General features: G+C 47.9%; 1 long non-coding RNA gene across 3 annotated transcripts; it reads left to right on the top strand.

Moving 5' to 3' along the window:
• Nucleotides 1–44,622: 44,622 nt before the first annotated feature.
• LOC141750247 (uncharacterized) lies at nt 44,623–112,631 on the top strand. Of its 3 annotated transcripts, none has more exons than XR_012589621.1 (10): nt 44,623–44,978; nt 52,790–52,857; nt 95,420–95,572; nt 96,217–96,958; nt 98,695–99,634; nt 100,254–100,452; nt 103,140–103,264; nt 104,461–104,558; nt 105,055–105,218; nt 112,313–112,539. It is a non-coding gene; the product is annotated as an uncharacterized LOC141750247 (long non-coding RNA). The 3 variants fall into 3 exon arrangements; XR_012589620.1 differs by having other exon boundaries at nt 44,689–44,978; nt 52,783–52,857; XR_012589619.1 differs by lacking the exon at nt 105,055–105,218 and having other exon boundaries at nt 112,313–112,631.
• Nucleotides 112,632–140,372: the final 27,741 nt, after the last annotated feature.

Here is a 140,372-nt window from a genome sequence, read left to right as displayed (position 1 = left end):
TGCAGGGCGTCGAGTTTGGGTTTGTTTTTAAATCTTAGTCTAGGCGCTTCCAAATGAAAAAGTTCAAATTATACAACTGTGCAAACAGCATTACTATAATCTGCATAAAGATGGGTCCGGAAGAGCCGCGGTATTAGCGATTCATTAATATGCAATGAAAAGCTTATTTGCACTTTGTCTAAAAGTAACAGTAACTTCAGGTTTTCTCTCATTTGCATAAATGATACAGCACAAGACTAAACCACTCCAATAATAGTCCTTAATAGGATAATCATTTAAAGATTTTATGTATGGGCTACTGAACTGTCCATTTAGGCGCATTTAAGTTAAGATACAATGTACGGCTCGGAGCATCGCGTTAAGGAACGTGCTAATTTACTGAATCTAGTTTCCCAGGCAGCGTTTGCAGAGGTCATTTTTCATGAACTACCGTAGTCACTTAAATCATAATATTTCATAATAAACATCAAAGGCTACTGTACGGTGGGGATCATAAAAAGGCAACAAAGCTGCCCTGTGCTCGTATTCGCCTTCAGCTCGGGCCGCTGCCTGGCTGGGGGAGCATCGTCCCGGATTCTCAACCGTGAGGATTTTAAACATATTTACAGCTTCGTAGCAGCAAAGCGCGACATATAATGGTGCCTGCTAAACCTGCGTTAATGACCAAAATAGTCTTCCCTAGAGGTGCACTTGCCCTCGTCAAAATAAATCCTCGCCTCTAGTAGATAAAACAGCCTCGTCTTTGCTCACAACAGTCCTGCAGCTGAGAGTCGTGGTGCAGTTCTGGGAAAAGCAGGCTCCGAAAGCTGCCCCCCCTCTGCTTCTCCAAAGAGATTTGGGGGTTTTTAACTTGTGCTCAAAATCCTTCAGTGGTTTTTGGGATCGGACCCTCTGGGCTGCCAGAATTGATCCCCTCCACCCGTAACGTTCAATCATTCCGCATTTAAGCAAAACGTGCCTAATTTTCATTTTAAGCCTGTCCTTGAGCCCAGCTGGCCTCACTGGGGCCGCTGGTTTGCTGAAAGCGGAGCCCGTCCCTGCCCTGCGCTGGGTGGGGGGAGGATGCTCAGGGTTGAAAGGGGCTTTCGCCAGGCAGTGGGTGTAGGGGGATGGATTGAGAACCTTCCCTTTTCCCTTTATTTCTTAGCAGAAATGCCGTCATTTTTCATACGGCAGCTGCTCCCCGGTGGGGTTGGGCAGCTTACCCTGGGCACTGCCTGCTGGAAGGACCCTTGCCTTTCCCTCCGGCACTGGCCCTGCGACCGGGGGAGCGCGGCCCGTCTGCGCTTCCTCTGTTAGCCTCAAAACAAAGATCCTTTCAAACCAGCCATCGGTAACAAAAGGAATCCCACCGGTCTTTCTCGGTGCGCTTTTCCACGTGCATTTAAATGGTGAAAAAACTTGAAGGAACTAAGCTGAGGGCGCTGCCTGTTGCAGATGGAGGCGGTCGTGAAAAGCCTGTTCCGAAAGCGTGGCAGCTCGCGTCTTCCCTCCTCTCCTTCCCTTCCTGTGGTCCAGCAACACTTCAGCCTCAGAGCTTGACCCTGGGCAGTGCTGGCCACCCATTGATGCCAGAGGCTTCAGAGCTGCTGATGGGGACGGTAACGACCCTTTAAGCAAGGTTTTCCTCTCAGAGGGGATTTTTACTGATACAAATCCATTGATTTTTCTGCGTTTGGCTGCTGAGTTGCACGCGAGAGCCTAATCAAGCCTAAACGTCTCTAACTTTTATAACGCCAGCAACCTCTCCGCAGACGAACCCTGATCTGAAATATTCATTTTGGTGGCACGTCTTAATTGCATTGCAATTATTTCTGAAGTTACTCTGAGTGCTTTTCCTTTGCTGCCTCTACATTTTCCATAGACTCTTACAGCATTCTTTAAATCAAATGGTGCTCAGATACCATGGTGATGGTTGACCTTATTATTATGGGTGACCTCTTTCTTTTGGCCTCGGACAGCAATGGCTGACAATAGCGAAGGGCGTTTGCTGTTTCTGCGTCAGGATATGTGGGTGTTTTACAGTCCGCGTGCAAGATGGTGGGTGCAGATTAAACTGCGGCTTTTAAATCATAAAGCCCGACGAATAAAAAGTCAAATGTGCAAAATGCCATTACTGGGGGCTCAGCGGATTTCTTGACACTGCCATCGGCATCCCTGACGTCCCGAGTTCCAGTTCCAGGGAAAACAGATTACACCATTTTTGCAGGGGTGGAATATGGATCTGCTGAGAAAGCAATGTGATTTCCTGCCTTGGCTTTGTGCGTCTGCGGGCGCGTGCTGGGTGGGGAAGAGTTAGATATTCGCATCTTTTGCCTCCGTAGCATAAACGCCTTGATTTAGTCTTGTAGAAAAAAACTAGGGTAGGAAATTCAGCCTGCAAACGTGATCTCATAGGGGTGTCTGTCAATTCATTTTTCAAAATAATATATGTATGTGTACACACACACACGCAAACACAGAGAGATGTTTCCCTTTGGACTCCCAAGATTTTCATTACTTTATGCGCAACAGCCCTGGTCAAGCTCAGGAGAATAAACTGTTAAATGCTACGGCGTGGATGGATCTATAAACGGAAAAATCCTTATTAAAAAAAAAACAGCAAAAAATACCCCAAATAATCTGAGTCAAATTTCTGATGATTTTATTTGACCGCGAGTAGGGTTTGGAATTTGCAGCCTGAACCTTAGAGACTCGGAGCTGGAGAGCAAGTGCTAAGCTGGCTACCCAGCCGCCAGTTACACTCCTGCTTTGAATGTTTAAACATCCTCAAAACAGAATGAATTTTTCATCTATCACTTCGGCAAACAATCTGGCTCCTGTGTGCTGAGGGGATGAATAGCCACGCGTGTGGGATCTTAATGGAAAAAGACAAGAAAGCATGAAGCGACGCTTTTTAAAGAGCGCGAGAGGCGCCCACCTCACTTGTGCTTCAGGAGTTAGATGTCAAGAATTGCGTTTTGCAACAGCACGATTAATAAATTTTCCCTTTGCTGCCTTCTGTGATGTTGTCTCCTGCACTGACAAAGGGCTTTTCGCTTGGCATAGTTTTGGGTTGTGGGATTTTTCTTTGGGTTTTTGGAAGCTGGCACCTGATGTAAAGATGCTGTGACAACGCCTATGGAGCTGCTGCTTCCCTGGCTCGTCTTCTGTGCCACGCAGGAGCCTGCGGCAGAGCCCATCAGCACGTATCCTCCTGTCTGCAAGGTGCGAGGAAGGTGTCCAAAAGTTGGACCATCTCCCAGCGCCCCTCTCTTGCAGAAGCACAGGCAAGAGGGAATATTTATAGAAACGGAAGCGGCTCTTTACAGTCCCCACCACATTTCTTGCTTCTTTTTAATCTTTGTTCTCCATATTGGTGACTAAATATCAGCTTGGCTTACTACTTGTAGCGCTCCGATTGCTTGTAAAAATAGCACGTTTCCTATTTGATTTCTTTTATTGTTCTATTTCTGTTTTATCTTCATGCTGTCAAGGTTTTGAAATTAATTTTCTCTTCCTAGCACGCTAAGCATTGAGAGAAATGGGACTCTTCGAATCTGATCTGTTTGTTGTCCTGGTTCAGAAGTCCTCCACACACAGACTGGTCCTTAGCCTGCAGTCAGCATCTTTAATAGGATCTCAGGAGTCAGTTATTGAGACTAAAAGTGTGGAAGGTCCTGATGCCAATAACGCATTTAGAGGTAGGACAAATGTGCCATTGAAAGAATAATTAATAATAATAATAATAGAAGAAGAAGGAGGAGAAGAAGAAGAAGGAGAAGAAGTAGTTGTTATACAGGGAAAAATGCATGCGCTAGTATTAGCTGAAAATGAGTTATTTATACATTAAATTTTAGGGGGGAAAAAAAAAACTTTTAAAAAATTTCTGCAAAAATATTTCAGCTTTGGTTTCCTTCCCGCCCCTTTGCTCTTCAGGCAAAAGCGGCTTCGGAGAAAAATGGAAGTTTGAGGTGGAAAATTTAGAAACTGAAATATTGTTGCAATTTTTCATTCAAAACTAACTTTTGGAAAAGACTGTTTCCTTTTGAAAAGGCCATAGAGGAGACATTTTAACGCCTTTAATTTACGTGCCATCTCCCACGGAAGGAGACGTGGCGCTGATGCAGCCCTGGTCAGCAGGGCCAGCACTGACAGGGTTGAAGTGCTGATCCTCCCACTGATGTGGTCAAAGACAACAGCAGTTTTCCGGGTTTTATTCCATAAAACAGTTCAAAAGATGACTTTTTAATATTCTTTATGAGTACAAGGATGAAGAAGCAGAGACAGCCACCTGTGAGCCTTATGGGTGTATCACATGGAGCTCTACCTCATGGATGTCCAAGCAGGAACACCCAGTCCCACCACCACACCATGGCCAGCCATTCGTGCCCCAAACGGCACATAGTTTGGGTCAAAGAGAGAGGAACTGGTGCAAGGCCCAGGGGGTGATGGTTATTTTGGTCGATTACATAGTGTTGTTCTAACCCCAGCAGTGCCTACAACCTCATGATCTTGGCTGCCCTCATGCGCTCGCAATGTGCGTAAGGTGTCCACAGCCTCGGCCAGCCCATACATATGGGAAGCTGTGGCTCTATCTTCCTCGGGGAGATGCTTTTGTAGGCAGGAGGCAAGACCTTGCCTGCAGAGCCTGGGTTTCCAGAGGTTTGCACTTGGAAATTATGATCATCCCTGGAAACATTCAAGGTTGGACGGGGCCCTGAGCAACCTGAACTACTTGAAGATGTCCTTGGTCACTGTAGGTGGGTTGGAGTAGGTGGCCTTTAAAGGTGCTTTCCAGCCACAACCATTCTATGATGACACCAATGCCTACACCCCCGTATTCAAAATCTTGAGTGAAGCTGCAGCTCATGCCACTGGCTCCAAAAAAGCTGGTCTTAGACTCCAACTTGAAAAAATCCAGATGTTTTTAGTTTCTTTTGTTTGGTTTGAGCCATAGGGGCAGTTTTTGAATAGTTTGTAAGGTCTAGGGAGCAACTTACTCCTTTTTAGTATAGCTGGAAAGCTGAGATTCTACTATGCGCCTTTCCAGGAGCTGAAGTCTGAAGAGTATTGCACGGTGATATTTTGCAAGAAAATCTTGGTCATCTTCAGCAAAGAACTGACCCCACCTGTACTGTTGGAGTCACATATACACACGTGCAGGAGGATGGTCACTTGATCGTATTATAGTTGATTGCAAACTTGACCACAGAGAGGGCAAATAAAAGTGTTTTCAGGTGAAGTTAATGTTTTCTCTGTTCTCCTTGTACGTAGTTTAGGTCTGCTCAGTAAAGACACCTTGTGCTCTACCACGGATAAAGTTATCTAGGGACAGGTTTTGCCACTAGCGATACCAGATTTGCTGGGAGACAAGGGTAAGAGAGGAAACAGCAAGCCTTCATCTCTGCCTTCCTCAAACCCACCATGTATTTAGCAATGTCTCAATACCCGGGTCAGCCTTAGACATTGTTTTCTCACCATGAAGCTTCCAAAGGTAACAAGACAGAATAGCTCAGAAACAACTTCTGTATTTGCTGCTGTTTCCCTGAGGGTTTTGCTTTGGCAAGGAGGGTATGATGAGCTCATCATCATGAAGATGATGGAAGTGTAGCCTGGTCCAGAGAAGGTGCTTGGATGGAGTGCATGGGGGTTAAACCGCAGCTGACGTAGGCAAGGGTTTGGTCCAGTGAGGCCCTGGGGCTGACAAAGTCCCGTGAAGAATTTGCCCGTTACAGAAATACCGTAGGACCCTGGTTTCATGCCAACCTCCAGAGTAAAAACAAGTCACAGAGAGACGGGGCTGAGGACACGTGTTGGTGAAGAGGGGAGGTACGTCCCAGAGCGTGCGGTGGCCAGCGCGTTGGTGGGTACCAGTGCAGTGATAGTGATTCATTTAATTAACAGCAGCCTCTCCGGCTGCTCTGGCTTATGCCAGTGGCTGCAAAGAGCTACTTGGGGCAGTAAAAGTTAATGGTACATGTGGCTGTGCAGGATGGGGCCGCTGGAGCGGCTTCTCTTGGGAAAGCTCCATTTTATGCACGTGTTCCTGCCCTCACCGTTTTAGTCCCAATGCTTGGGGAACGACTTGTGTATTAAAAGCGCATGCTGCAAGAATACACCCGAAAAAAAACAAGTGTGAGGCATTAGTATCCCCTTGTAATTTCGTTTTTATGGTTTCACAAATACACGCTGCCGGTCTTTAATTGCAGGCAGCGCGCTGCAAGGCAAGGAGGGATATCCTTGGTATGTAATAGCTGGCCAGAATTAGGCAATAGCTTTGCCCCACCCGCAGCACCCTCGGTGATTTCCTACAGTACTCAGTACAGTCGTCGGTATGTGTGGTGCATTAGTTAAGTTAATTACAACAGCACAGAGATTCATTGCAAATTGTTCCTAGTTAAAACTGAAAATTCACTGGAACAAGGAGTGCTAATTATATTCCACTTGTTACTGCTGTGTCTAGTTAATATTCCAACAGCTGCTTTGGCAAGATAATGATGGCTCCAGCAGAAATTACTGAACAAATAGATTTTTAAATCAGTAACAACATATTTACCAGGATTTTTTTTTCCCTCTTCATACACAAAGTTAAGCCCTGCCAGAGTTGAGCATTCATATTCACTGAAAAGTAGAGATAAAAAAAATCAACATTGCCATTATTGTGTTAATTTGGCACGCTTCAAAAAAAAAAAAAAGCTAAGCAAGAAAATATTACTGATAAATGAATGTTCCTCTCCTCTTATAGGGATATAGTGCTCTTCTCAGGTTCACAAAACCCCGTGTGGCTTTTTTGGTTGACCGTACTCAATAAATTGCCCAGCATTGTAGAAGAGCATCGAGAACGGCGCGAGTGCTGGAACCGCAGACCGGCCCGTTGCAGTGTGGCGTCGTGGGGATCCGCCGGCCGCTTGCCCCGGGCGGCTTCCCAGTTCGTCACTGCTGGAACGGGCAAATGGATTTTTACAGTGCAGTAGTGTCAGCGTGGCTCTGTCTCGCTGCCATTATTAATGGGGACTTGGGAGAGAAGGTTTCCAACGCCTGTTTCTAGCGCAAGGTTTCTTGAGTAACCGAGAGCGACATCTTTAACCCCCCCATGGAGTCCCTGGGGGTTAAACCCCAGCTGATGTAGGCAAGGGTTTGGTGCAGTGAGGCCCTGGGGCTGACAAAGCCCCATGAGGAATTTGCCCATTACAGAAATGCCGTAGGACCGTGGTTTCATGCCAACCTCCGGATTTTTTCCCGTGGACAATGCATTCAGACTCGCCACACAAACCATGGTGCAGATCTTGCTCTTCCTCCACAGTCTGAAAATGAAGTTAAATGCTTGTGAGACCTCGTGACACAGAGGAATCCTTCCGTTGAAGCTGCAGAGCCGTGCCACGGTGAACGCAGGCGCCGCCGCCTCTGCTGGGGAGGAGCAGCGGAGGTTGCTCGGGCTTTGCTTTGTGCACAGACGTCTCACCCCACAGCGCACACAGCGTGGGGAGGCAAAAGATCTAACACGCCAGCACTCGTGACCCAAAACAAGTCGTTTCTGTGTCTGAGACAGCAGATCGAGTTTCAGAGCTTTTGAGCGTCGACCTCTCGGCCTGCGCAGGAGCCGGTCCATGTGCTGCAGCTCGGGCTGGCGCCGCACGCAAGCAGAGATGCACAGCTGCCTTTCAGCAGGACACGTGCACGCCATCAGCCAGCTTCTGTGCCTGGCCAGACCCGAGACAGCTCAGCTCTAAAGTTTCCAGATTTTCATCGGTAGAAAACCGTCTGCCTTGCGGAGGCGGGTCAGGCACCACCACCTCCCTCCTGCCCTCTGAGCGACTGAGGCTCAGCAAGGTGGAGAGGACCGCCTTGCCCAGAGACGCTGGGGCTGCCCCATCCCTGGAGGGGTTCAAGGCCAGGATGGACGGGGCTTGGAGCAACCTGGGCTGGTGGGAGGTGTCCCTGCCCAGGGCAGGGGGGTGGAACTGGAAGGTCTTTAAGGTCCCTTCCAACCCAAACCGTTCTATAAATCTGTGACCACCAAACCTCACAGGAAGGCAGCCGTCTGGCCGAGGGGAGAGCTCGGGTTTTGTCACTGCTCCCATCTTGTGCTCCCATCTCTGGGTACACACAGTAGCCTGCGTGTATGAAAAGATGCAGGACATTTTTAATGAGTCGTGAACAAGAAGTTCAGCTGGTGCTGAATGTTTAAAATCAGAGGCAAAACAAACACGCTGGAGTGTCGGGGGTTCTTTTTAATGGATAGCACAGCTTCTGGTTTATTATTACTGCTATTACAGTTTGCAGCTGCAAAATGATCTGAAATTTCAATAGCAGCATGCCTCTTCATGCTGCTACAGGAACGTATATGCTCGGTTGTATAAATCGACATGCACCTCTCATCCAACCAGGCTGGAGCTCTGGATCACACCATTTTATAATTCATCTCCCGAAAAGGGGAAGAGAGAGACTTTAACACCTCAGCTAACAAGGGGGAATGTTTAGCAGCGCTACCACTGAGCGAGCCGCTGCCTTTGGAGGGAGAGCATGCAGCAGGGCTGTCCTGCTGGAATTACTTACATTTTCAATTAGTTTTCTTCGGAGAGAGGATTTTCTTCCCACTTAGTCATAACACCAGGATGTGTTAAATAAATTCACTGTGGGTTGTTCCCTGTCTGGCAAAATAATTTGTGAACCGAGGTGGGGGGAAAAAAATCCAGTTAGCAGCAATTGAACATACAAAGTGGGGTGACCAGTAACTCTCCGCGGCCGAGCCAACATTGATATATGTCCTGTGGTGTCTTCTGGGAGGTTTCTAATTGCAATATGAGTTTTGTGTAGTAACCTACTGGGAGAAGGGGAGAACGCAATTGCTTATCAGTTTATCATTACAACCTTTTATTAAGGTTTTTTTTAATTAAAATGGAGCGACAAATGTACACTCTTATCCCTATAAGCAATCTTATCTAGTGTGACTGCTGCTATATTAGTGAACTAAATCCTCTTGATTACATTGGATGTGATCTTATGAAGTATGACAGCTTTACATATTAATAATAGGAACTGTGTGAATAGGCTGTCGCATGACCCTCTTCTCTGTGGCTCTCCACCGGCACAGTTTTAATCTATTTATCTCAGTTGCTTTCCAAGATAAACTATCATACTCTCAGAAAGTGCAGTTGTCCCCATTTCACAGGTGGGGAGGGGAAGCACAGAGTCCGGGAGAGACCTAGGACCGAATCCCCAACTCCAGGCTTTGACCACGGCCCCTTTGTCCCAGGAGCTCCAGCTCAATCCCTCGCTTCTTTAGAGGTGTGGAGCAGGAGGGACCTATTTTAGATCTCAAACTGAATCTCCTGGTGTTCCCGGCATCAAATTTCTACTTGCATGAGATGAGCATTGGCTCGTGTGTGGTCACCTCTGTAGCGCCAGGAGCAAGGGGGCTGTTCTTTTGGGTGACTTGCCCTTGCAAAGGAACATCTAAAATGGATGTGCAGGTGGCTTTGTGTGCCTGGGTAGCTACATGTGTACAACTGAGATGGCAAAATGAGCATAGGAAGTTCCACCTAAACATGAGGAGGAACTTCTTTGCTGTGAGGGTGGCAGAGCCCTGGCACAGGCTGCCCAGAGAGGTGGGGGAGTCTCCGTCTCTGGAGACATCCCAACCCCGCCTGGACGCGTTCCTGTGCCACCTGCTCTGGGTGACCCTGCTCTGGCCGGGGATTGGACGGGGTGATCTCCAGAGGTCCCTGCCAACCCTACGGTTCTATGTTTCTACGAAAATGAGAAAGGGAGGGGCCTAAGTAGTGGGACTGAAGGGGTACCCCGTGTATCCAAATTTACCATCACTAACACAGGGTTTGTATTACGTCGCTACAGGCTCTTTTTTTGAAATAGTTTTGACTAGCATTGCTCTGGCTGAGAAGAAAATGAAGCTCTGTGGCGTGATGAGAGTGATGAAGGATGACGAGGGCTCTTGTTTGCTGGCTTGTTTGTTTCCCTGCTTTCCCTAACTCCGAGTTAGGATCCCCTCTAGGCCAAGGGAAAACAGAGCTGCTCTGCAGCCACTCAGCTGCTGTAAATCCGTGGAGGTGTAAGAGCCGTTCAAATCTAGCTGAGCTTTATGGCAAAAAAATGCCTACTGCCCTACTGTCTCCAGTCAGGGGCCCCGATTCTGCTCTCCGCAGCGCTGCTGCAGCGTGCTGAAGTTCCCAGAGTTGTTCCAGGCTTGCGGCGGTGCGGGACGGAGCTGCGTGATCCCGTGGAGCCAGCTCTGTCGCTCCTGGGAAGCTCTTCACATCTGCGCCTTTTGTGCCAAGCCAGCAGAATCCCTTCAGAGCCGGTGGGTTTTTACGGCAGGAAAACAAAAAATCAAAGCACTGTCTGTGGGTTAAAATTTAGAGAATCTGGAGATATGAATTGAGTGAAAAGGAGGGGCGGGATGTGTGATGCAGGTTAACTGTCGTAGTGCCCTCAAATCATAAATGTGGCTAGAAGCCATCTCTGAAATCCTGTAGCCCAGCACCAAGCCAAAGAGAGTCCCAGGCACTTAAGGCTTCTGTGATTGTGTCTAAATTGGAGTCTGAACGTCTCTTCCCACTCCCAGCTCCACGCTGCAGCATCGTGCCATTAATGCCCCATTTCTGTTTCATGGGGAGTCTCGGGGAGGTTGTGTTCTGGTTTACCCTTGCAGGCTGTGCTCCCTTGCCTTATAGCTTCCATTCACTTCTCTTCATTGCCTTTAGAAGGGCAGTTAATTACTCCTTCTGCATTGATTCCATTTTGTTATTTCAAACTTCACCTCCTTAACAGGAGGCACCTGCTTTAATAATGATGTTTCATTAAGAAACAACTGAAAGAAATGGCCTTATATCCTTGGAAATTCCCTAGCCGTTACAATGGTACTCCACACTTATTTATATGATTTTTAGGATTGCTTTCAAGTGGGCTAGTTCAGTGGACCCGTGCTGCACCTGGAGGATCAGCACTGGTCTTTATAGGCTAGAACAGACGAGCAGTGACGTTTGCTTTCTGCGCAAGGAAGATGATGCACAAGGAAACGTGCCAGACGGTCCAGAGGAGAAAAAAATAAATCCATTTCCCAGGGAAAGTGGAAACGCTGATGCCCAATGGCTCATCCAGGCCTTGGTGGGGGGTTTCAGGAGGTGCAGCTTGACCATCTGAAACCCCCCACCAAGTATGTAGCCTACCATGGTATTTGCAGCCTACTCGCACCAATGATGCATCTTAACAAGTTGCTGAACGTTTGGCCACCTGGGAAGTGTAGCTGCTTCGACAGTGGTCTAGGAAATGGTTTTAGAAAGAATCCAGTTACAGAAGAGTGGGTGTTAAATACATCTAAGAATAAATCTTCTGCACTGAGATTTGAAAATATTTCTCTCCCTGTGATAAAAAGCATCAAAATACAAATGTCATTATAAAGAATCAAGTTCGAATAAATGTTTTTAATAGTTGGCATAAAGTTGATTCAGAGCTGAGGCTGTTTCCTTCCACGACACCTCCTCCGCGCTACCCAATAACGGCCGAACGATTAATCTAAAGGGCCTCGGATGCCCCAGCCAAACAGTTGACGTGAATAATGGTTATGGCCCCGCGTAATACACAAGGATCATAAACAGTTAATCTTCACCAAAAGGGAGAGTGAAATATTGTTTGATATCATTTTTAATAAAGAGAATAAATTAGGCTTTAAATATCAGAGCACATCTTTAAACGCTGGTTACAGCTCCTGCGCGCAGAGCGAATTAGCAACTGAATAAGTGTGTCAGGGGTTATCGGCTGAATTATTACCTCCCGGTCCACTTTGCATTATACTGGCCGTTGTGTCCATGGTAGCCAGCAAGCTGGCCACCTGCTTACGATGGCTGTACAGATAACCAGCTTTGTCTGATGAATTAAAATGGTGGCTTTAATCTTGTAGTTAATTCCTAATTCCACTAGTAACATCAGTCACGTGAGGGAGAGGCGCATTGTTCTCCTCTGTTTACTTATTGATATTTTAGGGTTTGATGATGTCCGGTCTCCCTGCAATGGCAAATTTAACTCTTCAGGTCTGGCCTGGAAATGCGGTAGCCGCCGTGGTTTGTTATTCACCGTAAATCCAATGTTGGCAAACAAAAAAGGAAGGGGTTAAAATGAAATTCAGTGCACACGTCCCTTCCCTCTGGCTGTGCATCAGATTGAATTCTAAGAAAGATTGATGGTGGGCTTTAAAATTAATTGCAAGTACAATTGTTATTATTAATACACATGCACATACATCTAATAACACAACGCAAATCTTAGGAATAGCTGCGCTGTGAGCAGGTAAATCAGATGTAAATGCGTAGTTTGGTTCTATTTATGAAATAATGCCCACCTTTGTTATAACGCCGCCTTCAAGAGCAAGAAATAGTCATTAGAGCAGTTGATGCAATGAGGCTGATTATGTTGGGGTTTGAGGCGACCCGTGAGAAACAGCTATTAGCCGTCCCCCCAGCAGCGGCTGCGGGAAGCGATGCTGTTGCTCCTAGCATGGGGTTGTGATTTGTGGCACTCCGATCTGTCCTCCTGCTTTAGGATCTCCGCAGACCCAGCGAGCCTCTGTCAGCTCTGCTGGAGACCTGCCCTGCCTTGGTTGCCCTCTTTATCAAACAGAGAGCCAACAGTGCCGGACCAACAGTGGCCAACAAGCCAACTAATATGCCTTGCCCAGAGAAGCTGTGGCTGCCCCATCCCTGGAGGGGTTCAAGGCCAGGCTGGACGGGGCTTGGAGCAACCTGGGCTGGTGGGAGGTGTCCCTGCCCAGGGCAGGGGTTAGAACTAGATGGTCTTTAAGGTCCCTTCCAACCCGAACCATTCTGTGATTCCGTGATTCTGTAATGTATAACTCAAACTAATGTTAAAACTATATTTTGCCCCTTCTTTGTCTAAACAGAGGGACAAACACTGCTGGTATAAACCCAGATATGCTGGTATAAACCCAGACTGTCCCCGTGGAGGCCACTGGTAGCGTGATTCATTCATTGCTGTGACCAGGTGTGGCCGGGTCTGGGCTGGGGGAGCGTCGCGGTCCTGCCCGCGCAGCGTCCAAGCTGGAGCATCTCGCAGTGTGAACGCGGCCGTGCTGCTGCTGGGACGCAGCTCACGCTTCTGCACGGCATTCCTCTGCACGGTTCAGGTGCAGCCTCTTGGTGCCAGGACAGGGATCCTCACCCCGTGTCCCTGACTTGATCCGAACCAGCATCCTCCCACCCTTGCCCTCCTGGAAAAAGCCTACGAGTGAGGAGCGACTCCACCATTGTCCAGGATGTACTGGCACTGAAGGCAAATCAGTTCCTACATTTCTAATTCCTGCTGTTCACGTGCCTTATTAATTATACCAAGTAAAGCATATTTCCAGAAATATACGCATTTCTCTTTTGAAAAGAATCCTACATTTTGCTCTGCATGGTTAAAAAAGGGACAGGACTTGAGAAGATCAGGAAGAAAATAGAGCTGGAATGGTTTTCTTTGTCAAGAATTATTTGATCTTTTTATTTTTGAGGGGGAGGGGGGAAATCCTAAACTTTGCATTTCAATGGATTTTTTTATTATTATAAATCCATCTGTGCACACACACACACACACACACAAAAAGTCTTTTCTGTTCTGTACAAGGCACAATTTAAGGCAGCTTTCAGAAATAAAAGGCAGAACAAATGTTATTGTTATTCTCAATATACAGATGTTTATTCTTATCTTCCCCCCCCTTTTCCTTTCTTTATTTCTACTACTGTCTTTTCAGTGACATCATAAGTAGGACTTGTCTCTTTATCGTCTTGCAAAGACTTTTGTTTTCTGGGACAGGAGCCTATTATGTCGTCACACGCCGGAGCAGTAATAATCTCCCCCCTCGCTTGGAAGTCTTAATAGAAGACAATGAAAGAAACCATATTGTTTTCTGCTGGCACTAAATAAAGGCAGCAAGGGAATCTGAAGGGGGGAAAAATTACACGAGCGAGACAGTCACTCTGGCATTTTGCTTTCTAAATTAATGTTTGGGGTAAAGAGGGCGAGGGTTTCCACACTTAATAGACAAGGAAGGACATCTTAATTATTAGGTCAGACACCAGGCTGAATGGCACGTCAGGTGAAAGGACCTGATCCTGGCAGGAGCTGGGCACCTTTGGGGAAACGATCTCTGCTCCTTACCTCGCGATATCCAGCCGCTACAGTTTGCCTTTGGCACCAGGTGACATTTTGTAGACGGATTCGCGCAGCCCCGGCTGTCTGGATGCTCAAGCACTGGAACCGCTCCCGTGCTGGCCTGTCCGCTCCAGCTGTGCTCCGCCTCCTTGCAGCTGGATGAGTGGGATTTCAGGAACGTGGAGGCTCTTCTTGTTGCTTTGCGAGTCCTTTCCTGAAGGAAGAGAGCGGGCACAGCCTTGCCCCTTGCTTTTCTCTCAATAACTAGTGTCCGAGGCAACGTCTGAAAAACTTGGAAATATTTTGGAATAATAGGAAATAGGACCTTTTTTATGGTCACACATGCATATCTTCATCAGAATTTAACTTTGTTCCTACTACAGGATCTAAACCTTCTCTCCAGTTCCTTGGGTGCTCTCCTCTCTGAATTTTCTTGAAGCGATAAGGGTTCAAACTAAGGGCTCAAACCCTCAGGGCAGGAAAAAGCCCTGGAAGAAATACCAGCATCCAAAGGGGAATGTCCACTTAAAGGCTTGGTACCCTACAAAGGAGACACTTGTGTAAGAGATGATGATGATGAACGTCGGGGTCATCTCCTACCTTGCTCTACCTTCTCCTTTCTCCCTTTGGTTCAGACAGAGGTGCTTTCTTGAGAAAAGAGAGTGATGCTGGAGGAGGAGAATATTTTGAATAGGCAGGATTTTGTCTTCCTGGGGGCAAGCAGACTAGAACTACTGAAACAAAAGCAATTTTTTTTTTCCCTTTTTTTTTTTTTTTTTTATTCCTCATCTATATATTGGGAGACAAGCAGATAATCCCCTTACTTACTGTAACATTGTGCAGCAAAGAAGGCAATATAATAATATCATATGGGAATTCAATGTTCTTCACACCGTGGCTGCCTCTTTGGGAGTTACTGTGTCTAATGTATTATCTCTTTTAATCTCTTATTTTCAGACATATTGAAGTGCTTGAAAGGAAAGATAATGTACACAAAATAAATGTACATTGAACTAATACTGTGACACAGGAGTGAGCCTTGAATACCCTTTATGAAATAAAAGCCATAGGAAGAAAGTTAGCATATGTGGGGCCACATTTTCTAGGATAGACTGTGCTCCAGCTGGAGAGACCTTGTTGTGAGTAGGGCACCAGCTGGGAAGGAGAGAGATTTGTTCTCTCGTTCTGTTCCTGCCATCAACCTGCTCTCTGACCTTATCTCGCTGCTTCGTTTTCTCCCTCAAGCTAAAAATATCACCTCACCTAAAAAGCAGCTTTTACTTTCTTGTTCTTTGGCCCTCAGAGCTCTCTACTCCCACATAAAACCCTGAGCAATAATGAAATTCCCTGGTTTCACCAAATCTGGGGCTTTCGCATGGGACAAACTAGACGGTTGCTTGTGTTCTCCTCGGTCATTGACTGCAAGGGCAGGAAAACAGCAGCACAGAGTGGTGTCAGGCCCCGCGCTGCCAGTCCTGGTTCAACAGGGAAATCTGTCCATGACCTGCAACTCCCAACGCATTATTTATTATTTTTTTTAAAATCTAATGAATCACTTGTATCTGTAGATTGTGTTGAAAATATCCTCCTAGGCGGCCCCATCAACACTGAAACTCATGACTTTAAGAAAAGTGATCTCAGAGGAATTTTTAAGGCGCTGTCTGAAGTGAGGTGGCGCTCATGCGCGAGCACGGTAACGTTTTCTATTGAGGTAAAGATTTTCCAGTAAGTTTGCTGCGTACATTCCTGTATCAAATAACGTTTTCCTGCATACCTCTTAGGGAATCATCTATCATCTTAGAAAGGTGATCTCTTCTGAATTGGCCTTAGCTCCGCTAAGACTGTGAACGGTAACAGATGCAAACCTTATGACTCTGAGCATGTTGTGTGGGTCGGATGGAGGCACAGCGCACGTTTCTGGCTGGGAGAAGGTGGTCGCAGATGCTTTTCCGGACGCAAAGCTGCATGGAACGAGGTCTCTCTCTTTATCCCCAAATTGCATTCCTCCCCACTCTCCTCTCCTCCCCAACAAGCGACGTTTTTCATCCTCTTTGTGCCTCCAGCCTGAATTCTGAACACTTTTCTCACGGGGCTGGCTTCCACTTGGAGCGCTGGGCAGCTTTCTTGCTCCCGTGGTGCCATTGCTTCAGCCTGTTCCTGCCCCAGCGCTCAGAAATTCTCCTTCTCCTGGTAACGATGTGAGAAAGGCACGATTCCTTCAAATCCAGAAAAGGCAGAAATCCTTGCGACATTTCAGTAAAGCCCTCTCCGAGAAGAAGTGCTAAAGCAAGGCTGCCCAGCCCTGCCATCTCAGAAGATAAGTTGTCAAATAAGTGGTAAATCCCATACAGGGAGAAAAAGGTGTGCTGAGACTGGAGAATTTGGTATAAAAGCATGGGTGCATTTAGTAATCCGTGCGTGGTGTGTTCGTCAGACATTTCCAGAAGCGCACGTGTCACAGGCTGGTCCCGTTTGCAGGTAAAGCCCACTCATTACTCTGTACGTGCGCACACATCGCAAGCAGTGACAGCAGAAGTGACCTGAATGACTCTTAAAACAAGTCCTTTATAGTCGGTGGCAGAAATACACAAGTCATTCGTTGACTTTTGGACATGTTTTCTCATAAAAGAAGCCTGCGTACCCTGTCTGAACACTGCCCAGTCTTAACTCTCTGCAGTACCCATACAGGATTGCAGTTCCAGGCACTTGCGACCTTGCAGAAAAGTCCAGCTCCAGACCTGATGCATTCCTAATAAGCTGGTTTTTCCAGAGGAGTTCCTGGCGTCTAACGCAATCCTAGTGAAGCGCCGACTGTGTAACCGGCACCCAGCCTGCTGCGGGCTGCTGAAAAGCCGGATCTGCTGATACACACCACGTTTATTTGAACACCTGGCGGTCTATAATTCTTAATTTTTATAGAGACTCTCTGGCATTCCCTCCGTGTCCCCATCCATTTTGCATTTTCAGTTTGCTAACCATGGATCTATGTCTCCATCCTCTTTTCATCTGTAAAACCTGCCCCTCAGAGAGAGGGTCTTATAGACAAGAAGGTCCTGGGTCAAAACACCCTGGAATGATATACATTGGCCAGACAGAAAGTTAAAAAGCCTTTTGGATTCGGAGCGGATACAAAGTGTTTTACTGGACCTTTGCAGAAAGCGTGGTATTTAGCCTGACTGAGGTTTGAGATATATTTGCCTTTTTTGAAGTGGTTCAGTTGCTCATTTCTGTCAACTACCAACTGTGTCCTTAATTCCACTGAAGTAGAAAAGATGTTGCCAAGATCAGCTTTCGGTCTGTGTCATTAAAGCTTTTTTAAAAGCAATTAAATTGCATACCATTGTGAGAAAAGGTGTAGAGCAGAAATCACCCCGTAGTGTTGTCGTGGCATCATGATTAATGAGTGCCGTTCCCTTCCCTCTGCCGCTTTAAAGTGGGGCTGACTTTTGAAAGGGTGGGTTTTAGGATGAGAAAAAATATCGTCGAAGGTCTCCGTGCTGGCGGTGGCGTTAGCATCTTGTTAAATTGCCAGTAACACTTCAGCCAGGCTCTTCTTTTGATTTGCGTCTGGTCAGCAGAGGAATAAGTGCAGGGTTCACGGTTTCGGCGAGGCTGCCTGTTGGGTGGTGGGGGCGTGGGGAGATGTGGGTCAGTGGAAATCCCCCCGCGGTGTGTCCGATGCTGGCTGTCACCTCACACCCCCGTGACCAGTTATTGCCCGGATGACACCGATGTCACCGGAATAAAACCAGAATTACTGCTTCAGTAGACCGTGTGCGTCTTTTCTCCTCAGACGTACAATTTCTTACTTAAATTTAGCTAATACGAGCAAGCTACTCACTTTAAGATATTGGTGAAGACAAATGAAATCGTAGGTCAGGGAGACCGTGGTCTCCCCGCCTCATTTAAAACTCGCTGCCTTGGCTTCTCCAGTTTTGCCTTACAAACCACAAACTCGCTTTTCTCGCACGCTCCGTATTCCAGCCTCACGTTCAGATCAGTGGCTAAAACCCAGATCCGAGCCCAAATAAATCATCTCTGTTCTCGTAGATTTAATCCAGTGGAGACTGTGACATTTAACTTTTCCTTATGGTAACTAAGGAGACTCCCACAAGCTGATGTCCTACCAACTGCCTTTTGTGCTCGCGCAGCGACAGCCTTGGCTCTGGGATAAGAACATTCCACCCTCGTCTTCAACTTGAGAGCCAGCTTGGGTGGCTTTCAGGGCAACGCGTGTTTCCAGATGCGTCTGTTCTAATCCGAACAGCCAGTCGGGACTGATATTTGATTTTAAATTGAGCGTTCGTGGAAACAAAGAGCAGAAAAATCTCTGTCCGGATCTAGCTCCGGAGTAGAGGTGCAACCTTCTTATATCTCAGCTCAGTCTGCCTGGAAACGGTGGTGGTTTTCTACTCTTGCCTCTTTCCAGAAAGCCAATTTGAGGATAAATTATGCACCGGGATCAGGACATAACCCTTGGCTACTGTTTCAGCCATTTATCCTCTCCCAGATCAAGTGATGCTACTTGAAGACATTAACTTTCCCCAGCTGTCTATTACCAGCCCTGCGGGTAGGAGTGATGGTATCTGCACTCCCTAATCCACTCCGGGCAAAAATCAGCCAGGTTAGTTGAAACTGCCCGTGACTGCAGGTAGGAGATGGATGGCCACGTGGAACTGATTAGGGAGCGCTCGCACGCTGCCGGCTGTCGGCAGGAAGGAAAGGAAAGCCGGAGGCTGGTAAAATCTTCAATCAGTTCTGCGGTTTGCAAAGAAATGTCTTTTTATGCTCTTAACTCACGCTCTCAGCTACTTTGGAAACCTTCCTCCATGAGGACAAGGTGGTGCGTGGAGCCCGATGCCTTGCGATAGCCACCGCCGTACATAGGTGAATGGAGCTTTCCAGGAAAACTCCCTGCAGTGAGTGAGCGCTTCTCAGAATCATTTTACCTTCTCTCTCTTTTGATTTTCTTCTTGAAATTAGAGAAGTTATCTCAAGGACGGTCTCTGAAATGACAATGAGGAGGGAATTTTTTTGTACGAGGGGTATGGAAGGAACTATCAGGAGAATGATGTTGGGGTTTAAAGTGGGGTTAATGACAGGTATTTTGCTGTGGATGGTGGCGGCCAAGAAAAACTATCCATGGGAGAGCAAGGACACACAAAATATCTAACTATTAGTGAAAGATCAAAGGAAAATAAAAAGCTTAGAGAGGAAAATCTTTGTCTGGAAATGATATATGGGCCTGTGGCTGAAGGCTGGCCTCCAGAGGTAGGTGTGCGGGCGGATGATGGGGATTATCAAAACCTGGGGAAAGATATCAAAAGAGATGGAGAAATGTGTTGCCAGCTAATGGTAGAGATTTATGGATCTGTTATGAATCACATTGACCTTATGAACCACCTTTCTCTCTCCCCAGCACCTCCTTTGCCCTTCCCCTCGATGTCCTTTCATTATTAAAAGTGCATGTTTCCGTCCTCAATTTCATACATGGGAACACAGTGACAATCAGTCCCATTAGTCTTTGGAGCTCCAAAGACATGGGCTGAAGGTTTGAACAATGGGCAGAGGATGCCAGGGTCCTTTCTTTGTCCAGATCACATCCATCACTGCAATCCTAGAAACACGGTCCTTGAGCAGCAGCTTTCACCTGGATTTCCTTGGGTTCTTGTTGAGTTCCTGGCCCTAAGGAAAGCAAAAACTCAGCCTGAAATACAGCCCAGTCTGGGAGAACAGGCGTTTATGTGACAGCGGAGGGATGCCAGCCCAGGAGTCGTTATCTCCTGCCCACCCCTCCGTTTGCGGATGTTTTTCCCAAGTGTCAGGTTGGTTGGCAGTGCTGGAGAACAAGGGACAGAGGAGGTGTTTCCCGTCTGAAAAAGGGAGAACAGAAAATGTGAGAACAAGTTCGTAGCGGCAAGAAGGAGGAGGAAGGCAGGAATAAGGAAATGCCCAGGATCTCCCAGAGAGCGTAGGGAAGTACAGCAGAAAGCTCCCTTCCAGCTGCTTTCCTTCAGGCAGGTAAAATATGGGGAATCTCCTATTTCCAGCACGTGTTTTTGAATTGCCTGTTGAGTAAATTGTGGTTTTCCATCCACATTACTCTACTGGTAGCTATCATTCATAACGCGAATATACAAAATAAATTAATTAAAAAAAAACTTGTAATGCTTTTTCCCTGCTTAAGTTTTCAATTACATCAGCTATCTCATGCTCATTAGAAAGACACGAGCCCATATTCATTAAATGCAAAACTAACTTTCCAACAGCAAAAAGGCTTGGGTGAAGAGGGTAATGATTTAATTTTCTTCATTTCAGAGAATTACATCTCTTATCCTGGGGCAATACGTCTGTAAATGCAGACAAAGTGCTGTTTCAGACTTGGTTTAAATTCCTAATTTGGTGGAGCTACTTGGTAGGAAAGCCTGAGCAAGGGCCAGGCCCCCATTTTATCTTCTACGCTGGACCACAGCAAACTAAATATTACGATTATTGAGGATTCCAGATAATATTTTCAAAAGTGACCACCTTCAGAAGAAAATTTGTCTACGTTTTTCTATATTCATCCCTCCAAATATTAGCCCATATTTATAAAGATCTTTCTCTGCCTGAAAATTCGTATAGCTGTCTAGTGCAACGTACAGAAATTGTGGCGTTTATCTGCTGTTAAAGGAGACATTCAAGAGCTTTCAAAAACCACAGCGTGCCCTTCAGGTGCCCAGATATTTTTAAAACTGCAGTAAAAATTCATCTCTGAGTGTGTAGATGTGGTTGGTCTCTGTCTGTTGGAGGGGAAAGGACTTCAGCCACGAGTAAAACTTATAAAACTGTAATAAGGGTTTCTTGAACTTGCCTGGGTACGTCAGGTCTTTGGGTTTTAGTGTAAAGTGCATCTAGGTCTGTGAGACTTTTTAAAAAAAAACAACAAACAACTCAGTAGTAGGGGACAAGAAAAAGCAGCTATTTTTTCTTCTAAAGATCTGCAAAATCACATACCAGCCTCTGCGCGTAAATAACTGAAATGGAAAGTTTGCAACTGGCAGGATTTTGCCCATGAGAATAAAAAAAAAAGCACAAATCCGACGGCGTGGTTGTGCATCCCCTGAAGGCTTCGTGAACACAGGCTGTGTGATGGGACACACTTGCGTGCAAAGTTGCCTGTGAAAATGAGATTCATTAGAACCGAAATATCAAAATAAACCAACAAGTTTCAGATGTGTAGCTACCTTTATGGAAAGGTGCTATCTTAAGACAAATCATTAGCGGCGTACTTGGTCTTTTACACAGTTTACATGAGAAAATGTGGGCTGCTTCTTCCCTGCATCTCACTGTGAACCATCCTGGCTGGAGCAAACGGGGAGGGTGTTTTTTGGTTCTACTGCCGTCACTGCGCAGTGACCGCTAGTGTTGCTCCTGAAGAGGTGAAAGTGCTCATACAGCGCGCCAAGGAGAAATGTCAAAAAAATCTACTCATTTTGCCTTGGCTAAATCTTGCCCCAAGTCTTGAGCGTGAATCTCTGTCTTCTGGATGTCAGTAGAGCAAAGTCACTTGGACTTGACGCCGGAAATTATTTGGAAAAAATAAAGAAATCCTAGAAATACACACCTCTGGTACCTTTAATGTGTTAGAAAACGAATTTGTTGATTGACTAAAAAAAAAGTTAATCGCTAACAAGTGCACTTAATTGTGTAGATCACTTCCTATCATCATGGATATTCAAGGTATAGAAAAATACTTGTGGGACCATTGCCCCCCACCCCCGCTCACCTCATACATTGTGGTCACAGAGGACTGAACAATTGCTTTCCTAGAAAATATGTTTTTATCAGTAACTACTGATAAAACGGGTGCAGGAAACACTGATTAAGTAGGCCGTAACCCAGAGTCCCAGGACTTGTAACGTGCCCAAAGTAGATGCCTCTTCTGTATTTAGTCATGAGACATCTTTGCTAACGCGAGACCTGTTTCTGTGTGCCTATTGCTTGTCATAGCTGGCCAAGTTACTGGGAAAACCCAGAACTTCCAAAATTCTTACTGGTTTTAGATATTTTTTCATGTATTTCTTCAAAGATGTGCATGATTTTTCTGAGATGTGTTGGAACGTTTGTTGATTTTTTACGGACTGAATAAAATCATGAGCTGAAATGAAAAGTTTTAATGGAAATGTCACAACCGTTTCAGCAAGAAAAATATGCCCAATGCCAAAAATCCACGCTGAGAAGGCATTTGTGTTCAAACGCAAAAATGTTTCCTTAGAGCAGCTCCTCAGATCGGATCCTTCCCACCTGACTTCCCCTGTAGCGCTCCAATTTTTTTCCGTTCCCTGTCGAAACTAATGAAACAGCTGCATTTTTATCAACTGCTCTCTCCACCCCGGAGAAATCTGCGTTTCACTGGAGGGAGAAGCAATTTTTCTATACAGTGGCACTTGGAGAGCCTTGGTAGAGCGGGTGGTGTTGGGGCACCGCCTAAACGCAAGCTCAGGACAGCGGCTCGAGCTGTATTTCGACAAGCCTCTATATTGCGGTAACTTGCCAGACAACATCTAAGCGCAGAAATTGCTTTCAAGCTGTTTTTCTCTCTTGAAGTTTCCCACTCTGTTTAATAAAGGAGCAGCGTTTGGGTTTCTCATTTCTCTTTTGCTGGTGGTGGCCACGGGGCTCTGCGGGCAGGGCGATGGAGGGAGCAAAATGTTCTGAGCAGCAGCTCAAAAGAGATGTGAGTTTTCTTCTGAAATCTGGGTCCGCTTTAATGCATGATGATCAGCTCTAGTTCCAAAATAGCTACACGGGGCTTTGTGAACGTCGGCAAGCTCCGGCTGTGAAGGCAGCCACCCAGCATGGACCGAGTTACGGAGGGGAATGTGGAGCATTTGATCATTTGGCCTTTTTCTTATGTAGCCACAAAGATAAAATACCCTCGTACCGCTCTAAGCCTGTCACAGGGCAGAGTAAGCCGGGAGCCCGGGCAGGATTTGCTTCGGTTTGCAGAAATCTTTGCAAACAAGAGAATTAAAACCTTGTCTGCATCCCAAGTGCATGGCCTGGGCTTCGGCTATTCAGTGCCATTAAACCTGCAACTTGCAGGCTGAAGGAGGCGTTTCTGTGCCGAGATGACTTCTTCAGAGCAGAGCAGGACGTTCCTCAAGGAGCAACTCTTTGATATGATTGCCTAAGTGAATTTTTTGAGGTTGTTTTTAGGCAGGATCGTGTTCAAATTGAGAAGTCAGGTTCTGAGTTTCAGCGAACTGCCTGGGTTTGGTTCTCTGTGGGGGGTAATTGACTCAGTGGAGGATGTTGTCCCATGTGGGGATGAGGATGAAGGATGTCCCAGAGGGTAGAGAAGTAGCTCAAGAGACCTCAAGGCTCAACTCCGTGCTTTGTCGTAGCCTCCCAAAGGGCCTCAGCACCGCTGTGGAGATCCAGATCGCAGCTGTCCCTTGGTGTATTGGAAAACACCTCCCTGAAAGGCTTTGTTAGAGGAACCACGACTGAATTTTTGGGCTGACTGCTATTCCCAGTAAAATTAAAACCATGAGGGTTGCAGAGTACAGTCCATCTAAAAGTCTGCCAAAGAGCCGTCTCTGCAAAAGGTGGGGGTTCAGGGAAGTGGGTTTTGTAGAAATTGTGCAACAAGTGGGTCACCTCCGTCCTCCCTGAGCGAAGATGCTGGGGCGGGTGTAGATGAAGGCAGCAATCGCCGCCCAAACTGCCTGCCCCCAGCTCACAGTGAAAGCGGGGACGGTTCATCCCCTCCTTTCTAATGAGAATAACAACTGCCGCCTTCCTTTCCTGAGTACAAGCCGTTCTCCCAAACCAGTTTATAAAACTCCTCCTTTCGCTCGTGTGGTTTATATGGCGCCGAGCGTGGAACTTTTGCAGCTCCCCTGAGCATCTCCCGATGCTGGGGGAGAGGAGAAGGGTGCAGCGGGCCGGGAGGGAGGGATGGAGGGATGGATGGAGGGGGGACCGCCAGCTGCAATTCAAATCTCATTTCCAGACTCTTGCTGGCAGCATCCCGTGACTTCCACATCACAGCAGTCTTGACATAACCTTGGAGGAGAGTCAAGCGAGAAATCCCAAGGCAGCCCGCAGACGCCGGGGGAGAAGGAAGGGGTGGAGGGGAGGACGGGGGACGCAGCCTGGCAGCTCCCTGCTCTGCCTCTCCGCCTTGGAGGGGTTCGTCCTGGGTTTGAGAAATGGAATGTGCTGGGAAGCGGGGGAAGCAGCAGTTGGAACTTCTGTAGAAGTTATTTTGTATGATTCAGGGTAGTCGGTCGTCATTTATTGTAGCCTGAAGCATGAAATGAATTTTGGCATATAGGCCTGTGACTGGAGGGTGGGCTATTTCTCCTTGTTACGTCTGCAGTAACATCTTTTTCTCCGAACGACTGTCTGCCGGTTGTAAATCTCAGCAGAAGCCGTGCAAGTTGGGAAAGATCAGTAGCAAGTCCATTTTTTTGCTGCATTTTGGAATTCAGATCAAATTTCAGTGGTGCTTATTTTGGATTATTCCTGTGCAATAGAGCAGGGGGGAGGCAGGATTTTCCAGGGAAGTCCTGCAGGACCAGAGCAAAGCAGCACCCAAGTCTGAATTGTGCTGTTTAATTCCAGGTAACTTAATTTCCTTCACCAGACCGACTCCTGAGCTAACTTCCGAATAAACCCGGAGATATTTAAGAATAAAAATTGTAAGTCCTGGATCTCGCAACTGATAGCAGACAGGAAAGCTGCCATCCGACTCTGGAAACCCAAAGGGTATCCCCAGATGTCAGCTGGACCCCACAGCGCTGCATTTGCCAGGAGCCGCAGGGTATCCCAAATTAATATGGAAACATAAGCACAGGAGCTACCTGAACACGTCGCATTGTCACATTGGGCTAGTTTTGCAGAAACATCTTTCTTTCAGACTCATCCAAAGTCTCGGCACTCGACGTGATTTTAAGTACGATGGTTTTTCTGTCAAAAATAAACTTTGCTCTCGCAATAATTAGCACATCATCAGTTGGAAGAAAGCCTCATCTTGAGTGAAAGAATGGAGTTATGTGGGTTATTTTTAAATAGCACAACAATATATGCTAGAGAAAAAAAAAAATCGCTTAAATTATTTACTTTATTTACACTATTCTCCTGAACAGCATCTTCAAAAACATGTTTTTTAAAAATGGCATTATTAATTGAGGGGGTTTTTTGAAGAGTATTTTTTGAAGTTTTTGGAGAGCTGGTTAAATACTGAAAATGACCTCAAAATATATATCACAGAATTATTTGTCATTTTACTGGGTTTTAGATCATGTGTAGAGTTTGGACCAGTGTAAGCGCCTTCCTGGGGTGGGCGAGCACCTCCTCACCAGAGCGGATCCAGGGCAGTCAGACTTCAATAATGTGGGGAATCAACCATCTGGCCCCAAACAAAACGCCTTGCAGCCTGGTCCCCCAGCCCTCCGTGGGTGTTGTTTCACTCCTGCGAGTAGCCCGAGCGCATCTGCTCGTGCGCGTAGGAAGACGCTTCGCGCATAAGGAGGTCGCGCTGGAAAACGTCGTGCTGGGAACTGGGAACTGGGCGAGGGACGGTGCTAAACCAGACCCATCGGCAGGGTCCGGAGGCTTCAGCGCGAGCTTTGCCGGCAAAAACAATCATTTCCAAACTCCAAGCTTGTCCCCCCCTGGTTGATAAACCCAAAGTCCCCCGTGTATCCCCGGGACGGACACGGGGCTTTGGGGGCCGCCTCCATCTGCGCCCCTCCGCTTCCCCGCGAAGGAGGAGCAAGACGGGGTAAGATCAGGCCCGAGCTCCGCGCCGAAGCCTGACCCTTTGTTTCGGCGGTGTCTCTGTTGGTGACAGATGGTGATGCTGTCCTGGTGAATTTGTTACCTTCTCGATGACATGCAATATGTCTGCATCCTGACAGTGAGAGGAGAGACTCCAGCTGTCCCTCCAGTAATTGACAGCAAGGAGCTGTTTTCACTTTTGACAGAGCTAAGAAGCATTAGCATCATATTGGCTACTAGGAGGGGTTTTATTATTATGTTTATCATCTGAGAAAAGTCATTGTGATGTGGGACTGGGTGGGTTGTTGGTTGGTTTTTTGGTTTTTTTTTACAACTTTGCTCCTGCAGCCGCCCGGTTCTCCCATGGCAAACCGTCGCACGCTCCAGCGGAAAAGAAAGGGGAGGAAATGTGGGCTCCGGCCACCTCGTCCCCAGACGAGCCCCGCTCCTCTCACACTGATCGAAATGGCAAAATCCCACCTCCTTTCTTCAGAAGCAGCGCGGGAGGCAGGAGAGGAGGGATTTTAGGATAATGAAAGTGCCAAACCTAGGTCGCTGAGGTGAGCCGGGAAGAGGTCCTGTCCCGTTCCTTGCACGCCTGGCGCCTGCTGAGGTCGCTACTCGCTGCCCGAGTTTGGGTCAGATCCTCCGCTCTTTGGAAAAGAGAAAGAAAATAATCTTGCTTTTCCCTGGGTTTGAGGCTCTGCTGGCTGGCATTCTGGATGATTTATGTCCGGTTTGCTTCCCTTTCTCTCTTCCTATCTCGCACACGTACCCCTTGCTAGCAATAAAGGGCACCTCTCCCGTACCCCCGTGGACCCGGCAGCAGTCTGCACTCTATAATAAGTCCGTAATAAGATTGGGGGAGTAAAATCAACTCCGAGCACATAAGTCACAAAGACATCCATACAACAAAGATTCCTCCCTAAATTAGATTCGAGCTGACCTAAAACAAAGGTTGGGTCTCATTGCAGATCTAGCAACAGCAAAGCTACCGAGATGAGCGGTTGCTTCAGAAAGGGCTGAATATTTCCCGCTGGTCCGACCAGTTGTAGCTCCCTGCATGAAAACCATGCACCGTTACACTGCTGAAATGATATCAGAGGAGATAAGCCATCGCCATGAAATTTATTCAGGGTGTTCACACGATCATATCTATTCTCCTCTCGGTGTCTTCCAGACAGAGACGTAAGGGTCACCTGTGCTTTTGGGCCACTCTTATGTCTTCTGCGTTCACCTAGCACCTATAGCCATGGGACACTGGTCCTGGACCAAAGGGTGCTGATATCCAAGACTGGTATTTTATGCTGGATTAAGGAAAATCTAAGCATGGGAAAACAAATACGGCCCAGCAAAGCAATCTCAAAAGGAAGGTTTCACCCGGCTCGGTCACCAGCCCAGCGCTGCGTCTGTATTTTCTGGTCCGTGGAGCGGGGTGTTAGTGCAGACGGTCCATTCCCGCAGGAACAGGGAAGGCAGGAATAGTGAATACAACGTGCTGCACGGGCAAATTTACCTCTGCAGGAAGAACCCGAACTTCAGCTATTTCTGGCCACAGGGCGTTTGTTCAATTCTCATTTCAAACTATTTCAGGACTGGACATTGAGTATTATAATGCCACTATTTTCACAGTATATGTGACTTTGGATATTCCCAGGCAATATTCAAAAATCTCCAAAGTGACTTCTGTGGATTTCTAAAGAAAAATGAATAGGAACAAATAAAACATACGGGTTCTGCCAGGTTTACAAGACGTCCTTCAAAGTTTATTGAATGGGAATTCTGAATGTTTCTTTAAAGAAACGTGCCTTCAACTCTTGTGTTCACAGCCAGGTCCTCTGTGAAAACAAATCCACAAAGTCAAAAAAGCAACAAGTATTTGTCAACTCTGATTTATTATTAATCCGGACATTTTAACAACGGTTGCTGCAATACTTTGCCAGTTTCTTCAAATGAGGATTGATTTTTAAGTCTCGTTGAATACCTTTTGTTGAAAGGTCCTTTTCCCAGATAGCTTTAAATATGCAGGGATAGCACTCGGCTGCCAGGCTGCTTGTGCTGACTAAATTCTGAACTTATCGATCTGAGAGCGTGGCACCGACCTCAGAAATTAACTGGCTTGGGAGCAGCATCAAACTCCTAAGCCCGTATGGGTGTTGACACGCGTGCGTGACAAAAACCCAGGCCAAGTTCGTGCTACACAGAAAGCCCAATTGCTGGTCCTGATTTGGGGCCAAAAGCTTGACTCATACCTTGGACCAGAGCGTGGAGGAGGGTAAATTTTACTTTCCAGCCTTTTTATTCAGTAGCTCCTGAGATCCGAAGCCCGATGCAAAAGAAATGCACGTCCCCAGATCTGTGCAGGCAGGGATGAATGAGTGCTGCTGGGCTTTTGGGTTTAGGGACCAGGACCAGGAACCACCCTGGATGCTGAGCCCCTGGAAAGCCCACTGCCTTGTTTAAGAGTAAAGTAGAGGGTTTAAGAGTGAAGTAGGTGGGTGCCACGGAAGCCCCATCTTATCTGTTGTGTGCCTGTATGAGCTGGTATTAAATTATTGCTATTCCTTTCAGTAGTGTGCTATGCGCTGCACCTTCCTGGTTCCAGTTGTAAAGAGAGTGAGGGAGAGGGCACGGGACTGCAAGCGAGGGGGGAATCCGCTGCGTAACCAGTATTTGTCAGAAACAGGAGTAATTGCTGCTCTTTGGTGTGATTTATTGAGGTAACAAAGGTTAATAACAATGCCACTCAGCCAGTTTATTCTATTCATTACAACGTATCAGGCACGGTGCATGTTGCAGCTGGGGTAAGGACCGCGTCTCTCCTGGAGAGATGCTCCATTCTTCCTCCTGTCCACCACAGCCCCTTGCCGGGGTGGGCTGGGCGCTTGGAGCCGAGATGGAGCCTGTCTGCAGAGGGTGGTCACCCCAGGTGCGGAAGGACCATCTTGCTCCTTGCGTCTCAGAGGTCTGAAATTTTAGACAAATTATGGAAAAAACTAGCATGAGTAGAAGTTAATGTGGGGCCAACGTTCTGGAGCGATGCTTTGCTGGAAGCACGTAGGAGTGAGGGCGAGGGTGGGCAGCGAGGGGGCGGAAAGCAGCCTGCGACAGCAGATATCCCCACGGGATGCCCAAGGGGTGGAGGGGACTTCTGTGGGAAGAGGTGGATGATGCAAAGGAGCCGTCTGTCATGCAAACGTGGTAGCAGAGGAGTGTTCCTGGGTGAGCTCCCGCCTCCGCTCTGGGGGAGCAGAGAAGGCTTTAGAGTGGGATGCTGCTGCTCCAGCCCCCGGGGCTCTGCTGGGGGAGCCTCTTCAAGGGGAGCAGAAGGAGGGGCAGGAAGGAGAGCGGGGCAGGTTGGCATTACTTTGCTGTTTTGTTTAGGATTTGGCAAAAGCCAAACCCCACAACTGCAAAGTCTGAAAGCGAAAGAGACTGGCACTTCGAACTAAAGAGATCCTTTGTCCGTTGACGAGGCTGCCGTGACCCAGGCCCTCACGCCAGCTGCCCCCACCTACATACACTTGTATTTAGGGTGTGAGGATTTAAAACACATTCCAAGCTGAGCCTTCATTTACCAGCATTCGCCGAAACCTTCTTGTTCCTGCCATGATCTGTTATTGCAAAGAGCTGTTTTAGGCGACCACACTGTCTTCTCTGGGCGTACAGAAAGAAGTCATCAAGGCTTGGAAAGTTAATGGCGGCGTGATTCCCTGCTTTTCAGGCGTCAGGGGTTGCTGCTGAATTGCATGCAAAGTACCGTGGGAGCTGCAAAGGGCCTGAGTTTCCAGAGCTGCTCAACAGCCACAGCTCCCAGCAAACTCAAGCATTTCCAGAAATCAAGTCAGTGCCGTAAGAAATCCATCAGACCTTTTTTGCCCCACCACTGAGTACCAGTGTCCACCTGTGGTTTGGCCACACACACAACTGTACAGATCCCCTCCCATGGGCTTAGCCCGGATCCATCCTTCAGTTAACCCGCACCCAAACGATTGCAGCCGTTAAATCTCCACGTCTCAACCCCAGACGAACGGGTGCATGGGCTGCTCTTTGTGTGAGAGAGGGTTAAAGAAAACCCAACATCTTGCTACAGATCATCCCTCCCTTCCACCCACTTCGGCGCTGGCAATCTCACTCTGTTCTTTCATCCAAGTGGGCATCAGCACCAGCCCCATATTCATAAGTGTCAAGAGGTGTTGATGCACACCGCATACGGCACTCGGCTGCTTTTGCCCACCCCAGAGACTAAATGCCTCGCACCTCCACTCGGCTGCTGGGACTTGGCTGGCTTTCAGATTTTAATTTTTTGAAGGACTTTGAAATTTTTCCAGCTCTCGCTCGCTCTGCTGTTTTTCACCGCTTGCTCAGTGAGGTACCTGGGCTGCTTTGTTCTCGGAAATGCATTGATAAATCAGCAGTCGCAAGCTATGGCAAAATGCTGCTTTTCTACATAGTTTTGACCAATCTCAGCTCTTATTATAAGGCATGAGATGGACAGCAAAGGACAGCGATGCCTCAAAGTGCTACAGAAGTGTCCATCTGATTGCTCCTGCTACAGTTTAGGGGAGAGGATGTGCGTAAAGTTAGCTGGAAAATAGCAAAGAGAAAGACAAGCCTTCACCCACAGCGGTCAGAGCCCTAATGCCGATGGTGGAGCTTCCAGCTGACACGCCAGCTCACCCCCAGCTCTTCAAGAGAGGTGGTCTCACTCAGAAACCTGCTTCCTGCGGGTTTCCAAAAGGGTCTATGACAGTCTTTGGTATGGAAAGAATTGTTGTTGTGGGTGAAAGTTTCTATAGACATTTTTTTGAATACTTTGAAAGTCCTTGAGTATTTTCTTGATGTTTTCTAACCCTTTGGGGACAGGCCATCAGGGTGCATGTCTGTTGATATCTCGCAGACATGACAGCAACCCATGAAGGAATATTGGAGCTAGTTAGTGCTGCCTGGCTTGGGACTGAGAGCAGAGTGGTAAGAGCTGTATGGAGACCCAAAACTCAGGGAGGAGGAGTTTGGCATATAGCCCAGTAGAGAGATCTGTGTTTTTACAGGTATCTAAGCTAGCTCGTTTAAATCCTGGTCTGTAAATCTTTGCTTCTTTGGGGTGCAGGCAGCACTTCATGACTAGATCCAAAGTTGTCTGGAGAATCAAGTCTTTAGCTCTTCTGATTAAAAAAGAGGTCTCTCGGTAGTTTCCAAATATATTGGGTTGTGAAAGGCTGGGACGCGGTCCGGAGTTTGCAGCACTAACCCCGGAGGCTCTAGCACCTGAGATGTCTAGACAGGAAAGCAGAAATGTGCTCACAAGCTTCTTGCTCACCCATCAGCCCAAAGCGGAACCATGAACTCTGTTGCAGGGTCCCAACCTGTGCTGGCACCATCAGGCCTACAGTGACTCTCTATAATGCCCCTAAACCCGCCGGTGACACGCTGGCTGGGATTCAGTTGCCTGAACATAGGGGTCTCTTGCTGTTGGAGGTGTCCTGACGTGTCACCAGCTGCAGTACTGATGGGTGGAGGTTACCCACGGCTCCTGTGTCATATCTGCCAGTCCCTCGAGGATGACTTGGTTACATTACAGAGTCTAATATAGCCCTAAACCTCCACGTTTGGAAGGCTGAATGCAACTGAAGGAGCACGGGGCGCCATGGGGGCAGCAGGGACAGGGAGTGAGGACAGGAAGGTCCTTGGGGCCAGAGCACGCCGCTTGCTTCGCTTTGGTGTGGCAGTGTTGGTCTCCTCCACCATCCAAAAGGATAAATCCTTTCTCCTTAACCTCATGGCAACTCTCAGACTCTAAGAGACATCCGTGGACATATGTTTGCCTTTTCTTTAGTAGGAAAGTGCATAATTTCTCTCTCCCCCTCCAAGTCCCATAGCTCTTGCGTTTGAACAAGACCTTGGGCTGGAGCAGGATGAGTCCCACTGACCCAAGCTCGGCTCATGAATCGCTGGGTTCCTCTGGGCCCTCCCCCGTCTTGTAACATCAAGGTCTTTCTCCTTTGTAGCAAGGTTAGGCTCTATATGTCTTAACCATATGCCCCAAGTGAGGAATTCATTAGCATTCATTATGCATTCATAAGAAACAAATGGGCAGAGGAGTGGGAGGTATTGCAATTCGTCTCAGCTGCTCCTTCACACCCGGCCCGGTGGGAGGGGGACCCGCTGAGCCATGGGCCCCCACCGGCCCCCACCAGCCAGCCCCGGGTCCACCGCACGCACATGTGCACCACCGACCGATGGCCCTTGCACGCCCACCCTTGCACACCCGCCCTTGCACACCCACTGTCTCCTGCCCACGTTTGCATACCTGTCCTCGCACACCCACCCTTGCACACTCATCCTCACACGCGCTTCTCGCGCCGGCGGGTGATTTACAAGTCCTCAGCTGACAAGCCTCGTCCGCCCGCGTGAGTTCCCCATCGGTTCATTTAACTCTACAACATAAGCTGATTACGGAGGGAAATGGCTGAAGCATAAATCTGGCTTCTTTCTTTTTTTTCTCTCTTCATTTTTTTTCCCCCTTGGTGGTAACACCTCGCTTCCCTCCCCTGCCTCACTTCCCATTTGTTCCCCACGCCGGGAAGCCAAGGCAGACGGCTCCGGGCACTGCCATCCCCGGGGTCCCGAGACATCCCTGTACAGAGGGAAGAAAAGAAAATCTTGATGGTTTTAAACAGAAGCAATTGGTTTTCACTATTTCAGAGACACAGGGAGCGAGTCAGCTCAATCCTTAGCTGTAATTAGTATCTGGGTGAGAGTTTGGGTCAAAATAAAGTCAAACAAATACATTATCACAGGGCATGGAGCATGGTGCAGGAGAGCTCGATGCCCAGCTCTCGGCTCTCACTGGTGCAAAGAAGCCCTTGCTTCAAAGGCACCAATAGCAACAGCAGTTGTGGGTTATTTCTTATTTTATCCCTTCTTTTCATGTGGGAATGAGAAGGGTTTCAGGCTACCTGCGAGAGCACCTCTAGAAGACACAGGTAGTAGGCAGGGGAGTGGTGAAATGAGCTCTGGTTTGTGTCTGAGGAGCTCCAGGATCAGGTCCAGGATGTCACTGGCAGGTCTTCCTTAAATGTGGTGGGGACCTTCCACCCAACCCAGGAGAGACTGGCTGAAGGGAGAGTTGGTTTTCAAAAAGCTCTTAAAGAGAAACACAACACGCTCTGTCTCTGTCCAGGATTTGGGCCCCCAGCTCGCTTGGGAGGAGGTTTTTGAACCTGCCTGGATTTAGGATTATCCTTTCAGGGTAACATGGACCCATTTCGGTTTCCTTTGACAAAGCCCAGCCCCTGGAGCAGGAAAACGCTGCTCACGCTGCCACCTGCTACTCTGACAATTTTTTCAGTAAATCTACTAAGCAAATCTAGAAATCCAACCCAGGGAAAAATTCCTAAGTCTCAGCTGATGTGTTCAGAGATAAATTCCTGGTGTCATTGACACCTGAGCATCATCTGGGAACCCTCCACAGAGAAAGACAGCTCTTGGCCAGAGCCATTTCCACTCTTTGCTGTGCCGCTCTGAAGCCCGACTTGCCTCCTGGTGGAAGGTCTCATTACAGCAAGGACGGTTTCCAGCTCCAGGAGCGATCAGGAAAAGCAGGACATGAGCTGCAAACACCTTCAGAGGAGGCTGACAGGGATGCGGGTGACTGACATGGAGCTGAACCAGAGCCAAGAAGTCACTGCCGCGGCCCAGCTCCGTGGGCACCACCATGGCACTACCTGCTGCAGGAACGAGATGTCCACGTCACATCCACTGGCATGGGGGTCTCCTAACCCAGCAGACCCCAAAAGCAAAGCAAGAAAAATAAAAGAGCCCACAGCCCTGGGAACTGGTGCATGTCTGCTACGCTTACGGTGCTGCACTTCTCCCCACGAGCTCTCCTTTGGGCAATGGAATATTATAGAATATCTCTTACAATGGCAAAAAAAAGTACTTCAGGGCATTTATCCTGCTGAATGAGGGCGGTAGTAAGCACATAAGTTCTGAGGAAGGCTACAGTAATGCAGCTCAGCACCCAGCTGAACTTACAGAGGCCTCATACAGAGGTTTACGTGATGTTCAGCCAGGTGAGAGGACTTCAAAGGATGTTTTATTCTGCAATCAGAGCAGAGGTTTTCCTTCCTGAATCACAGCGACACAGGCACAGCCGTGCACCCGTCCCCCTGTCCTCCTTGTTGGTGATTCCTGTTTGCCGGATCCCTCTTCCCTTACCCAGCCCCTTCAAAATGCCGTGGCCATCCCTGCCATGTGCACCACTGTCCTTCAAAGGTGGCAGGGGCATGGAAACCAGAAGCGTGTTAGAAAAGCATCTGGGATGAGTGCTTGTGCTCCCCTAGTGCACGGGCATTTTTAAAGCTCAGAGGGTTTCAGAAGTGCAGGTAACGAGCGGAAAATTCAAGCCATTGGAAATCCCAGCAGGTCTCTGCATCTCCTGCCGCCCACCCACGCACACCCACCCGGCCGCCCTTCGGACGAGCCTTCGCTGAGCTGCTCCCTTGCACGGACCGTTTACACCGTGTGTGCAAACTGCAAGATCTCTGCCATAGCTGGAAACTCGTCTTTCTATTTTTCCCCGGCTCTGCTGGCAGAGCAGCGTCTCTTCAGACCATAACCTAGAAACAGCCGTATCCCGCCCGACCGCTCTCTTCTTGCAGGCGGGTCTTCTCTGGTTTGCCTTTTTTTTTTTTTTTTTTTCTTTTTTAGCATGAAACAAACTTCATCTTTTGACCTGGAGGGAACTTTAAGGGGTTTGGAAACTGCTCATATCGATAAACCTCTAACCAGCAGACGGCTCGGGCTGTCTACCTGGCTCTGCATCCCTGAAAGGGCAGCGAGGCCGGGAGCAAGCGTTCCCTTTGCAATGAGCACAGCCACTCTCCAAACAAACAGGGAATCAGAGCGGTGTGGCCCCCTCATTAGCAGTCTAACATCAAGGACTTTCATGCAGCAAAATTAACTATTTTTTGTAGGATGTTTAACAAAAGAAGAGATACTAATGAGGTTAGTTAAAGGGTGGCCCTCTTTCATTAGCTCTGCTGGGCTAAGTCTGCCAGTGAGGAACTATCAAGAAGATTGCTTTTTTTAATTACTCTGTTAATTGATATAAAACAAAAAGGACGCAGATTAGTTGCATGCAATTAGCAAATTAATTCTTGGCAATTACAGACTTAATAATGGAGTACTTTTGCTGCTGTGTGTTGGATTCCGTGGCCTATATTCATTGCCTGTATGAGCTGAATAATTTATTTTTTATTTATTTTTAAAAAAGGAACAAGAGTTAAATATAGACATGCACGTGTTTCTTTGGAATTCTCTGAATAGCACGATGAGGACGATAAAGTGCATTTTTCACCTTTGACCCGGCGGTGGCATCTGTGTTGCCTCGTTAACACTGAAGCCTAAGGAGATGGGTAAGGCAGCGCTGCGTTCCTGCCTGATCCCGGCTCCTGTGCCTACGACTTCCGTGAGACAAGAAGTTTCTTTCTGAACGAGGCCGACGGGCAGGAATATTGGTAATCAGGTCCTTAGGGTCTAACATCAATCTAGGACTCTTCCCAGGCTGCAGCACTCAGGCAGAGCAAGTAGGCTGAAAAAATACCCCAATTCTCCTTGAAAAGTCACAGTTTTGGGGTGGGTGCCGTTGAATGATCACAGGAGAACAATGATGATGGCAACTTCCCTTTGCGATGCATGGCTACCGCCTGGCAGTGGGTTGCTCTTCTCTTTCCTGGACACAGCAGGAGGAGGAGGAGGAGGAGGAGGAGGAGGGCTGGCAGAGAGCGAGATGCCTGGTTGTACCTGTCTGCCGACCTCGGACGGGCAGGGTGTGGGGATGGAGACACGGTGGTATATCCTGATGCACGGAGTGAGACTGAAATATCTCACTGCGTTTGACTCCAGAACGGGTGAATTTTATGTTATTTAGCTTTCAGGCTGAATGTCGCTACAATGACCGCTCTGCAAAACCGCCTATCGGGTTACGATGGTTTTATTCCATATAACAGTCCTCTTTTCCTTCACTATTGCTTTCCTGCGAAAACATGTGCCTTGCTTTAAATTCTCTTCTTTTTTTTTTTTTTTTAAATGAGACATCTTGTTTATTTTTTTCCCCTGTCTTTTCTCCCCCGTTACTGCGGCTGCTTCTCCTGCTGGTGCTGCATTGCTGCTTGCCAGAGAAATGTTTTTCTTTCACTTTTATTGTAATTTATTGATTTTTTTTTCCCCCCTTATGGGCTCGTAACCTTTTGCTTCTACCAAATAAGGCACTAGGCATTGAAAACATACTTTATGCAACTTATAGTTAAATTAAAACGATGAGGGCATGCTCATGTCAAACACAGTCGGATAGGACATGAGAAGACCCGAGCCACAAACCAGAAGCCAGCAGCGTTATCTGTCTGACCTCTCCCTCTCTTCCCACACATCGAGGACATTTTTTTCTCCCACTTCTGAGGGGTTTCTGCCTTCCCCTGGCTCCGTAGCCAGCAGTCCCGCCTGCTCCCTTCCCCGTGTGTAAATGGGTTGTGATTTGGTGGATTCAATCGCTGCTTCCTCTCCCTTCTCTGGGAAGGAAAGCCACTGCTTTTGTGCATGGTGCACCGTCTCCTTTGTTTCTGGCGTAACTCCCCCCCATCCAACACTCACAGTCCTCCAGGAGAACTTATATCGTTATTTTCAGGGACCCTCTACAGAACTGGGGGAATTTGTTTCTTCTCCAGCCCTTGCTCAGGGTCCCATGGAGTCATACCCCGCTTCCCCGACCGCTTTGGTTTCCACTCCCCTTTGCCAAGGGCAATTCCAGACATGCAATGATGTGTACAATGATCCAGGAGGGTATGATTTTTCCCCATTACAGTTATTTCAGTCCTGATTATCTGAGATGATGTTCTCCCACAGATCCCGTTGGCTTCAGAGTTGCGTGGTCTGAGATCTCACAAAATCCAGATTTTTGGGGGCTAACTTCTGCTAAATCTGTCCACCGGAATCTCTTCTGAGCTGACTCTGAGCTTTCAGAGGCCTCTGTCCGCAGGAAGCATGGGACTTGGACTGGAGGCTATTTACTGCAATGTTCTATACGTTTGGCATTAATGTAAATGAGAAAAGCAACGCTTCGTCAAAGATTCCTAGGGATGGTGTCACCCTTCTGCCCAGCTGCCAACCCGCAGATGCCTCTGCTGCTCTTCCCTCTCACCTCCGGTCTCTTGGCACACCACCAGCTGTCTGTGCAGCAGGGCAGGAATTGCATCTGTTAGTGCCCAATCATGTCTAGGGCAAAACTCTTCTATAAGTAATTTTTGGCTTTTTAAGCTGAGCAAAACACTTGTGGAACAGAGTGCTGCTCTGGGGCTGGGGCTGCTCAGCACTGTCATAGTAACAATTATGTATATGTTGTTTTTTCCAGCATTTTTTTTTTCACTGACTGCAGCAGGACAAAAAAACAAAAACAACAGAAAAACCCAAGCCAACGTTTCTTTTTCACATACACGAACCTTCAGGGAGAGAAAGATGCATTTACCAGTTCATCAAGATATACATTAGTCTTCATAAATGTAGGTTCAAGAAGCTGTGTCAGATCCTCCAAGTTTTTCTTACACCTACAACCATATTTCATCAATAAATTTGCTATCTAGACAGTACACAAAACTAAAATTGGACCAGCAGCTGACAGCCTGGGGACTGAGCTGGGGACTGTCAGAGCTGGCAGTGTTTGCTAATTGAGTTAAAAGACAGACACCCTATTTCTTAACTGGGAGAGTCTGACACATTTTCTGGGGTCAGGCACAACGGGATCCCCCCCAACACTTACCAAAGGGTCTCTTTTTTAGCAGCAAGACAGGCTTGGGTTCAGGTATCCAAAAGCCTGCACGGCTCAGACTGTGTTATTTGCTTTTTCACAGTCAATAGGCAATCGTACATGACAACAAAATATTGGATCTCGCCTGCAGCGCCCTATAGCCTTTTTCTTTAATGTGCCAGCACTGAGAAAGAAACTTCCACAAGTTGTGCAAATCACTGCTGGTCAAACTAAAACTTCGCTGTAGCATGAAATGCGAAGTGGCACCTTAGCTACAGCTAATGGAGCTATCATGGTCCTCAAAGTAACTCTCAGGGCACCTTAAAGGGACTCGTTTCTTCGCATTCAGCCTCCCTGTCTTGCGGGGACATTTTTCATTGCTTGTCTCTTAGTCCCCGTTTGGACTCGTTGTTAATCATCGGGCACTGAGACTTCCAGGCATGTAAGAGCCTGCTTGGAGAAAGCTTGGACAATGCATCATTTCAGGTGAGGATAATTCTGAGCTCATTGTGACCTTGAATATACTGCGGATAAAAATACTGCGCAGCGGGGTTTGGGGATCTGCTCCTGGAAGAAGAGTTCAGCTCAGGCAAGCTATTAGGAGGGCTGGAGCACGGCTGCAAGATCCAGCTGAGGACAACAGAGGTGTAAATCCAGCGCCGAGCTCACCCCCAAACCTGCCTCAGCTCTGGGGGTGCCTCTCCCAGACCGGTGCCGAGGATGGTTCCAGCCACAGTCCTGCATCAAGGTCCAAACTGGTCCAACTGGGGTGGATGTGGCGTGGCCGGCTCACAGCCCGTCTTTAATATGCCAGAAGCCCCTTCGTAAGGAGGAGAACCTGATTGTGGGAGCGGAAACATCATTACATTTTCAGAGTAATGAGCTAGGCCCCCACCCTGTAGCTAATTAAAACTGTGGAAGTCTTATTTCAGCAGTAATCAACCTAAATCTTAGCTACAAGCATAGCAAATATTTTTTTCAGTGTGTGTGAGGCTTTGCTTTTATGTTGGTAAGAGAGAGATGGTTTTCCTCCATGGCAGGAGAAGCTGTTCTGAGCTCATTCCTTGACTCCGCGGGCGAGGGAGTTCCCAGGGGGGCAAACGCAGCCATTCTGCTCTTATTTAGGGACAGCCACCAAACACGGAGATATTTCAGTGCTTCGGGTTTTCAGCCTGAGCTGGGATGGGCAGACGCTTTCAAAATAATAATCAAAAAGACAGGAAAATAGGTAGCTCTTCTCTCTTGAGCTTCAAAAAAGGGTTGGTTCGAATTTTAGGTACGTCGTTCCTTACTCCGTCTGCGTTGCCTGTTCTCCCCAGCCGAGCCGCGCTAATGCGGAGATGGAGATCCCCCTCCCGGTGTTTCTAAATGGCTGGAGGAATACTCCTGAGGCACGTGTGAGGTGAAGATGTGTAAGAAAAGCCTCAATTTAATATTCTAATAAGAATTAGGCATCCAGATTTCTTAGCCAGCTTTGCAGTGTCGGACATGAAGCACAAAGGGATCTTCTCCCTCGCTCAGGGGCACGACACCCTCGGCGGAGCAGGCACAGGAACTGCTCCGGTCTTCCCCACTCTCACCAAATTATGGTTTTCTTCCTCAAAAGCTCTTGATTTTATTTATATCGTGAAATACGGAGTTGTGGGGAAAATCCTGATCCTTTAGAAAGCTGCAATACTGGCCGGTGGGCAGGTGCTGCGTGTGCTAATGTGGAAAAGATAGGGATCTTTTTCTGCAGGCTTTTTAGGGGAAAAAACAAAAGAAAAGGTATGTTCAAAACACTGAGCACACAAACGTGTGCACACACAAACCCTCCAGCCTCTGCGCGTGTATTCACCGGGGGTTCAAATTAAACTCCAAATCGTGCAACTGTGATCTGTACAGATTAGAAGTGGGCTTAGATTGCAATTAAGTCAAGGGAAGTCAAGAGCTTAGATAACGATTATCATTTTTTTCCTATTTGGAAGAACCAATTGGCAAAAAAAAAAAAGAAAGAAAGAAAAAGAAGATTAAAATACACCATGTCTGTGCATATGCACTAATAAATTGTCATTAAACAGTTCCATCCTTATTGTACAAATGGAGATACTATGAAATATTTGTAATTAGCAACACAATTTATTAAAGCCACACTATCTTCGCTTGGTGCTGTTTCACAACCAAATGCAGTTTGGGATTTTGCAGCCAACCATTTTTTAATCACCGGAGCACTTCATTTTTAGTAAATCCAACCCTAATTTTTGTTATCCCCTGCTGGGCTTTTCTTGAAAAAAAAAAAAAAAGTTTAATTTGGTTGAGATCCCCTCAAAATCATCCCTGCTTAATGCCTTCCAGCCCGCCGCGGTCTGTCTGCCCATTCTGTACTGAACATCCAGGCAAGCAGTAATCAGCAGCTATACCCGAGTCTTGCATTAAATGTCAGGTTTTGTGCTTTGAGATTTTTCATGGGCTTTTTGAAAAGTGTGCAGCATGCAGCCCACATAAAAAGAGAGATACAGCAGAAAAATAGTGTTCATTATCGGAGAGGAGTAAGTAAATGATAAGAGATGATTTAGAGATCCCGAATGTAAAATGCATGATCCAAATGTTCAGAAATGGACTGCTCCTAGACTATTAGGAGTTGAAGGTCACGCCACATGTCATTGGAAAGGTAATTTTCTCCGGATTTTGAAATAGGATCTTGGATTTGACCTATGCCCTCTGTGTCAAGAACATCTGGGCATCCTTAATACATCTATTCCTTTTCCTTTTTTCCTTTTTCCTTTGTTCCCAATGCTAAAGGAGAGACTCTGGGTTGGAAGAAAGAGAAAAAGAACTCCTGAATTTCAGTTTTAGCATTGCTATGGACTTCTCTGTGACCCCGGACAAGTCATTTCATGCCTTTTAGTCGCCCCGTGTCAGTAAGATGGGTTTGGTATAGAAATGCCTAGATTGCTCATGTTTAGGTCTCAGTACTTGATTAATTAATGCTCCTAAGTTATTTTGTGATCCTCCCATGAAATAAGTTACTCGCAGTGCATTCAGAAGTGCTTCCATTGGTTTAACAGGTTTGGGAATGAGATTTGTTTCCCATAAATAAAACAACTTTTTTCGTTTCAGTAGGAATTGAAGTGCGATCCCACAGGGTGCAAAATAGTATGAATAATTTGAAATACTTTTATCGGATACTTTTCACTATCTCTGGAAACAGAATTAAAACACCCTTCTCTTAAAACTTCTTCTCTTGTTGAGCTCAGCTAGAAATACAGGTGTTTAGCGCACCTGGAAGCCAGGCCATCTTTTTCTGAAGTCAAGCATCCAAAAACCACAGTTCTCATTGAAAAGTATAGATGCCTATGTACTTCTTTTTCACTCACCTTTAGACTGGGAAAAGTGAGATTTATCTATACAGACTAAAGGGAGAAAGGAGGAAGAGAAAGCAGAAAAGCTTCCAGGCAGTTCCGGCAGATGCCTCTCCTCAATATTTTGAGACACGCTCTCCATGTAAGTCACAATTTCTGCTTCTGTGCGAAAATTCAGCTCTTCGGCATACTTGGGTTCCTCATTTCCAATGAAGTCTTCAAGAACGAGAGGCCAGAATTGCTCCGAGGCTTGAATCAAAGTCCTTTACCTTCAAAAAAAAGTTCCATTCGCACCGTTAGCGATGCTGTGGTGTAAAGAGGGCGAACATCCATAAAATAACTGTTTTCCCTCGGGTGACAGTGGTGGTTCAAGAGGGGGAGACTCTGCTGGCGTTGGGCGCTTGCGCCGTAATTGCTGCATGAAATCGGGGGAGCTCTGCACTGCTGATCAGACCTCAGATCATCACAGCTTCATGTCTGCTTTAGCTCCAACCCTCTCAGGGTCCCACCTGAGCCTGGAGAAGCTCCGGAGCAGAGCCCCGCTCTTTGGGATATTCTTCCCGGGCTGGTTCCCGCAGCCCCCTCGGCCCTCGCTGGGCTCCTCGGCCGCTCCCCTTCCATTCTTCTTTCTGCTTATCTTCTCCTTATGAATGGAGCCGAGCCCATCATAGATGGCCAGGATGCATGTTGGAAAACACATAAAAAGATTTAAAGCCCTTTCTCTCCTTCAGGAAAGCTAGCCCCTGCAACGGAAAAGGGGCTGGTGGTTCTGTCTGCCCCCGTGGTGCGAGAGAGCAGGGTGACGGGCGCGATACTCGGGGCAGAGCAGCTATTTGTGGACATGGACTTGAGATTCACGTCAAATTCCTGGCTAAACATCCTGTCTAAGGTGAACTTAAAAACAAAGTCATCTTGCAAACGGTTCCCCCAGCAGGTTGAGACATGCTGTTGAGGATAACGTTAACTCCCTGCAGTCTCAGAGAGACAGGGAGAAAGCAGCTTATTTCCATATCTTAATTAAAATTTCCATTAATCCCATCTGAGGCCTCATAACTTCAAAAACTTGGACAAAAAAACCCAACACTTATTTCTGATAAATATTTTAGACTAATTGTTCTGAGGTAGCAGACATCTCTTGCTGGTGAATATCAACTAGCCGTGGGTCTTGCATACTATTTAAAGGCGAACCGCAAGGGTTTTGTTTGTTTGTCCTCTGAAAATTACTGAGCATCTTAAATGCCAAAGATAGGAGGCACAGAGAGCAAATGCACTGGGCTGAGCTGCAGAGACGCAGGATTCACGTAGGATTGCACAGAAACGTGGGTCTGCAGTTTGGAGGCTCCTTTTGGGTCTTGCAGGCGCTTTCCTGCAGGCTCCAAGCCCTGGACGTGGGGAGCTGCCGGGCAGAGGAGCTGCTGGCTCAGGACAACATCTCCCAAGGATGCTCTGTGCTGCGTCTTTGTTCTCTAAGACGGGAGGTGTCTGTATAAAAAGTGGATGAGAATCAGGGACTTGAAAGCAAAACACACGGTTTGCTCAGCCGAATTTTGAGCCTAGAGGAACCGCTTTTTGAAGGGAGCCATGGGATTTGTGATGTGCATCAAGGTGGAGATGCTTATGTCGGTGGAGGAGTTGAGTATTTGGGATGGGACCCAGCATTTCCTTCCTCTTCTTCCCCATCCCAGCAGCCAAGGGCTCCTGGTTTTCCATATGGGATGGAAAAGCCATTGCTCCCTTGGACATTTATCAGGAACCCAGGTGAGATCAAGACTTTTCCGTCTGTGGAAGGAGGCAGGGTTTCTCCTCCTTTAAACCATGATCACAAGCAATACTTAACATCCTCTGCCTTAATTCCACCAGTCTTTCCATCTCCCCATAGCTCCTGCAGCTTTTCCAGCAGTGGCCCCAAACCTTCCCAATGAAACAGAAGAAAAAGCACAATTAATGGCAGCTTCAGTCACCTGCCTGGTCACAGGAGATGGCTGAGAAACAGCAGCAACATTTAGAATAGGTAAAAGAAAAAACACAATGAAGGATTTTCCTTTGCCGTCGAAAATCGTGCTTCTGCCCCATTCCCAGGCTGACTGTTTCTAAAGTGAGGGTGGGAGAGGCTGCGCTTGCGTTGTTGGTGGTTTTCACCAAACTGAAATCTAACAGTTTGAATTTATTTTTTTTTTGTTTATTATTCAGTGCACTCGAGCAAAGAATTGAGAACGTTGGTTGGGGATTGCCTGGCAGCAGGGCTCTGGAGCCGCCGCACTTCAGCCAGGCCTTTAATTAGAGCCTAACGGGGCAAAGAGCCCCTGCGCCCACCTCCAAGGGCGCCAGGTCTAGAAGTGCTCAGGGACCTTTAAACCATGATCCAGCTGAGAGCCGAGCTGCAGCTGGACCGTCACCTTCAAGCGTGGCTCTGGCATCTTCAAGGATGGCTGGGTTTCTGTTCACATCTTTGCCCCGGGGGGTTGGGGGCGGGGGGAGAACAGAAATAATATGTTGTCCCCTGCAGCAAATTGGAGTTGTGCATCTTAATCATCTAAAAACTCTGCTTTAAAAAAAAAAATAAAAAAAAAAAATCAAAGAATAATGGTTGTTTTACATATTAGCAATGTTCTCCACCCAGCTTGTGACTGTCACTACCCCGGGTCCGGCAGCCCTGGAGTCATGGACGTGCCACAAAGGAGTGTCTTTTAGCAGGGACTTGTTGTTACCCCCTCAAATTCCTCCAGAGGCAACTGGAAAGCTGCGAGGGAGGAGGAGAACCGGGGTCACTGTTCCTGCACCTCTGCCACCTCAGGCACTGTGGCAAATTGTCACTTCTCTGACAGTCGGAGGAGCCTTCCTAACGAGTTCACGGAAAGGCGTCCGAACCGCTCGGGTAACGCAAAGAGATTTTTAGCGTTAAAGCGCTGGCTTTGACGAGGCGGAGAGAGGCAGGCGAGGGGGGCAGAGCCAGCGGCAGCCTGGGGGACCATCGCTGGGAGTCTCAACTCTCTCTTTTTGATGATCACGGAGCCCAAAGCCCACCTCTTGCACCCCCACTTCCCCTCTGCTCGCTTCCCTCCCCCCCCAAAATGGGGACATTGGTTTGGGACAAGAAAATATTGATTTAGGCTTTGTGGAATGCAGATAGGTTTGGGGATTGCAGAAAAGTGGGAGTCAGTTGAACTGGGTTTGGGCTCTTTTCCTCATACAACTCAGCCTCGTAGACAGCTTAACAAATGAATTTAATGATCTTCCACTTAATTTTAAACGCTATTCATTTAATCCATGGAAAGAGGCATTTATTACTGTTTGAATGCATGCAGCAGTAAGCAAAATGTGTTCAGGTTTCTGTTGAGCACCAGAGTGTGTTTGGGGGATGCCCAGAGAGGGCTCTTCATCCACGGCGCTGGGTTGCACAGGATCAAATGTGTTTAATGGCTTTTCAGATATATGGGGGAGAAACGAAGCCGGTAACTAAGTCAAAGCCGAAAACTGCAGTGGGAGGGATGGGGTGGGAGACAGCCCAGGTCATTCTGGTCTTCTGCTGGGGCAGAACTGGGAATTTGTGCGTAACCTCCCTACGGCACGGCTGTCGGCATGCGGGAATGCGAAAGGGAAGAGCTCCTCTCCGGCTCTGCACTTACCACGTAAGTGGCAGCCAAGGAGGAGAGCAGCCATAATTAAACGATGCTGTTGAGCCCTGGTGCCCCGGAGGTAACATCCTCGAAATGAACTGAACATTGAGAATGGCAAACTGCGAGGGACGCGGTGACAGATTCTCCGTGGTCGCAGATCACCTCTGAGTGACAGAAAATTGGACACAGATCACGAGGAAGGCAGGAGAGAGCACTGGGGAGCGGGGAGGAAGGGGAGAAAACAGCCTTTCCTAAAACGAGCCTAAAATCTGCCTGGTTGCTAGGGAAGTGGGACTCCTGGTAAGTCATTTCAATTTGTACCTATATTTATAACAGTATGAAGATACGTTTTATAATCTGTGTAATAAAGAACCTCATCAGCAACTTCTCAAAGAAACTTGTTATTACGGAGAATGACACTCTAATTGCCTCCAGACATTTAGCTTGTCTAGTGAGTGAAGTAACCTGATAAGCTATTGAGCTATTAAGTGATGTAGAATCAATTAATGTAGTTAGATAAGAAAGTAATACCCTACCTAGGTAAACTAAGTAATATGTGTCAAACTAGTCACTATTAATTCAGGTCCAGAAAAGCATAGCAGACCAGTATAATTCCCTGTAACCTTCATAAAAATGAGGAGGTTATATTTTGACCAAAGCAAACTAGTTTTCAAAAGATCATTTATGAAGAAAATCAAGACAAATACAGAATTCATTACCATGATCATTTTCTCAAGAATATTTTCCATGCCTTTAAGACATATACAACTGAATAACAGCGCTGCAGAGATGGCTAAATCGTAGGCCCTGACTTCCTGAGTCTTGGAAAAAGCGGGAGACGTGGGGAAAACACACTTTGAATTTCCATGCCTGCATGGGGATGCCCCCGGGACTCGGATAAGCGGGTGCACGGTCGCCTGCAGCCCCTCTTGCGCGCCCGGCAGTGGAGGACGGGGTACAACATCACCGTTAATGTCTCAATATCCTTTTAGCTTAACAGCAGAAGAGGCTCGCGTGGCGTGGTGAGGGCGGGCTGTTAGCTGGTACGGCTGACGTTCGGGCAAGGTGACGGATGGGGACGGGTCGTGGTGCCTTGTGTAGATACAAGCAAGAAACATGTGCGGACCGAGTTCTCGTTCCAGTTAATTTTGTCCCTGTCTGATCTACCTTCGGGTGTGATTATCTGGAATGTGTTAGAGCGGGGGAAAGGAGAATGGGTGAGAAATTATCATCCTGTCTGTCTCGCTGCTGCTGCAGGTTTCCTGTCCTGATATATTGTCTCTGTAGTTGGGGAGTGCAGAGGGAGGTTAATGAATCTTAAAACATTTGCAAGTGGCACGGTGTAGCTCCAAGCAAGCCGGGGTGTGCGGGAAAGCCCAGCGCGGGTCCCCAGCTCTGTATCGCTGGGCTAATGCTGTGCTCAACAAGCGCTAATTAGCCCTACCTGGGAGCGCACAGCACCGTGGGAACGCGGCTGCGCTACCTCCGGCCCCGCGCTCGACACTCCCCCCGCTTCCCCCTTTTGGGGGCTTTCCTCCCGTCTCCTCAAGTTTTTGGAAAGAGCTGTTTTCAGCTTTAAAATGACAATCTGGTCTAGGTCTTGCTGTATGGTTTGTTGTCATCCAAGTCTCCAGCCTGCCCAGTTACGTGCAGTATTATCTACATGGAGTAGGTACTGCAGCACATGGAGACCCCTGGAGTGTATGGGCCAGGGTTTAAGAGTGGGTCCAGGAACATTTTGAGACTTTCTCCCAAGATTAGGTTCGTTATGGAAAGAGTGTTGTTATGCCCATGTCTTGTTTGTGCAGCGTTTTTGCTCCGCTGAAGGACTCAAGGCAGCGTGTCGGAGGCGGGGGAACGCCTCCGGGTCCTGATGGGACAGTTGGCATTAGTATAACCTGCGTGGTTAGGTACCAGCCTCGCTTAAAACTCTTCAAAAATCGTTGGAATTGCTATTTGCAACTTTGGAAACTCACAGTCCTTTGGAAATCTGCACGTAAAACTGTGGAGGAAGTTTTAACTTCCTAACTAACTCTTGCTGGAAGCTTTATGGTGTATTACATTGTGGATGATCTTATGACAGAAGAATATTTGGGAAAAAAGTAACATTGACATCCCTAAAATGTCTTCCTTCCAGCCCATTACACGAGGTGTAACCACATGGTAAACCTGATATTTCTGTAAAGGACTGCAGCGGTTCCCTACGGACCAGCAGGGCAGCAGTGAGAGACTGATAGGCTGTGTTAAATGCAGAAAAATAAAAATATCAATAGTGAACGTTTTAGCGCTTCAGCTCTAGCATTTAGATGTGGTACAGGATTTGAAATTTTGTTTCTGATCTTCTTTAAACAAGAACAAGTCAGAGCCATCTGAACTGATTTGCTTAATGTGCTGTTCAGCATTCCCGGCGCAAATTGAATTGTTAGCCTCTCTGTCTTTGCGATTGAATGTTTGGATTCTAATATTACCAGCAGAGCAACCTTCCCTGACTGGATTGTTCTCGCAAGCGATGTTGATGCTTTGCACTCCCACTCAATTGATGTCATTGTGGCGACTGACAAGAAGGTGCCTGTTAGAGCGAACAGGTTGAGACCGGAGAAGAGGAGAGAGAGTGACAAATCAGAAATATCTCATTTTTCATTGATGTCCTTTATTTCAGAAAATTCTTTTCGCCGATTCCCAGTTACTTGCCTCCCACACTTCAGACAGAGATGGGCCTGCAGTTGCTTTACACAACTTTTGTGCTACCCCTCCTTGAAGCCGTACAGGAACTAATCCTGTTACATCCCTCGGCTTTGTTCTGCCACAGCTAAAGCTGGTGAGGACGTAGCTTGGATGCATCTGCACCTTTGCATACATTGTAGAAATGTCCGTCGTGAAGCTTTCTTGCTGCCGAGCATCAGCCCCAGGATATGTCTCTACACAGTCTTTGTGTGCCGTGGTGGGAGAGGACCCAGCTCACCCCAAGCTGGTGCAGATTGCCCACACTGATGGAAACCAGCATCTTCTGGGTGGGTGAGCTTCTCCCAGGACATCTCTGTGCTCATATGGAGCCACTGTAGCTCTGATTTGTGTGTATATATATATGTGTGTATAAAAATATGACTGGTTTTCAGTACATTGGACCTGAAATACCAGAGGAACATGCAGCAACTTGATAGCTATGGACTTCTGGAGAGCAGTTAAAGGCATGAGTTGTGCAGGGGGTCTGAGGCTGCAAGACCTTCTGGGCTGGAGTTTTAGAGCTGCTGTGGGGAGAGGGATTTCGAAGTGTGTCTGTGGTGCAGACAGTAGCAAAGAGCTGGGGCCTGGGTCTCTCTACGTTGGATCTTGGCAGCAAACCAGCACGGGAGACCATCAGGGACCAGAGCCTTGGGGTGGAGAAGGGGGTAGGCAAAGTGCCAGTGCGACCATACCCATCAAGAGCTGAGAAGCCAAAGGAGGGGATTTGCAAGGTAGATGTAAAAGCTGTAGAAAACAGCGTGGAAGGGTGAGTATAGGATTTTGGATGTAACAGAAATGAATTGGCACTACTAGATCTGTTGTGACCTACGTGCTTTCCAGTCCTTTCCAGAGTTTGATGTTTCATACGTAGACAGTTGCCAGGGGAAATTTTGCTTACACCGTAATTTTCCATTTGCTGCTAGACTTCAGACAGATGAGTGCAAACTGTTCTTTCTGCAACTCGGGAGATAATTTTGCAGTCAGTGTGAACGCTGCGAACCTTCTAATTTTTTTTCTCTAATAACAGTTTGGCAAATCAAAGTGTCTGTTCAGTTAGTCAGTAAAAACACCTAGGAACCTTGCAAAAAAATACACAGGCAAAGAGATGTGCTCTGAGCTGGCTGTGTCTCAGAGTAGATATTCTCAGCGATTAGGGATATTGACAATTTTTTAATTTATCTTGTCTGCATTGAAACAGAAGAGTCAAAGATGGCTATAGAGGGAAGAAACGAACACACACACACACACACACACACATTTTCTAAGTACTTTTATTTACACAAATTCCTTTGCCATATTTTCCATCACGGTAAGACAATGGTCATCAAGATAAATTCAGAAATCTAGCCACTACTGAGAGGAGGTCGGGGGGGGGGGGAGAAGAGAAAGAGAATATTTGTGCTTTATAGGGTAGAAGTCAGGGAGACATGATTGCATTTCTTGCCTTTCAAATAATTTCCATTTTAAGCCAACAACCCTGATGGTGGGACAGCAAGTAGGAGGTAAGGATTTTCCCAGTGAATGATTTTTAATCAGTTTTAAAAACTGGTAAATTTTGAGACATTCACCCAGATTGGTATATCCACAGCGGATAATGGCAATAAACTCTCCCCCTCTACTTATGTCTTGCGTATAGACAAGCACATGCAAGCCCAGGTTAGCAAACCCACACTTCCTTTTGTTCTCTTTGTTCCCTTTGTTCACTATGCAGTAATGAAAAATGACAGCCATATTTATTGTAACATTCCTCCAGGAATGCAGAGATAATTACCTGCCCTTAGCATGGGAGAGGAGAATGAGCGCGGGCTCCGTCTCCTTCCGGCTCCCTGGAATCCAACCGGCGCCTTGGCGTGAAACGCGAAGTGGAGGCCGTCGGGAGCAGAGGAGATCTGCTGCCTTGAGAGGTTGTTTTTAGGGTCCGTTTTGTTGTTGCTCGCAAAATAAGACATGAGAAGAGCTCAAACGCCTGTTAAAAGGGAACTGCTTTGAATTCCACCTATATCCTCACCCGTTTCTAAAGAAAAGGCTTCCACGCCGTCGTTTGAAGCAGGCTTGACTTAACTGATAATACCGCTGTTTTCATGCGGACTCTCGCAGGGTCTGCCCAGACAGATCTGACTTCAGCCCTGGCCGTTTTCGCAGTGAGTGAGCCATTCCGCTTTCCATTAAAGGAAACCCAAACTTCATCCCGTGTGTTAGTAAGAGGGGTCGTGGTGTTTCTGAGAAGTACCAGATTAATCGGCATTGGAACTGAAAAACACCAACCTGACAAAAAATATGTATAATTTTGGTGCTGTAAGAGTATGCGCGACCAGGTTGACGTTCACCCCTCTGCTGTGTATGGTGGTGGTGAGCTACAGCCCGTGGATCGGAGGGATGGGGGAACCGAGCGTGCTCCCCTTCCCTCCGTGTGGACGCCGACTTCCCCCTGCGATGGCAGCCCCGCTGTCAGGAGCGCTCCTGCTTCCCTCTGCCTCCACTTTTTTGGGGGAGACACCCCTGGATGAGCATTTGCCCATAGCTAAGATCCAATGGAGAAAACTGGGGGGAATTTTATCTCTTTTTACTCTTATTCAGCAAGGACAAGCTATCCCAATGAGGTCTGTTCAGGTAACTAGGTGCCTCCCTGTGTTTTTTTATGATTATTTTCTAATACGCATTCCTGTTTAATGAGAATTTAAAAACAAGACCTATTTGGCCTTTAATAAGAAAAATCTTTTAATATCTTAATATTTTTGTCCTCTGCATTTATTTCCTCCCTTGCTGGGATTTTTCAGGCTGATTATTTTTTAAGGTATTAAAAATATAATCCATACGATATATTAAAATATAATTAAAACTGTTATCATATTTTCAGCAGCGTGTTTTGCCTAGGGAGATCTTACAAGTGCAAATCCATTTTTGCATCACCCCCACTGGTGAGGGAGGCCAACTGACCATTGCTAACCCTTCTTACTAATAGGAGAATGGAAACAAAAAAAAAAGAGGGGAAGGATTTGTGATGCTTCCAGGTGTTTCACCTTCAAACCATTTTCTTTCTGATCCAGAACGTCTCCCAGTGGTACAGCAAAAGGAGATAAGAATTAAGTTCATAGCCTGGATTTCCACATTTTTCAGGTTGCGATAAAGTTCTGGCAGCGTGATGAGGATGTGGGTGGCCCAGGGATGTGGAGCAGTGGCTGTTTGGCATGGCCTCATCCCCTGTCTGGTGGTGGGGACACCCCTACTTTGGGGGGGGCTCGCGGAGCGGGGAGGTGGTTGCAACGCAGCCCTGTAAGCGGGAATGTGTGGAGTCCTTACGGAGACATTTCTGTGCTGGAAAGGACCTCTTTACCCAACACTTCCCCTTCCCAAACTGGAGAAGCCCCAACCTCAGATGTATGTTGTGGTCGTGCCCTTGTGGCCAGCCGTAGGCTGGATCATTTTTCAGGGCGCGGTGGTTTGCAGGGCACGTGGCATAAGCCGGGCAGAACGGATGCGAATCCTGGGATTTGCAGCTGAGCTCCCCGAATCCCCTGCCCACCCCTCCTCTCCATCTCTTGACTCTCCAGTGCCGTTTTCCACCCCTTGGAACCTCATGTTCCCTGACTGCGTAGCAGCGAGTGGTCATGCAGGTGACACCTGGCTGCGCAGAGGGAGGTGGTGGTTCACTGCTGAGAGGGGCCAGCGGTAAATTTTCTTCGCGGGGGGGAAATGGGAGGAATCACAGTTGACAAGTGGGTCTTGAGCTGGAGGCATCTTGATGCAAACAAGATTGAGTGGCTGATAGGGCTTTTTGGGTGGAGGGCCCTGAGTCTCTCATCTTCTCTAGCCCGTACCCAGAAGGGTTGGACTGGGTGCTGCAAACCCATTTATTCCTCAGGTGCCTACAGAGAGAGGAAGGGTTCGGGACTGGAGGGTTTGGTGGCCAAAGGATGAATTCAGGGGGTGGCATCAGAAATGACGCTGGCGCGGGCAAAGAGTTAAACCATTGTGGGAGAGTGCGCAGAGGAGAGTTAGCAAGGGGAAAATGATTGAAAAATAAATGTAATCAAAGTGCCCAAGTGTTTTAGGAACCTGAATCTCTTTACTCCCCCTCTCCTCTTTTTCTCTGTACCCCCAGGAGCTACTTATGTTCCTGCAGCTCATATTTTCAACAGTCTTTAAATAAGTGTTTAATGGGATTTATAAAAACACCTGAGCAGGTTAGATAGGTTATAATTCCCACTGATTTCACTGACCTCTGTGTAGATGGGACACGGTCTCCTATACTGAACTGGCTTATTTAAAAATAGTATTCCAAGCGCGCTGGAAAATATTAGTGGTATTAGATTTGTTGGTTTAAGTTCTGGGAGGTGCCATCAGAGTTGGACAGATGCATAGAAATACAAATAAAGATAAGGGTGCCCCGGTGCCTGCCTGTGCATGTGTGTGTATAGTCTTTATTGGCGACCGAAAACCCACTACCTGCTCTTTGGTTTTCCATTTTAGCTGGCCTATTATCAGAGATTTCTGGAGTGTGAGTTTCATAAGTAGAGGTTATCATACATTGCAGGCCATCTCTCCTGCTGGGGAGCAAAATGAAGGTTTGATAATGAGATCGCCCAAAGGCAGATAAGAGCTCTAGCTTGCTGAACAGTCCCTCAAGGTTTCCTGTGATGGCAAAAAGGAGGGAATGCAATTTATTATCCTTCCCTCCTTGTACCTTCCCATTGTTTGAAAAGTCAAAGCAACAAACTACGCGCGTTCAAAATAAATAAATTAACAACCAGAGCAGGAGACCCGGTGTGTTGTTATTTTCCTCTGAAGAAGGAGGTCTGTGATTTGCTCTAACACCATGAAGGAAGTCTCTGAACTCCAAATCCTGAAATCCCATTTAAAGGACAGGCGCTCTCCCCCTCTCCTCGCTAGGATGGATATTCTAAAATTGAGTCGAGTGCTTTATCTTGATAGAGGATGGAGGATGGCTCCATAACCACTGCCGATAACCTCCCCATCTCCAATTCTGCGTGCTCTTCTTTCATGCTAAACGCTACAAAGTGCATTAAAGTAAAGCGAAAGGTCAGATTTAAGCCGTAAAACACAGAAGATTCAGAGCCGAAGTTGCCACATCATTAAGTCACAGCATCTTCATGCTTATGTTTTCTAGCACATATGGTATATAAAATCACCTAGTGTTTCACAACCCTCTTAAATAATTAGGCACAACAGGGTTTGCTGGGTGACCACCTGGATAAAGTCAAAACAGTGGCATCTGCATCAACCAGATGGGATTCTGCTCTTCGCTGCCATCGGGAAACGGACAGCCGACTTCCACTCGAGTGAACCCAAAGCTGCCTCCTTCCAGATAAGGAAGGGAAAGGGGAGTTGAGGAGAGAGTGATAAATGTGTCTTCCTTCAGTTTTCAGGTTACTGAGTCTGCTGAAACCAAAGGGAAGACACCCTGTTCCCCAGCCGGAGAAGCAGCAGGGAGGAGGTAAGGTAAATTTGTACGTAATCAGCAAACTGTGTACCTGGCGATGGTATTTTGAAGGCAGGTTGAACAAAAGCTTATATTTTTATTTGTTTCTGTCATTTAAAAGAAAAAAAAAAGTGGGGGAGGAAGAATATTAGCAATTTAGTGCGAGGCTCCATTAGATCAAATCAGCGCCAATGATAGTCACTTATTTCCTCCGTTTCATAATGATTTACTCTATAAATTAGTGCCCGCCTATTTAAACTCACTCAGTGATTCCGTTCCGGGTACCATGGCAATATGTGCCAGGGAACAGGGCTGAACCCACCAGTCATATGGCTCTCCGTGCTGTCGTTATGCTGTATGTGCGCCGACACTGTGGTAATGGGGGGCTGTGTGAGAACGTAGACGGATATTATGCAAACATATACTGACTTAAGTATCAATCTGTCACTGGTGTAACTCATTGTAATGGCTCCACCAAAGTCATTACAGGGTAATACGCATTAGAGCATGTTAACCATCTATCACGGGCGGAGGTGCAGAGGAGCCATGGGGAAGCTATAAGGAGCCACCAACATCCAGACCTAGAAGATATTCAGATATACGTTTTTCAGTTCAGCAAATCCCGAGCAGAGCGTTCCTTTTTTCCCCGCTTTCCACTCCAAAAAGAATCTGAAAAACGTCTCACAGCTTTAAGACGGAAAAAAAGAAAATCCTCCTGAGCTCATAGATCTGAAGCACACGCAAGTTAACTGCAGCGGTTAAATTCAAATCTCTCTTTCACAGACATACCACAGACACAAATGGGGTTCGATGGTGGGAAAGCTGTAGCCTGGCTGCGCTGCGCAGCCGCTTTAGGATGTGATTCCTTCTCTTGTGACCTTTGGAAGTCACTCAGCCTGATTTTGTGGTACAGAAGTGGAAGGAGGACATAACCTCGGCATCCCTCTTCAGCTAATCCATGTCCTCTCCCCCTGACCCACCCGGATAATGTATTAGCACATCCCAGACCGGTCCTTTCTCCAGTACTAAATTACCGTGGTTAATAACGACTAGGAGTCTTCAGTCCCAGGTTTTGCAGTGGGTCCTTCCTCTTTCTACTGAGCGAGATCCTGTCAGGGCCGGACAGGGTAAGGTACCTCTTGGATAATGACAGTGACTTAGGGTAAGCGCTTCCCCTGCTCTGCATGGTTTTGGTTGTTTTTCAAAGAGCAACGCTGCGGTGCTGGCTCGGCGATCGAGGCGGAGAGTGTCTGGCATGGGCAGGTGGGGATCTTTCGTTGTTCGCTGCAGACCTGGCTATTTTGCTAAAGTAAAGTACATTCTTCAGCCAATCCAGTGGATTAGAAAAGTCCTCCATTCAAAGGTTAAATAGTTGATGCTCCGTCAACACGTATGGAAGATGACACACAAATCCAAAGAGACCCAAAGCGGTTGGCAGTCTCCAGCCAGCGGGGTGGCGTAGCCAGGGATAAACGTGAGCGCACAGACTTCTGACGTGAGTTTACCCACTGCTTACTGCTCAGCCTGGGCACTCAGCGGTGCGTTTACTCCCTTTTTTGTGTGCTAAAGCAGTACTGCTACAGCTCACAGCATCCTCAAGCAGTTGTTATAGAGGGTCAGGAAAGAGGCTTAATAGACTGAAGGTGCCTGAATGCAGTGTTACGGTAAGTAACCCGCTCTCTTAAAAAAGAGAGACTGGTAAAAGAAAAAGCCCAGGGAACAAACACTGGATCTGTTGTGCTGTTACCATTTAACCTGCATTCACTGCCAATTGAAATGCACTTTACATTACTTCAGTCAGATACTTCAAAGGAAATCCTGGAGATGGGAGCACTTAAGCAAGAGCACTTCTGGTGGTAATGTGTGTATTTGAAAGCCTGGCAATTGGGAAGCTTGTGAATGCAGCAGCGTATCCAAATATAGCTGTAGCTTGTTATATGTAAACGGCAAGACTCATTCTGATATTCCTGCTCCTGTCCTGCCCTTCCTTCCTGCAAAACGGTGTGGTTTCTCCATCTGTCAGCGTCTCCAGTGTCTGTGTTTGCATGTAACGATGTCCGCCTGTGCACATTATCCCACACAGCGGCTCGGTGAGAGGAGCTGATGTCGTACCAGGTTATAAAAAGCCCAAAGGAGCATTCAGGAAAGGCTCTCGGAGGGAAGCATTGCTACTCCTGTAGCGCTGCCCGGGCCTTCCGGGCCCGTGGGGGACGGCAGAAGTGTCGGGCACAGCCATGCACGCAGCTGAGGGCAGGCAGAGGATGTGCAGGGGTGGTGCCAACTTTGGGCTTGTTGGGTCAAGCAAGACCAGGTTGGACGGGGCTTTGAGCAACCTGGTTAGTGGGAGGTGTCCCTGCCCAGGGCAGGGGGGTGGAACTAGATGATCTTTAAGGTCCCTTCTAACCCAAACCGTTCTATGATTCTATGATTATCGGGTAGAGGTGTAAGGCTAGGGCAGGTGAAACCCTTGTACGGAGGCTCTCAGCTCACTGTAGTTAAATCCTCCTGAATGGGTGTACCCACATGAAGGTCAAATGTGTTTTAATTTTGTGTGCTGGGCATTTAGTCCGTGGAGCTCCACCACGTCCTGCAATGTGAGATGTGGGGTTTTACCCCCTCAGACCTTTGTGCCCCGACACTTGCACCAGGATGGAAGAGCCGGCAGCATCTCCATCTGCAACGAACAGACTTTTGCAGAGTTTGCCAGGACAGAACCTCTCCCGTTTCCCACCAGGCGTTGGTGCATGCTGAGGCTGGAGTGCAAGGCCAGGAGCGCACTTGAAGGTGCGAGGTTATACCAGTGAGGCTCAAAGAACTCCCTGTTAATTATACATTGTTATAGGGTAGATCTGCGGCAGCTGACCATGAGCCATGAAAGACACAGGACCAAGCGGGACACCAAAGTACATCATATGGCAAGGGCAGTCCGTGGAATGTCAAACAGCGTGTGGGCAAATCCCAATGACGCCGGGAAAAACGTATCCGCCAAACGTTTCTGGTTAACTTTCTCGCAGAAATACTGTTGCTTCATTGCCTTCTGCATTTGGGTACAATCTAGTCTCTGCCTTCGTTGTCGTGGTGGATGAGAGTTTAAAAGATAAATTCCTTTTGTATTCTTCGGTTCCCTTTATGGAGGGGGCTTATAAAAAGTAGTTGAGAATACCTTACTATAGAATAAGAGAGTGTGATATCTTGGAGCTGGGGAGAAGAGCCGCAGCTGCTGTCTTTTCCCTGATAAAAACGGGAAGACTGTGAGAACACAGTGACCTTTATTCAGCGCAATTAAATGCCATACAAATAAATAGCTAATTCTGTTTAGCAGCGTTGCTGCTTTTATCTCCCTGTGGCCATAACCAGGTAAAATTCCCCTTTGCTGATCTGACCATGAGTTGACACGTTTAGGGCTGTGCCGTGCAAAGGAAAGGTCCTGTTTGCCCTGTCCCTGAGCAAGGATGTCTCCTCCTCGCTCCAAACTCTCACGTCTGATTTGGAAAGGCAGCTGAAGGGCAGGCGTTGCTGCCTTTCCAAAGGCAAGGAGTGAAGACGCCGGGAGGAAAGGTTGTGCACCGCAGCCATGGACTGGGATGGTTCCTGCTGCTTTGCTGGTGGAAAATCAGAGCCGTGACTGTCCAGACAATGCACACAACAAACCTCGTCCAAATAAGGGACATGTTCAGAGAGCAGCATCTCTTAAAATTTATTGCGAGCAGTATGGTAGCTCCACCTGCTATTAATTTTGCCTGACTTGCAAAGACAGCTGTAAAGACTCAGGTTCTGTACCTACCGATGGTATCTGCGGGTTTTCGAAGTACAATGACATCTATTTTGTGCCATTCGCATGCTCATCCATAGGGCTGAAATCTTCTTCTTCCTGAAAAAGCCCGTCCCATCCCGCATTTCACGCTGCCATCCTGGGCTGGGGTATGATCAGCCAGTGGTTATGGCACAGCTCCAAGCTACGCAGGTGACGCTCTAAAGATTTTAGCAGCTAAAAATCAAAAAAAACCCTCTCTGCTGAGCATGGGCAAATAGTAATTTCACAGATGCATTTAGCACGGCCAAATTTGAGCAGATATTCATGAGAACTTCAAAAGGCAAAAGGCCTGTTCCCAGCATAAAATTCGTCCGCATCCCCCTGTAATAGTGAAAAATTTAACAGAGCAGATTGCTGGTCATTTTTTAACACGGGAAAAAGTACTTGGGGTTTTTTGTTGGTTTTTTTTCCGCCTCAGAAATCTCTAATCTCTTCAAATTTTTGCAGAATTCACCATCATAAAATTTCAGGCCAAACCATAAATTCCCAATAAAAACAACTACTGGATTTAAGACAGTTGTCGCTAAAGATACGGGTAACCTACCCACTTCTCCCTCCCTCACAGAGGTCCTACACCAAGTGCTAACGTTTCTGGAGTTGTTAATAGATCAAACTGCTTATTTTGGGCTTGATATCCTGGCATCTGGTTTTAGAGGGGTGCTGAGCTCCTCCAGCCGCATCCAGGCAACGTAACAGAGAAAGAAGCCCAGGGCATGAAATACCCCGTTCTGCATCACTGAAAATCGGGTACTGCAAATTAGTGCTTTTTTGGTGAACTTTCTGTTTGTGACTCAGCACTTTCCTCTCTAAAGTGGCAATAACGTCACCCTTCTCCTAAATTGATGCTAAACTGATGAATGCCATCGAGAAGCCTGAGAGGAAATTAGTCATTGCCTCCAGAGCAGTGTTGGAGTAGGTTTCTGGAAATAAAATATCAAATAGGTGCTCTTCAAAGGAGCTCTGTACTTTGCGCACATGGACATTTTGGAAAAAAAATGACATATGAACATTTAACTTAAAGATCGTATAACCACGTATATCCCTAAAGGAATCAAATTGAAATTGTTCAGGTAAATTTAATTTGACGTTTCCAGGCTATGTATTACACAAAGATTGCATATATACTATCTTTATGCTCTACGGTCTCCCTGAATCTCAAGTTTTAGCATCATAACATCAGAAAGGGCAGTCTCCTGGTGGTGTCATATTGCACCAGGGCCAACTACCCGTCTTTGTGGTGCTTCCTTCTTCTCCTCCTCTTCCTCCTCCTCCTTCTCCTCCTCCTCCTTGGACCGAGCTGCCAGCTGGAGCGTGCTTTTGGGAGAGTTTCATATTAAAAAACGGACACCCTTGACTCTATCAATTTCCGATGCTATGATTGTCACTAGGCTCATTCACGAGTTTATAATTTTTTCCCTCCTTCCACAATCCAAGCTTCAAAGATTCAGTTCACCCTTATCTCGGACCAGAGGGCTGCATCAAGGCTGGCTTGCTCCCAGCGCCTGGGGCCAGCCCAGCCACGAACCTTTCTTTCTAGCTGGCCCCAAAGGCTGTGGTTTGAGCGTGGCCAACGTAGGAACCACCAGGTGGATTTGCTGCTCTTCCCGCCACCCTTTGTCTTCTCTTCCTCTGCATTTCTACACCGTGCCATGGCTGGGTGTGCTCTGCTTGTCACGTGGAGGCTGGGGAGGGACTTCACGGCAATTGTTAAGCGCTCGACAACTTCCCACGGCCTGCCATGAACAGTTGTTATTAGAGCTAATTAATCTACGGATGTATTAATTGCAAGAAGAAATGCTTACTGGAAAAGCACGCCTGTTTCCTACCCTTTTCAGGAGCAGCTTCTTGAGATCCTTACGCAGGACCTGCGAATAGCCACCAGGAACGGACAGATGGAGAAATGAGTTTAATAGCTCCTCTGCAAAGCTGATAAATAGCCTTCAATTTATATATATATATCTATATATGTATATACATAAATATTTAAGAGCACTGTAATGAGATGTGCAGCTTTTGTTGAGTCCTTTCATGCCTCCAACGAGTTTGGGATCCCAATCTTTAAGGTCTGTATTGCTGAGACCTTCCTGACATCACCCACATCCATGTTTGTCCTCTCTGAAATGGAAACCTGGCTATTTCTTGCTGTCTGGGGTGGCATCCCACAGCCAGTCTGGTTTTCTGCCTCTCCCGCGCGCTCGTTGAGTCCTCCCTGTCCTGTACACGCTCTACTGATCCAGCACAGCCAGCTGGGTCCTGACCCAGGGCCATATCCCCGGCTGACAGGTGAAAACAATCACTCAAAACCTCTTCAGGGTGATCAGGACTATGATTCAAGTTCATATTTTAAAGTTTAACTTATGGAGTAAAAATGCTGGCCATCACCCAGGGAGAAATCAGGAAATTAGATATTTTTGGTAATTAGAATAGAAAAAAGACATGCAAATTCCCTTGTAGAGATTTGTTCCTACCGCACAAGCAAAGTGGCTTTGTTGCCATTTTATTTGTCATTTCAGCAGATATAACCTATTAATTATTTGTAGCATGTTCAAGAGTAAACACGCACTCCGGGGAGGAAGCGAAGGCCTTTTAAAGTTCAGCTGTTTCTGGCTCCCTTCTCCCGTACACAGACGTCCTGGGAGCACCGCAGGCAGGGCCACCGTGCAAACAGGAACTTGTGTTTGTTTGCACTTTTATCACCAGTTTATAGGTAAAGGTACATTTTCATTCTGGAGTCCGATATTCCGTGCTCAAAGTAAGAAAAGCGGGAACGTGTGTTTCTACCTTGGCAGCATCATCTCTGCCGGGTGCCTTGACTTTGCCAGCAATCAGCAGGGACAAATCCGTGGGCAGAATTCCTCCTTGTTCTCAACTCCAAACCCACAGAACTCTTGAATACTCCAAACCCACAAAACTCTTGAATTAATTTTATTTTTAATTTAATAAAATAAAATTAATGCTTCAAGTAGGAAACATTTGAGGACAAGTTGCAGCTCAGAGTACTTTATTATGGCTGAGTTTTAATCCTCGGTGCATAAGAAGGATTATGCTGAGAGCACTGACATCACCTTAAATATAGCAGCATGAATATGCCTCTTTAATAAATCTTTTCAGCTTTTAATTTCAATTCAAGAAAAATGTTGGTTGAAAATATCTTCTTCCCCAGTAACCTTCCCCTGTCTCAAACGTGCCTGCACTCCCAGGCATCAGGAGGGTGAGGATGTGCTACCTCCACCCGCCACAGCCCGCCTCGAAAAAAATCTTTTGCAGATCCAGAGAGAGCAGCAAAACGTTGCTTTTACCTGTTGCAGTTGCCATCTGAGGAGAAGGGGTGATAAAGCATCTTGGTAAGCCGTAACAAAAAAGTTTGACCGGTAAAACCTGAGCTCGCACTGGGAAAATTTCCCCTTTACAACTTTTTGGGGGAGACATCACAGAGGCGGAGGTGGCCTCGGGGCATCGCTCCCAGGCTGTGCTCAGTTTGCTCCCGCGGCTCAGGAGGGGATGGGACCCAGCCAAGTACCCAGGAAAGGGAAATTTGATTTCTAAGTGAAGCATCAGCAGGTGTCTTAAAAGGTCCTCCGAGTGTTTGTCATACTCTGGAAGAGCCGAGAGTAATACAATGGAATAAAATCGATTATAGAGCCAAGTTTCTCTCCTGAGTGCCACACCTAGAGGGAAACGAGCACCGCTTCTCGCAGGGGCTCTGCGCCGCGGTCTGAACGCTTGCCTCCCCCACAGGCGAGAGGTTGGGAACGGTCCAGCTCAAGCTGAGGTCTGACGACCTTCACCAAGAGGACACGTGCTTCACCGGGTATAGGAAACATCCTCCAGACCGCTCCGGTATCGCTCAGCACTTTTGTGATTCCCCAGGGAGTTTGTCTCTTTTGTCTTGTCTTCAAGATATCATGAGACTGCAGATATGTTCGGAGGTTTGCGTGGTGACTAGAGTGAAGATAACATCTAGGTTTCTTGCAGAAAAGTCGGACGTTGAGAAATCAGTCTATAAATACCACAATTTTCTGCTCACAGAATATTTGCTGGTTGTTTTTTTATGAATCGGCATTGTAGTTGTAGTATGAATCGGAGCGCTGTAGAGCCAGCTACTACGGCACGTAGATATCACCGGTTTTGGCCTGCAAGTGATGTGCTAGGAGCATCCTCTCTGGCAAGTGATGTGAAATGTTACAGCACTCATTTTGCTAGGAAAAAAAATAAATATCCCAGCTACGATGTCATCCATCTTTTACTGCGTATGGAGTATCATCCCCAAGTGTTGATGGGAGCACCCGCAGCATTAAAGCCTGGCCTGATAACACACCTACCATCCCAGATATGTGCAAGACAAACATGTGGAACCGCACCGCTGATCGTTGGCAGCCGACGTTAATGGTGCGGCTTCGTGGAAAAGCGCAATTCACAGCGTTTGTGGGCGAGCATATGCAAATCAGCATATAAATCAGGCTGATGAAGCTGCAGCAGCCACCACAAACCAAAAATAAGTGTCTCTTTTCCCTTTAGGCTAACACGAGCCCTCGCTGAAGGAACAGCTGCACGAGCGTGATGAGACCCAAGAAGGCCGTTAGAGCCTCTGGCTCCGCTCTCGAGCACAGTGGACTGAATGCAAACCCCTCTTCGCAAATTTGCGGTCCTGCTAATTTTTTTTGTTGTTGTTAGTTTGTTCAGCATTGTGCCGTTGCATATGTTTTCCCCAAAGGGTCTGTACCGGGCTGTTACCTACACGGTGGGGAAAAAAAAAAAAAAAAAAAGACTTTTAGTTTGAAATGAGCATTGCAGTCATTTAAAACAGGCTTAGTTTAGAGTTGTAAAATCTTTGGTTCAGCCTGATCCGTCTCCTTTAAGGCTGTCAAACTGAAAAGAATTAAAATGCAGAGGAAATGATTTAGAAAAGAAAATGCAACTTTGCAATTTAACTTTGCTACGGGGATAAAGTTTTAAGAAATTATTAGCAGTTTGGGTGCCTTTTCGTCTTGGCAGCCTGAGGTTGGACTCATTAAAGAGAAACGATTTTCAGAAAATATTGAACGCCCACCTTTGGAAAACCTGTTCTCTGCAGGTAGCTAAAGGTGGGCCCTAAACTCACTGGTCTGTTTGAAAGGCTCAGCTTAACCTTAAATTAAAAAAAAAATAAATAAAATTAAACCAGGTACAGTGGAGTAACTGTGATACTCCACGTGCAGGAAGGCAAAAAGATGCTTTGACGAAGGGAAGCACCGGTGTAAAGGCAGCGGTGATGCTCATCTTAGAAGGAGATGAGGTGGAAATAAATATTGTTCTGGGCTGGTACCGGTAGACACAGAGTAGTGGCAGAAGAAGGGGGAAGGTGGCCCATCTTCACCGGTTACGTAGACAGAGACCATGAGGTCCCCAGGCTCTTGGGACTTGTTGCTGCTAGTTCTGAAATAACGCAAATCTGAGGAACTCTGTATTTTTAAAGGGATCTGGCTCATTGGCTTCCTTTCAAGATTATCATTTTGGATTCTGCTGCTTTAAGAAAGATGAATTAGGGAATTTAAGGAGTTAGATGTGCATCTCATCTCTTTAATTTAAATTTAAATAAATAAATAGTTGGGAATAAAACCAGAGTGATTTGGTGCCACTTCCAGAGCTGAATAAAATGCTGAACCTAACTAAAACCCACCGATGGTGAAAAATAAGCTAGAAGTTCAAAATTAATCCCATTATTGCACTCTAAAACATTATTAATAGGTGTAGAGGTTTGGGCAAATCCCATTATTTTAATACTATCCTTTCTCCTAAATATTTCATAGCCGGTTTTTATTTCTTTTATTAAATCGTCACTTTAGAAGAAAGATAAACCCCCCAATAGTGAAGTTCAGGAGCGCCCGACCTGCAGGGTCTAGCGATGATGATTTTTAAAAGGACGTGTAGGAGTTAGCGGCCGTAGCGGAGGAGGGAAGAGGGGTCGCTGTGCGGGAGTGGTCCCTCAGGCTGGGCACCGCTGCATCGCCCCATCTCTGCGCGGGCCCCAGCACGCGGCTACGCCTCCCTGCAGCACGATAATATCGCATTTGCAAGATGATAATATCATGCTGATCAATTCAGAACCACAGAAGACCATACTCTGTAATCCCTATGCGCGCAGAATAATAACCCCACTTTGCAAGTAGTTCCCATTCATTCCAGTGGGACTCTCTTGTAATCAATATATTTGTTTCCAAATTATAGTGTTATTGGTCCAACTTGATCTTTATTCCCGTTAACCAATTGCATGTGCAGAAGGCCTGGAAACGATGCCACAGCGAGGGCTGCTCTCGTCCCACTCCCATTGTTCCAGGACTCCAGTCCTCGGAGTTATTGTTCAAGCTGCCAGTTATCTCCGAGTGCTCCCAGCAGATGTTGGGGGGGAGGGGGCAATTTATTTATTTTTTTTAAAGAAGTTTGCCTCTTTAAGGACCAACCCCGACGAGAGATTAATTCTGTTTGCTCTCCCCTGCACCGCGTTTTGTCTCTTTAAGTTGGAAAATACTTAGAGAGGAAAATGTGTTTTCTTGCTGTTCAAAATAATAATAATAATTTGCCAGTGGAAATTTATTGCTGACTTCAAAGGGAGCCCTAAATTTGCTGACAGTAAACAAGGGGCAATCCTGCTTTCACTACAGTCAGCGTAGCTATTCTTGTGGGCTTTCGTGGGCACTGATCGGAGTGCAGCGCTGCCCACAATACGGTATTTCCATTCTGTGAGCATCCTCCAAAGTTCAGCATTTATTTTTGTCTGCGGTGGAACAAAACCGAGGAATTTTGGGCTGTTTTTTGAAGACAGAGGATAGTATCAAAATACTAGTTTTCAAATCAAAACCTATCTGTTGTAAGAAGACTTCTTAGATTTGGGACTGTTGGATTATCTAAATAAATAGAGGAGTCTTCTGGGCCATAACCTGATCTCTGGGGTGGTGGTCTCAGTCATAAAAGATGCAAGGTTCAAGCTTCTTCTCAAGAAGAGCTTTTCACTCTGCGTCTTCTGCCTGATGATCCACTCAACCTCAAATCAAGCGATGGAGTATGACAGCTCGCTCTCCTCTGCTCTTCCTCATGTGCACGTGAGAAATAAACAGGGGAACCCACAAGAAAGCTGGTTGATATGGATTTATCTCCTTGGAGGATTTTTGCCTTAATGCTCCATCCCGTTTTGGTGACATTTCATGAAGGTGACGATGTCTCAGCCAGTTCTGCTTCAGTGGAGGTGAAGGTGTAGAGCACCTCAATGAATGAAGCCTGTGAGATCCACGTGGAGAGCTCATGCCGACACTTGGAAGTTCACATCCCATCCGAAGGGACCTTCTTGGCTTAGCTCCCTCCCTAACCCTAACCTTATTGCTGAATATTTAACCAGAAACAAAACAAAAAAAAAATTAATCCATGCCATGGCTTGATTAGGGATTAGAAATGTTAACTGGCCAGTGCCTTTTTCTGCAGGGGTATGCAGCCCCTATACCTTTAATTAGAGTAGCCTGTGGTACTTGCCATAAAGCTGATAAGTAATAAATAGCTGCCTTTGTCACATGCAAGTTCAGCATTGTGAAACGGCACACGGACGGCTTTAAAAAGCCTTTGATTAAACCCAGCACTACAGTAAATCTACAAACACAGAGGAAAGAAAAGAAGCTATTTAGTCTGTGCCAGTTCCCGGCATTAAGTATGCAAATTTCTCGGTGTCTTCAGCTCCCAAGAACAGCAGGCGCTGAATGCAGCAGCAGCAGCAAGCGGCACGACATCATTCATTTCAATCATTAAAACAAAAGCGGGATAAATCGCTACCTAATTTGTAAAATATGCTTATCATATAGGCTCTTTGGTCTTTAAGAAAAGCACCAGCTGAATGAGAATCACTGAATTATTTTGGAAAAAAAAAAATGCTTGAATCAATTCTGGTTTTCCCCCTTCTCTCAATGATTGTTCTTTTCTTTCTTTTTCCTCTCTCTTCCCTTTCTTTTCCTTTCTTTTCCTTTCTTATCCCTTCCTCTTTTCCTTTTCCTTTTCCTTTTTCTTTTCCGTTCCAATTTCAGGTCAAACCCATCCATAACCTTCCATCAATCTCCCACCTCAATCCAATGGAAAACCAGAGTCTTTTTTTCCTGAACACACACAACTCGACGTTCCCAGGTCTGCCTTCTCTCTCCCTCTTTCCAAAAAAATGGAGTAACACCAACAACCAGAGCCCAGCCAGGAGCTCCGTGCTGAGCACCCCCCATCAGCCCACTCCCACGCATCCCGTCCAGCAGCCCCCGCTGCCGTCCTTGGGCAGTTGATCAACAATCTCCATTCCTCCCTGCAAGGCAAAAAGTATATCCAAATAGCCTGATCCCGCAACCGGGTGGTGTTTGTCACCTCTGCAGCGAGGGACGAGGCTGTCTCTGGGCTCTCTCCCTGTTCCTGGCTGCTCAGCTCAGACACCATCACTGTTTTTATAAACAGCAGCGGAGAGCATCATAGGGAGCATCATTACGGGATCCCTAAAAAGGTTGCATTCTACCCCATCTGAATGCGTGGTGGCCTGTAGGTAACTTATTTTTCTGATTAGACTGTTCCTTTTACATCATCCAGCTTCTGCAGCTCGCGGTTACTTGGGTGCAGAGGACGCGAACGCTCTCGCTGAAGCTGCCCCTGTAACATGTCGTTGCCTACGTGGCTCCTCTGCCTCCGCTCCACGACGTGTGTGCGACGAGAAGCAGGGCCAACAGCCCTGCTCTTCTATGAAAAGTGTCCTTCGATGATTTACCAGCTGTTCAGCCATTCGGCTGTTAAAGGATAGTGCCTCTGGCAGTACAGCTCCCCACTGTTGTTATGCTGGGGCGTCAGCAGATGGAGCATATCACGGTTATTGAAGTTGGATACAGCCACCGTCAGAAGCCTCGCGCTGCCTGGCATATGCAAATGGATCCCAGGCATCTGGCTGGGTCTTGGGCTGGCCGCATTAAAAAATACTAAAAGAAACCTATTGGTTAGGGGGACCCACTGGCCGTCGCTTGGATGTTACCGTGCGATAGCTACCACGCGGTTCAGGGTGCGGTAGATAAGCCAGGGAAGGAGGGGTTTTCAAAAGGAGTAGGTGTGTGACCACCAGTGCAAAATGCAGCCCCCCGGCCAGAGCTGGGTGCTGCCAGACTGGATGGGTGCGATCGCACAGCCACGGCTGGGTGCAGCACCCACGCACCAACCACCACAGCGCCGGGGGGTTGTGATCAGGACTGGGGTGCGAGTGAAACACTTGATGCGCCTCGGGTGCTTGTGCCACCTTTTACTTTACTTTGGTGTTGATTTAGTTCATCTTTGGCAGAACGCTCGCGAAGGGGGAATTAAAGGCTCGTTTGTCTCCACTGTTCATCAAGGTGGGTGCGTGACACCCGTCCACTGAGCACATGAACGACCCAAGGGCATGAAAAATCCAGCCCAACTTGGTGCAGTTTGCTTCTGAGAGTGAAGTCCATGCCTTTGTACAGGGCGCTCCCAGTCCTGTCACCGTTTCTACCGATTTCATGCCATCTTCTACAGCCAGGCCTCGTAACTCTCCAGCTGAGGCTGAGAAAGGGGTTTCAGCCTCAGTGCCTGTAGGATGGCGACCCTTCACATTGAGGTATTGGACAGCGTTGGAGACGTTCTTGCATTGAACAGCATCATTGCAAACCGGCCAAAAAACCCCAACTTGATGCTAGAGCACTGCCCTCGGCTATATGATAAGGGACCAGTGAGGTTAAATATTGTGATGTACAGGTATCCCAGGCGTCGGTGCCCCGGAGCTCTCCCGCGACTTGGCAGATGCAGCAGAGTATAACCCCACTCTTCTTCCAAGTTGAGAGAATGATGTTTTCTTTCCTTCTCCTGCAACGCCTGGCATTCCAGAACAGCTACCCAGAGAGGTTTTCTTTGCTTCTCCTCTGGAGATGAAACATGTTCTCCTCTCCTCCCGTCTGCTCTGCTTCTCCCTGGCTCCGCGGAGGGTGTGAGTGGAACATCAGCATCCCAGCGGGCTGCGCAGCGGAGGGATGTCTCGGGCTCCGGTGCGGCACGTCAAATCTCCTCTCCTCGGCCCGGCAGCCTCCTGGCACTCTCTACCCTGCAAAAGCCTTTGCTAGCTACCGCCTGCTCCGGTGATTCATCCTTGGCTCCGTTTGCAACATCAGAGAAACATAAAATGGGGCAAGGGAAGAGAAATAACATCTTGAATATTGTGTCTTCTAATTAGGCCGGCAGTGATCAAACAGCTTTTCGGGAGCGGGCTGTGGTAGGCTTGCTGGCACGGGCCTTTCCAGCCACGCGGGTTATTTCTGGGGGAAAAGCAAGCACCATCCTGGCGGGAGCATCCGTCATCTCCTGGGGTCACAGAGCAGCTTCTAACTGATCCAGAAAAACCTGGAGAAAGAAGCTGAAATCCAGATTCCTCCTCCGTCTTTGGTTACGATGTCCTTGCCGTAAAGGGACTTGTAGAAACTTCAGCAGCACAAGCTGTTCCTGCGATGTTGTTGTATAAATATGTTTTATGTATAAATATGCATTTGAATCCGTGTTTGGACTCAAACCTGTCTGTTCATCCAGCTGTCGAGTAACCTCTGCAAACAGCAGGGTCCTTCGTGACAGATTGAAACCGAGAAAACCACTGCCTGTTCTGCAAAACATATTTAATTTGTTAAAGAGATGGGAACTTTGTTGAATTAATAAGATGTGCTAGAGAAGGCAGCCGCTCTCCGAAGAGCTGAGTCCTGGTTACAAGTGCGGTTTGCAGCTTGCTGGTAATCCTGCAATTAAAGCTACAGTACCAGTGTATCACAAAAATGGGATTTGCATAATTTGAAATTTGAGGAAAATCTCTAAATACTTTAATTTTGATAGAAACCGTTTCCACTGCTGACATGTGTCTACACCTATAATTTCAGTTGATAAATTGCTGTAATTTCTCCTCCATTTCATGTTCTTTCTAACATTAATTGTCAGTTGTAGAGTAAAACAGTAGAAAGAGAGAGAGAGAGGGAGAGAATAATGTCATTGTGCTTTTGTGGTGTGAATAGCCTTCTGAGGAATGATTATCTTCCACACAGATGCAAATAAAAAAAAATTAAAAAAAAAAAAGAGGGAGAGAGACCTCTTGGCTTGCGATGGGCATCAATGTCCCACAGCAAGGTAGGGAAGGAAGGGGTTAAAGCCACGTAAAGGTACCCGGGAGTGGATGCGGCCAGTTCCCAGCCTGCTGGAAGGAAAGGTGGACTTTCCACTGGGATGTGGAGCTGCGGAGGATGCATGGTGGAGCGTGGCTGGGCAGGAGGAGGCCTGAGCTGCAGCATCCCAGGGGATGAATTCTTTGGTCCAGGCATCTCCTGCCCCGAGCAAGACCCTCGCGGGGCCAGCAGCAGCCAGGGACTCACCCGGGTGGTTTCCCCAGCCAGGCGCCTCCTCCACCCTGGTCCTGCTCCCCATCCCGCCTCCCCAAACGCCACTTTTCAACCTACTTTTAAATAAAATACCCTTTCAAACAGAGGGCTAGTGGTACTAAATTATTCTATTAATTTATTATTCATGATGAAAAATTATTCTAATAAACGGTGAAAAATTATTCTAATAACATTCTATCCTATTAATATTCTGCAGCCGAGCAGTTAAACTCACTTCCTGTGGCTGCTCCCCTCCTTAGCGCTGATCTATTTCTTACAGAGTTTATTGAAATTAAAATCTGCTTCTTTGGAAATGTGCGGCATTTAACAAACCCAGTGGGGGGAGATGAGCTGTGAGCGAGGAGAGAACCGGGCACCGATTTTTCCCTGCTGCTGCCAGAGCAAGGGGCTGCACAGGGTGGCACGAGCCGAGCGAACCCGGGAGATGGCCCAGCCTGGCTCATTTGGGTGCTGTCACCTTGGAGACCATTAACTTTTAGCAGCCGGTGTTGCTAATCCAGTGTCTCCCTACATTTCCCAGTGCAGAGAGATGGGTCCTTGCTTGTCCCTTTCTCTTGGCCGGTGCCCTGCAAACTCAATTCCTGCACCTACCTCGAAACCCCGAGCTCACATCTCTTCTCACGCCGGTTCCTCGCCGTGGAAACCTCCCAAAAGCCCGAGGAGCTGCACCACCATAGCCTGGACATCAGCCTCCATGGGAACGAGTGGAGTTTGAAGCCAAATCAAGGATGGGGCTGGGGACCCTGCTGTCACCTGGACCTCGGGGCCAGTCCCGGCAGCATCCTGCCTCCCCTCCGCCCCGCAGCCTCCCCGTGCGCTGGCACCACGCGCTTGCCAGGCTTCGTGCCAGAGATATTTTCCTAATGGTTCCTCTGCCTGCTTCGCTTGCCGCTCTCCTCGCCTGCCAGCTGGCTGCCGTGGTCCTCCGCCGTCGCAGGCAGCTGGGGAGGGTTTCATGGGTATGCGGGGCTTGGGAGCCCTGTGTACAGGTGGCAGAGCATCCCCAACACCCACCGCAAGGTCTCCCAGGGCCCCGCTGCTCCCCAGCAGGACCCAGAGCACTTTCTGGGTCCCCACTCAGGGCAAAGGGATGTGGGAGGCTGTGGCGGGGGAATTCCTGGTGCCCAGGGCTTGCAAGTCTGCACAGCCGTCAGAGACGCGTTGAGGAAACATCCTACAGAGACGTTGCAGAGATGTGTCTCAGGGACTGTGGATAACTCAGGGTTCTGCGCAACTGGACGCACTGTTTAAATGATTTTGGAGAGTGGACAGCAGATGAGCAGCTGCCACCGGGCACCTCTGAACCTGCCCGACCAGCTACTGAAGTGCCACATCATCTGGCTTTGCTCTCCCTCTCATCCATGCAACTTGGTGGAAAAAAAATCTCTAAGTTTGCAAAGGAGCAGCACGTCCACGTCTGTGGGTCAGCTGGCCATAGCTGTTGCTTTCCCCAGAGCTTCTCTGATCGTCCTTGTCTCTGTCTGCACAATGTCTGCTCCATGCCAGAGCCAGATCTTCTTCTGACCCTTTCTTTTCCCCATCTTTTTTCTGATTGTCTCCCTGAACCTAATAATTCCTTGCCCAAATAGAGCGGGTCCTACCTGCACCTCCCCAGCTGGCACAGGTAGTTACGCCAATTCCACAACAAATTAGATGCACAAGTGCGTGTTAAATGTTCCTGTGGCTCTAAGTCCTAATAAAAAAGCTAACCTCCTACCTGGAGGTTGTTACAGCTTTAACAAGGAGAGTGCCTTAGCAAAAGGACTTCATCTCAAAGGACTTTCGCCGAAGCCATCTTCTTCTTTGTGTGTTCCTCCCTCGCAGCACGGGTAATTAAAGGACCAGCCACAGCTCAGAAGATTCCTTAGCTTTTGCGTTTGAGGATATCTTTCACTCTATTTTTTCCCTTTTCTCTGATGGCATATTAGATCAAGCCATTAAGCAACATCCTCTGTTTCTCCTGAGAATATTCATCAATAATAATGAATAGTACTTGCTCCAGGGCTGCCCCCTCCTTGCCCAGGAATATCGCTGGCACATGATACAGCCCTGTTGGAATAACTCTGGCATTTGTTTTTTATTTCTGAGATTCATTTAATGTGTAATTTTTATTTTTTTTTTCTCTCTCTCTGGGACTGCGGAGGCCCCGCTTTGTTCAGGGTTTGGAAGCAGAGAGTCGGCTGAAGCTGAGATTTTATCTGATCCAGCGGGGAAAAGGGTTTACATCAAAGTAACGCACAAGTGGAAACTCCTTAATACCGATGGACTGCACTACCATAATTACACAAGGACTCGGCTGTATCGACACATATCTCTTTTTGCCCCAGTGCAATATACTTATTTAGTGGGCTTGCATGAGAGCAAAGCACAATCAAAATATTTTAAACAAAGTTTCTGAATATTGGGTTATTTGTCCTAAACCCCGATGGCAATCTCAGAGCCATGCACTGCGCAGCCTGTAAAGGGGCTTCTCTGAGGGATTGTCCTGCTGCTGTTCCACAGATGATGGAGGAAACCTCGAAATAATAACTCAGTGAGTAAATAAAGGATTGGATCGAGGAGATGTGGACAGTGCTCCAGAATTAGGAATAGGAGCACATGTCTGGAGCCTCTTTGAGCACCAGAGAAGCTTGTGCTGGGCTAACTCTGTGCACACCAATCTTCTTTGCCCTGGTAATTTTCTAGATTCAATCAGACGATGAGCAAATGTCAGCCTTGCTCCGCACCCTTCCAGCACGCCTGTTGCATGAGGGATTCTCAAGGAGGTAACTACATCAGTTACACAAAGGGAAATTACTGTAGACAGTACCTTAAGCTCCATTTGCCTCATAGTGCTTATTTCTTCCTTCTACGAGAACTTCATCAAGAGGTTTAATGCATTCACGTTCGTAAATTTTTTACAGCTGACCTAGAGCGCAGGCGGCCGCCCGGTCCTGCCCCGCTCCATCCCCACGTTCCTCGGGGATCCGAAGGCACGAGAGGCGCAGTCCCGGCTTCAAGCCCTGTTCAAACCTGCTCGCGCATCTGAGAAGCTCTTGCTGCTGCGCTGCCATGTCTATCCCGGCCCCTGTTTGCCCACGGTTTGGCGTGAGCTGCTGCTTTCCAACCATCCCTGCTTGTTGCGAACAAGCGACTCCACCGCTCCCAGCCTCGTTCGATAACTGGGATCAGGCACTTTGGGCTCTCTGGTGTTTTTTTTTAGCCTAATGTTTTGGCATTATTTTTTTTTTTTTCAAGCATGTTTTTAACTTTTGCAAGGCGAGCACTTGTCCCCGAGACGATGATCGCGGCGTTGAAGGGCGGAACCCCGCTTTGGTGCCGGTGGCTCGCTGGCTGCTCCGGAGAGCCTCCGCGCATCCCTCCCTGCCGTACCGCTTTCACGCGGCGCGGCGCCTCTTGATGTGGGGATGTTTATCTTCTCTCAGTTCTTAGCCATCGGTGCGTCTCTCAGCTAAAGTGCTTTTACTGAGATTGTGAAACCCACTGTAGTCCTCTCTTTGTTAAGAAGATAAGCTACAGAGGGAAAGCAGCAGAGGAAAAAAAAAAAAAATCCTCTGGTGTGTTATATCTTTTTCTCCCAAGGAATATCACACAACTTGGACAGCTACTGTAATGCTAATATACAAATCAAAACTCTGAGGAGCAAAATAGAAACATCCAACCATATTAAATAAGAGGGGGGTTTTTGTGTGTTTGAAAGCTCACAAAAAATCTAGATATTAAATTGATGTCCTGGCACTTGTGCAGTGTAACAGGCAGATTCAATTAAAAGAAGAAAATATGTCCAGCCTGTAGTGTGGGCTAAGCAGCAATAAAAAAGCAAATCAATTTTTCAGGAGTTTCAAAGCCTGGTGCAGATTTCCAGAAGGCAGAAGCCAAAAATATATTTATTAAAAAAGACCCTAGGGGCTCAACAGTGTCATTTTAACCAAACTACTGCACCTTCAATATGATGAACTGTCACTGTATTTGGAGAAATACTTTGTAAACAATCCATTTATATGTATAGATACAGCGTGTTATATATGTATAGATAAAAGCATATGCTTATGTTGCGCCTGTTGGATGTCATTGATTATTTGAGAGGTGCAGTGGTGTACTGCAGGAAAAACACAGACCAGGCTAAGCTATAGTCATTTGTGTTCTCAGATAGCCGGCGTAACCGGAGCGTGGGGGTTTCTGTGTAGCCTTAAATTAGGGAACTGTATATGTGTATGTACATACATATGCGTGAGAGCGTGTATAGCGTGTCTATATGTGTCTGTGCGTATGCATGCACGCACATACATTTAGCTATATGTGTTGATGGATTATGCGCAGAGTATCCAGGATAGAACTGTAACAGAACTCGGGGTTTGGGGTTCTCAGCTTTGCCGTTGGTGGTGTCTGTCGGCGAAAGCCGCGTGGTGCTGCTCGATGTGCCGGGCAGAGATCGGGGTGCGTGCCGCCGGCCCAGCGCAGAACCACGAACGGCAGCTCCGAGTTCCTGCTTGTCCCCAGTCACGCACAGCAACCTTCAGAAATGGGAGTGGGGGGAGTCCTCACCCCCCTTCTGCTTGTTAATCCTGTTCCAGCCGGATGCCCACAGCCAACGCATTGAAATCAACTGGCTGAACAGAGGAAGAGTTCCCACCAAAAAAAAAACCCACCACGTTTTAAGGGATCCATTCAAGCTTTTGATCACTAGGTAGCCAGATCAAATCTAGAAAGAACAGCAAATCCTGCTGCCAGCCATGGAGTCGACCCACTTCTGGTTAATCCCTGACGACCTCTGCACGCTCATCCACCCACTGCGACAACGGGAGGCTCCACCGTCCATCCAGCTTCTGACACTCGCATGGGGGATTTTTTACTGTCTCTTTTCTTTCCCCCTTTGATTTTTTTGTCACCGTTGTTGCTAGAAACAGGTGATCATAAAATGTTTCACCGTGTTCCGGCGGCAAACTGAGAGAAAATAATTTTTTCTTGTTACACCGAGCCACGGATTTATTTCCCTGAAGAAACCTAAGTGTGACTGCAAAGATTAAAAAAAAAAAAAAAAAAAAAGGGGGGGTGGGTGGGTAAGGAGCACGGTGGTGATGATTAAGGTGCCCTTCCAAGAAATAAATAAATAACCCCAACCTCCTGGCAGCTCCGCGCAGATCTGCATCGCACCCTCTGTCGTTACACCGGCTCGCCGGGTAATCAAGACGGGAAAGAGCTCAGCAGAGTGAGGACCTCCCATTTCAGACCCTCCGAGCTAGAGACAATATATACCCAGCTGGCAGGGTGGGTGGGGGGTTTATCTAAAACACAGACAAACACGTACACAGAGGGAAAGAAACCCTGCAAAGCCAAATTTGCTTCTAAATCTATTTACGTTTCGCCAGCCTCAAGATCACCTTGAACCATCTTTTGCTGTTTCCTTTCCTGTTTCCTTTGAAGTCGCAAGTTCTACATAAGCCCTTCAGGGGGAACAAAAAAAAAAAAAAAAAAAAAAAAAGTGAAAAAAAAAAACAAAGAAGGAGAGGGGAAAAAAAAGGAAGTGTATAAAGAAGCTATTTGTGATATGTATTTTTTAACACTGACATTTTAAAAGGTTGAAATGTGATGGTGTCTTTTGCAAAGTTACGCCATTTAAACAAGATAACGTGGCATTTTACCATTAAAGAAAAGACTCTCTTTTTTACTCGTACCTTTGAACAGTTCATCATTTTGCAGTAATATCCTTCAGCTATGTAGCGCTCTGTTCTTTTTCAAATGGAGGACAACATCTCTTCTAATTGTGCTTATGATACCAATTAGCATTGGGGTTTTCTGCTTTTATTAATAAACAGCCTTTCTAAGAGCACCGTGGCTGTCCTAAATATTTTTTCTCCTATATGGGATTCAGGAAGAAATCGTAATTAATTCTTCTTTCAGTGGAAAAGCAAAGCTATTTTTAAATTGCATGCCTGATTGAATTAACCAAGTGTTAGACAATTAACAGTCTTTCTTTTTATTTTTATGTTCTTTAAAATGCAGATTCAGTTTAATACTGTTTTCCCCTTCGTCCTTTTCATGTGTCCTAATTGTTAGCTAAGTAGTGTCAGGACTGCGTGTTATCGGCCAAGGCAGGTGTCAGGTTTAATATTATTAAAGATGCAATTACTTCTTTCTCAAGCGCAGCTTGTCAGTTTAGCTCATCAATGTACATATCAATACATTTTTAAACGAAAAAAAAAATCTCTGTTTCCCATCCATAATTATCTCCTTGGTATCTTGCCCTGTGTTTTGGAAATGTCTCTCTACCCGCGGTACGGAGGAGTCCCGGGGAATATAACGAGGTTTGACAGCCCGAAGGAGCTGCACAGCCCAATTCTCCAACTCAGAATCACAGAACCTTTCAGGTTGGAGAAGACCTTTTGGATCATCCCAGAACCCGGCCTGCGAGCCTCCGAGGATGCTCTCTTCTGCGTCATCTCCCGGGGCTGCCACGTTGAGTGAGGGCTCCCGTGAAAGCCTGGTTGGGGGGGAAAAATAACGGAGGAGCTGGCTGGTCTCTTGACGTGGCACCTGCATCGTGTAAGGGCAATGGGAACGTTGTAACGGAAAATGTTGGTTTATGGTGCCAACAGCCATAAAGGAGACGAGAATGAAGGGTTGGGAGCTCACGTGCTGCCCAGCAGGATTCCCAGTGTCTGCTCGGCGTAGCCCAGCGAAGCATCGCTGGGGAAACCCTCCGAGTTACCTGGAGCTGAATTCCTTCTCCTCCGTCCTTGGAAAGCTGGTGGGTTCAAAACACCACCGTCCCTAATTGCAACTTTCAGATTTGGGTTTTTCTCCAATCACCATCGCAATTGACTGTCCCAGAGAATGCGCTGGATGGATGGTTTAGTCACTGAAAATCGGATTCAGCATTAATCAAAACCGTTCACTAAATATGGCTTGAATTCATAAATCATTTTAGCTGAAATTTTTGGGTGAAAACATTGAAATAAGATTTTTTTTTTTAAGAAATTTCCTAAATTATATACTTCCACAATTTCAAACTCATGTTTTCTTTTCAGCTCTGGATAGAGTTTATTTTAAAGGAAGGTTTAGGAATCAGGCGTTTGGTTCTGGATTGAACAATGCGCTCGTTTGACCCAAAGGGAAGTACAGATGCACACAACCCTGCAATTTGGCCACCATTCAAAAAATCAATTATTCTCGAAGCTTATACTGTGCCCCTTGAGGGAAATTGTTCTCTGACCATTCGTGGTCAGATGAACCATGCCCTGAAGGGTAGATAAGCCATGAACAGATAACAGCTTAACAGATCAAGCTATGGTTTATTCACACATCTTCTTCCAGCGTCAGCAAACCAAAGGTATTTTCACCCCGACACTTCCCTTTCCTATTACTCTACAGCAAGCTCTTTTTCAAGACGAGTGCCCAGAGAATCCACAGCCCACATTTATCCCCATCCCAGCTTACACCTTGTAGACTGGCCATTTCAGCATGAGGATGATGCCCATTGCCAAGCCAGCTTCCATTTACTCTGGAATTTTGCGGATATTCTTTGCTGCGGGACCTAATCTGCCACCAAAGAGCTTCCCAGCAAACCCAGCTGAGAGTTCTCCAGTTTAGACAAAGACATAAAGAGCAATGGGCTATTTTACTGAAATATGAATGTTTATGGGAAATATGTGCTCGTTCACAGTTTTCTCTTGGAATGTCATGAGCGAAAAGCATTTTCAGCAAAGGAAACTTTAAAAATAATTGGCCAAATGTGTGAAAAAAATAGCTCATGCCCCTGTCCTCCCCCAACCCTTTCCGCTTTCCCCTGATGAAAACTAAAGTGCAAAAGCCTCCCCCGGAACGACGCTGCTTCGGCATGTGCCGTTCCCTCCACCCTGGCAATGTGGGGACAGGTTTCGGTGCCACGGCTGGAAATCAGCTCATCCTCTCGCCCATATTGCGCATCAGCCGGCTGCTTTTGGGCTGGAAGCGGAGCGGGAAGAGAGGGGCTCAGGTTTGGGATGCTTACTCGGTTATTTCCAAGGCATCCTTGCTTTATGACAGTGGTTCCCTGCTCGGGTGGGTCAAGCGTGTCCTCACGTGGGCTCTCCACGCTCCTGCGAACACACCGGTGGCTGCACGGGAGCCGGGTCGCTCCCGAACGGCCGCGGGATCCTCCGGCTGCCGGCTCGGCGGTGTGTGGCTGGAGACTGACAACTAACGGTTAGTTTGCAAATAGCTGCATAAAAGATCAGAGGATAACGTGGGAGGGGCGGGGAAAGGAGAAGGAAGGAAGGGGAACGATTGGTAGTACTTAAACAAAATTGATTCCCATTTCATTTTTATTTAGTTCAATATTAATTCTCAACAATAGGGTTCTTCGTGCAGAATTTCGCCCAGCTTTCATGCAGTGTCTGGATCTGGCAGGGTGGTAGAAACTGTGACTGTAATTAGGAGGGCCACACATTCATCTCAAACTTAAATTCTCCAGGCTTGATTCTCTTCGCAACCCAGGAAAAATCAGAAATAATTTAATTTCCATTAATACATTTCCCAGCCGTGTGAATCTGATGGAACAGCATGGCCCTTCAAGTCCTCCATCCCCTTTTAAAGAGAAGACATTACGTGTGCCGCGGCATTACTGAGAATAGGAAATATGAGATCATGAGATCAAAGCGATGGAGCTTTGTGTTTTAAGTTTTTGATGGAGACAATAAGGAAAAAAAGAGAAAGAGCAACCCTTTTAATGAGAGCCTTTTAAAGACAGGGCAACTTGGGAAAATTTACCTTCATGCAAGTAGAAACTATTAGCAGTTCTCATATTGTTATAGGCAAGAAGGGAAGGAAAGGGAAGAGCAGGAGGTCTCCACCGGGAGGTCTCCACGGCTCCTCACACGCTGCCTGGGATGTGAGAGCACCTGTGTGTCCTCACAGGTTGGGCAGATCCTTCAAGCCTGTCACCTACCACCCCTTCCCCAGAGATGCTGCAGGAAAAGCTCCTACAGGTACCATGGCCCGGCCACCACCAGCATCTGCAGATGGCACTGGGGAGAGACTGGGGAGTCTCCAGTGGAAAACAGGACTTCTGGGAGAGTGTAGGTCATTTTGGGAAGACAAGGCAGGAGGAACAAGAGGTCCTGTGTCCCTGGGCTGGTAACGGAGACTGTGTCCAGGGATGGTGATGGAGAGGTCAGAAAAGGGGGGACCTGCTGCCTGGAGACCCTCTGAGCTTCTGCACCAGAGGCTGAGAACAAGAGCCCTGTGCAAGGAGGAAAGCGAAGGAGGAGGAGGAGGCTCTGAGACACTGAAAGCATTAATTTCCGTGGGAGCTACCTGGCTAAATCCTTTCCTCACCTTTGAAAATCTCCACCCGTGAATTTTAGCTCTGAAGGTTGCTGTCACGAGGCAGTCGTGTTACTGCTCCGCTATAAGAGCCTTTGCGTTATATTGGCAATAGCATCTGATTGTTGCACTTTGATATAACTGAATAGGTAATCAGACCACTCTTTATTTTAGCCTGAGGATATGCCTTTGATTTGTAGAGGCTGGCCATTTCTTATCTGAGTTTGAAAATGGGATTATTTAAATGTGTATTGATGTTTTTCATGTGGTCTAACTGTGCAGTTCAACATGGTAATTCAACTCATAGCTATACCAGATTGTTATCTAATCTGATAAGATATGAACAGCACAAAGCCGAGATGATGAAACAATCAGGATTGTTGACTCACTGGGGTCCTGCTAAATCCAGTCTGCTTTCATACTTAATTATCCTGTCAAGTTCCTCGAATCTTAGCTCCTCCAGCACTGCGATGGCGAGAACGGTGGTAGTGACACCACTTGGTGAATACATAAGTTGATCAAAATAATTTCAGCAGATACAATGGCTATTTATGCCTCAACCGCAATATGAAAAGCTACTGATTCAAATACCCTAGACTGCAAAATTGGCCCTCTTAGCATTTCTAGGATCACTGAAGGCCGTTATTAAAGGCCTCTGGAAGTTAATGTTTTGCTAACGTGAGCTGCCGCCTGACTATCTCATACCAGAGGGGAAAAAAGACTAAATGAAAAATTCAGCCTTCCTAATTTTCTTCCTAAGGTGGTCTTTTCTAGCTACCTAGACCAGGCACTTTACCTGATCCTGAAAACTTTGCTGGAAATCTACAGTCTATTCCTCCTGATGCTGCTTGCGCCATATTTTACTCTTATTATGACTACCACTTTTATTCAAAGGTAATTAAGCTGTATTAATTAGATCGAAAAGATAAATTTTAAGGGTTCCCACCACCACTTGCAAAAAGCTAGTATTTTCAGTTTTTTCTTGATCATCTATGGGAGTAATCACGAGGGTAAGTGTTATATCTCAAGAGGCGGTGGCAGAGGTCGTGGTGTCCATAGCAGGTGAAAGCAGGTATTCAAGAAAACAAGCATTAAGGATCAAGCAGAAGTAGTGGAAATATTTTAATGGTCTGAATTCAGATCACACTCCTGTAAGTTTTACAGTGGTCTTTGCTGTTAATTTGAGGTCAGTATTTTGCTATCGGGCAGTATTTAGTTGTAGAGTAATCTGGGTATGAAGGAGACCTATTGATGGTGATGTTTTAAGTGGTCAGAGAAGGAAAAAAGGGCCCATAAGTGTTCACGGAAATCCCAAAGATCAAAATATCACTGTGTCAAGCATCTTTTGCTGATTAACTCACTGGCAGATTCACCTGTGGATGTACCTGGAAGAATCGTTAAGAGCTTTGTTACGGTATAGAGCAGCCAGTCAAGCATCCTTGTATTTAATATTGACACTAAAAAATATCCAGGTATTGAAAGATGCTGCTATCTACGAGGCGTATTTTAAAGGGAAAACCACTGTTTTCATTAAAAGCGCTATCAGCTGGGAGACTGAGTGATTTAGATCAAAGCCATTAATGTTCCCTTCCAGAGGCAGCACCAGGTAAAAATACCCGATTTTCCGAGAGCTGAGCACCTCGCCATGGAGATCGGTTCTACCACACTCCTCAGCATCTAGACCGTGGAAACTGCAGGCCACAAATGGTACGGGAGGCTCAATTCGCTAGCCTTTCATGTTGGTCCTCTTGAAAATTGTAGCTATTATGTTTAAATTAATTATGCTATTTTCTGTCGGAATTGCAGAGTGCCGTGCGAGAGAGCCTTGCCCAGCCCCGTACACACGGGGTGACAGGAGGCCCTGCCCTGGTCTTTCAGAAAGGCTGTAATTAGCATGGAAAGGAAAGACCAACTGTTGTTTGAAAATGTTAATGCTAAAGGTCTCGTTTAAGCCGGTGTCTCTCGTAGACGCCCATGTCTCTCATATAAGCTGATGGAAAAAAATGTTACTTTTCTGCTCTGGTTTTTTCCTTCCCCCCTGTGGGGAACTGTGCCTTTCAGGGGGTCTTGAAGGTGGGTTTGAACATGCTCTCCCACTCATCCCCCTCCCTAGCTCCATCCCACATAAGAAGGACATGGAGCTGTTGGAGCGGGGCCAGAGGAGGCCCTGGAGATGCTGGGAGGGCTGGAGCCCCTCTGCTGTGGGGACAGGCTGGGAGAGCTGGGGGGGTTCAGCCTGGAGAAGAGAAGGCTCCAGGGAGACCTTCCAGCCCCTTCCACTCCCTAAAGGGGCTCCAGGAAAGCTGGGGAGGGACTCTGGATCAGGGAGGGGAGCTGTAGGATGAGGGGTAATGGTTTTGAACTGAAAGAGGGGAGATTTAGACTAGACATCAGGAAGAAACTCTTTAGTGTGAGGGGGGTGAGCCCCTGGCCCAGGTTGCCCAGAGAAGCTGTGGCTGCCCCATCCCTGTTCAAGGCCAGGCTGGACGGGGCTTGGAGCAACCTGGTCTGGTGGGAGGTGTCCCTGCCCAGGGCAGGGGGGCTGGAGCTCGATGATCTTCAAGGTCCCTTCCAAGCCCAAACCATTCTGTGATTCTGTGGTTCCTACCAGTTCTCCAGCCTTCCCAGGCCATTTCCACGCAGCTGTGATGCCAGGAGCCTTTCCCAACCCCTGCTGCTGACAATCTCTCTTCCATCTCCTCCTCAGTTCCACTTCATCCTTCCACCAAGACACCCCACCAGTGAAGGATGTGGCTTAAAGCCAAGCCAAGCTCATAGGAAAAATCAATGGGGATTGATCAATAATTGCTCCGTAAAAAAATAAGACGATGGGGAAACCTCCCTGCCTGGGCACGTACTGAAGCTGTGTGCCACCCTTCTGCTTGACTGTCACTGCTGATGGGACTCCAACCTTATGTTTGTCCATAAAGCTATAAAGACGCGTTCAACACCACAGACAGGCAGACAGACAGCAGAGCAGACAGATGCCATGGCTGCAGGAGAGGGTGTTTTCTCTGTGCTGCCTCTGGGCACTACAGCCTAAGAAACCCAAATCTGTGCATGTGTATGACAAGGTTTCTGAACTACCTGAGCAAAGGTGTGTGAGAGGACAGGGTTAGAGACACGCTTTTCTCTCCTTGTCCATATTCTTTGTGTTTGGAAGCTAGGGGTGGTTCAGGGCAAGATCCAGGTCCTTAAATATTTTTGATGTAGCAGAACTATGCAAGCTCAGACCCCTGGGGCATCCATCCCTTACACCTTCCCAGCTCGCAGGTAGATGCAGACCATCAGACCTTGGGGTCCGCATTAGTGTTTGGGCTGGCCAAAACTTACTCATTTAGGAAAGAATTGAATATTTATTTTCTTTTTTGTAAATATAAGCCCTCTCCTCATCGAACTCATCTTCCGCCCCAAGAGCTCCTTTGCGTGGCTGCCGCCTCCCAGGGCTGCTGTCACATCCCCTCCGTGCACGTGGACCTGGTGGTGACCCTCATTCCCGACCACACCTGGGCTTGCTGATGAGGTTCAGAATGCCTTAAAATAGGTTAATTTGTAGGAAAGTGACAGAAATAAATTGCTGGCACTTTTGTGTGCTGATAAGTTTAACCTTTTTTTTTTCCCCCCGAGCAGCTAAATTGCCAATCATCCGGAAACACACTGGAGTTCACCCATTACATAAAGGAAGCTGTTAGTCTCATTTAAAACAATATTGACCTTTTTCCTGTCCTTTCCATTTTGACTAAATTACAGGGTACATTTTTTGAAATGTGGCTTTTGTCTGACTGTAACCAGGTGACCCTGATTTTTCTTTTTTTTTTTTCCCCTCACTTAGAGCTTTCAACCTTTCCTTTCTACTTCCAATGCAGTTCTTAGTTTAACCACTGAGATTTTCAAATCCAGAGATACTAAAAAAAAGCCTTTGCATGATACATATATTTTCCAGCTAGAAAAATCTACACCTGGAAGCTAAGGAAAATTCAGCTGGTGCACACTGGAATTTGGGGCGTGGGGGTAGCAGGGGGCATTTGGAACATGGTTGAGAAGTGTCTCTGGTCTTCCAAAGTCAGATCAGTGAGTGTGCATGAGCTTTCCGTCTCCCTCGCTATTAATTTCAAATGCAACATTACCGATAGATTATCTTCTGGGAGCAAAAATATTTCTGCTGGGAAAGAAACAGGGCTTTTTCCTTGGTTTTATCTTCAAATCAGGCTGTGAGAACGTACGGCTCCATCTAAAACCAGCGTAACTCATTCCGAGAGATTTTTTCCTGCACAGAAACATTTTTGAGTTGATTTGGGGCCCTGGGCTGAGCCTCTGGTGTCAGCCTCTGAGGACGTTACGATATAAGAGTGAAGCTTGAGTTGTTTTTCTTGTACCCAAACCCCTGGTAGCAGCCTGGCCTTACAGGTATATTCTACTTACATTGCCTTTGTTATTTCCTGAAGATATACAAAGAGACGAAGCCTCCCTGCTTGGCTTCCTTCCTTCCCAGTCAGTGCCCAGTGCCATCAACAGTGTTTCCACGGGCTGAGCTGGGGTAAATCCCTGTATCTCCATTGCAACAAACGACGGAGGCTCAGTTACATCGGCTGAGGCTCTGAACCACCCTCCCGCACATTCACGATGTGCTTATGGCATTTGTTTCATGTATTAACTTTTCCCGGATAAAAAATTAAAAATAACCCCACGTACGTTCTGCTACTCTTGGCTCATATAGAAATGTGTCTTCTAATGCCAAATTTAAATTAATACAAGCCTTTTTTTTTTTTTTAATTCAGGCGTATGTTGGGTTTTTATATTATTTTTTCTAAATCACTGAAGTGTGGGGTTTTTTTCTCCAGTCAGTCCTGTTTTAGTAGTTCCAGTGCTTTTTGCAGGAATTCTGAGATTCAGGAAACTTTATGGAATTTAGGATTCCTTGGGAGGGAAAGCATCGGTATTTCCATTAAACTTAGGAAATACAGGCCTTTTCTGTGGAGCATTTGTCCCCCAGGTTCGATGCCACAATACTGAGAGCCCGAAGAGAACATGATCTCTGCCAGCTTTAGCCCCATCTCTTCAATATTTGAATAATCTGAATCAGTGGCATTGAAAATGGTTTGAAATGTTTAATCGTCTTCTCTAGGAAAGAGACATTCAGACGCTAGAGTGCCTTTCAAATCAAACTGCCAGCAGAGAAAATCATTTCTTCAAATTGCTCACTGGTACAATGTCCAATCCATCTGTGAAAATATTTGGGTTGCATTGCTGGGATTTGATTGACTCCTCTGCCAACACCAAAATTTTAATAAGCTGGGAAGGGACAAATTATTCCAACCACCGTCTCTACGTTTTGTGACCGGGCTTTGGGAGGAGAGCGAAGCGCTCGCTCTTGATTGCGGGTGCCACCGCGTCCCTGCGACGCTACGTGGGCTGCAGGCAAAGGAGTTCCCGGGGGAACCAGCGCCCGCTCCTGCGCCGTGTCCCTGCCCCCACGTCCCCTCCTGGAGAGGAGCAGCCCAGACCCTCCTCCTTCCTCCGCAGGGCGGGAACATCACATTTGGCCTTTGGGCTGGCAGAGTTGCAGAGACGCTGCCTTGCCAAAGGTTTCGGGGTTTGCATTTTATTCTGGTAGTGCTGGCAGAGCAATTTCTTATCTTTCAGTTCTACTTTAGAGCATCGTGGAGGATCCAATCATTCTCTATAAGCAATGATGTGCACCGTGGACTTACACAGTATTAGGAATAAAATAATCCTACCTGCTGTACTCAGCCTTTAGATTATCTGGTTTGACTCAGCATTAGTATGTGCCTGCGTATAAAATTGCCCCGCACAATTATTCAATCTCGTGACAACTATTCAGTTTGCAAAGCAAAAATAATCCTGTGATTACCCTGTAATTAGCTGATAGTTACTAATCAATTACATCTGCAGAGCTTGCCTTCCATCGAGGAGGTGCGTTGTGGTGATTTACGGGGAAGGCATCGGTGCCCGCCCCGAGCAGCTTCCAGATGTCCAGCTTCACTGTGCTGGGGCTGGAGGAAGAAATCTGGGACTGAACTCTTCGTCGGAGCTGGGTGGTGGGAGTCGGGCATCTCACCCACCAGCTACGGCGTCGGCAGGGTCTGGGTAGGACGTGCATAATCTCATTGGGGGGGATTAACGCTGAACAGGTGTGTCTGAATGAGGCCGGAGTGAAGAAAGCAAACGCATTCCCAAAATATTTGGATATTCCTGTTATCACTTGTCTTCTCGAGACTTAGCACAGCCAGGGATGCTTCATTCGCCGGGGCGGTTCGATACCCCCGCAATAGAAATAAGCACCAAGTAGTGTGTATTCCACAGGTATTTATTTACCTTGATATTCCTCCTTTCCTGGAGGGATGAGCATTCCGGTCGGCACAGGCCAAAAGTCCGTTTTAGTGTGCACGTAGGCAGTACGGGTTTGCTGGAAACGCAGCTGGAAACACAGCTCTGGGCTGACCGGTCCCCTCCCTACTTAGTGACAGTGTCCGAGTGCGGGATATCTGCAACCGGTGAGAAAACGGGATTAGGGAATACCTTTGAATAACAACAAAAATGGGGTAGAGTCCCTAATCTCTGGACACGCGCTCACCAGACTCTCCCAGAACATCCTCGGCTGGAGCTTGAGTGTTCATTCGGCACACGGAGGAAGGGATGATTTTGCAATATTAGGAGCAGTGCTGGGAAAACGGAAGGGAGAAATGAAGCTGCCGGCAGGTTTGAAGAAGAGTTTGATAAATATTTCTGCTGTGAAAGAAGGAAGTAAGACATGACAGGAATAGAGATGTGTCCGTGAGAAGTCAGGCAGGAGTTCAAGCGAAGGCTGACAAGCTTGAGCGTGATGCTGCAGGGGAGAAGCTTATTTTTTTGAGAGATGGGGGAAAAGGATGAAAATACGATGGAAGAGGGAGAGGGGCAAACCCTGAGGTTACAAACCAGGCAGAGCCGTGCTCGAGGGAGCGAGACGGGGGAGGCTTGAGGACCTTTGGGCAGAAAAACGTGTAGTCGGGTGCAAAAACATGTCACCTGCCCAGCCAGTCATGAAGCCTGGCAGGACTGCGCTGTGGTCCCATGGCTCTGATCCCGGGTGGCTCTGCCAGCGCTGAGGACCGTGCTCCGGCCGGGAAGAGCCTGTGGAGAGGGGCTGGATGCGCACACATCGGTCCCTGGCATCTGCACAGCGTAGGGGAAGTTCATCCTCCTCACCAGCGCCTTCCTCCTTCCCTCTCTATCGCCCGCACCTCCTCTTAAGAAAGATCCCGACAACACCATTAAAATGTCTTGCGTGGATTGAAAATTCATTGTTCGTTAAAAGCTAATCAAAGCGCGGGTAAACACGACGGCCCCCTTTTCCCCCAGCCTGACGTTTCATTTACACAAGAGCTCAAGCCCTCGCACCGGCGCGCTGCCACGCAGCCGTCAAGCATTGATTGTGCTATTCAGCAGGATGGCTCAATAATTACAGCCCCGGATCTCCCAACCACACCAAAGAGCAGGCTTACCACTGCTAGCCTTTGTTACTAATTGTCCTTCAGGCTACTTGAGATGAATTACCGTCGCTTACATTTTCCTGTTTTTCCTTTCTCTTCTATTGGGTTAAAAAAAAAAAAAAAAAAGAAAAAGAAATTAAAAAAAAAGAGAAATCTGAAATCTTTCCACTTAGCGGAGCTGGATGGATCAGACAAGTGTAGCGTTGACTGTTGACAGCACTTCACAAGAAAACCCTCTGACTGCAAACTGTCTCATTGATATGTTCAGCTTGACACGTCGGATTGATTTTTGATTGTTTTACAAAGCTCGCTTCTGCGTGTTTTCATTATCAAGGCTGGGCAGTTTTCATACTAACACTTACAAAATGTTAGCGCTATTAATATAATTTGATATCATCTATACTGCATCTAATTGTAACAAGTAATCCAGCAAATTAAGCCTCTTCCACCAAAGCTCTCCAAAATGGATTGCACTTCTGATTATTCTTTTAGTTTGTTTCGTTTGGGAGCGCTTGAAACAGCAGCAATATTACTTTAGTTCTAACTTTTTAATCCTGCGAGTTGTGAAGGCAAAATTTGGGCTGAAAGTTTTAAATTCCAGACAGGCGAATGCGATCAGCACCGAATCCGTGCTTATTCCCAGCGACTTCGTCGGGAACTGGATCAGCTCCCATGGGAACCTGTGCCGGGCTGCAGTTTGGGAGGCGATGGCACGCTCAAGGGAAGGACAGTGTCAAACATTCCCTGCCCGTGTGGACTGGTTGGATCGATCCTTGTCCTTCATCTATTAAATCTGCTGTCCCCAGCCATCCCTGGGGACACCCCCATGATCCCATGCCCAGCCTCCAGGCTCTCATCCACCCTCTTCTTTGCTCTTTCTCATCTTGCTCCGAGGATGTTGGCTCACCGTGAGCCTCCCTCACCCTCCAGAAACCCCAGAAAGGAGGTGTGGTGGTGCTTGGTCTTCCCCGTGCAATCGTTGGGCTCCTGCTGATGACCCCAATGAGAGTTTTTGCACAGCAGAGGCCTGGAACCGGTCCAAATTCCCCCAGAAATTTAGGAGAAACTTCCCTTCCTAAGACAGATTGAAGACATGGGTTATGGTTGAGTTAAGATGAGTGCTGTGGGTAGCTGGCCCACATAGAGAATTATCTCCTTCTGCTGGTCCTGTTCAGCAGTTGTCCCTTGGAAGAAATACTGCCTGCGCTGCCTTTGCCTTTTTTTAAATGCAGCACGTGAAAAGGAGGAACGAAACCGTCTCGGCGGAATTTTAGAAGCCGGAGCCCACAGCCCATATGCGAAACTGCAACTGGTTTTGTTCCCGCCGTGGCTGTATCTGTGTTTGCAGCCGGCGCGATCACCCCGGCAGGCGCCGAGCAGCGCGGTGACCAGGCGGCCTGGATTTCACAAGATTGTCCTTTTTTTTCTCCAATTGCAGGAGAAAAAAAGAAAAAAATCCTTTCCCATCACTTTTCCCCCCATTTTTTTACCCAGTAAATGAAAATTTAATATTCCTTGGTGCCACGCATCCTTTTTCTGAGCCTGAGGTAACGATTACCCCAGGTTCCATCAGCTGGGCAAGGGCTGGGAATTTGCACTCGTGAACAAGCGCCCTCCTTGCTTTTCTTTTTATAAAGAAGCGTGGCCCTAAATAGTGTGTAAGCGCTCTCCCGCGACCATGCGCTCTCTTCATAACCCTTCCACTCGAACAAAGTGATTGTCTGAACTGAAATCGCTTCACTGAGATGATTAAATTAGTTCCTACATGCCAGAGATGTACAGAGGTCTTGACATTTATATTTGGGTACTAGAGTCTGACATTCAAATGCGTTTGTGTTTGAAAACAGCGTAATTTAAAAAGTAGCATAAAATCCATTAATATACTAGGGAGAGAGGGCGATGCTTTAATTTGTTTGGGGCTGTGAAAAACGATCATTTCCCGCGGCTGCGGGGAGGGCAGCCCTGCGATGGCCGGGCTGTGCGAGACGTGAGCTCCCCAGTGTCCCCCAGTTTCACCAGCACCCGTGAAATATTAAACCCCCAGACACCGGGGGAAAATCAGCCTTGGTCTGCGCGGGGCTGAGATGCCTCTAATCGCGATAGGTTTATTTTGACACCATATAATCCACTATTTCTTCCTGCAGGTTGGCGCACACCTGCGGCTGGGCTGGCAAACCAACAGGCGCACGGGGGCTAAATCTCCAAAAGGGCAAAATAAGCAATTAATGACATTCTGGGGGAATCCCAGCGAGGGAAAAGGCACAACTCACGTGCAGGCGGCTTATTGTGAATCCAGCCAGCACCCCTACAAAGAGAACCTGACCCGACATTAACTTCTGTATTACATGGTGAGGATGCTGTAGGCTGTTAGTTGCCATTATTTAGGAACCGAAATTATATGCTTTTAAAAATTATTTTTGACCCGATGATACACTTGTTTAACATGTATATTAAAAACCTCTGTGAGTGTCCAAATCCCATTGTTTTATCATGGCTTGGATACCCAAGCAGACACTCTCTTTTGCCTGGAAACAGGATTTTTAACTTTAACACAGAGCTGCATTGCCACTTTTCAATGTTATTTTGAATGAGTGAATGCAAATGACATTATTCAATTTGCAGAAGCGGTTTCATTCATGATGTGTCATTAGCATCTGGTACCTAAAGGAAACATTTTTCACCAACTAAAATAAAAAAAAAAAGAGGCTGATAAAGTCCTGAGAGCAAGTTCCCCGCTAAGCCGGCAGCGCAGCAGCCCAGTAGTTTCACTCTTTTGCATCAAAACAGAACTCCGTTGGGATATTTATGTTTTTCCCAGGATGTCCCTCAAATGCGGGGGGAAAAAAGAACTGTAGAGATCTAGGCTGGAGCACATGAGCGTGCACGACCCAGCGGCAACGAAGAAGGAGCCTGTGATAAAAGTGCGTGCCCACATTTTGCTGGCGTGTGTCTGCACATATTTATTATTCTCATCTGCAATATTGATGACCGAGGACCAATCTCACTGCACATGCGTCTTCCTCCCCGCATCCCTTTTCCTTCACTTGCGCAGCTGAAAAACGCTTGCGATTATTTGTTGTTGCTGTTCTGGTTTTGAGCAGTGAGCAAAATGCCCCGATGTTAACGCCGATTCATTTTCCCGGGTGGGAAAAAAAAATAAAAAAGAAAGAAAAAACCAAATAAACCATATGAAAACAGTAATCAGAGGAATCGGGGCAAGCCATTGCAGTCAATAGCGACCGGGGCTGGGAGACGTCATTTCGGCTGTTGGGAGCAGGTCAGAGGAGGGGAGTAGGTTGTGAGTGCTAAAAATGAGAATTTTATTATGCAAGGGGAACCCTCGTTTTAAAGGGGCAGGAGAAAACCGCATTCGGGATCAAGCTCAGTCTTCAAAATAGTGAAAATTGCTCACGTGGCTAGGACGACTGGTGTCGCTTTTTTTGGAAAAACAACTCTTAATTAATTGGGAAAAAATTGGCACAAGAATAGGTGAGAATAGACATACGTATACATGGGTGTGTGTACATATACATAATACACTTATTTATTATGCACGTGCTGGAGCGCGTATATGAGTGTGTGTACGTATGATAAGAATAATGAGCTATAACAAAAATGAGGGGACAATTATTCTGATCTTTTGTAACCCATCTCGGCTGCACAAATTATCATTTTGAGCGGTCTGAAAACAGAAAACTAAGCATAATAGACTATAGGGAGGCATATTTAAAAAATAAATTAAGGAATAAAATGCATAGAGACAGAATGCCATGTTTTGTTATGTCATTCCCTGCCTGCCTTTCTTCAGGAGAGAGATTTCAAATTAAATTCAAAGACTCCACTTTTAAATAAACAATGAAAATTGAAAATAGCCTTCCTTGTTAAAATATATATATCTCTATTTCCTCTCTTTTCTTTTTTTTAAAGTAATGCAGTACTGTGCAACGGTACAAAAAAAAAAAAAAAAGGAGGGCATTAGGTATTAGGATTCCAAACGGGATAGTACATCTTTAATGATACATATGATAATTAAAGAATACAATAAACACAATTAGCATATGTTTTAAACAGTTTATTAGTGAAGCTTACCATAAAATCAGAATATATAGAGCTCCAGGGTTTGTTGGGATAACAGCTTCTAATCCTTAGAGTCATAAAATCCCTGGCTTGGAAGAAATGGGCATCTTTAAAATGATTGAATCAGCAGGCCTCGAGTGAAAACACACAAATTAGCAAACTCCAGCAGTTGGGCACTGCGCGGAGCCGCGATGCGCGGCGGCGAAGGCATCGCTGACACTGCCCCGGCAGCTCTGATGGAGCACAGCGGGGACGTGGTGCTGCTGTGGACATCCGAGGAGATAATCACTTTAACTCCTTCCAGACCAGGAGTTACCCAAAAATAAGAATTTTAAAAAAAAAAAAATAAAAATGGCCTTTATTTTGCAAATAGTCATCGTGGGGAGAAATGGATGTCTGACTAAGTGATGGGTGTGAAGGAGGTGAGGGGTTTCAAGAGAGGCTTGGTCTGTGCCCCCTCCCTCCCTCCCTGCCGGCGGCGTCCCCGCGCATGGCCGAGGGGACCCGCAGGTGGGTTGCCGCCACCCCGGGGTGTGCGGCCGCGCGGGAGCCCAGGGACTCACTGCAGGCATTAGCGGGAGTTTAACAGTTGAATAATTGAGTTAACGGGTCTGGACGGGGCTCTGACAGCGCTCAGGCGCAGCCGACAAATAATACCGTGTATTTCTTGCTCTTGCCTCTCTTCTTTTCCCGATGTCTGTATTCTGCCTTTATCTCTCCATTTCCTCCCATCTGACTTGAGGGCAGTGTGAGCAGTTGGGATGGTTTTTTTCCGCTAATGATTAACATATAAGCTCTTTACGTTCATCACCCTACTGTAGAGATAATTTCTTCCCTCTTTTGTTATCCGTTTGTTTGTTTGGAGGGGGCGAGGATGGGTTTAATCCTGCAGTTCAGATATTTTGGGTTTCTTAAGAGCAGTGGGGAAGGCTCCGGATGAGAGCCGGTGTGGGCTGAAAGGAACAAAGCTCTGCCGAGTTTTTGTGAAGGGAAGGGGCAAATTGTCAACTTTATAATGAATCCTCATCAGACGTGATGACTTCCCAGCTCTGCGGCAAGGGAGAAGAATAGCAGTCAAGCGATGTTTGAACACATTCTTATGGGGAAATTGGAGTGTTTGGATCCCGAAATTAGATCTGAAGGCAGCCAAACATCTCCATAAAAATGGGAGCTTCACTCAAATGAAGGCATTTCAAGTTTGCTCAGCTCCCGGTCTGATGTGAACGAATTCAATCACAGCTCCGCACGGAGCGAGCGTTTTGCTGTCCCTGCTGCGTGGCAGAGCTGGTGGGCACGGAAGAGGCTGCCTGCTAATTCGGGTGGTCGGGAACAAATTCTTCTGAGTCATCTTAAACATGCGAGGAATACTGAAAACACACGGCATGTGTGGAGACACTACGTTGCTTCACATTTATCCCATAGCTTGGAATTTGTGCTGATATTTTCCTTAACTTCTGCTTGGGTGAGACCTGAAGCCCAAGAGATGGATGCACTGTGTAATAGCAACGCAAGTACAAACCATGCGCCACGTTTTGCCCCATAGATATTCGTCTGGTTTTGCCCCATATTAGTCTAAACACAAAAGAAACGAGCTGGAGGAGAAATGAAGGTCCAAAAAAGATGAAGTGACTTCCCCAAGGTCAAACAGCAGGACGGTGGCAAAGGCAGGAATATAAACACGAATTATATTGTCACTCCGCTCGAGGAAAAGGTTGAAATGCAGCTCAGTTTTTTCCCTTGTGGTTTAGACCCAGCTCGACGTATTTGACCTCTATTCGCCTGGCCAAGGTCTGGGGAAAGAAATACGAAAAATAGGAATCTCTGCCTACTCTGGGGAAGGACAGGGAGGTAAACTGAGGTGTGTCGTGGGTTCACGCAACGGCATTGCCTGGTTGAAGCAAGTCAAGGGGTGAGGCAGGGTCTAGTCAACTTTTTTCTGTTTTTTCTATCATCGACTTCATTGGTTTTGAGTTGCGTTTGAAGGGACAAAGAAATTTGGCCCCCCAGCCTGGGAGGAGGGGGGGGAATGTAATTGCACCCATTTTTTATTGTGATGTTTCCCTCTGGACATTCCCAGGCTGATTCACAGCCGGCGGCACCCGCTGGGCACCAGAGTCAGCACAGTAGAAGGAGCTTTGATCACAAGACCTGAATTTTAGCTCCATCTCCAGTTTTTAGCAGAGGAATTCAGCATCTAGTGGAGCGTTCAGAGCAAATCGCCGGGGGAGGGCAGAGCAGAAGCAGCTTGGTGTTCTGCTTCGGGTGCTCATTTCAGCCTGGAAACCCCTCGCCCGGGGCTTGCCCTGAGCTGGAAGAAGGTTCTGCAGACCTCCATCACCACCTCGGCTCTGCACGCTCCTGGTGGGGAAGAGTTCGTCATCTGGGAGGTGTAACGGCATATTCAGCCGTCTGATTATGGCACATAAAGCCCACTGGCACCCAAGTGTTACAGAATAATATATGTGCCAGACGTGACTCAACTGGAGCTGGCGGCACCGGAGGGCACCAGTTGCTGGTCCCTCATCCCAGTTGCCCACCCATGTCCCCTGCCATGGGTCAAGGGACGCGAGGGTAAAATTGCAACACTCAGGAGCAGAATATCCTCCAGAAAAGAGCAGTGATAGCAGTTAAGAATGAATCCGGATCAAAGTCAGAAATGAAATTTAGCGTCAGCGACCCCTCTCTGCTCTTGCCGTTATAGAGAAGGCCGCGGCATTTTCCAAACCTGAGATTTTAAAGAAAACATTTTAAGTAACAACGTGTACTGTTCTCTCTTTCATTCAGGGGGAAGCATTAACACACTTTGTTTTTTTTTAACCATCCAAACACGTGGCACAAGCTTTTTTGCATTTAGCGCATCAGGTCAACTTAGCGTCTGCAGAATATCTTCCTGTACACTTTCCATTAGCATTTTGTATTTATTAGCGATAAACTCAGAAACAGTGGATACCTAATTCAGCCAAAAACTAATTCTGCACTGTATATTTGACTAAGACGTTGGCTTTAAAATGTGTTAGTTATTTTTATAGATATTCTAAAAATAATATTAGAGGGTTTATTACCTAACCCGATTCACACATAATTTGACGTTCGAATGTTGAGGGCTCGTGCATGTGTTAAAACAGTGAGAAAACATGCACAGAAATTTTTCAAGACTTCTTTAAAATAAAAAAAAAACAAACCAGAAAATTACTATTTGCCCCAACTACATTGCAAATTGAAAATTGACAGCGGTGGGTAGCTTGTACACCAGCATTTATTAGCTCGGTTCCTCCGCGCAGACTTTTTAGGATGCTCTATCACGGATTAATGTCTCTCAGCAAAGAACGTGCTATAAAAAAATAAGGAATGCAGCTGATAAAATTAATGAAACAAATCATTGTTGAAAAGCATTTGGTGAGGTGTGAATTTGAAAGCTAGTTTCCTAATACAATATTTGTAAAATAAACAGAAATTAATATCCATTAATATTAACATAATTATCTTAGCTGAGAATGTTGAACTGTTGCCTGTTTTGTTCTTTTCAACTGCGGCGTCTCACTACAACTGTTTCTGTAGCTGGGGAATAATCTGCTTGTGTACGCTGTAATGACACAAGGAATAAAACGTAATAAAAGGAATACGATCTGAATTCCCATCTCAGCGAAGAGTAATTCCACAATCCATATATTTCTTCGGTGGCTTTCCTATAAGGTGAATACTTCTGCATGGCTTTAGCTCCCAGACCCATTTTCACTGCCACCTCGAGTCGGGCTCACATGAGAAACTCATTCTGCTTAACACAAAAATCTTTCCCCGCATCTTGAAATTACCCTGAGTGATCCTAAATTTCCTAAAGGCTGGGAAGGTGACGGGGGTGGGTTCCACTGTCCCCCTTCCACCGCTGCCCATGGGACAGCCCCTTCTCTCCGCCTTTCCCACCAGGGAGGATGGTTCCCAGGTGGGCATCCCAACTTTGGCATGCACATCAGAAGCAAACTTCGGATCTTCCCAGCTCTGTGCAGAGCTGCCTTTCGGACCCGCTAAAATGTGAAAAAACGTGACATTTTCCACCAGAAATGGCTTATTTTTAGTTCTGCAGATACCGCAGTAGCTCGCGAGTGAAACCAGGCGCTGTGTGGACTGAAGTAAAAAAAACGACATCTCACAAAGTCAAACCACGGAGAGAAAAAAAGGGAGTTTGTTCTTTTAATGACCAAAGCAATGCGGCATACGTTCACATCCCGGTGCTGTGTTAGGTTGTGATCCGCGGAATGCAAACGGCGTGGTGCCGGGTGGTGCCGATGGGCAAAGGGACGAGGGGTCTCGGGCAGCCCGGGAGAAGGGACGAGCCCCATCCACCCCGTGGAGCTTCAGACCTGAAATGAGGGAGCAGGCGGCTTTCTGGCGAGGAAGGCTCCACAGGCAGGACGGGGGAGCTTTGGCTTCAGTAAGACTCCGGCTCTAATTTGCCGTTCGTTAGGTCCCATGTTGGTGCGTGCACCCCTGCCCACACAAAGCGGGTAACATAGGGTTTGCACAGGATCCTTTCTCTGAAGCGAAGTGAAACGCTAAAGATTTTCTGAGCAAATATTTCCTTTTAAAAACCTTTCTTCGTCCATCTCATGCAGACGTGAGTTCGTGGCTGTCCATCCCGTCGCCACTAATGTTTCTGTAGAGTATCCATCAGATCCAGCCCAGAGAGGCTGGAGTCATGGGAATAACGGTCTTTTCAACTCATTGGCTCAGCAGCCTCATGAACTCGGCCTTAATCAAAATATTTGATCCAACCTGAAAAAAAAAAATATGCGTTTTACCTAGACATTTCTTAACCACCTCTATTATTGCTCTCAAGATTTTCAATGTTGTTTTGAGGGGAAAAAAAAGCCCTGAAACATTTTGTTTTGGAAGTGTGGAAGTGAAACTTTTTTTAGTCGCTTTTCCAGCCTGCCACGTTGCCATATTTACCACGGCGCTAACAGTTGTCAGAGATTATCTGGCTGAGTCACAGCTTTTATGGGCTCGACTCCGGTACTAGAGACGCGAAGCAGCTCCTCTGCAACCCAAGGTTTATGTTGGCATAAGCGAGATCAGAATTCGCCCTTCTGTTTACCGTTTAGCTGAATCACCCCATCACAGACCAACTGTCATCTGTCACTCCATACTTTTAATGGTACATTGCACTGATGTTGTCTATTTTTTCCCCTTCCGAGCAGCCCTGTCACTCTGGTATGTGCTAATCTCTTCTTCCAGGCTTCTGTTGGATCTCTTAATGATGCCACCACTGCAATTTAGGGGGGGTTATTACAAAAAAAAGGCAGGAGAGGCTTTGGGGAGGTAGAGGCGGAATCAGATTTGCCCTGTAGCTCGGGCTGTGGACTAAAGGGACCCCAGGTGCCCCCCAAGCCGTGTTTTACCCGCACAGTCCCAGGCATCGCTGTGGCTGGGAAGCGGAGGAGGTCCCCCTCCCACCGCCACAGCCGGGCTGCCTCTCTCCCACCAAGTGTGTTGTAGAGAATTAATCAATTTTAAAATAACGTTCTGTTTTTAATGCTCGGGCCTCACCACAGCTCTCCGTTCCTCTGGCCAGCGGCCCAGAGATCTCTACCCGGCGCTCGGCTTCCTTGGGGCCCCGGTGGCGACAGCACCTCAGCGCTCAATAACCCCTGCGGTGACGAAGGGCTCGCGTGGCCCTGCCAAGCACCTTTGCGCGATGTCCCGCGCCTGCTCCGCGTCTCCAGCTGGGGAGGTGCTTTTCTAACATCTGCAGGATGAATCACGTCCTCTTCTTGTATTGCAGTAGTCAAAGTGGGGAGAGCCGCGCCGTGCCGAAGGCCATTCGGCTGGGGGAGGAGCTGCCCACCCAGGGCCATCTGAAATATTTCAATTACTGAGTCCCATTTCCTGGGTGTGGGCGTAGGGGGGAATTTAAGCCACAACAAACTCCCACGAGTTTTTCTACCCCTTTTTTCCATTTGTATAATTAGATTTTTCCTCTAAGAATTTTAGCCTTTTTTTTTTGTTTTTTTTGTTTTTTGCAAATCTCTACAAAAAATTCTGAAGTTTGTTCGTGGCCTTTCCAAAATTACCCATATGTATGTGAAACGAGCATTAACACTGAGCGGTGAATTTAGTGTGAACTATCACTTATTTATGGCGGGTAGCGCCTGTGAACATTAACCCATTTTGGGGGGCGGGGGGGACACACATTTTTATGTTAGCAAAGGGTTTTGTCCCTGCAAAATGCAAGTTAGCGTATGCACCATTGTGATGAGTCCAAGATCAGGGTAAAAATGGTTTTGCCGGTTCGATCGCTATATGTATGCGACGTATGGTACACGTGACTTGCAGAGGTCCATCTGGTAAGAGAAATAATAGTGTCGTTGCATCGTATGTGTCTGGGCGCGCGTGTATTTCTCTGTGCTCCTTCTTTGTCATGATTCCACGGTTTAATTTAAATATGTGTTTCACTTCTCTCCATATTTCAGGTTTATTACAGAGTATGAAAATCAGGAAGCTTTTTGTTCACTTCATACATCTCCTCCAACAAAGCCAGACATCAGAACCCAGCACAGGCTCCAGAGTGATTATTGTTACACATGATCTATGGAGCAGATAAATTACAGCTTGATTTTTACAAGGTATGTTGAGCCTGCAGGCTTCAGCAGAAACAAAAACAAAACAAAACACAAAACCTTGGTTTAACTAGTAATTTGAGGAAATATGACAAACCTGACATGGAAGTCACAGAGCAAATAAATATGCACATCCATCATTTTGTAAAATAATGCCTTCGCTAGAGAGACCTCTGCTTGCTGCAGTCTGCAGTGTAACGTTTCTTTGTGGTTTCCTCGTCTCAGATCCTGCTACATGAAGAATCAAGTTAGTTATAGTTGAAAGGAACAATTGTTTGCAGAGGAAAACCAGTGCCGTACGGTGAAATAGTGCAAATATCATTCAGTGTGAATCAAAACTAAGTTGATTCTAGGACATATTATAATATTCCTAGAATTTTTAGATGTGGTTTTTCTTCATGATATGATTGCTAAAATACCGATCGGAGAGTCTTTTCTTTTATTGTAGAATAATCTAGTTCCTAGAAATAAAAATCACCTGGTGGTTATTGCAGATATAAAATCTTACTTTATACAAAATACAACAAAAGGCAGTTTCAGAGTCATCTTCTGAGCACAATAGTTTTGCTGGTGCACTGGAAAGAAATTACGTACGAAATTCTCACTTCAGGGATTGGCTTTTTGTACCTACTGTTTTTTTTTTTTTGCAGCTTGCCAATATTTGGAAGGTTTTGCGCGATGCTGAGGAGCACGGTCGGTGCCCTTTGTGTGAGATCTGCGTCTCCAGCAGCCCCATCCCTGCGGAGCCAGGGAGCTGCAGATGTCACTGAGTTGGTCTCCACAACCCGGCGAAGCTCAAGAGAGGAGGCACCGATGGGGATGTCAACTTTGACATTGGGAGGAAGATTTTACCAAGAGTTTAAGGCTTAAATCTAAAAACTTATGTCCAACTGCCTCTGGATAAAGCACCAAACAGAACCAAATGCTCCACTCCTAAAGAAGTGTCTTCATCAAAGCCACGACCCTTTACGTGCTCCGTTCCTGATCCTTAGGTTTTTCTCCGTTTCCAGGGATGGGCAGGATGGAGAGGAGCCAGGTCACCACCACACATACACATGCACATGTCCAAAATACCTGCCAGCCTAGAGAAGAAGACGCTGCCACGTGCAGGGAGGTGGGTCTGGGTCATCCCAGGCCGTGGCAGGACCTGGATCCCCAGCGTCCTGTGCCTGGTGTCCACCACGTTCAGTGAAATCCCACCAGATGGTGCCTGGAAGAGAGTAGAAGAACCTCCGTGTGCAAGTTCCCAACGGGGCAGAAGTACAAACCACAAATTGAGTGGCTCAGCCATGTTAAAACTGCCGTAACTCTGAGGGTACATGGAGTTGTTGCTGTAGGTATCAAAGAGCTCCAACATCTGAAGTTGGAGCACCAAAAAGTAAAGGATTTCAGGTTAGTAGGTCAGGAAGTAGAGCTGAAGTCCCTTTTGAGGTGTTTGGTTCCTTTATTAGATATGATCAGCATAGCCTGGCTGGGAGGTCTGCAGGTCATTGTCTAAATTGGACTATGAGCCTCATATCTTCCACTCTTAACCACAAGACCATCCTACGTATACAGCAAAGGTGGTGGTCCGAAACATAAGTCAAAGTTTAACCTCTACAGAAGCTGATTTTGGTCTGATCTTGTAGTTTTTGGTCCACATGTGTGGTTCTATGTTTTGGCCTCATCCTGCAGTTCTTGGTTAGGCAAACCTTGCTTGAGCCACTTGGAGCACGGCCTGTGTGAAGAGTCCATCATCTGTTCCACTGCGTCTTCCAAGTCGCATCTTGCCATTTAAAAGCAAAATGCCTGCTCGCTACTCCGAGCATCGCCAAACCAAAACAACTGGTTTCTGCTTCGTCCATAAAATTGCCGGCTAAATTTTCATTCTGGAATCATTACTCCAGGTGTTTGTCAAGGAAGACGCACAAAGCAGACGGAACACGTGTAGCATTTCATATACGAGGTTGAGGTGCGGGAGTGACAGGTTGAAAAATCTTGTTTGGACTCATACACTGAAACCGTTTAATATAAAAGTCACTGGTGGACTATAAATATGGAAAATCAATGTGCCGTATTTTTATAGAATCCCCATTCTGCATGTCTTTGAAACATATTAGTACTTCCAAGAAGCTGTAGAATCTAAACTCACCAATTTTTGCCTTGAACGTCTACAGTTCTTCAATGGGTCAGCCTCCAGAAGCCCAAATGTCTGCGCAATGTGCAGTTCATTGGAACGTGCACTTATATTAACTGACCTCGCAAAAGCCAACTGTGTTCATTTAGGCTAGGAATTACCCAATTTGCTCACATAATCTCAGCAATTACATGTTCATCTTGTTTTAATATCAGACCTATGGTGTCATTTACGTAGTATCTGATCTTTCTACTTAACCTCAAAGATATTAATCTTTATTAAAGGGGGCGAGAGGCAAAGAGGGGGAAGAGACGCTGGTGACAGATATTCTGACAGCTAGGAAAAGTCATTTATAAAGCGAACATCAGTAAACATTAGGGGTGACATATTGATATCAGCAGCAAGTAAACGGATGGCCAAGCTAGGATGAGGTATTACACCTTAAATTGTGGCAACCATTTTTTTTTTTCCAAGGTTGATCTTTTATAATTTTTTTAAAGCGAAATTTACTGTTATGCCTCCTGCTTCCCCTATGGTAAAATGCCAGAAATTTGACTGAGATTTACTTAAAGTGACAGCAATGCCCCATTTTGTCCAAGAAAGATGATCACTAAATGTCACGTCTATCTACTCGCATGTGGATCACTTATTTGACATGCTCATGTCTAAGCTTCATACTGCTTTGCAACATGTTTTCTGTGGCTCTAAGGCAATTTGAAATCTTTGTGGTGAAAACGTGAGCTGGCCAACGGCAGTTCATTAAAATAAATAAATAAAAAAATTGGGATTTGTTCCTCTGCATCCCAAGGGTGTCAGGCCAGAATTAGGCAGAAAGAGCCCTTACAAAAGCAGACCAAGAGCGTATGCTTCTGGTCAGGCTGCGAGAAGGTCATTGCTGGTGGGATGCTCTCGCCATCTCAGCTGAAGTAGAAACGCACCACAAAGAAAGCACTGGTGTTTAAACACAGAAAATAACCTTGTAAAATTTGCTCTTTTGATTTTTTTTTTTTAGAAATTTGTGAAATATTACAAGAGTCTGAAGCGGTGAAGAGCGTGGGTTCTCCAACTTTGCTGCAGAATGGGATTCTTTTCTCCCCATTTTGCTCAGCTCCTGGAGGGGGAGATGTGAAGCCCAGCTGGGTACCATCGGAGCGGTGGAGTCATGAGCACAAGCTCCTGCGGTGGGGAGTCTGTTCACATCTCCTGCTTTGCTGGGCCTCGGAAGTGACCTAAGGAAAGCGAAATGGAAAAGAAGGTAGAAGGCTTTTTGCACAAAATGGAACAGTAGGCATGAAAAATTAATGGCTTTCTACCTTCTTTGCTGGTTTAGCTTGTCTTCCTTAGTAGTTATTGCCTTCCAGTCCAAAAGCGCGTCTGGAGATTGATAAAGGAATTCATGCATGTTTTGGAGACCGTAATGCAGCAGCCTGAAGAGTGAAGGATTACGGCCTGTGCTGGAGATGCCACCTCCCACCAGACCCAGCTTTCTTCAGCGGTCCCCACAGCCTGGGATGAGGGGACACCCTCACAGGGAGCCAGGCTCTGGGACACTCGTAGCAAGGCCAAGAGCTCTTTTTACCATCCTCTTTTAAAAACATCTATCGGTCCTATTCGAATAAAAGAGAAGGCTCAAGTTCTGAATGCAAGGACATAAGTACATCTAACGAGAACGATACACCTTTGCGTTTGTTCTGGCACCAGAGAGTCAGCCAGCCTGCGCAGATGCCCAAATATTTGTGAATTTTGAGGCAGAAATGCTAGAGTCACACAATACAGCAAGAATATTGAGTAATGGCTTATCCCGTTGACTCATGGCAGCTCTAACAAATTCTAAGTTTTTCCTAGCAGATATTCCTCCAGGCGCCCAGTTGCCAGCTCACGCATCGGAACTTCACTTTAGTCGCAGTTTAACTCCCAGAAGACCTGCGAGAGCAACAAAACCAGCTCTAAAGGTATCCTATGTAATAAGAAAAGAGGGCTTTTTTTTTTTGGCGCGTGGTGGAAGATTAAAGCCATTCTAAATGAAAGTAGAGTGTGTAACTGGATACAAGATTTCTAAATAGGTGGCACATGTCAGCAGGCATTACAGCAGTGTCTTTAGGTGAGCCTTTGATACAGGCTGCTGAATAGTTCAGTGAGATAGATGCGACCATGCGAGAGTTTCACAGCCTTGATTTGTTTTCCAGCTAAACTAAATCTGAATGGAACAGACTTAAATTACCTGTGATTTCTCTGTCTTTAAAAGGACACGTAAAAGCTCATGAGATCACTGGGCTCCCTGGGAAAAAAAGGGAAAGGAAAAAAAAAACCAAAAACCACAAAAACCCAGGAAAACTATGAAAGATTCATTTTAATGGAATCCAGGTTTAGCTGTTTCATATTTAATAATGTTTAATATTTCATTTACTACTGGGGACTCACCTTTTTCAGAAGAATGTAAGATCCAAGGCACTATCACGCATTAAGATTTTATGTCTGACTGTAGCAATATTGTAAGGGTTGGCTTTGCAGCTGCTTGAGCCTGATGCAGAGAGCCTGGAAGCAACAAGGTTCTCTTCTTTTTTCCTACAGACAAACTAGGCACCAAAGCCCCGGAAAGCGGTGGGGTAGAGCTGCGAATCCTAGCAACAGGCGGAGAGAGAACTGTACGTTTCTTCACATCCTCCAAGTGTTGGTGCCTTCTGGTACATCAGTTACAGGCAGCGACAGAGACCTTGGAACGGCCCTTCGTGCCGTTGCATCACGAAAGGGACAGAGTTTTTCCAGTGGGGTGGGTGAATTATTGCAGTTTGGGGAGAAAAGCAAACAATGCAACACTCCAGAGCTCATACTGTTGTTGCGCTTCCCTTCCTCATAACGCACTGCCTATTGCTGAGGGTTTTTTTTTTTTCAATTTTCTGCGCTTTTAGTCTTTTTTAAGCCCTTCTCAGCGATAATGTGGGCTTTTCTTTTTGAGCGAACGCTGAAAATTTGCACTCAAAAGTGTGAGCACAGGAAGATCTGCAAGAAATATCCATAATTCGGCCGTCTGCAATGAAATCATGAGCGTTAAAAGCTATCACCTGCGTTTTGCAGAAAGGAAACTGAGACCTGAGCACACACTTCCTGGAAGGAGAAGCTCCTTTTAAATATGCAGCAGGTCTTGCCTTGACAATATTAAACTAGCTTCTCTTCCTGGAGAGTCTGTCAATACAGTTTGACCCCTCTCTGTGGATATTCTTCAGAGCCTGAAGCGCTCAGATGATCTAAAAGGGTCCCCCGACACCGTCCTCAGAGGGTGGTTTTCAGTCAACTGGCTTCTACGGAGCCTGGGAGAAAAAGGAAGTCGGGACCTCCAGACTCCTTGGTCCCATCACCCCGTTCAGAAATGCACCGTTTCCCAGCTGATGCCGGTTTGTTAGTTTTCGCCACCAGTTTTGCTACTGGGAGAAGTTTCCAGGCTCTGAGGAGTTCTGCCTGGATGCGAAGGGTGGGAAGAGGGGCACTGAGAAGAGCTGGGACGCGAGGCATTCCGTTGTGCAACACAGACTGCTGCTCCTCTTAAAAGATTAATTTTGTAGTAAGTAGCGCTAGTGGGCTGTTGCCTTGGAGTGGACCAGCTGCTGCAAGGATGAAGCACAGGCTCAGACAGAAGGTTGCAGCAGAAGAGAGGGATTTGGCTCCCAGCAAGCACCAAAGCTGAAGAAGGGTCCTGTCTGCGTTCTGTCTGGGGGAGGGGGTGCATTTTCAAAATACAGCCCCCCTCCTGGTGCAGCTAGCTTCAAGATTTTTCTAAAAAGATTTATTGCTGGCAGAGGGCAAGCGTGTTGGTTTTTTTTTTTTTTTTTGCTGGCAATTTCAGTTTCAGATCTCATCGAGGGGCTCTGGCATTTGCATACCTTCCCACGGAAACTGAATCAATGTTTGACATCATGGAACAGAATCTCAGGCGTGATTTAGCATTAGTAAGCCACTAGTCATCAGCGTACTGTCATTCCCCTATATCTGACATCTTAATATAGTCAGCCCCGTGCACACACATGTTCAGCAGCAGCAGATCCTTGTGCTCTCAGCACGCGTGAGTTGTTTAACATGGGCCTGCACATACGAACATCCAAAAGACACTGGTCCAACGTGATCAATTTTCAGCGCTCAAAATGCATTTTCCTTTTAGGTAAGAAGGGAATTTTAAGTCCTCTTAAATAATTGAAGATACTACTGATACAATCAAAAGTCAAGCTCCCCAAGATGAAAATGTCTAGATGATGAATAAGTTAATGGAACTAAAATCCCAGTCGTAGCTGATTAGGGGACCAGGAGAGTTTATCAGAGATGGGAACGTACAAGCCCAGTCACAGCTTGACCTTGTAACAAATGAGAGCTGAAAAGCAATTAATTGAGAAATTATCAGGGAAAAGCGAAGTTGTATGGTTGGTTAGGTAAAGCAATATGTCAATGGGCCCGGGATTGATTTGGCTGGAATACCTCAAGGTCTCTGTTCTGATGATTCAGGACTTGAAGGAACTGGCCCGAGCCAAGCAATAAAAATAAAACAGGGTCAGCAGAGGGAGTCATCAGTCAGCAGGGTGGATCAGTGTTCATGTATTATTTAGCTGATAGTTAAGGGAAGTTATCAAACAAGAGCAGTCTTTAAATCCAACTTTTTTCCCCCCAGGGGAGGGGAAATGAAGGAAGAGAAAATCCTCCCTTGTGCAGACACTCACTGTCCTCAGCTGCAGCACTGAGCTGGGAGATGGTCCTGGGAACAAGAACCGCCACGCGTGCCTGTTCCCGGCGAGGGACCGTCGGTGACAAAAACCCCCACGGGCTCTCCATCCACCTCCGTGCACAGCCACTGAATCCCAGAAGTCAGCAGTGATCCATCTTTTCCCTTGGCTTTTCCTTCCTCCCTTTGCCTGCGAGATGACTTTTGGTGGGCGTTAGAGTACAGGCCAAGCTAGGCGCAGTTATTCAGCCTCTGCTCTGCTTTGCTTTGGCGGTGGATGGACATCATTTTCTGCCATGATATTTTCTTCCTTCCTGCTGCCAACAGGCTGCACAAGTCTTCTGCTCCCATCTCCAGCGGATACCAGTGCCGCTCCCCTGCAGCCAAACTAACAGTGACCTCCTGCCCCTTTGTATCTTGATTATAGCGACTCATCCGCACATCAGCCTCCCACGTCCCACACATTCGGGAAGCTATTGCCAAGACCAAGACTTTAGCGTGTTGATCTGAGCTGCAAGATGTGGCTGGAAACACAGTTCCTCTGCTTCACGGGGTGCTTTAGGATCTGAATATGAAATGACCTGAATGAGAACATAGTATTCTGGAGCTCAGGAGAACAGCAAAGCAAAACAAATTATATATAAAGTGTTCTAGAAAGAGCAGTGGGTTGGGTGAGGATCGCTGTCTCTTTGCTTGTCTTGTGACAATTCACTAAATAACACTAAACGATGTCTCTCTCTCTCTCTCTGAAGGCAGGAGAAAACCCCCGCAGAAACAGCCAGCACATGATTCGTGGCAGGATCGGGGCCTCAGACACCACAAACTGTTCCTTTTTGGGATCAAGATCCTGAGAAGCTGCAGAAAATTTGGGCTGAAGGTTTGTTGGAAAACTACAGCTAGCTCTTCCATCAGGACAAAATTTTAAGTTCCGGGGTTTTATTTTTTTTGGAGAAAGGCTTTCTAAATATTTCAGATTTGATACTGGGTCTTTTTGTCATTTCCTTGACAAAACCTAAATGACAGCCGCCTCTGTGGCTGAAAATAGGAACGTCGTTAGCATCATAGATATAGTGGGACAAGAGACAAAGGGTTGGCAGATAAATATAAAATGTCCGGTGATGCAGATATAGGATGGGCACTTTAATGTCAAGGCTAAGGAGAGCTGCCTGGAGATGACAAAATGAAGAAAGATTATAGCACAGGAGAAACTTGCATGTCCCCGTCACAGCAGCGATGAGTTGCACGGGGCTCTGCTCTTTGCGCCGGGAGGATGTGGGGGGGTGGATGGCCGAGATGCGTTTGGACCTGGTTTGGTTGTGGGTGTCTTGTGAAGGGGGATCCCAAATGGGGAGCTGAAGGAAAGGAAGGAAACTAAACTGCTCGCTGTGGGAAAACAGTTTCTTTGCTGGGACTGGGCTCTGGCTGCAGGGAACGGTCAGGGTCCAAGAGCAGCAGAGACGGGGAGTTAAACCCCCACTAGTCAAAACCAGAACAAAGCTGTGATTTTAGCTTCTTAAGTCTCAATATGTAATAACAGAAGAAACTCCAATATTTCACTGCAAATAGCCATTGCTGCTGCAAACACGGGTTTTTAGAAGGAAATTCCAGCAGCAACGTGGAGATAAAGGAACGACTTTATCCCACTGCCTATGGATGTATCTCACACGCACTCATTTCTAGGACTCACAGTATGTCACGCTCCATGTAATGCATTTTCCATTTGTCCTGACCCGAGAGCTTTGCATTCAAGGAGCGGATCCCCCGAGTGAATTCATCAGGAGGAATAATAACCAACGCACGAGCCCGGAGTTGCTGGGCCAGCAGATCCATCCTGCAGTTGTCAGTGCGCTGAATTTCAGGGTAGCATAAATGCAGTCTCCCTTACTTAAGGACCAGAAGGAAACGGCAATATCTCTCCAGCCTATTTGCTTGAAATGAGAGAGAAAGGGTAAACATGAAGTCTAAGCAGCAGCAAACAAGACTCGCTAGCAGTGCCCAGCGAGGGGGTCATCAAACAGAATCTCTTTTGTGAATAAAGGAAGAAGGTTTAAATGGTTTCTCTTACTCCGGCAGACCCTCTCGGTGTTGCACAGGACGGCAGACGCGATCTGCTCGGGGGATGTGGAGGCGCCTGGCACGGGATCCTCAATCCGGTCGGAAGGGATGGACAGGTGACCGTCACGTTCTTTCATTTTTTTCCTGACTTTGGGAGCTATATGCAGTCTTGGCTATCTATGGCAGAAAACTTTCCTTGGATCTCTTCCACTTTATGCCAGGGTAGTGTTCAATCTGATGATTAGCTTGAGAGAAATGTATGCACTTTCCAGAGTGATTTACTACCTTACCTCTCCGAGCATTTCCATATAGGTGAATTCTATACATTTTGAAACCCGTAGCCAGAATTCGTGCTCCAGGATCCTTTTAAAGCCAGGCTCGGAGCCACTGTTTACCATTGACAGTGGATCGCGCTGAGAAAGGAAAATGGGATTTTCCCCACTGTGGTCAGCCCCGTCTTCTCCGCTTGGCTCCCTTTCTGGGGTCGCATCGTTCCTCGCCTCCGAGGCTGAGCTGCTGTGCAGCCTCCGTACAGCCCGTGAGAGTTTACGGGGTGGTAGTGGAAGTGCTGGCATGTCCCGGCACTAATCGCGTATTATCACCTTATGATAGTTATCAAAGCTGATTCCGAATGAATCCTCTTTGGAGAAGGTCCTTGGCCTGCCCTCTGCTCCACAACATGCCCGAGGTACCACTCGTGCGGACACAAGAATCGCCAGCAGGAACTTCAGTGAAATCCAAGATGCGGTATCGCATTGCGTGAAGCAGCTAGCCAGGTATTATCACCGAGACATCATAAATTCGTGTTGTTATGGGAGGAATCAGGAAGCATTTGTAGATACATATAAAAATTCTGTCTGAAAGGATTCTCTGACATTTTGCACGTACACGTTAGAGTTGGTGGCATGATCTTGCTAATACGGGTTGGTGCATTTGCAAGCTGTGTCGCTGCAAGAACCCAGAGACCAATTCCTTGCGTGATTTTTTTATTAACTTAAATGTGCTGATACCTGAAATCCTTTTGTATTCCAAATACCACTAGAAATGAGACAACAAAGGCAAAGCAGAGGTGCGCTAGTACAAACAGAGGATTCCTGGCTTTTGAAGCCTCCTGCCCCGCAGAAGGTGTGCTGGGCTGCCCTCCGATCTCACACAGCGGGGTCAAATTCATAGATTTGGCCTCTTTATTTTCTTTATTGTTTTCACTGATGGTCAAAGACTTTCAGTGTAAAGGCTGCGATGCGCTAAGATTGCCACAATGTGGAAGGGCAGGAAAGTGCCCGGTCTGGAGTTTGATGTGCTTTCCATGGTAAACCAAATGAAGTCCATGGGACACTTCACACCAGTAGCAGACTGGTGTGTACTTGCGTATGCATGAGACCACCAAGGGCAGGGGAAGGATGGTGAGGTACCGCTGACCCGTTTCTAGGACTCCAAAGAAGTTCCACACTCTCCCGTAGGTTCTTATACAGGTTCAGACAAGCCGTTCAGCTCCTCTTTTTCCTTCAAGTCTTGCAAAATGTGGACTCATCCTATCTTCATCCCTGGTATCTGCCAAAGCCCCAGTGGAGGGTGGAATGACAATCCCAGGCATCACTGGAGTGGGGGTCTCTGGGACCACTGGTGTATTTGCCCCCCATGTTTCCCCCCGTATTTCTAACAATGAATCAATTTATGTTTGTGATTCCCTAAGGAGAAGGAAATCACTGAAGCAGGTAGGCTCTAGGCGTCAAAGAGGACCCTCATTTCAAAATATTGTCTGCTAGGCTCAAGCAGAGCTGGTGTGAGAGACAGGCTGAGTTACATCTGTAAATCTCCCGTTGGGGCTTCTTGTTGTTGTTGTTCCAAAGGGTTAACAGACGCAGCAAAACATTTCTAGGATGAAGTGCTAAGATTTAGTGCACTGAATTAATTCTTAAATTAGAACAGGGGATTTGCACATGATTTCTAAGGGAAATTATCTTCTGGGTAAAATTAATACAGGAGATGTTTCAACATCTGGGATGGCATTATTATGAGCAATGATTACCCAGACATTGCCAAAAGAAGGAGATCACACTAGACTCTTTCTCTTCCTACCCAAAATAAGCTCCTCACCCTGAAGGAAGACGACTATTTGCAAAAGCGCTGGCTTATTTAGAAATGCACAAGAAGAAGTAAATTCTATATGACAAAAAAAAAAAAGAAGCTGCATGTTTTGCTAATGGAGAGTTGGGAAACAGAACTGCAGACAGTGATGACACCCTCTTATACGTGGGATCCGGGCTTTAGTCTGCCTCCTCTTTGAGCTCTTCATCAAAAAAAGGCACTTAACGCGGTGGTACAGCTGTCCAGGTGTTTAACATTAGGAGGTTAAAGAGGAAACACGCTGGCAGATGTGACCTGGAAAACCTCAAAAAGGGACGGTTGGTCCGTCCGCTCCCCACCCAGAGACCACAAAATCCATCCAAATGCCTCATCTCCCTCCAGCCTTTAGAGGGCTGGCTTTTCCCTGCCTAAAATTTAAATAGGGCAGAGAGTAAAGCCAAAGCAAGACCTGCTGGAGTCGTTTTGTCAAAACAATCACCCACCAGGAGGAGCTTATAAATATTTATTTTGCTTCATTTTGCCAAGAAAAGAGGAGGGCGCTTGAGTGGGAAAAAGACCGGTGGCACGCCGGCCCCTGCTCCTTTCATAGGAAAAAACACCGATGTTTAATTTAAAAGGGCATAAATATAAGAGAAATGCCTCTTTACTTTCATGTTAGTAGCTGGCTATTAAATTACATCACAAGTGCTACGTGTGGGACCGGGCGAGTGCATGGTTATTTCTGTCTTCTAAACCAGAGTGCAAGTCTCAAGGTAATTACTTTGGATCCAAGTGTAATTACCAACTGATCTGCAGGAACATACACAGTAGTGACATCCATTCGAGGCGGCATTAGAGCCTGATGATAACACAGCATCATTAACACAGCTTAGCACTTCCACACGTGGCTGTGGGCCATGGTTTTCCTCAGGAAAGGGCTCGCGGTTCGGTGGCCGAGTCTGGACACCTCGTGAGAAGTCACCTGAGATGCTGCCCCCAGCCACGGCGTCTGCGAGCGCGGGGGTGTGTGAACAAATCGGAGCAGACAATAGCAAACATGATATCCTAATCGTGGGAAATGAAGCCAGAACAGACTTTTTTCCAAGATATACCTCCTTGTTTTGGCATTTCTCCAACCTGCCCCCTTTATTTTTTTTCCCAAAACATTGAACCCCCTGAGAAGAAGGCGGGTGCCGAGTCCTGCTGCCACCCCCAGGGTCACCACCTTTTTGTTTAGCTTCTCTCTGTTTCACTCTGCTTTACTGTGACAGCATCATGCTCACGTTTTGGAATATTTTCTCCTGAGCTCACACCTCATCTGTCTCCTTTTGGAAGACAGCGGGTATAGGGATTTTCTTTTCTTTATTCTTTTATCTTTGGGGTTTTTTTTTCCAAGGCTGGGAGCATCACAGTAAACAACCCATTTATTCCGATGGTCTTGAAAGCTCTCTCTACACCTCCAAGAAGGTCAGAGAAAAGCTTCAGAAAGAGAAAAGGAGTAAAAAAAACACCTCCTTTCTTTAGAAAATTGCCTGGTTTGTCACCACACCTTCCTAGTGATACAGTGCTCCAAAGACAATGCAATAGACCGATGTTAGAAATGAAGAAGTATTAAAGAAAAACAAAATATTTTTTTTTTTAAAGTTAGTGTTTTCAGGTACCTTTAGTTGTGTCGGTTCTAGCTCATAAATACAAACAAATGCTGACAAAACACAGCCTGACATAATTTCCCGTAAGAAGTATGGGACACAAGATTATACAGATAAGCAAGAAAATATCTCCCAGCTCCTGTGGGTAACGATATCTTGGCACCCAGCTCGGGTTCGGCGGTGGTAAAGTGCGATGGACAGGGTAACTAACCCCTGAAGGAGGTTTTCCGTTTCGGGCAGTCCTGCTAAGCCAGGCTTGATGCTTTGAATGAGCTCAGTTGCAGAGAGAGATCTTCCCCCCGCCCCTAGTTTTGCTTTATACGCCGGGTTTATGAGAGCAGCTCCGCAGATGTCAGCGAGACACATTTTTGTTTTCAGTTACATCAGTGTAAATCACAACTGATCCGGTGAACTCCGAGATACCCACGTTACAGCGATATCTGTGACATTAAGAGTTTGGTGCCGTGGTATTATGACAGCTTAAAGCCCCGCCACGAAGAAACAAAGTCAGGCTCAGCACTGTCCTGGAACGCGTTACAGAGCATGTTTGTTATGGCAAAGAAGACAGCATTTGCCTTGGCTGTGAAAAAGAAACCCAGATCTATAACAGCTAAGATTTCATCTCTCCCATTTATCCAATGAGATTTCCAATCCTCTTGCGCAGATACCCTGCTGCTAACATAGCAGTCGAGATCAGAGCACTTAATCAATCATTCACTGAGGACAAATATGCGTTATCTAAATTAGAACAAACCAAGGCATATTTTATATGACAGCCGTACAGATTTTTAAGAAAAAGCATTGGCAAGAAAATTGCATGAAAACAACAATGTCTTGTGTTTATGCTTAAAGCGGTAGATTTCCTAAAAGCTTCTGCGGGACCAGGTAGCCTTGAATAGACAGGGGCAAATTCTGCTCTCGCTGCTTTCGCTTCCACGTTTTCATTAATAAACTAGAGCCGCATTTGGCCCCTCTGGCTCTGAAGCAGAAAGCCTGCTGCCGACCTCAGTGTGATGTAGAGTCCTTCTTAAAAACCTTTCATATTTTATGATCACTGTCGATTCTCTTATGATCAGTGCTGGTTCAGGCTCTCATGAATCAAAAATCAGCTCGTGGCATGCATCTTAGAGCAACCTATTTGTCTGCGGGTAGCAAAGGAAAGTGGCACTTTGAAGAATAAAACCCCTCTGCCTTCAGAAGGAAGCGGGGGCTGCACGGGGGGCTGGAGCACGAGCCGCAGGCTTAGACCTCCTCCTATTCAGGCTCAGCTCTGGGCATGCTGGGTGACCTCGCCTTCTCCCGTTTTCCTCTGGGTGAGATATTATTTATCCATGATAATAAAGTACAGGATTCTTCAACTACAACTCATGGTTTCATCTATTGTGTCGACGTGCACAAGCTCCCTTGGAAAAAAAGAAAAAGTAAAATGAAATCGGAGGCATTAAAAGGAGCACAAAACTAAGCGTCTTTAACCGAAGCCACACGACTTTCATCAGCGGTCAGGCCCTTGTTGCCCTGACTCTGCAGGGTGAGGTCTCCTTAGAGGAGCATCCCGGCGATGGCCTTTGAGAGTAGATGATAGCGACCTGGGCTACTGGGAGGTGTCCCTGTCCGCGGCAGGGGGTTGGAACTACATGGTCCTTAATGTTCTTCCCAACCTAAACCATTCTAGGATAGCTGCTGCACAGCCCACAACACCCATCGGTCTTGGGGACCCTTCACCATTGGGTACAAACCCAACACGCAGCAGGAGGGCTTGAGCCCAGCCAAGCCGCTAACAAGGCAGCCAGCGCTGCCTCCTGAAAGGGGGACTTTAGCAAAAATACTGAAAATATCTTTGCAAACATCCCTTTCCCACTTCCCTCGGCGGAGCGGGCTCTAAATAGCTGCTCTGTCTTAGTTCTGCCTCTGCTTGTCTGGAAGGAGCAAACGCTCCCACAAAAGTTCACACATCACCAAAACCTCCCAGGGGGAGCAGTTTGCCGTTTATTGCCAGGTTTGGGGACGTTTAAATAAGCGTTTTGGTCCCTGCACAAAAGCGGGTCTGATCTGGAGTGCAACAGGGCTCGTTTTCTCTCCTCTGACTCCAGGTTTTGGAGGGTCTTGCGAGGTTTTTTGCAGGGACAGCTGTCAAGATGTCAAATTCTTCTACCAACCAGCTTGCCGAGACAAGGCGCTGCCATCAGCGCTGCTGACGTTGGCAGGTTTGATCAAATTGGGTGGGGAGATGTTGGTCGAATCAATGACCCCACGTCGCTTGAATTAAAGGCAATGGTGAATACCCCAGAAATGCCTGGAAGAACAAAGTCGGGGCAATACCGAGGACTTTGGAAAACTTTATCTTGGGTGTCTAAGCTGGAATTTATGTGCCTGCTTGCTTATTTTTGCATCCAAAGGTCAGGTATAGATTTTGCTAAGATCTCTTAAGCAGGAGAACTGAGTCTCAGCTTCAAGGATCAGAGCTGAAAGTGAAATTTCTTAAGGACAAGGCAGAGCCTTCATTTCGGTCTAAGTTCACCTCAGTGTTGAGAGAAACCAGTGCTTCTCTGCAGCCTCCTGGAGTTAAACCCCGAAGTGCAGATACCTTCCTGTGAGCACAGACACGCTCCATAAAATGTGGAGATCCTGCCTCTCTCTTGTCTCCAGTAAATGAAAGAACCTCTGCCCCTTCCCATCCAAAACCAATATATTTTTTAAAGTGCCGACTTCTCCCTTGTTTGCATCCGTTTCAGTCCGCCGGCTCTTGACAGCTCCAGTCAAACGTCTGCCCAAAGCCGGGTGGCCCAAGCAGCTGGCATTGGGTGAGGCGCGGTTTAGAGCGGTCGGAGCGATACGGTTAGCATCCCGTCTGGGATTCACCAGCCTGATTTATTAGGTACCAGTGACAGCCCGGGGGACCGGGGGGATGCACGAGTCCGAACTGACACTGTCTCCCTGGGAAAAGAGAAAAATCACCATGTCCTTGTCAGCGTTGGGCCTTCTCCTTATTGTCCTCTCTCCGTTTCATGGAGCATTTATGCAGGCTGGAGACACCTATCCAGAGCAGAGAGGTAAAAAAGGCCCTGCAGATACGAGCGACCTGGGAGCAGTGCTCCTTCTTTTCAGCATCCATACAATTTCCAGAAGTCACTTGGAATTACATTTTAAACTTAGATGCTCAGTTAATTCCCCCGCAAATCCCTGCTAAAGCAGCTCAGTGCGTGGCCTGGCTTATGTTTTTAACTTAGCTTTGGTTTTTTTAACTTCTCAAGTTTCGACTCAGTCCCTTGGATGGGAGGCTGCTGTGTGAAGGTGCACGAGGATGGACGGAAGCATCTAAATGGAGGCCCCCAAATGGGAGCGTTTTTCCCTTAACCTTCCCGTACCATTGGGAATAATAATTCCTCGCAGGGCTGTTGCACAGCTTGATTCATTAAGGTTTATGAAGTGCTTTTAGCTCCGGCACTGGAAGGCTCTGTGCAAGTTATTTTGGACTGCTCAGGTGTTTGGAGGAGAGGCACTGCAGAAGGAATACAAATAAATCAAGAAGAGAAACTGCCCCTTTCCTCCATCCAGCCCCTGCCCCCCACTGCTCTCCATCACTGTTGGTGTCAAACAGTTAATTTACAAGCCCAGCACTTTACAAAGCCCCTGGAGCACCAATTGTCCCTTTCTCATGCAACATCAGCTCCTCAAAAAAGCCAGCTGAGTCTCCAGGGGTCATCCTGCTCCTGCCCTTCCCGAGGCAACTTCAGCCTCTACCCAAAACCTCCTGGATATTTATTTTCGGACAAGTCAGATCCAGCCTCACCCCCTTGCAGCGTGATGCTCAAAGCACTGAAATAGCCCCGGGGCGCAGGGTGGCTGCTGTTGGGGCCCTGAAATGTGCCGTGTGGCTGGCCAGGGAGGCGATATTCCGTTGGGGAAGGTGACCCAGATATCCCACCCATCCCACCACCCGTGAGGGCAGCAGCCCCACGCACCGCAGAGGGATGCTGCCGCGTAGGGAGCACAGAGCCCCATGGGGCCAGGGGAACGCGCAACCCGGCGGGACAAACCGGGAGAGCAGTAGGCAACGCCACAGGCTTGTGGCTTGGGAAGGTAAAGGCAGTGGATCTCTCACATGGCTTTTTTTTTTTTCCCCTCCCTCGCTCCGTCTCCCTCCCCTCCTGCAGTCTGTTGCGCGGGAGCTGTCGGCCATGCTGTTCCAGTTCAGGGGCTCCTGCAACAGAAAAGATCAGCTGTTGGAGAACCCATGGAAAGCCCTGGGGGAGAGCCATGGCCGCAAGGTAATCAGCAGGCAAAGTTATTACCATTATGCTGCTAATTAATTCCCAGCTCATTACGTTTCCTGTGGCTAATTTGTACTCGCCGCTGATTTGATTAAACTCATCTCTATGCTAATAAATGTGTTTTCCATTTGTTTTAGCGACTGTAGGAAGAGAGCCCGGTATTTACATATTTTGACGTTTATCAAATAAAACGCGGCGCCTGAATTAATTCTGCTCTGATTTATAAGTGGAGGCGGGGGGAAGGGGAGCGAGGGGATGCTGAGGGTCAGGCGAGCATCGCGTGTGCAACGGTGGCGGGGGGGGCTGCCCGGGGGGGCGATGCTCCAGGGTATTTAGTGTCCCCCCCGGCCCCATCCTGCCCGGGGACGGCTCCTGCAAGGTGTGTGCCACCTCGTCGGCCGCTCCCCTGCCATTTATTTCCCCTTCCCGGACAAGTTTTGAGAGGCTTTGACGTGCGGGCACGTCGTACGGTTCACCAACACCTCGTCAGGTGGATTTTTCTTTGTCTTTCAGAAATTGTTCTAAACGAAAATGAGATTTACGCTGCAGCACCCGATTATAAGCAGCGACTTTGTTTCCCAGTTGCCTTTGGCAGGACCGGCTGTGGCAGGACCGGCTGCAGCAGTACCGGACAGCTTGGGTTTCTAATCAGATAGGGAGGCACAGACACCTTGCAACGCATACGTAAATATATATATTTTAGGCATGTGTTTTACACTCTCTCCACCTGGTGTGCGTCAGGGCAGAAAGCTCTCTCTGGCCCTAAAGGGGCTGCCTTTTAAACGCAAGACTAAATCTTCAGGGCAGGTCCTCAGCAAGTGAAAGTCCATTTAGAGCAGTTGTCCTGTTTTGTGTAATTAACTGCTGCAGCATCAGTCTCCTCTTCATTTGGGGCAAATTCTAACAGAAAAATACTCTGAGGGCGTAAGTCAGCGGGATTTGTGCTTTTTACATCACCTAAAGCTTTGTGAAATCCAGCCTTTCCTCTTCCGAAGATTGTCACCCGACACATGCCCTCCCTCCGCGTCCGCGTGTTCCGATGTACCGCGTTATGCTGGTGCACGTACATACGTATCACACAGGCTGGGGGGCAGACCCTCTGCACGCAGCGTGGCTCGGGGAGGGCCGGGATGGCGGCAAGGCAGGGAAATGCTGGAAATTCTGGGGCTGGAAAAGGCGTGCTGGCTCAGCAGGGATTCCCGGGAGCCAAGGGTAGGTCTGTCCCGTCCCACTCCTCCCCCCTGGTTTTGTCTGGAAGTTTGGCTCAACCCAAGAGGGAAGTTTTTTCCCTCCGAGTGCTCGCTTTCGCCTGGTTTCCCTGGTTTCTCTCCCAGGTCCTTCACGTTTTCACTCACACCAGCGGCGCCGGGGCAGCCCACAGCTTTCATTCACGCTCCCGGCAAAAGTTTCCCAGCAAAGAGGGGCTCCGGCGATGCCACTTCTCGCTCCGGCAGTGAGACACCTTCCAGTGCCACTGCTTCACCCCGGGCGATCTGAAAACAGCTTGATTGCTTAAGTAACAATTAACAGCCTTGTCTTTTGGGAGTGCTTCTGGTGCACCACGCGCATCCCCTGCTCCGGAGCCTGCGCTCTCCCGCGGCGGTACCCGAACCGCGGACATCCCCCAGCTCCTTCCCACTCCTCAGCCCCCCGCGTGGATGGGCCGTGGTGGGCTGCGCCGTCCCACTGAGCGTGAGGATGCTTTCGCTCCTCTTGCACTTGCTCTGAGGCTGCACAGGCACAATCTGTGCCGCTGCCCGGGATGCGCAGGATGAGGGTGATGCTCCACCGGTCCCTTGTAGGGCTGGATCCAGGCTCATAGCAGCAGCACCCTGGGTTGTTTCTAAACCAGGTTCCTCAAAGAGGACCTGGAAGAGCCCTGTCTGGAGCAACGCTGTGCTCAGGTGCACGAGCGATGGCGCGATCCCGGTGCCCAGCATCGCCTTGGCTGCGCATCCGGAGACCCAGGCGTTGGGCAGGATTGTCTCGGTATCACTGGAACAACCAGCTAAGCCATGCGGCGGTGCGATTGCTGGACTTTTCTCTTCCTGTAAAAGGTTTTAAGCCTTTGCAAAACCAGGAAGTATTACTGAGAGCAAAAAAAAAAAAAAAAAAGCCTTGTTTCACATTAACAGCCTTTGCTTTTCCTGGCGAAGGTGGGACAATAGCCACACGCCGCATGGTATCAGTGTCACAAAGAACGGACCCAAAAGGCTTCAGCTCAGGACAAATAAAAGTAACATTGATTCCTTTTTATTTTTCTTTTTTTTTTTTTTTTTTTTTTTCTCCAGCTGGTATCAATACATTAAACAGCCACGCTGGAAAAGTGAAATTGATTCAAGGCCTTCAGTGCTCCCTGCCAAAAAAGCCTCCTGCAAGGATCTATTCTGTATTGAATTACAGTCTGGAAAAGTTCAATAGGTTATTGTACAAACAGAGAGCAAAAGCCCATCAACAATGGAGCCAAAGTGATTGTGCGGCTCCTTTGTGTTTGCCAGCCCCGTGCCCCTCGCAAGCTCGGATGTTAAATCAGTTTAATTAAAATGGTGGGCTTCAAATGCTTCACATTTTTTTAATGCACGTCCCTGTGTAAAGACATGTAGGCTGAGCGGTTTAAAGCCGCCAGCCTGCGCTGACAGCCCCCGGGCCCTTTCTCGCTCCCTAAATTGCAGCAGATTTTTAAAGCTGAGCACTTTGGGTGTGGACCCCTGGTCCCCAGCCCCATCCCGAACCATCCCCCCCCATGTCCCCCCGCAGCCTGTCCTGCCAGGAGAGCTGGTCCTGGGGCTGGTCACCTCTCCCTTTAGCAGAAGGTGTTGGTGGCACGTGGCACCCGTGAGCTGGGGACACGCACGGGGCGGGCACCGGGGGCGCGTTACCCTCCCGCCACCCCCTCTCTCTGGGGGCTGGAGCCGTGCTTTGGGGCAGAACGTGGGGAGGGGACTCGGCTGGGACCCTCCAGCGCCAGGGTCCCCCCCGGTGGGACTGGGTGAGGTCCCCGGTGCTGCGGCAGGTTTGTCACGGGCCCTGATGGAGGGTCTCCTCCTCGGAGCGGGCAGGAGGCACGGCCTCGTGCGACACCACGGTTTCTAAATCCCCCTCTCCATCTCTAATTAAGATTCAAATCAAGTATAGAAATCATGTGTAAGTAAGATGCTAATTATTAAAGTCATTGATCTCCCAGACAATAAAGCAGGCTCGCTTCTCTGCCCTGCCCATGTTTTGAGATAGCGCTGAGCCCTCGTGAGCGTAAACGCCCGGGGTATCTGGAAGACGCATTTGAGAAGTGTGTAAACGTCTGATGTTTGCGGGGAGGCGAAGTCCCCATCTTGCTTTGAACAAAACCTCTTTACGGCAGCCCCAGCCCCAGCCGACCCCGGCTCTCTTGATGGCTCCCAGTAACGACACGCATGAAACTTCTCCCCCCACCTCGCTGGACATCTGCCCGATGCCCTTGTCCATGCCACACCATTGCATTTATTTTCTCATTGGAGTAAATGGGATTTGCTACTCCATGTGCGCTCGGTGGCTTCCCGTCCCCATTTCCCACGGGGGAAGGGGAGGAGGGGACCAGTGTTTGCCGGGGGGTGCAAGGCGTTTGGGGTATGCAGACCCCCGGAGCGCCTATAGACAATATATGTGCAGACAATATATCCCAATCCCAGCGCTTTCTGGGGATGCAGGCATCACCATCCCTGAGTGCGTGGAGCCCCTGCCCAGCACCCAGCACCCAGGGCTGTGGGCACTGACCCATGTGGCCACTGTGGCCCTGCGGCTGGGTGCAGTGGCCCAGGCAGCGGGCACGTTCCTCCTGGGCTGGCGGACAGATGGCAGCTGGTTCAGCCTGCTCCGGATGGACATCCCGCAGCCATGAAAATAGCCCCAGGAACAGGTTGGAGACACCAGGGCTTGACGGGCGTCCTTGGGAGGATGCTCTCTGTCCATCCTCTCCGCTGCGAAGCTGTCCCCGCCGTCACGGCGAAGGGGACAGCCTTGTCACGGCACAGGGAGCCGGCACAGCCTGGCCGAGCTGCAGGAGCAGCGCCGAGATGGTTTGTTCACGAGCCTGGTAGCAAACCCACGGGGGTTTCGTTCCCTTGTCCTCCCCCAATTAGACAACCTTGGGGGCTGACCTACCCAGGAGTCACGGGGCTCAGGAAAAAGGCGCACGTAGCTTGAAAAAAAATAATATATGTATATGAAAGGATGTCTGAAAAATTACAGAGAAAGAAAATCATATGGAAAGCGGAGCACAAACGGTATGGGGCCGGGCTGCGAGGTGGGAGGGCGAAGGCAGACTGGGAGGGTGAAGGTGGCCGGCGCTTCAGCGGCCGCAGCAAAGGCAGGAAGAAAAGGCTTGGGCTGGAGAAGAGAGGGATGCTAGCCTGGAAACACAAAGTGCAGTACCACACTGCACCAAAACGCTGGAATTAACATCAAAGCAATCCTGGAGCAAATGAGATTACAGTATGCATGTTAATGAGGCAGCAGCGCTAATCAGCAAGGATGCCTCGCTAGGAGGGCTGCACTGCCAACTTGTGATTTTTTGTTGTCAGGCTGGACCGGGCTTCCATTTGGAGCGAAGATTTTGTTTGGTTTAAAAACCATCAGTATTTTTGTGGGGTTTCTGGCAATCGCAGATTTGATTTGATTTCTTCAAGTGGATGTCTGGCCCTCCAGGGGACAGAGAAGAACTTGGAAATGGGGTTGAAGTGGTCCCCAGAGCCAAACTGAAAACCACTCCAAAGCCAAGCAGCGGATGAAAGTTACCCAAAATGTATTTTACTCTATTTTTAAACCTCGTTATTTTTAAGCCAATCTCACCAGCTTGCAGAGAGCTTGAATTTGTGCCTTTTGCACAGTCTATTTGTGTGTTAAGCTTTCCCAAGGAATATGAAGCCACCCGAGATGCGAGGGGTCCAGCTCTGCTCACACTTGTAGCAGGTTTTTTTCCAGTGCCCTGATGCTGGTGTCAGAGCTACACTTCACCACTGAGCTCCAAAACTGCAGCTTTTTTAAGTCAAGAGCCCTAAAAAAAGCACTTGCAATCCTGTGACTTCGGGCAGAAAAAGCTATAAAAAGGGGCAGCCCCTCCCCGGGGAGGTTTAGCCGGGCTGGGGAAAAGGCTGGCAGGAAGGCTGGGGTAGGAAGGGCATCATGGAGAAGGGAAGGATGAGATAAGGAAAGGCGGATAAGCTGCTCACAAGAATTAAAAGGGCAGGACCCGGAGCAGGGGACTGGCCTGAGCCGTATCTCGGCTCCCACGGAGCTGCCTGAAACCTGGGATGCTCCCAGAGTGCGGGGAGCAGATTCATCTCGGTCAGGGAAGGTTTGGAGCGGGGGCAGGAAAAGGGAAACCTTTCGGGAGGTTTTCATCTGTCTCTGTAGCAAACTAACCGAGAGGAAGGTGGGGAAGAGCCACTCCAGGGGACGGGAATGCTGCAGTGAAGGTGCAACCTCACCCCCCCCCCGGGGACCAGCCCCAGCCTCCTCACGGTCCCTCCCGAACTCTCATTATGGAAAATGCCATTCCCATCAACTCCCTTTGCAAGGAAACTAGGCTTGTTTTGATCTGTTTTTTCAAACAGCTTTTCTTCTTGACTGGAGAAATCGGCTTAAATGGGTCCCTCTCCCTTTTCTCGAGCAAGGCTGCAGCTCGTTTCTGCTTCCTTCTCTGTTCACTCATAATCTCGTTTGCTGAAATTGTGAATAGATCAGAGTTTGGGGTATTTGAGTGTTTATAGAGCAGAAGGATAAGGTTTATATTTGTTTGCCGTGAAGATGTGTGTCTTCTGCCGGTGGCTCTGGGTAAGGAGCAGGAGCGGGTGCCAGAGGAGCCGACCCGCTGTTCCCGGCGCTGGGAATGCTTTTCCTCTCTTTTCGCTGCAGAGAGGGCAACGATGTGGCTCCGCTGCACAGAAATCTCGCGTGCCTTCGTACAGATGCTGCAGGAACGCGTTCTCAGAGCTGCATTTCGCTCGCTGCAGCTACCGGGAGGAGAAATCCGGGCAGAGCAGCAGAGGAAGGGGGGGGAGGCAGGCACGGCCCTGGGAAGGTGCAGATGTACCTCCCTTCTGCTGCAGATTTACATGGCTGGGGAGAGAAGCTGTTCAGCAGTGCTTTCCATGCCAGGGAAATCATTAACAAATTAATCATTTACTAATTAAACGGCATGATACCCATGTAAAGGGAGTGTGATTATCCTCTTTTCTAAGTCAGGAAACTAAATGATGTTTCTGATTTTAGACCAAATTTGCCCTTCTGGCATCCCTGCAGCTCCTGCTGCCGCAACCTTTGCTCCGTGGCCAAAGTGGCTTCTTTAGAGCACCCGTCTCTGCACACCAGTGGGAGAAACCTCCCCAGCTTGCGCCGTGTCAGGCGCCATTGCTGCCGGAGGGCTGTGCCCGGGCTCCTCTTGGAAAGGGCTGGAGGCTTGGTGGGGTTTTTTGCACGTCCTTTCAATGTGGCGTGGATGCCGGAGGGCTGGAAGAGCCAGCCAAGGAGATGCGGCCGAGGCTTGCCGGGTGCACACGCGCCCTTTGCCACCCCCCCGATGAATTACAGTCTGCAAAAATTATCAGCAGAGTCAGGAGAAGTGAGAGCAAAAATGAGAGCCAAAGTCTGATCTGCTTCTTTTCACTCGTCTGAATTTATTTAGATCACGCACACGAGATTAAACCTCTGCTTTATCCCAAATAAAGCAGCCTCTGGCAACAGGGGAGAGGTGAAACTTCACCTGTGGCATATGAGCTTAAATTTATTTTAAAAGTGAAAAAGAATGAAATTGGGAAGGCAGAGCAGTGGCAGTGCTGTCCGGTGAAGACCACGGAGGCATCTTCCTCATTGCGTGTTTGAAGGAAATCTTTGGGATGCAGAGAAAGGAAATCCATAGTCAAAACGCCGGGTTATTGCATCGCAGGAATGCTTGCCCTTGCTAAGATCTCTCATCCCACCCCTACCACTGTGCCTTCCGAGGTGCTCAGATACGGCAGAAACTCCCCAGAACTAAAGCCAGAACGCTTCCCCTTGCTTCGTGACCTCGAGGCGTCCAGCACACAGCGTTGACACGGCGCGGCAGGCCGAGCCCCACGCACCTACGTGGTGTCATCCCAGGTATTTGCTTTTGCTAAGTGCAGCTCGTTATTATGGCCTCCTCTGGAGTCGGGGTGCGAGGAAAATTAATTCCCCACGGCTTCGCCCAATAACTTTTGGAACAGTATATTTCCCAGTTTTCTTTACTTTGTGCTATGGTTTCACAGACTCAATCAATCGCGGGTGTCACACGGTGGAGTGATCCCACCTGCCGCAGAGAGAAAAGGACGCTGGACTTTGCTGTGCGGTTGTTTGCTTTGTGTTGTATACACAGAATAAAAGTTAATTCAGGAGCAGCTAGGAAAAAGAAAGAAAAAAAAAAACAACCCACACTGAGATTAGGAGCGCAGAGATATAATGGTCTGAAAACCAAAGCCTTGCTGACTCCAGGAAAGTGAGACACGTCTAAGACGGTTCCTTTCCCCATCATAACTCAATACAAATAAAGAGAAGAAGGTGGATGGAAATGGAGTAAATTATTTCACTGCCTAGAGCGACAGAGCAGCAAAAGCAACGGGGCTGGCTTCTCCAGGCTTTCAACACTTTCGCATGTCTTAAAAATAATGCCACATTCAGCCACCTGCTACTGAACTTCATGGTGGCCATCCATCCAAAGGTTACGATAGCCAGGCAGCCCAGTATGGTTTTCCAGCTTGATTTCCACAGCAGGATTTTGTAGGGATAAGGTGGCACAGGGATGATGTCCAAGAGCCTCCTCCTCACCCCTTCACCGCTCCTGGGGACTCGAGGAAGTTTTTGTCCTTTGGGCACAAGAGCAAAATGCCGTTTGAGTTGCCCGTAAGGACTCGGATTTGGGCTTTTGCTCCCTTCGGAGCCTCCTGCCGCCGAGCGCCCGCACCCAGGACTAGCCCCATTTTTCTAAGTCAAAGCACATCTCTAATTCAAACACAAAGTGAAAGGATGCTGGAAAGCCGCTGGCCTTTATGGTTTATTAAGCTCTTTGTGCAGGCATAATTTCAGACTATTTTTTTTTTCCCCTTAGACTAGACCATTTCACCTCTGTGCGGCACTTCACAAAAGCCGCCACGCCACCCATCCCTCCTTCAAAATGATGGAAGAAGTATTGGGAAAATCCCACCTTCGTTGCTGAAAGATTATGCGACTCTTTTTTTTAAAAAAAAAAAAAAAAGAAAAGAAAAAAGAATAACAGTCACATTTCTAAACAGCTCTTTATTAAACCGTCCAAACATATCATCTGCACTGGAGGATGCAGGGGCTGACACCAGACAAAACCATCAGATTGCTCCGAGAAAATGCATTGGCTTGTCTTGACAATTTAGGACTCTGTGGAATACCCTGTTCATATTTGCTGTTGATTTTAAGACTGAAATTTGCAGTATGAAAACAGACATGTCCAAGAAAGCATTGCTCAGCTTAAACTTAAAAGGACAGAGATGCGAGATTACAGCGGAGGGATGCAGCTCCTGGCTCCCAGCCCTTTCTTAGGAACCAGCTTTCACTTTGCCTTGGGCTTTTGGTCTCTCAGCATCTAATGAAAGATGACAGTGCAGGCTCCCTTAGGGGCTAACGTGGGCAATTTCAGTTCTGGCATTTTAATTTATCTGTAACCAGCAGTTTTCAAAAGGGTAGAGCTAAAAAAGAACTTGGCTTGGTCACACACACACACACAGACAAAAAAAAAAAGGGGGGGGGAGTTGTGACATAAAATGCATGAGGAGGTTTGCTTCGTTTTAACTCCTTGGGATCCTGCTGAGCCCGTAGCGATGGCTCCATGCTATTAACCCTGTACACCCGGCAGCTGGTTTTCCTTTAGGTGGAGCGGATCCCGCCGTGGTTTATGGCTGTTGGTTTTAGTGCCGGGCACATCGACTATATTCCTGACAGTTAAGGTCCCGACTTTTCCCATTTATTAATCCCCAAAGTTGCATTCAGACGCTGTAATGGCAAAAGGTTAGCTTAGGATCAGTAGCGGCCATAAATCCAGAATCAAAGGCTGCGGGTTCGTCTCCAAACCACCCCGTGTGGTGCCGAGGTGCTGGCCGGGGCGGGGGGTGTCGAGCTTTCTGCGAGCCGGCTTGAGCACTGACGCTCTCGTTGCAGGCGCGCAGCTGCCCCTGCAGCATCGCGGGCGGCCCGGGGGGGCTCAGCCAGGAGCTCGGTCCTTCTCCTGGGCTTCCCACGGCATTTTCCTTGCCGGGTTTTCCCAGATGCGCTGTGCCTGCGGAAGCGCGGGTTATGGCGGCAGGCTCCGTGCTGACACAGCCCAACGCTGATGGCGGCGCCTGGCACCGCTTCGTGTCCCAACCTTCACGTCAGCAGCTTCTGACGCTGATTTGTTCCCGGGCACATTCGCCATCCCCTCCAGGCACCTGGGTAACCGCGGGGCGCCCAACGCCATCCGTCAGCTGCCCAAGGATGGGGCCAACCCAGCCCCCGCCTGACCTGCGTTGGGGCTGCAAAAAAGCTTCATTCAGGATCGAATGGGTTAAATATTTTACTTTTTTTTTTTTTTAAATTATTTACTCCTTTCTACGGAAGAATTCCACTTTGCCGTTTTTTTCCTCCCTGCCGCCTCTAGAGGACCAGGCGATTCGAGGCACAACTCTAGCAGATGGTTTTGGTGATGTGAAGCACAAGGGGATGGCTCCCAAGAGCAGTTAAGTCAAACCCGAAGCGATGCTCGCAGCGTGCCACAGCCCCCGGCCCAGCCACGGATGCTCCTTTCGGCACAGACAGCCCGTGCTGTCCCCGCGGCCAACGCAGCCGTTCAGCATCTGGTCCAAAATCTGCTGGAAGGGATGCTCATCCCTTTCCCACCCTCCGCACCGGGCAACGCAAGCTGCCATCTTGCTGCAGATCCGGAGGCTCTTTTTTTAAAAAATATTTACCTATTGTAATGTAAAACCTTCACCTTTTGTCCACGGCAAATATTGCTGAAGTTGTTAGAGAGCGAGAAAAGCAAATCCATATTTTGTCAATATTAGTCCGATAAATAAAATTTGAGACCTCAATGCATTCAGTGCTCAGCAAATGGAAATTAATTTGAGATACGTGAGAACTGACTTTTCTCTTACCAGCATTTCCCTTGCTTTAGTGAGATCATCTAGAGCTATATTGGGAAATGCAAACATTTTTCAGAAGAACTATACGTGATTTATAGGGAAGCAGAGCTGAATTAGCTATAGCACGGCGCTGAGCTTTACTACGGCCCGTACATCTCGTGCCCCCGGACCTCACCGGGCACAATGGACCCGTCTCCCCGATGAAACCCTCTCCCAGAAACAGTTAAACATGAGAAACCAGAAATGATCCATAAATTAGGCCCGGCTAGAGATTCAAAATCATAAGTTCTGGCCTATTGACCTCATACTCTGAGGGGAAATCAGAAGCATTTTTCTAAAGAGCCACCACTGGAGGAAGGGGGCTTTAATATATGGGGCAGCGGAGCGCCGATGCAAATAAATACAGCGCTGCATAATTGCAGGGCAAAAATCAATAGATAGCACGGTGGTTAAAATAAAGATATGCGTATTGAAGTTTGGGGTTTAGATGTGCGAATGGCTTTTTCCCGAGGAGCGGAGGGAGGTTTCTTTCCTGCCTCTAAATACGACAAAGGCGACGGCTCCTCCGCTGCCCCTTGTACGGGGAGCAAGTTCCAGCTGTGGTCTTCCTCAGAGCAGCTATCTTGCGCCGTGATTATTGGCGTGATTAATAAGTGCAGTTTGCTCATTTGAAAAATCCCGGCGACGTTTGCCGCTCAGGCATCACGTCAGCGCAAGACACAAGAAATCGCTGTGACAACTGTTTTGCGAGTTCAGGTTTTATTGACGAACACCACAAAGGGACGAAGCCCAGAGCAAGTCCCTTTTCACTTTAATATTTAAACCGCTTTTAGGCCGACGTCAATATTAGCTCTCGTAATCGATGCTGACAGTTGACTGTCTGACCATAAAAAAGACAAGCGATACAATTAAAAAAAACCCTTATTGCAATGCGCCGGCCACCACAGCGAAGGACAGTGGGACGAGGGGCTGAGGTCTCAGCATCCCTGCTGCCGTCGGAGCTGCTGATGCTGCCCGGGAAGGGATGGGACCTTCGGGTTCGGCTGATCCCATTTTCCCTGTATCTCCTGGACGAGAAACCCATGGATGCTCAGCCTCGAGACCGGCCGATGCTTTTAATAGCTAAATACCATTTGTAGCTAGTTAACCTCAGGATTTCCAGCCTTAAAGCTATTTCCCGCGGGAAGCAGGGAGCACTAGGGCAACGGACAAACGCAAAGTTCCTGGAGGTGGATGGGAAGAGCGCACAGCCCTTTGCCAACCGCCCCGTGCGGGCAGATCACCCAGCAAGCGCGTGGCGCGCCAGGCTCCAAAACCACTTATTTATTGCACAGACCTTTCTGATCTTCATTGGTCTTATTCTGAGAAAGGAGTCTCATGTTTGTGCTGAAACTTTGGGCTAAAAGTAGTCCAAATACTAAACAACGTACAGCTGAGATTTAACGTGAAGCGCCGGATAACCTGAGGTGCGGTTATTGTCGTTGCTCGGTCTGTAACACAAGCAGAAGGAATTGCGCAGTACATCACCATCTCCAGGTGTTTTAAGGGAGGCGTAGAGCAGTTTTGCTGGCTTTGAGTTCTGCTTGTATGCAGAATGGGGCATAAAATCAAAACCGGAGAGCTGACGTGGTTGCTGAAGGTGATGTTTTTAAACTCTTTGAAATGAAAGGCGGGCAAACAACTGAAATATCCGGTATGCATTAAAAAAAAATTGAGCTGAGTTCACAACAGGGAAAAATATTTCATAAATGGAAATTTTGGGATTTCTAAAAGGTGGGGTTTAATAAAAAAATTATCAGTGGCAATACTTAATACTTCTGTTTTTCTCCCGATCGGGTTGAAGGGCTGCACGGGCATAAATCTTTCTGAACCAACCCGCTGTGCTCCAGTTAAGCCAGTTTAGGTCCTTCTACACTTAGATTCAGGCTCAAACGAAAGCCGGCAGAACTCCTCCCCAGCAGCCCTCTCCCGGCAAACGCCTGCCCCGCTGTCTGTCCTGGTTGGAGGATGTCCCGGCCACCCCTTTCTTTTTTGTTCTTGATTTTTTTTTTTTCCCCGAGTTTTGGGTTTCTCCGGGCAGTTTGTGCTCCCGGCGGAGGAAGGTGCCCAACATTGGAACCGGGATTAAGGAGACAACGAGGAATCCCAAGCGCTGCTGTGCGGCGGGGAGCAGGTCACGGATTTAGTGCGAACGAGAGAAAACAGGAGAGCTTTGTAGCAATTAAAGCTGGTCAAAGCCCACCAAATGCTGGAGAAAATAAGGCGGGGTGGAGGGGGCTGGAAATCATTGCGGTATTACAAGTCTAAAAAAAAAAACATATAAATCAATATTCTTATTGTTCCCTGCAGGAGTCTCCCAAGGAGGGAAGAGCCATGCCCAAGTGGCAGGGCTAGCTGAAAAATAAAAGATTAGCCGTTAGATCCTTATCAAAAATGGCAAGGGGAAGCTTTTGGGTAAAAGGGCTACCTGCAAGAAAGCTCTCCTGGCCCATTATTGCTCTTGCGTTTAAAAGACGGACAACCACTGACATGAACTAGCCGGCAGTAGATGAGTGTGCTTTAATTACCTGAGTTTCTACAACAAATAACCCTAAATTAAAACCATCTCCGTGTGCGTGGGTATGCACACGTGCGCACACGCCGGTGCCGGCAGGTTTCACGGCAAGGAAAAAGGCCACGGGAGAAAAATTGGCCATAAATGCGCCGGCTTCATCTCGGAGTTGTTCTCTTCCGTTCTGGCGTCGCAAACAAAATATCCTGTGTACTGTAAACTGCTCCTCTGTACAGTAATGCATTTGTTGCCACCATGGCTCTTATTTAAGCATCTGACTACAGTAATTGTTTTATACATTAACTATACTCCCTGATGGTTGCTCTATTATCCTTTTTTTTTTTTTTTTAAGTCCAAAATGGTGCTTGCAGATATTAGCAGCTTGATTACTTGTTTTATTAACAATTTCGACAAGGCGTCAGTGTTGATTTGGGAAGCAGGGTGGCGTTGCTGGTGGGTCGGAGGTTTCTGCCAGGCTTTGTTCCGCAGCTCGCTGCTCCGCGCGGCCCCAGCGATCCGGGCTGTGAAGCCCAGAGGGGTCTCCGGCTCGATTCGAGTTGGGCGTCCGCAATCCCCACGGTCGCCACACTTCGCTGCGGATAAAGCATTTGCATGCAGCTGGCCGTGGGGGCCAAAGCCAGGAAAAAGTGATTTGGGAAAAGCAGGCGGGGAGGTGATGGGTTGGGGAGGGGGAGAGGGATGCAGCGACCTGCGCTCCCGTGAAAACCGCGTGTGCAGGCGCCCGGGCGCGTGCATCTCCGGCGGGGGACCAAGCAGGCAGGACCAAATTTAATGTGTCGGCCCCTTTTATACAGGAGCAATTCCCAGTGGCGAGTGGAAGGGGAGGAAGCGGCTGGATCGGGGCCGGGAAGGGGGCAGGCGAGGTTTCCGCAGCCCTCCCTTCGCTCGTGCGTCACTTCTGTCACCGACAGGAAAAGCAGAGCCTGATGCCAGTTATTAAATATCTTCATTATAAGGGCATTCCTTCCAGCTGACTTCCAATTTTGTTGTATCTGGGGGCCCCGTGTTAATAACTGCATGCTGAGGACAAGTGTTCTTAAAAAACACTGACTATTTAAATTCTTATAAATAATATGCAGCTTCCCGCTTCTGACTGATAGATATATTGTTCAGCCAAGCCACCATGAAGGCAATAAATATATGTACTGTTATGGGTCATGAGTCTAAAAATTAAATCAAATGCAGAAATTGAGTCTTGACAGAATCTGAAGGGATAATGTCTTAGCGTCTCCAATTACGCAGTTCAACATTTGGATAAATCATATGAAAGTAAGTATTTAGCCCCATTTTTCATAATCACTATTAATGAGAACAAAATGGGAGCTGAGGGCAGAGGGAGAGAGTTCTGACAAGATAAATAGCATATGGGGTGTGTTGTCAGCCACAGAAAATCAAGGCTGTTTAAACCCCCTAAACAGCAGGAAGGAAAAATGCAGTTAAAAAAAAATATAAAAAAAAATAGAGAGATTAGTGGTCACGTGTTTTTATCAGCGACAGTCTCTGTCTCGGGGCTTTTGAGATCTGGCTTCCCAAACCCCACTTAGGGCGCAGAAGTACCATCTAGAGCTCCCCAGGATGGTGTGAATGACCGATATCCTGAGCACGCGATTTCAATGCTGCCTCTTTTCACTCTGTAAGCAGCATTTAAAACATTGCTTAAAAAAAAAGTCATTTAAAAAACCCACAGATTTTCCCCCTGGCCTGGTCCCTGTGTGTCCAGGACCGGTGGCTACATACACCTTCAGTGGCCACCTCTTTGTTTCAGGGCAATAAAGCCCGAGCAGGAATCGTTCTGTTTGCACGGCGTTTTTTGCAGTTTTCATGCCAGGACACGCGCAGGATGTGCAGGGCTTGAAGGAAGGAGGGGAAGGTATAAATTCTGTAGTCGTTTTCTATCATCTTCGCTGTCTTTCCTGCTTTTCGTGTTGAAATCACATTAAGCATCTGCAGAATTATTCTTAGAGGGTCTCTCGTGAAATCAGATGGCTCGGAATTGAATTCATTCCCACTCCGTTTCGTCAGACGCTAGCACGGAGAGGGCCAGATCCTGCTCTAATTGGCTTCGAGGTGGGGCTCCCTCTTTTTGCACCCAGAAGTCGGGATTTCACACTTGTGCCGAGTTTTTTACCCATCCCGAGGTCGTGCCCGGCGTTTCGGTATCTCAGGGAGCATCCGTTGCTCTCGCTCGGATGCAGACGGGGGCTGAAGCCTGACGTTAGGCATCCTAGCGACTCGCTAGGAGCCGAATTATATCAGAATTTTCCTGCAATATAAAGCGCACAGTCACCTTTCGGCACCGAATTAGAGTTACAATATCCCTGCTAAAGTCAACAGCAGTTCGTGGTATTAGCTACACGGCCGTATCCTCCGCCGCTCCGAACAGGAGCATTAAGCTATAAATACCCCGGCAATCCAGGGGAGAGGGGACCATTTCAATATCTCAGGCAACATTAGCAGCTCACAGATTAAGCACGTGGGGCCTGGGAGATTATCTCCTTGAATCAATATAAAGCAGGGAAGCAAACAAACAGCTGGCCGGGTTCCCCCCCAAATAAAAGCGTTTGATTGTGGCAAGCTTCAAAGCCACCGGTTGACACGAAACGGGTCGGGTGCCCTCCCCTGCTGTGCCCGGGGAGCGGAGGGTAGCGTGGAAATAAATAAACATCTAAAAATTACTGCTTACTCCTCCCCCCGCCGACCAAACCGCCTCCCAAAGAAAAGCAGGGAAGCAACGAAAACCGCCCCAGAACATATGGCGGAATCAAGCGCAGGATCCCCCGTAGGTTTGGGTTGTACAAGTAAATATGAATCTGGGGGGGATACTGGGGGCTGAGATCAAAAGAGCTGCTCCCGTTTCTATAGGGAAAAAGGAGTGCTTTGATGTCACAGCGTCTTCCCTGCGCCGCCTAATGAACTGAAATTGTGACACAGTGACATCCTGCAAGGTTTGAAAGCACTTAGCGCAATGACACGTCTTTGGGGTTTGCTGCTCTCTTTTTCCATCGGGCTCCTTTGCCAGGCAGCCGGCGGGGGGCGGGGGGGGCAGGGCTGCCGGCGGGGCTGGGGCAGCGGCCGAGGAGACCGGGGGGGGCTTCGGGGAGCGTTTCTCCCTCGACGACACAACAGGGGACTCGCTCCATCACAAGAGGGACCGGGGAGTACGGGGCAGAGATGCAAACGGGAGGGATGCAGCGGGGCAGGGTGTGTGGGAGGCGGGGAGCACAGAGACCCCCCCGTCCCCGTCCCCCGGCCATCGCGCCCACCCAAGGCTGGCAGGACCAGGGTCATCGTCATGGGCCCAGCCCGAGCCACGGCATCCTCATGTGGTGATGGACGTGACAAGGACTCCGGGGGGATGCAGGGACAGGATAAGCTTCTCACCCGGGTCCCACAGAGGCAGAACCCCCCCCTCGCTCACGTGAGTCCCAGAAAATAGCCAGCAGGTACAAAACCCAGGGCTACAGGCGTCTTCCTCGCACAGGCTTTTCCGCCTGTTTTTGCCCAAACAAAGGGCCTGAAATGTTTCACCAGGAGAAAAGCGCTGAAGCCAAACCCTGTGCCCCCACCCCGGGGAGGGCCGAGGCGAGCGGGGAAGCCTCTGCGGGATTTCGGATGGATCCCCTCCAGCTTTTCACCAGGAGGTGGATGACCTGCCGTTGCCTGCGGAGCGTGGGTTGGTTTATTGGGCTTTTCTGGGAGCATCTCTTCATCCAACCCGTGGCTCTGGACAAGGACGCGGAGCCTGGCAGAGCCCGGGCAACGCTGCCGTCAGGGATGCACACGACGGCTCAGCCAGCGCAGGGTTAAATCCAGTTAATCCCCAGGGTTTACTCCGGATTAACCCGGGGAATTGGGAGCAGCCTTTGCCCCGATGTAAAAAGGTCGGGTTTTCAATGGCAGAGGAAACCCAACGGCATTACCCGCGTGGGGGGGTCACAGATCTGGGTGAGAGAGCTGCTGGGGCCAGAAGTTAGGAAACGTGACACGGCTGAAGCAGGCGGGGAAGAGAAACTTTATTCAATCATCTGCTTTACTTACTTCGTAGCCGAGGAAATTCATCTGTCCCTTGGACTTGTTTGTGCTGTGAAAGCTCCGTGTTGTCACGAGGCAAAAAACCTGTTAGAGAGAATAAAAAGGGCGATGCTGAGCTGCAACCTGCCTTCAAATGCTGCGCCCGGATAGGAAAAATAAAACCACGAATTAGGGAAAAGAGTCCCGTGGCTCTTCCGAAGCCAGGGATGCGGTCTGATCACTCCTCACCAAGCCACCGGGATTAAGAAGGCATTAAGGGGAATGACAACTTGACGGGTTTTAGCAAAGCGTCATGACACTGTGACATTGCCTTTCCGAAAAATACCGTATTTTGGGGGGGGGGGAGGGGGTGGTGCGCAGAAATACCTGTACGTACAGAGCCACACGCACAGGAGGGAAGCCCGGAAGGACTCGAGGCGTCGTTAGAAAAGTGTGAGAAAAGGGACCGAGCTCTCCCAGGAGGGGCTACAGAAATGCACCCGCGTAATCGCGTCGGCTGGAAGCTCCACGGAGGAGTTTGCTGTCGGGGTGTTGCGGCAAGGGGGGGTCGATGGGAGCTGGGGCACCTCGAGCCACCCCTGCCCCCAGATTCCAGGGAGAATTCCCAGCACACATCCACCCCTGCAGGAAAGAGTTTCTGGAGCAAGGGAAGGGATCGGTCACATGGAGCTTCTTTTCCATGAAAAACTCGCTGTGGCGGGGAGAGGATTTGATTGCGCGGAACAGAGCCGGGCTGGATGCAGCTCCCAGATGCTGCTGTGTAGAAATATTCACTAATAATAATAATAATAATAACGATGACACAGTGGGAAAAAGCTCATCTTGAGCTGAGCATTGAGGCGCATTAACGCAACTTTGGTGCAGCCTTGGGGTGGGTGGCTCCACGCAAGGTCGCGTTGCGGCGTTCTGGCGGCCAGGAGCGGGCAGCAGCCCCCGACGGCCACCCGTCGCCCTCCTGCACCTGCTGCAGGGAGCACCCTGAGGGAAAAGCCAAAAGCACTGAGCTGGGAAGCGATAAACAACCCCCATCACAGGGAGGGGGGTCCCTGCGTGTGAACTGAGGCCTTGCCGGCTCCCAGTGAGATGCCCCTTCACAGCGCCGCGGCTCCCGTCTGGGGCAGTTTCCCTTCGGAGATGCCATTCACCAAATCCCACTCAGCCGTGATTTCAGCTAAGCTGCATTTCATTATTTTTTTTTTCCCCCCAAATCAGCCTTATGCAGATTCCAGCCTCTCTGCCGGTTAACCCCCGCAGCGCCAGCACACCCCAAATGGCTGTAGGAGCTTGGGGAGGTTTTTGGCTGTGAGAATCCTAAAACGTGGTGGCGCGACACAGCGCCTCAGTGAGACCACCTGGCAATTTGCTTAGAAAACCTACCACAGAGCTCTGCTTGCCTGATCAGACATTTTTTTCCCATCTTTCTCTTATCAGAAGACCTATATGAGTCGTAATAAAGAAACGTTGTTTGTATAGAATAAAGGGTATTGTACTAGTCTCTACTAAGAGTGTAGATATTGACTGCAATTTTCCTTAGCTCATAGCTATATTTTACTAATAAAATGTGAGTTAACATCCAGTTTATCCATGAGCACCTTTAAGTAGCTCACAGTTTTTTCGCGTTTGAGTCACGCTGACAGAGAGGTGACCATTCCCTTGGCTGGGCAGAGGGATGGACCCAGGCAACACCGATCTTTCTGTGAGCTTCCCAGTTGTGCCGTGATGGATGCCCCAAAGCCAAAATTAAGGCTGCGATGCCTGAATTAAAAATCCAAACTGAGGATGGAAGAGGAAGTTAAGAAAGGATGAGCAGCAGGTTGCATCATTGGATCTTGCCAAGACAATGAATCAGGCTTGTTTTAAAAACCCTGAAGATGATTTAGGCTTCCTCATAGGGATATGAGCTCCGAACGGGAATCCTGTCCACAAGCCCAGCTTCGCTGCGTGGGATAACACGAGGGACTGCGGCCCATCACCACCCGGCCCCCAGTGATGGTCCTTCCACTGCCGTGACCACGGCATGCAGAGACACGGGGCTGCTCCTGACGTGGGGCAGAACACCCCCCGCCTCCGGCTGACACGAGTGGAAGCGGGTGCAAATGGAAAACTAACCCCGGGCAGCCGGGATTCGCTCCAGGCCCTGGAATGACGCTTCCCGGTGCAGGGCAGCCGGGAGGGGGTGCTGGTTGCTGAGGGGGGAGCTCAGCGCTGGGGTGGGAGGTGGGTGGCCTGCACCCTGCGTAAACCCTGCCTGCAATCAGTCTGCACCCTGCCTGTGCACAGCCTGCACCCTGCCTGCACCCTGCCTGCACCCTGCCTGCAATCAGCCTGTGCACAGCCTGCACCCTGCCTGCACCCTGCCTGCACCCTGCCTGCAATCAGCCTGTGCACAGCCTGCATCCTGCCTGCACCCTGCCTGCACCCTGCCTGCAATCAACCTGTGCACAGCCTGCATCCTGCCTGCACCCTGCCTGCACCCTGCCTGCAATCAGCCTGTGCACAGCCTGCATCCTGCCTGCATCCTGCCTGTACCCTGCCTGCAATCAGCCTGTGCACAGCCTGCATCCTGCCTGCACCCTGCCTGCACCCTGCCTGCAATCAGCCTGTGCACAGCCTGCATCCTGCCTGCACCCTGCCTGCACCCTGCCTGCAATCAACCTGTGCACAGCCTGCATCCTGCCTGCACCCTGCCTGCACCCTGCCTGCAATCAGCCTGTGCACAGCCTGCATCCTGCCTGCACCCTGCCTGCACCCTGCCTGCAATCAGCCTGTGCACAGCCTGCATCCTGCCCTGCGCCCTGCCTGCAGCCAGCCCGCAACCTGCCTGCACCCTGCCTGCATGCTGCCCGCACCCTGCCTGCACCCTACCCGCAATCAACCTGTGCACAGCCTGCACCCTGCCTGCACCCTGCCTGCAATCGGCCTGCACCCTGCCTAAATCCTCCCTGCAATCGGCACGCACCCTACCTGTGCACAGCCTGCATTCTGCCTGCATCCTGCCTGCACCCTGCCTGCACCCTGCCCGCACCCTGCCCGCACGCTGCCCGTGCACAGCCCGCACCCTGCCCGCCCCCGCTCCCCGCTCCCACCGCCCCCCGCCCCGGGCAGCCCGTGCCTGTGCCGCCCCCTGCCGGCGCTCCCGAGCACTGCAGCCGCCCGGTTGCCACGGCAACGGCGGGGGAGGCAGCGGGGGGGGACCGGCGGGGGACGGGGGGGACCGAGCCCGGCTCCGCTGGGGACGTCCCGCTGCCGGGGCTCCTCCGGGGATGGGGCAGAGCCGCGGGGGGAGGCCGGGGCAGCGGAGCCCCCTCCGCTGTTACTATTTCTTAATTCTTTTTTGGGGCAGAAGACGGGGCTCGGGGCAGATTTGTGTCCTGTGTTGGGCATTTCCCTACAAACGGGCCGGGACAGGGATCTTGCCGGCAGACATGGAAGTGTCAGCACTTCCAGGGGCTTTATTCCCTGCTGCTGAGCCCCCTGCTCAGTTTTTCCAAGCCTCCCACCAGTGACCTGGGATTTCCACCCCCGCAGTGTCCCCGCTCCGCCACGGAGCCTTGGCAGCCCCATGGAAAGTGGCTCCTCTCCCCTCGTCCCCCTCGCCCGAAGCAGGGTGTCCCTGCCACCAGCCAGCGTTCCCCCCACCACCACCCCCGGCCCCGATGCCTGATTAGGATTCACCTCGCATCCAGGCGGAGGAGGGCTCCGCATCCCGGCATGCACCCGCCCGAAATCGCAGGCCATGGCTCGCGCCGCAGCGGCCATCTGGTTGGAAAACAACAGGCCAAACAGTTTCAGCATCACGTCATGTATCCGCCAGCGGGGAGGAGGTGGAGAAGGTGTGGGGGGGGACACAGAGGCAGAAATGCCAGCGAGAAGGAAGGCGGTTGGGGTGGTGGGATGCGCGGGAGCGGTGGTGGCTCCGGCGAGGCCGTGGCCGTGTCGGGGGGGTCCAGGCTTGGGGACCGCTCCCCGCTCCCATCCCTCGCCGCAGGGAAGCCATGCGGTTAGCAAGGATTTCCCCCTCATAAATTAGTATCTTCCAGCTGTTTTCCTTCCACATAAAAATCTCTTCTATTTCTTCTCTTATTGCTTTATATAAACAAACATGAGAGCGGCTCGTTCTAAATAAAGTTATTTGTCTACGTAAATTAATATATCATATTCTCTCCTGAAATATAGAGAGCTATTTGTCTCCAGAGAAATCATGTTAAGAGTGACATAGTATAACCCTATTCATTTGCATATGCAGATATGTCTAATTATTCAACTTGCAATTAAAGGCTTGTGTGTCAGCAAATGAGACTAATTAGATACATTTATCTATGATAATCAGCTTTATTACAAACAAAATAGATTTCCCTTCACTTCCCGGGCAAGTGAGACGTGTTGACTGGAGGTGGATGGTCAAGGGCCCGTGGACTTAGATCGCTGACGGGGTTTCCGTCTCCATCAGGCTGGGCAGAGGCGCACGGTAACTGTTTTCTCCTGTGTCCGAAGCACAAACACATCATTTTTCAGCTTTTTTAAACTTTTTTTTGAAACCATCCCGCCGGCGCAATCTATCCTTTACTATAGGGAAGGGCATAAATAGTTACTCTGGCTTCTAAGTGATTTAGGCTCCTGGGTTAAATGCATCGGGTGTGTTGTCTCCGTGGGCTGAGAGAGCAAGTAAAGGCGCAGCGGAGATGAGGACGTAGCTGGCAGCTCTCATTTAAGGCAGGTAAAAGAGGTAAGAGCTCCTTCAGGTTAGACAGGATTGCAGCCCTCATCCAAAGCACAGACTCAGCCCACCGCCTGCAGCAAAGGGTTAGCAAAGTGCGGGCTGCAAAAATACGAGCTCCATGGGTTGGTATTGGGCAGAAAAGTCCGGCGGCATGGAGGGGAAAGCAGCCAGGATGCGCCAGACGCCGGCTGAGCAAACCCTGGTACTCGGGGCAGCAGGGAGGATGCTTTGGGCTGTTTATTATTCCCTGGAAGGGGCTCAAAGCTGCCGAGACAGAACTTTGGTTTCTCCTGGCAGAGTTCTGCTGCTTTCAGGAAAACATCATTTCTCGCATCTTCTCTGTGGACCGAACCAAAGACACAAAATAACATTCAAATCCCACATTTTTTGGCTAACCTCTCAGGCCAACAGAACGTGAATCACTTGATGCCAATGGCTGGAACAGCAGTAAAACAAGTTATCCCCTGCCTTTCGTACAAGAGCATTTCATAGATCATCCACCTGCTACAGAGCAGTTGTTTGTCGCAGCTGCTTGGACTACATGTGAGCTATTGAAAATAACGTATAACCTCTCTGGACTGGAGTTAAGAGCCAGGAATCCACAAAAACCAAGAGTTTCTTTTTGGAAAGACAACATTCTCCGTCTTCCTGCTGGCTCCAGGGGGCTTCCAGCTCACGGCCCCCCGCGTCTGGGCAGCGTCGGACACAGTCAGGGGCAAAGGAGCTGGTCCTGATTCCCTTGCTTTTCTGCAAAGTCATGCTTTGGACATCTTTTAGACTTAAAAAACATTAAAGAAGGCATCCTGGATAGTAAACAGATAGCGCTTGGAGGGAAAATGCACTGACATTACAGCAAGAGGATGGGTAACGGGAGAGAGATGCTTAAATGCTGCAGTGTCCCTGAAATTCCTGAGGAGCCTCTGGATCCCTGACCCTCTGCAATAAAACCAGCAGAGCCAGGAAAGAGCCAGTATCGCCCGCTCCTGCCGCTGTTTCCCTCCGGCTCAGGCAGAAAAAGGCAGCCAGCCCCAAATTTTTGATGGCCTTTCCCCAATTTCCCAGTTGCCTGAAGGAAGGCAGCAAGACACCTTCTGTGAGCACCAGATACGCTTCTGGTGTATCAGCTTTAAAGAATGGTTGAAAAAAAAGGAGTTCCAAATCTGTCCCCGCTACTGACGCCATCAAAAGCACCCTCACATGTCACATGTTCACAGTGGGACACATGGCCCACAACCGCTCCGGCGTTTATCCAAGTCCCCCACCCCAGTCCCGGTGCCGGCAGGACCCGTGTCCCTTCCCCCTGTGACCGTCCCAGGGAGCTCCTCCAGCTCAAAAGCAGGAGGGATGAACCCTGGAAGCGTTTGTGTTAGAAACAAAACCATTCGGGTTTGGAAATGGCTAAACCAAGACTTTTTGGCTTTTCCTTCAGAAATTCTGGCTAGGCTTGTTACACTGTGTTGGGAAGCAATCCGCAACCTGTTCGTCGTGGTGGTGTTCACAGAATGATATGAATAACATTCATCATGGTCACTCGGGACAATTTCTTTACAATACACACACTGCATATAATATAATAAATACAATAAATGCATTTTCAGATAACTAGTTTATTTTTGAAACTGCATTAGTTCTGGCAGAGCCACAGACAATTTTTCACAGGCGTAATGCAGTTACAAGCAGGAATTATTTTTAGGAAAAGTTGAAGTTACCTCATTTGGACAATTTTCGAACCAATACCTTTTTTCTTCTCTTATTTCAGACCTCTAGTGTGGGGGGTTTCCTCTCTTGAACTTTAGCCACTGAAAACGTAGACATCTCGGCTCGGTTCCCCAATCCGTGAGCACAAACTGCGTATCCCTCCTTCCCATTTCTGACGACTCCCTTCCAATGAGAGAAATTATTCTCTGGATGTGCCTCCATTTAATTTGAAAATAAAATGGGATTTAAAACAAAAGAAAAGGAAATGAAACAGTGTCATTAATGCAAAGCAGTGGCTTGTTCCATTCTTTGTTTTTCTTTCAGTGAAAAGAAAAGGAGAAGAAAGAAAATTAATTTCTGGTTAATCCAAATATGTTTGAAATTTGTTGTATTTCTCTGTTGGGTGGAGAAAGAAACAAGAGGGGAGCAAGTGGGGGGAAAAAATAAATGTCTCCAGAAGCAGCTTGCTGAAAGTGTGTCTTATAATCGTCATTCTGCATTTTCTATCTGTTCTGACATTTCAAGGGCGAAAAAGCACCAGCACAAAATTGTAGGAGCACTTTATAGGTCTACAAATCTGGGTGGGAGAATTAGGGATCTTTACCTTTTCAAGAGACCCGAGATCCCTCTCAGGACCCGAAATAAGAGCTCGCCTTTCCCAGGAGCTCAAACTCATTTGCTCTCACCGTGATGCTTATGGCACCTCTCACAGCCCAGCAGCTCCGGGCATTTGGGGGCTAGAAATGTCCTTTTTGTTCCGTGTTTCTTTATTGCCCAGTTTAGTGGGATCTCATCCGTCACTTGGGCTCTTAATGCTTTTACAGTAATAGCTGGCCTTTTCCCTCTTTAACACATCTACTGTAAATTGAAACCATCGGGCCACAAACAGCAATGTTGGTCCTGGCCAGACTCCTGTTGCCTCCTGTGCGATGCATCCGGCTGAAACGCGGCGGGGTTAAATCTTTTTTAGCATCCAGGGATCGCTGACAGGAGTAAATAAGTATTATAGAACCTTCCCCAAAAAGCATAACAAAATAATAACGGGAAAATGAGGTTAAGTGAAACCATTTCAATAATGTTATAGGCCTGCTTTCAATCAATGAAGGCTGGGAAATTCACCGTCTTCAGAGGCCATCATTTCATTTCAGCTCCCTCCGCTGCCGAACTTCTCTTCACAAAGCGATGAGTTAAAGACTTAGCAGCAGATTCATAATACGTCTGAAATGTGCTTTTTGTGTTTAATATTCACTGGAATGGTTGACTTTCCTGGGTTTGGTTATCAAGAGGAATAATAGTTTTCAGTTTCATTGAAGCATAAGATATAATTCCATTATCTTTTTTTTTTTTTTTGATAAAATAATCTGGAAGAAGTAGAGCAAAATGGGAGACGAAATGATTCTATAGACCCTGTTAATTATGTATCCATCATATAAAATAGCAATAATAGCATAATAATTTTTCATTAAATAGGGCACAGGAATATTTGCAATCTCATACTGTCAAGTAAGAAACGGCTTTAAAAAACTCCACTTACTCTATTTCAATAACGCTAACTAATTTGGGGGCAATTAACACTAAAATTTTGGCGCCTACTAAGGAGGGATCTGACAATTTTGCAGTTCTGAATCGATTTGTGCATTGCTCCATACACATCAAACCCGAGTTCGGCCCCTGTAACTTCAGGGACTTAAAAGTTAAGACTCCTGCTGTAAATTAGGTGCCTGAATGTCATGGTTTGGGGACAGGATGGGGACCTTGGGCTTGTACCCGCTCCACAGCTTTGCCACCCAGCTGCTCTGTTTTCCAGCCACTATCTGGATGCAGGAGAATCGCATCACCGCGTTTTAAATTAATATAATTGAAAGAGGTGCCATTCTATTCTCCCCGCAGGGAGCAGTCGTTTAAGCATTGATCTTAATTTCCAGAGGTTGAGGACGGAAAATGAACTAACTCCAAGAAATGGCCAGCGTTTTGTCCGGAATGCAAAGCCGCGCTCCTGATGCCTGGTGAGCTGTTGAGACGGGGGGTCCAGAGAGCAGCGAGAGGGCTACGTCCCTCCGTTTCCTGCACGATACGCCAGTTTTCGAAGATGCTCTCAACTATAAAGACTAGCCGGTGTACCGGGTAACTCTGAGACACCTCAGCTTTCTCCCACACGGGTATATCCCACGTGTCGGCCAAGGAATGCCGGGCCTCATGTTCTGGGAAAATCCCCCTGCAGACACAGAGAGCTGTTTTCCCACCCAAAGGAAACCCAACAGCGAAGAGCAGACCCATGCTGCCCAACGCAGGACGAGAAGGTTCGATCCTGGCAGAGGTGCAACGTTAGGAAGGAAAGCGGTTGCATGTTGAAAACACGGGCAACTTGATAAAGGACATGAGAAGAAGGAAAAAATTGCTGCTGCTGCTGCTGCTGCTGCAGCTTTAAATTAAAATGCTGCATCAGCCAGTCCCTCAGGACTTGATAGAAATCTAATTAGTCAGACAATCTGGCACCAAATGTCCTAATTTCCCCAATCCATGTGGGATTTGTGTATTCTCTTATTCACTGCAGTTCTAAATTTCAACCTGAGCCTTTCTAACCCCTCTCTTTTTTTCTGTACAGACATGGGACTCAAGAGAAGGTGATCCCTATCAAAACCTAATTGTTTTTCATAAACCTTTAATTAATTAGACTCAGGCTCATGAAAGACACTTAAAATATTAACAGTTTGTTTAGAGACAAGTGCTGGATGAGGACTGCTGCAGCGCGGTATTTTCGTAAGGAACCCAAATGTAATTAATGTGGGTGGGCGTCCGCACGGTGTGGGGTCCGGGAGGGTGGCTGAACCGGGAGTGCCCCCCGAAACGCCCCGGGGAGCAGAGGCAGGACCATCCCAGCGGAGGGATGAATTACAGCCAGCATCCCAACCAGCTCAGGATGGATGGATGGATGCAGCGTGGGTCCGCCGCGGCCAAGGGTTAAGGGCAGTAGCAGCCCTGGGGAAGGGGGGGGTTGAAGAAAAGCTCCAAAAAGGCGTTGGAGTCCCCCCAGGCACGCTGCACCGGGCACACCGAGAGCAGCAAACTCGTTAGGCAATTAGCCCCATCCTAGGGGACCCCGAGCTCCTGGAGCAAGTTGCGGAGCGCCTCTGAATCCCCCCGGCACCCTTGGAGAGCGAGGATCCCGGCTCACGCAGGATTAAGCCGTTCAGGAGTAACAGATTTGATTTTTTTTTTTATTTTTTTTTTTTTCCCAGAGCGGCTATGACCTGTCATGTCAAAGCTTTTTATTAAAGTCTCTTAATCCCCAGATTATCACCACAATAGTTCCACAGGCCCATTCCAGATAAGGCAGGGCCCATTGTGGAGATGCACATTGGAGGAGTTTTAATCTGCAAATTATTGGCATGCAAGACCATGAGGGGCTGCTGTGCTGGGTTGCCCGTTGCGTCAAGGGGAATTGAATATTTATAAAGGCGACTTCAAATGGGCCATGCACTGTGTTCCTCCCACACATGTGCAATCCCCATGCGGCAGAGGGGCCCTGCGGAAGGAAAAAAACCCTCCCGTGCAGCCCCGACACACACGTGGGCTCCCCCCGGGAGCCGTGCAGAGAGAAAGGGAGCAGGGGCAGGGGCTGGTCCCCTCCTCCGAAACACCCCGTTTCAGCCGCACGGGATGCAGGAGTTGATTTTTAAGAGAGAAACTATAAGAGCGGAAAGGCAGAGCTGGGGATGGAAATTCCATTTCTCTTTTGAATACCGGGGGAGGACAGCAAACAGATAAAGTCCCTGATAGGGATCCTTCGCTGACACAAAATATGCCATGTGGAGTGAAGGCTTACACTGTATACAAAACTAATTAGCAGTTACCTTCTAGATTAAGGAACAACTCGAGCATCTGTTTCACTGAAGTGTTAAAAAAAAAAAAGATGGTCCTGTTTAAAATAGCCTGGTGGATTTGAAAATGTCACCCCCTGGGTCTGGGGGCTGCCAGAGGAGGTGCTGGGGAGCCCAGGGGAGACCATCCCCTTCACAATATGTTCCCAGGCTGCTGCAGAGCTGGCAGGGAGAAGCAGGACCTGCCCCCTCTACCCCCGGCTGTGTCTGTACAAGCACTTTTTTGCACCTACTGCGAAGGCCACCAGACAGAAATGAACCTGGAAATGCCGTACGAACAACTATTGATGGGAGCACGGCAAGTCTGAGCGGGGTGGGCTCAATCATAGGTGGAGCAGAGCCCACGGCAGCGAGCTGAACCTCTCCAGCTGCGTGCCGGGGGTAGGTTATATACACCTGTATTTGTGTACCTGCATGCATTCCGCAAGGTGAGCAGCTCCTGCAGCTCTCCCTAGCATAGACGCTGCTGCACAAGGCCAAATCCTGGCTACCACTCATAGGGATGCTGAGCCCGCCTTGTTCCTCCGGAAATCCCAGCCCCGGGTCAGGCTGCAGCGTCCGTCAGGGCAGAGGAGTCTCAGCCCTCCGCAGCAACCTGAGACCTCCTCCGGCAGCAGACAGGGCCGTCCAGATAAGATGGTCCAGGACACGGCTTATCTCTCAGCATGCGAAGTCCCGCTGCTCGCTAGGCGATGATGGCACCCCGTCGCTGGGGATCTGGTTCAGGATCTGCAGATGGGCTCGGCTCCGGCTCTGCCACAGCCTTCCCGTACGACCTTGGGCCAGCTGCTTAGGTTTCCTCCATACCTGTTTCCCATCTGTTAGAAAATGACTGGGTATATTAAAGGGTTCGTGTGAAGATAAGTAAACTGTGAGGCTATTATTAGCTATTACACTGATAGGC

This window comes from Larus michahellis, chromosome 12, assembly GCF_964199755.1.
Source record: "Larus michahellis chromosome 12, bLarMic1.1, whole genome shotgun sequence".
Lineage (NCBI taxonomy): Eukaryota > Metazoa > Chordata > Aves > Charadriiformes > Laridae > Larus > Larus michahellis.
This window is presented reverse-complemented; position numbering and strand designations above follow the sequence as displayed.